General features: G+C 38.6%; 1 protein-coding gene across 1 annotated transcript; it reads left to right on the top strand.

Moving 5' to 3' along the window:
- Positions 1-57617: 57617 nt before the first annotated feature.
- On the top strand, positions 57618-138344 carry SLC15A5 (solute carrier family 15 member 5; the record flags this gene model as incomplete). Its single annotated transcript, XM_080811030.1, has 9 exons — positions 57618-57978; positions 62586-62808; positions 74280-74449; positions 84946-85166; positions 89228-89414; positions 103065-103253; positions 114207-114335; positions 135171-135279; positions 138197-138344. 9 exons carry the CDS (start codon positions 57618-57620, stop codon positions 138342-138344), a joined length of 1737 nt encoding a protein of 578 aa, XP_080667156.1.
- Between the last annotated feature and the right edge of the window lie 5835 nt (positions 138345-144179).

Here is a 144179-nt window from a genome sequence, read left to right as displayed (position 1 = left end):
GGTATGCAAATCAAAACCACAATGAGATACTTCTTCCCAAACATTAGAGTGGCAAGAATTTAAAAAAACAGACAAAATCAAATATTGATGAGGGTGTGAAGCAAGTGGGATTTTTATACGTTGACTGTGAGAGTATAAAATGGAATACCCACACTAGGAAAACTGGCTTATAGTTTCTTATAAAGATAAACCTAGATCTAGGCTATCATCCAACAATTCTACCCTGAGGTATCACTCAAGAGAAATGAGGACATAATAGACACAAAGAGAATTGTTTAAGAAATTTTTTTGCAGCTTCATTTGTAATTGCCAAAACCTGGGAAAACCTAAATGTCCATCAGCAGAAGAAGAGAAAACAAATTGTGATAACATTCATACAGAAATGCTAACTAGGTCTCAAAAAATAGTAAGAAAGTACTGACACATAGTAACATCGATGAATTTTGATAATATGTCGAGTAAAAGAAACAAGACAGATTTCATTTATATGAAGTTCAAAGACAAGTGAAACTGATCTATGATCAGAGAAATGAAAAAAGTAGGTGGTTGTGGTGGGATGGCATGTCAATGGGCTGAAAAGAAGCATAAGAAAACTTTCTGGAGTAAGAAATTACCAGGATATCAGTTACATGAGAGTACATGTTTATCAATACTCAGTAAACTGCACACTTAAAATCTGTATGCTCTACTACATACAAATCGTACCTCAATAACAAATGAATTTTAAAAAATTTTATGAAATCTACAGAAGGAGTGACAATGAGCTAAGCCTAAAATAATTACATGTTCACCCCTATCAATTCCATCTTACTATTGGGTGGAAAGTACTGAAGGAAAACGTAAATTTATTTCAGAGAAGACTGTGAAATCCTAGTTTATTTCTGTTTCTCCCTCTTCCACAGAAACAGTAGATATTACTTGCTTTTCTCAGAAGAGGGATATTCTTAAGGACAATTGTCTGCCAAGTGTTAAGAAGGACATCATCTCTTTCACTGAAGCAGTCAAAGAGCAACACCTAATCTTGCCAAGATTCTCTGGCAAATGTTTCGGGCAACATGGAGCCATAATTCTCCATTTGTAGGATTAATGTTAACCTTTCCAGCAGATACCACCGCTCACTCATGGACCCTGCTATAGGCCCAGGGAAGGCATCCTGACACTCCAATTTAATTATATAATTCAGGTTCATTGAATCAGTCCCTTCTGTATTGATGATATATTGGAGGCTTTAAAACACTGAATTCACCAAAGCAAACCTGAAAATATTACTTCAAGTTCAGAAAATAAGCACTATGCACCATTTGCTAATATCCCCACAATTGCTCTTGCTTCTTTCACATCATATAGGCTTACTGGCAACAATTATCAACACGCACCAAGAGAAGTTGCCATCACTTCTATTATGGAGCCTCTTTTAGAAATATGAGAGCCTTCCATGTGCTGAGAGAAATCACTTGGCAAATCTTGTAGAACCTACTTTTTTTCTGCCAAACCTGTTTAAAAATCTTCTTTTTCTCAGTTTTGATTTAGTAACTTTAGATCTCTGCATTATGTGGTGTTTTGCACAGAGCTATTGACTTCAGCTAAGGAACCGTGAACAATAATTATTTTGCATGACTAAGCTCTAGTACACCATTGTCAGACAGGCACTTTCCAGTACCAGTAGTTTCAAAATTTAGAACAAAACTGTCAAACAAGCAAATGCCTCCACCAAAGACTTCTATTTTCAAGCTACAGGCATGAGTTCTATGATGTGCAATAATAGAGTGAATCTTTGTGTTCTTGTGAAAACTCTTGATTTGACAGTCCTGGAAAGAAAGCCTATTTCTTTCTAGAACAGATATATCAGTGATAGCAACAATACAACATTTTTTAAAAAAGATTTTATTTATTTATTTGTTAGAGAGAGAGAGTACAAGCAGGAGGAGCAGTAGGCAGAGGCAGCACCTGAGCTGGGAGCCTGATGTAGGACTCTATCCCAGGACCCTGGCATCATGACCTGAGCCAAAGGCTGATGCTTAACTGACTGAGCCACCCATGCATCCCAACAATACAAATTTTTCAGCAAGGCTGAGGTATGGCATGAAGGCTGGAAATTGGAGGCTCAGGCATGGAGGTTATTAAATGCTAAGAAGGACCATATATAGTCGACCATATACAGTCGGTTAGGCAGCTTACCCCACACTGAGAACATCTGATTTGACTCATCATAGCTGGATATCTTTCCAACCATTCCCGAAAATTTGTATGGGGTTAACCAATTTGTACCAATTAAAATTTTTATCCTAGAAATAATGTCAATCTAATACAAATGTTTCTTCACATTTTAAAAAGCTCAAGAATGGAGCATGTTACAGCAAACATTATTAGACAGGGACATACGTTTCTATAAATTAAATGTTTTTTACCTTTTCAGCACAACCAGTCACAGCCCATCAGGAACACAGCCCAAACAATTTCTGTTTAAAAGTTGACCTTTTGCCCTTTACATTTTTACAACACTTTTTTCCCAAGGGTCTTTTCTTCCACTGATAGTTTGATTCTTAAAACAACACTTTAGGACAGTAATCACCTTCTTTGCTTAGATTTAAAAACTTAAGAACAGAGATTACATGACCTTGAAATGTTCTATGGCCATGAAAAATAAGGGGAAGAAGGAGAAGCATGGCAAAGATGCCTCTTAGTCTTTTTTTCTTTTTTTAAGATTTTATTTATTTATATGACAGACAGAGATCACAAGTAGGCAGGGAGGCAGCAGAGAAAGAGAGGAGGAAGCAGACTCCCTGCAGAACAGAGAGCCTGATGAGGGGCTCGATCCCAGGACTCTGGGATCATGACCTGAGCCGAAGGCAGAGGCTTAACCCACTGAGCCACCCAGGCACCCTCAATGGCATCTTAAAAAGAAAAATAATGGAACTAAAACTTGGTTCTTGGAAGAAAAACAATTAAAAGTGTATCAAGGTTTCCCATCTTACATTGTAAGATGTAAAAATTTTTTTATTTATTTATTTGACAGACAGAGATTACAAGCAGGCAGAGAGGCAGGCAGAGAGAGAGAGGAGGAAGTAGGCTCCCTGCTGAGCAGAGAGCCCAATGTGGGGCTCAATCCCAGGACCCTGGGATCATGACCTGAGCCGAAGGCAGAGGCTTTAACCCACTGAGCCACCCAGGTGCCCCGCCTCTTAGTTTTTAAATATTTATTTTTTTATTGACCCAGGCCAGTGTTCAGGCTCTCCAAAATGAAATTCATAGTGACAGATTTATTATTGCTGCTTTATAAATCAGAATTCTTATTTATCAAGTGAAAAGAGAGAGTTCTGTCTTTCTATGGGTCAGCCTACTTGGATCTACTTTACAAAGTACTCCTTACTAGGTGGAAAACCAAATGAGAAATAACAAATTGTCCAAAACAAAGGAACTACTTCACCTAGGCTGTAGTAGAACTAGGAAACTGATATCCGGTTGCCTTCAGAGTGTCCCTTTCAAGTGACCAGAGAGACATTACTACAGTTTTTTAAGGAGATTCTCCAATTTTAGCCTTTCTCCCCACCAGTATATCCTATCCAGGGCTGCATGTCTGGACATTCTGGAGCACAGTTCTGATAAGCCATTCCTCTACTAGAAATTCAAGATAGGATATAAGATACAATGATCTCAACTGTCTACCTTTCCTATCCCACCTGCAGGATGCACCAGATGACGGTAAAAGTAAAATTTTGGGAAGTGGACTGGGTCTTCTTACCTCATTTGGTTAACTCCTGGGGTGAACATCTTGATGTAATACTCAGGTGAGTTGGACCCGCACCCAGCTATAATAGTACCCTACGGAGTACTTACATAGCCCTTAGTCTTCTCTCTTTGAAAAGAGTATAAAGGATTTGTCGGAAACTGTTAAGCTGACATTTTGAAAACAAACAATAAATCTAATATGCATATGTAAAATTATGAAACTTGTAGTAGGGAAAATTTTTAGTTTACAATTTCTTGACACCCTCAAAAGTAATTGGCAACTAAAGAAAGAGTGTTTAAGTAACTCTATGTAAGAAAGAAGAGAGATAAAAAGTGGAGAGGGTTATTAGTGCAGAAACTTGACAAACCAGAGCCAGTAGTAGGTCAGCAGGAGCCATAGGGCAAAGGATTGAGAAAGATAAGATGGCGGATGAAGAAGAACTTCAGAGTCAGAACAGATGTGGCCCCTAAAGATTTTCATCAGGATTTCACAGTATGTAATGCAACCTTCCTCCTCTTTCACTTCCCATACACTCTTCAGGAAAGTATCCCTTCTCTCTAAAGTCCTAAGCAGTTGATTTTCTTTCTGGAACTCCTGAGAGGTGCCAAGCTGGACTTCAACAAACAGATTGAGAATGGAGAGGCCCCTTGAGCACAGCCACGTCTTGGTTAAACCACTAACATACCATGAACATACAGCAGGCTCTGACCATAGTTCTGGCTCCCCCCTAGGAAGAAAAAGGCAATAACTGGATTCAATAACTCAAAAATTGGCAATAAGTTGATCCAGAATAATTTTTTTCTTCTGCACATTCTACTCTAGTTTTGTCCAGCAAAACCTATGTTGCATCTTGCTTTGGAAACTTTACCATGAAGTCTCTCTTTACCTGGGGACCTGCTCATAGTGCGGTCCGTATATATGGCAGTCTGTCAATGACCTCTGTGGAAAGATTTTTCTTCTCAATATGATCTTTAAGCAGTGATGAGCTGTAGACAATGATGTTCTCCATGCTTGCCAACTCTTTGTAAGATCAATGACCATCTCAGCTCTCACTCACAGGGGATAAGAAAGATAGGGATGGGGTTTAAATCCCCTATTATGATAAATAGAATTGCCTCCTGCTTCCCATGAGATCTGAAAGCAGATTGCTCGACATCAACAGGGACAGGACACTCTGTTGACACTGTGAAACTCCCATCCTTCAGAATCAATGTCAGTAATTCCTTAGGAATTCCAAAATATTTTAATAGCTTATGGGGCCGGCATACAAATTATTGATATCTCAACTGTATGTGGAATTCCAGGACAGACAGAAAAAGCAGAAGACTGGGGGGAGAGTCTACATGTATCGCTTACTCTGGGATTGGTTCATTGACAGATGTTCCACCTGCTTCTCTTACTGGACTTCTCCTCTGTTGTCGTATCTGACAATATCATCCTTTCACCTCAGTTTATCTAAAATTTAAGCTGTGTAACCTAGCTTCTATTTTCCCATAATTCTGAGGCTTTTACCAAATTAAAAGTGATTTCCTTCTCTACTGAACTTTAGGAGATTATATTTACCTCCTTTATGGTATGTTTACATTATCTTACAATGTGATCACTTTCATAATATTTTAACACTCCCAATAGTCTATTTTCACTCACCTTTAAATATGCAGTATATAAATACAGGGGCCTAAGTTCACTGAGAAACAATGTGCATGTGCACACCTGTGCACACACACATACACACACATGCACACACACACAAAGACTAGAAGGAAATAAACAAAATGGTAATAATTGTTTTTTCTGGCCTAAAGGCATCTGTATGATTTTCATTTTCTTCCTTTTACTTATTCTATTTTTTAAAAATGTTGTCATATATGTATTACTTTTTTAATGTAAAATACAATAATAAATATATTTGATCAGAAATTCAAATATTTGACTTACTTCCCTTGCCAAAGGTACATCAAGCTTTTTTTTTCCCACATAATACTCTCAAATGATATCAGTAAAATCCAAAACAGTTATCATCTGGAGTTATTTGCAGGAAGGAGAAATAATTTGGTTCTTGTATTCATATAATGAAAACTAACTGTAGTAGTATCAGTTCAAGAGGTTTTCAAACTATTTTTTTAAGTATAATTCTGTTTTTAAATGAAACCTTACCCAGAACCTTACAATTTAAAATAGTTTACACCAAGGTACAGGTTTCTCAGATGGTCCTAAATACCTAGTGATTAAGACAAATGTGCATTTCCTTGGTTAAGAAATCCCTAAGTCACTTTCATTCATGACTCTCATTCATTTCAATCTTGGGGCTCATCTAGTCCAATCCTATTACTGTACAAGAGAGTAAACTGAGGTACAGGGAGGTTATAATATCTGTCAGGATAACTCACTTGGTAACTAGAACCTTCATTTTCTAAATCTAAGGTTCTTACTATTATGTCATACTGCCCTAGTTCCTGACTGCAATTATTTTAGAGCATGACATTTCTCTGACTCAATTCTGGATTGTGACATACATCTCATTTGAATTCTTGAGTCTTTACCCTTAGCTAGTCTTCAGCGTCTAGAGTCCTGCTTTCATTCCAGACCTTAGAGGTTTCTCTGCCAAAAATACCTGTTATTCAATGGTTATTTTCTGATTTCCCAGGGATTGTCTTTAGTGCCAGGCCTGTTTTCCGACCAGATGCTCCCTGTTACATTACTCCTTTTTTGACAGACACTGAAGATTTGTTTGAACCTGAAGGTACATCTTTTCTGTCTATTCCATGTTTGGCCTGACATTGAAGTTGAAAGCACTCTAGCTTCCATCTGCCTACCTCTAAACTTACACCCCCAAGCTGAGCAGCATGTTTAGATTTTTCCCCTATTCTGCTTTCTCTTTCTTGCCCAACCCAGAGGGAGAATCCCAGAGTACATTCTGTCTTGGTCTTCTAAAAATTATTGAATTGATATATGTCTTTCTATTTTTCTTTCATGCACACAAGTCTACAAAGCATAATGTAATACAACAAATAATGTAAGACAACAAAAGACTAAGCCTTTCTTTAAGATCAGGAACAATATGAAGGTGTCACACCACTCTTACACAACATAGTACCAGAAGTCTTAAAGCAGTCAGGCAAGAAAAAGAAACAAAAGTTAACAGAATTGGAAAAGAAGTAAAGTTGTTTCTCTTTGCAGATTATATGATTTTATACAGAGAAAATCCTAAAGACTCAACCAAAAAACCATTAGATCTAATTAATGAATTCAATAAAGACTCAGTATTCAAAATTAACGTCTTAACATATAAAAATCAGAGTATTTCTCTACACTAATGACAAATTTTCTGAAAAATAAATTTAAAAAACCAGTACTACCTATAATAACATTAAAAAAGAATAAAATACTTAGGAATAAATTTAACTAAGAAGGTGAAAAAATCTCTATGCTGAAAAGTATAAGACATTGGTGAAAGTAACTGAAGAAGATACAAATAAATGAAAAGGTATCCTATGTTCATGGACTGGAAAAATTAATATTGTTAAAATGTCAATACTACCAAAAGACATCTATAGATTCAATGTAATCCCTATAAGATTCCAAAGGCATTTTTTTACAGAAGTAGAGAAAAACACTCCTAAAATTTATATGGAACCACAAAAGACTCCAAGAGAAATCGTGAGAAAGAAGAACAAAGCAGGAGACTTCACACTTTCTGATTCAAGCTATACTGTAAAGCTACAGTCATCAAAACATGTGGTACTGGCATGAGAACAGACAAATAGACCAGTGAAATAGAACCAAGAGCCTAGAAATAAACCTAAGCATATCTGGCCAGCTAATATTTGACAAGGAAACTAAGAACACTCCATGGAGAAAGGATAGTCTTTCAAATATATGTTGGGATATTTGAATATTCACATGTCTAAAAGAAACTAGACCCATATCTTATACTTCTCACAAATATTAACTCAAAATGGCTTAAAGACTTAATGCAAGACCTGAAACTATGAAACTCCTAGGAGAAAACATGGTAATAAACTCCCCACCATGGGTCCTAGGAATGATTTTTTTGGATGTGACACTGAAAGCATAAGTAACAGAACTAAAAATAAATAAGTGGGATTACATCAAACCAGAAAGCTTTGCCCAGCAAAAGAAACCATCAACAAAGTGAAAAGACAACGTATGAAATGGGAAAAATATTGCAAAAGATGTATCTGACATGAGATTAAAGAAAAAATATATAAACAACTCATATGATTCAATAATAAAAATAATTATAGATAACCCAACTTAAAAATGGGCAAAGGAACTGAATAGGCATTTCTCCAAAGAAGATATATGAAAGGCCAGAAAATACTTGAAAAGATACTCAATATCACTTGTCATCAGAGAAATACAAATGAAATATCATCTCATACCTTTTAGAATGGCCATCTTCAAAAAGACAAGAGGTAACAAATGCTGGCATAGATATGGAGCAAAGGGAACCTTGTGCACTGTTGGTGAGAATGCAAATTAGTGCAGCCACTATAGAAAACAGGATGGAGGGTCCTAAAAAAAATAAATAAATAAAACTACCTATGATCCAGCAATTCCACTTCTGGGAATATATCCAAAGGAAATGCAAACATTCACTGGAAAACAAACACTGTATGATCTCACTTATATGTGAAATCTAAAAACAAACAAACAAACAAATAAAAACCAAACTGATAGAAAAATAGACCAGACTTGTGGTTACCAGAGGCAGAAGGTGGAGGGAAGGGAAATTGGAGGAAGATGGTCAAAAGATAGGAAAGTACTAGGGACGTGGTGTATAACAGGATGACTGTTTCTAACACTGTTGTATGATATACGGAAGAGTTAAGAATATAAATCCTATGAGTTCTTGTCATGGGGAGAAAATTTTTCCCTTTCTTTATCTTTTTTCCTTTCTTTTTCTTTTTCTTATAGCTATAATGAGAAGATGGGTGTTGTCCGAACCTATCGTGTTAATTATCTCCCAGTATATATAAATCAAACCACCATGCTGCATACTTCAGACTTAGACAGTGATGTAGGTCAGTTATTTCTCAATAAAAATAGAAAAAAAATTAAAGAAATACATAGAGGTTGACCTGGATTTAAGGGGAAAAAAAGTAAAATGTTTGTAGAGGGGATTCTTGCAAGATTATTTTCCACTAGAGTTTAAGATAAATTATTTTATGGAGTATATTAGGATAATTTTAGTCACAAATCCTTCCAGATTTCTGCCTTTGATCCAACTCATGTGTGACCACATCTTTCTCTTTATTTATTTATTAGTCATTAAGTGAGCCTGAAGTAGGCAAGAGTTCATCTGGCAGTAAAGGTCATCCAGGCTTTTCTCTGCACCTAAAATTTATGAAAACGCCTGCAGGGCTATTCTGGATATAATAGTCAGCTGTCCTGGTCCTTTTATGAAACAGCATGGTAGCTGCCTATGACCTGAGGCTGATGTCAAGAAGTTTGGGTTCCTCACCTGCCTAAGTTCTCTCTACACATTTGTTAGATTTTACATTCTAAGTAGCAGAATATCCCATGCAAATTCAATTAAAAGGGATTTATTAACTCACATAATTTGTTAGTCCACAGGTACATTCTAGTTTCTTTAAGGGCTTAGATCAAGTTCTTTTTTTTTTTTTTTAAGATTTTTATTTATTTGACAGAGAGAGACAGAAAGAGAGCATGAGAGAGCACAAGCAGGGGGAAGAGCAGAGGGAGGGGGGGTAGCCGACTCCCCGCTTAGTAGGGAGCCTGATGCGGGGCTCGATCCCAGGACCCTGGGATCGGATCGTGACCTGAGCTGGAGGCAGATGCTTAACCCAGCCACCCAGGTGCCCCTCAGATGAGGTTTTATAAAATGAATTTGGAGTCTCTTTCCATTATTCAACTTTGCTTGCTTGACATTGGCTGCATTCCAGGCAACCTCTCCCCTCATGTTTGCAAGGTAGTCCTGGTGTCCAGAAATGTATCAAGTCACAGAGGTGAGCTTTCCTGACCCTAACTGGTGTTAATAGGGTCACGCATCCATTTCTGAAATGAGGTAGATAAAATACACTGAATAACTCATCCTGCTGTGGTGGTTAATTTTATGTGTCAATGTAGAAGGTGTTTTTGGATGGGATCAATATTTAAATTTGTGGACCCTGAATAAGCAGATTGCCTTACATAATGTGAGTGGGCCTCATCCAACCAGTTGGTGACCTGAATAGAAAAGGTCAGTCTCTGAGAGAAAGAAGGAATCCTCCAGCAGACTGCCCGTGGTCTTCATCTACACCATCAGATCGTCTTAGTCTCCAAGCTGCCAGCCCACCTGAAGACCTTGACCTCCCAGCCTCCATTATCACACAAGCCCAATATTTCTTTTTTTAAAGATTTTATTTATTTATTTGACAGAGAGAGAGAGATCACAAGTAGGCAGAGAGGCAGGCAGAGAGAGAGGAGGAAGCAGGCTTCCCTGAGCAGAGAGCCCGATGCGGGGCTCGATCCTAGGACCCTGAGATCATGACCTGGCTGAAGGCAGAGGCTTTAACCCACTGAGCCACCCAGGCACCCCAAGCCCATTCTTTATAATAAATCTATTTATCTTTTATTCTATCTATTTATCTATCTCTCTATCCATCTATCCTAATAGTTCTGTGTCTCTGGAGAACCTTAGAGAGCTAATACAACTAGTGGGTTGTTCTACCTCCAGAGTTGGGGATGAGAGAGAGCTTTATCCAAATGTTGATTGGGAAACCAGGAGTGATTTTAGGAAGGACGTTGGGAGGCTTGGCTTCTACCAAGACAATGGACAAATATCCACTAGGGTTTAACACTATTGTTTATGACATTTTGTCCTCTCTGCTTCCTTGTGTAGCTCACTCTTCAGACAAAGTCACCAGGTTTGAATTTCAGTTCAGTCACTTATTAGCTATGTGAACTTTGGTAAGTTACATGACCTCTCTGTTCCACATTTTCTCCTCTGTTTCTCATTGAGAGATAAGAATAGTTCATTCCTACCTCATAGGAATGTGATGAATAAATAAATAAACACATGCAAAATTATTAAGCAGGGTCTGGAACATAGAAAGTATGCTATTACTAATACTATGCTATCACTATTAGGATTATTTTTATTAATTATAACCTGCTTTGATCCTTACTTGTTCCCTATTTATCCTATTTATCCTTGGAGTTCCTAGTTTCTCCACATTACATCATTCATTTCTCACTATTGAACTTTCCTGACCTAGCTTTTCCAGTTCTTTCTGGCTCTTCTACTGTAATTAACCCATGGCAGTAAGATTTTTATCAATGTGTTCTTTCTGTAATTTACAAAACTGAACAAACAACCTAGAATCGCAGATTTTCAGAACTTGTGGAGATCATCTAGCCCAGTAGTTTCCAAAGTAGGTGTACAGGAGTTTTGATTCATTCAGTTGAGGGAGAAATATGTTAGGATTTATATTTTATGTATTTTTTTTTTAAATCTTTTTTTTTTATTTTTATTTTTTTTTTTATGTATTTATTTGACAGACAGAGATCACAAGTAGGCAGAGAGGCAGGCAGAGAGAGAGGAGGAAGCAGGCTCCCCGCTGAGCAGAGAGCCCGATGTGGGACTCGATCCCAGGACCCTGGGATCATGACCTGAGCCGAAAGCAGAGGCTTTAACCCACTGAGCCACCCAGGTTCCCTATATTTTATGTATTTTAAATGAAAAGAATTTAAGAAAGAAATGAGCTCGTTATTTAATGAATGGGTTCATAATAGCATGTATTTGTGTGTGTATATACAAGTATATACTATATATATGTGTGTGTGTATATATATATATCTTATAATGCATATATGTTAGTGGGTAAATGCCTTTTTTTTTACTGAAAGGCTAGTGTAATAAAAAAAAAAAAAAGCTAAAAGACCAGTGATCTCATTTGCTCCTCTTCTTTCACAGAGGAGGCAAGTGACCCCAAAGAAAGAAACAACTTACCTAAGATCTCAACTGTGAGTAGAAGAATCTGGTTTTCAATGGGAGACAGTGTGAGACAACCATAGCTAAGTAATTTAAACCCATGGAGTCTCAGTGTTCTCAGCCTTAAAGGGGATATTATGGGCCCTACCAAATAAAATTGTTATGAGTATTGAATGAAATGAAAGTATATTAAAGAGGGTAGCACAGTGGTTGACCGAGTGTAAGGGCTCAGTTAATGTTAGTTCTCTTCTTTCCATGTCTCAGGACAGAGGTCTTTTCATTGACCAATAATGCCTTTCATAAACTGAAATAAGTAATACTGTGTTATTTGGTGCTAATAAAGATACACATTACTAAGGAAAATTTTTGCAATTCAAAACATTTTTTAAAGGATGCAAACACAGTAATGATAATAATAATAATAATAATATCCTTAGTACCACAAGAGACTGGTAGCTGAGGGATATAGGGGTAAGGGTTTCCTCTGCTACCTTGCCCACAGATCAAACCATATGGGTCAACACTGCTGTTGGTACCTGAATTCTCCTATTGGAGGAGTCGTGGAGCAGTGATCTGTTTGGAAGGGGAAGGCAGGGACTTGTCCTAAAGACGGTTGCTTATAAAGTACACTGTTTATCTAATGTATATTTATTTGCAGGGGTATTTTTAAGGGGATTGTTCCCTTGCCCACCCTCATCATTATCACTGGGTCTTGTCGCATATGCCAAGATCCTTAGCCGAGCAGTCTTTCCATGACTTCTCAAAATCCTATGCAAACAATAGTAAATCTCTTTCACATTCATATGTGTTCTAAATAGCCTCTATCCTATGCGAACTCTTCACTTTCAACTTAATAAGTCTTCCCATCCCTAAATCAAAACTAATTAGCTTTGTTTTTCAAATTGCTGACGCTGGGGGTCTTTGCTATAACAAACCTGCCTGTGATTAGTGATATCACGGCTGGTGCTGAGCTTGGGCAAATATTTATAGAGTAATCATATTGGATAGGGTTGAATAACCTCTTGGATTAAGTGAGAGCGTCTGCTAGGCAATGCTGTAAAATTGTGCTAATTTAATGGTACAGTCCATTGTTCTGTCTGCTGATACAACCTCTACAGACCCTGATACAAATATAATCAGGGATATTAGGGCCCAGTATGGTTCCTTTTATTGGCACCCGTGGCAGTAATATGCCAGAAGAATCCAAATACCACTTTGCAAATATAGATCATGTGGTCTGTAAATGGAAGCTCACTCAGGGAGAAGATTAAATACACACGCACGTAACATAGTGACGAGGCTAAGGTAAGTAGTCACTGAATAAATGATTGTTACGTTATTTGTCTCCTAGCTACCAAAGGGACAATTTTGCTTTTATTTACTCTCAGGAACAGTAAACAGATCTGAATTAGGCAAGCCAGTTTCAGTGCTAAAGGAGGATTTCTTCTCTATCAAGCTGTACGATATTAATGCCAACTTCTCACAGGGACACAGCAAGTACATCTGAAAATATACAGTTAATTCTCGACAGTTGTCCTCAACCTGTAGCCTGAAAGGAGATTCAGACCTTGGGAAGGACAAAATGAAGGCAGTAGTTTTTAAAATCGTACAGTTAAGCCGTGGCCAAATGGAGACTAAAAATCCCATCCCAGTGTGTGAACATACTGCCCAGTGTTTTCCCAGCCAGGGCATAGAGACCTATTAAAACAAAATACTATAATCTTGACATACAAATGACTTCAGTAAACTGGGTCATTTCCTTACAAATACGCCTCACTCATACTATTATATAAACGTTAATTTAGTAAAGATTCTACATTTGATATATATAGGTAAAGAGCTTGCATTTTTTATTTCCATTAATTAATTGCGATTGCACTGATTTTTAAATACAGCTTAGCTATCTTTCTTAGACACTCCAACTGGTTAGCTATATTTAGATGTGAGGAGGAGGCAGAGTAATTCTTAAAGAGTTCTGTGTTTCTTACAACTGACTTGACTGACAGTCCTTAAGTGCTATTTCTTTCAAAGCAAATATGACTCACAGCCCTTAGGTAGCGTATGTGCACAGACTAGAAATATTGATCTGTCCACATCCTAGAAACATTAAGACACAATAAAAAGAATTTTTAACTTAATTCTGAATAATGCAATAGCAAAAACATACAAACGGTACACAATCGACAATGGTAATGTATCTGTAATGTTTTACAATGTCAAGGATTTAATTTAAACTGAAGAAAACAGAAACTGTCTTTCCAGCCCAAACTCACCCCCTTCAGCTTCACTGTGACAGTTCTTAGAACAATAAGTGTCTATGAGAAAAAAAAAAAAACTTATTCAAAGATATAAATAAATATGCGTTATTTAAGTCATTGGGTACCAGGTTCCCACCTCATAGTAACTCTAGTCACCAGCTCAAAATTTAGAAATGAGAGCAACGAGGAGGCTGTCTGGGAACACTTCCCTTCGGAGTTCACTTGATAACGGAATGAAGAAATGGACCCGGTTATTCCGTATCAACACTGGCCAGAGGTAAATGGAGGAAGGGGCAGGTTGCAACAGGCAGCCTGGGACCTGGAGGTCCCCTTCGATAGCTACTCCCCTCCCTGGTGCTTCTTGAACTACTTGGAAACCTCTTTTTCCACATGCCCCTGGCCAGCCTTCTTGCTGCAATTATTTCTGGTTCCCACAGAAGGCAGCAGAGAATAATCAATACTGCTGTGGGTTACAAAACATGAAGTTTTCTCAGTTTTGGCTCCAGTGGTTCTCCCAGCCCCGCGGAGGTGCCAGCTGCTGGATTCTTCCTTCCGACAGTAATTCAATGACAGGGTTGCAGGCTTCACTGCTGTTGCTACCTTAAGAGTCATGTTTTCCATTAAAAACTGTGGGGGGGGGGGTAGGGGGCGGTGCTTATTACATAGAGCTCTATTTCCACGTAATGAATGTATATAAGACTTCCCCAGGGCAAGGGAGATATGCTTGCACACAAGTACATTATTTGGGGAGCAAATGGCAATAGATGAAAGAAAAATGGGTGAGAGGCAGAGAGAACTGCTGAGGGTAGGAAGAAAAAGATGGACGTGTCACCAAAGGACAGTGTCCATGCCTGCTGACTTCTGCTGTTTCCCAAACCTGTCTTTCTGCACATCATTGCTCTAGTCTCTCACCCACTCCTTCCCTGTACCTCCCTGCAGTTTGCAATGGTGTGCTTGGCTCTCGCCCTGGAAAGCAGAGTATCACTTGCAGAAATGGACACTCAGCCCTCACCTACAGGCTAAGACTTAGCCCATACAGTACAACCGGCCCAGTCCTTAGGCAGAAGGAATTTAAGGGTTCATATTTGAGATGTTTTATCTCCATGTTAAATCAGGTTGTTTGCTTTCATGACACTATGGTGAGTGCAACCAAGTTTCTGAGTGCACCATCCCTGTGCCATCTTTATCACCTACCTGGGTTTATACCTAGTTTGTGCCCCTCTTGCATGGAGGTTCTTGACATCTACTACTGAATGAATAGCTGTTTCTTTGGATCTCTGCCAGATGTCTCTGTAGAGGCAGGCCCCGTAGTAACTACCTGCTCTGTTTTAGGGAGACACATAAGATTCAGTGTCATCCTACTTCGTATGCCAGCTGTTTTTTCTCCTTGGAATCATCTCCCAATTTCAAATTCTCTTCATATTCACATCCTTATCCTCCCAAGTCTAGGTCAATCATCTGGTTACAATCGTGTTCTAGAAGCTTCGGTGTGTCTCTGGACTCTTGGTTCTGACCTTCTTTGGTCTGGTTCAACTCCATACCCCCTGGAGATTCTGATCCAAACCAGTCTAATTCCAGGCAAGAGTCTGTATTTCCAAGAAGTTGACTGGCATGGTTATTCGAGCTTTGGAAACATTGCACTAGGGCAATTTTTCCAGAGCATAATTTGAGACTGACTAGAATGATTGTGATATCTCCATGTCTTAAATGAGTGAGTAAAGACTTTAACACAGTTCCTGAACTGTAGGAAACGCTTTTGAAGAGAATTAAATATGTGTTTCAGGCCATTGCTGATTGTTTTAGGGGGAGTGGTGCATTTCAAAACCAGAATCATCCTTTGACATCTCTGGAAAAATCATTCAAGACAGCCAATAATTAGAATAAGGCCAGATTACAGTTTAAAAATAGGTCAAATGAAGAGGACATAGACTGAGAGCTTAAACAAAAATAAGTCCATGAAACCTGGAAAGGGGGGGCACCGAGTTTACTAAGAAGAATATTCTGGCTCTACAAACCATCAGTTTGCCTAAAGAGCATTCCAGAATACACTTTGCAGAACCATAACCTGTAAATAAAGAACTTAGAGGAAATTAAAGGTACCTTGTTATCTGTGGTGGCCATTGGTGCTTTTGTTCCCTGCATGTCGCCGCCATTCTGCAGCTGTGTTTTTTTCTGGTAATGTCTGACAATATGGTTTGTTACATAAAGCATTTGCAGTCGCTTCTCTCACTTGACATTCTCCCTCCTCTCTCTGCTGTTAGCAAAAGCTAATCATGAAACATACCAAAGTGTCCAGAAAAAGGCAAGTATCCCATATTAATTACATATCGCAGGTTTATGATGGAATTTTCTTTCTCAGGAAAGCGTTGAGAAAGAAACAGAAAAAAAAAGAGCGAAAGGAATGAGCAACTGTCTCTAGCCTGGTCTTATCATGAGAATTGGTTCATTAAATATTTCTGAGGACAGCGGAGTCATCTAACTCAATAGAACCTCCTAGATGCTCCTCCTGACATGTAAATCATCGACAAGCAAGAGAAACCTACAGCGGAGCAGAAATTTACTACCCCAGGATGTGGCCCGAGCTGGGTTGGTTCTCTTCCAAGTGACAAGCCCTGCCAAACGTTCAAACACCTGCTGTAGTTATCAGGACACATATTCCCTTAGATGACGGAGAAACAACTCATCGAATAAGCCAATAAGTAAAATAAAGTGCCAAATATGTCCTCCGCAGAGGCTGATAAAATAAAACGTTTAAATAAATTCGACTGAGTACTTCCAAACGGCACACCTGACAATGAAGGGAATGCGCAGTGGTGGAAGCCAGAGAGAAGAGCAATATTGAGCCATCTTTCTCTAATCCTCAAAAGCTCAACCCAGATCTAACCTTACCCTCTCGTCCACAGCGAACGTGACTTCCTGCCCCAGGCGGTGGGGGGGGGGGGGGTGGTGGTGAAGAAAAGTGAAATAGAGGAAAACAATAGCAACAATAGTAAAGTTTAAAATTACACGTTACAAGGGACGTGGAATAAAGAATGCTGTCCTCCCTTATTTATTTAGGTGAAGAATGATGCTTTTCTCCCTTTCCTTGTTATTTTTTTCTTTCTCCCGTACTTAACACCTGTACAAAAGTCCCTGACTTAAGAGGTAGGGCTTAGCTAATGAGGTGTGTCAACACAATTGGAAGCCCATTTCTAAATGAAAATTGCACTGTGCTGTGAGCACAATCCCTTCAGATTGGAGAGAGCATTTATAAAGCAGCAGGGGGGCTGGCTGGTGATTTTTCTGTAAGAAGGGGCCTGTAGGGTTACCACAGCTCGAGGGAGAGAGAGCTTGACCTAGAGCTATGGGCGAACGTGATAATTCTCCCCCAAATTAGTCATATTTCTCCAGGTTACCTTCAGAGATAGTGAGGAAAGGCAGATATAATCCCTCTCCTAATTGTAAACCAGCACCAGCCTAATTATATTCCCATTTACCCCAGATACTCTAAAATCATAGGCTTTCTGTTTGCTAATTCCTCTTATTCATGGTTTTATGACTCCAGAGGAGGCTTTGGGGAGTACGAATTGAAAAACAGTGCAGTGAGTTAGTTCCACATAGACATTAACTATGAAAAAGTAATAGAACAGAGGAGAAAAGGGGTGGGAAGAAAAAAAGCCTCAGAAGTAGTTTTGATGGTCTCAGTCGAGGCTGGGGGAGGAGGAGAAGACAAGGAAGGAAGGCCTTGCCATGGAAGCATGGGGGTGAAGGTCATAGACGCAAGAGTGCAAAGCCGTGCTCTAGCCATCCAGCCTGTATTTCATATCTATTCAACGCTCATTCTGGGATACACCCCACTCCCTTTATCTTAGAATGTGTTCATATTTAAGATCTACGTAATTGTGTTCAGGAGAGCACGTGATGTAATGAGCATTGGGTATTATATAAGACTGATGGAAAAAAAATTAGAACAAGGTCTTCAGTTTGGTAAAAAGTCTCATACCAGTGTAAATTTTGTCATTTTGATCATTGTGGTTATGTAAGCTCTTAACAGGGATGCCTGAGTGGCTCAATTGGTTAAGTGTCTGCCTTTGGCTCAGTTCATGATTCCAGGGTCCTGAGATTGAGTCCCACATCCCGTTCCCTGCTCAGCAGGGAGCCTGTTTCTCCCTCTGCTTGCCACCACCCCCCCCCCCATGGCTTGTGCTCTCTCTCTGATAAACAAATAATTAAAATTTAAAATGTAAATTCTTAACATGAGAGGAGGCTGGGTGGAGGGGTGTATGGGAACTGTTTACTAATTTTGCAACCTCTCTGTATGTTTAGAATTAGTTCAGAATAAAAAATCTATTAAAAAAATCTATGTAACTGTGAGTATTTTTATTTCTGTTTATTAACATTAGCTCCAGGAGGGACCCACATACAAAAGCTTATGGGGTGATGCTAAAATTCATAAGATGTTAGGAGCTGAGAAGCAAGACAAAGGGTGAAGGTCACAGTGGTAAACAAGTTTATTTAAGTCTTTCAAGGTACTGTTATCTCCATGCTCCTTGCCCCAGTCCTCACCCCACGTGGTAAGTGTGGTTATGTAATGATATGTTGGGAGGAAGCATGTGTGGGGGTAATGGAAGAGAGAGAAAGAGAGAGAGATCAATCTACATAATTCTTTATTGAAAATGAGTGCTCTTAAAACTGGTTTAAATGCTTTATTCTTCTGAGGTTTTTGGATGCAAGTAAATAATGAAAACCTTCTAAGTTATTGCCAAGATCACACAACATTTATCTCTTAAGTTTTCCCAAGGCCACAACAAGAAGGTGATCAGAACACCAATATTATAGGGTGCCACTCTCATGGAAGTCTTAGTCTTCAGTTGGGGAAATGTCCATTGCTGGTTCACCAGATCAGTACTAGCTCCAGGATAGAAAAAGGAGGAAGACCAAGGTTGAACAGGGCCAAACGAGCAAACTGCCTGAAAGGGAATTTCCTTCCTTTCAGAAAAGTGGGCCGTTAAGGTAGAGATACATGACTACAAAGCAGTGTGGATCTAGTATTTGATCCTCAACTTCTACAGATCAAGGATTTTAGTGGTCACCAGCCCCAGATGATGAGGAGGCCCCCATTTATACCAAAAGCAAGCACCCTCACTACCTCGTAGGTAAGCTGAGAGCAGGGAGAATGTTTCAACCATCTTCACACCACACCCAAAGCTGGAAGAGTTCCTTCCAAAGAACTCAAGCAGCATGGATTGCCAATTTAATCACATATTTGTGTTCTCTAGTGAAGTTACCTCTTTCTTTTGAATGTCATTCTTTCCCTGGAAACACATTCATTCTCACCCCACTTTTTTTTCTGGATTCCATAAAAATTCTATTATTTGTATTTATTATCACTAAGCTCCCCATTTTTATTTCATCATTTTCCCCCCAATCTTTAGAACCTTTTCCCAACTAACTTGTTGATTTTTTGAAGTCTAGCTTAGGGCCTTTCCTGCCTCATCTGCCCTGCTGACATTTTCAGGGACTTCAATATCTGATTCAATTTTATATACATGACCATCACAGGTAGGGCAATGGAGTAAGTTCTGGAGTGTACATAAACATTTATGAGATATGGTCCTTGTTTTCTTCATATCACGTCAATGTGGCATTGACGAGCCTGTTAGACAACTTCAGACAGTCAAGGAGTAGGGAGCCCTTGCCCATGGGCTCTGGAACAAGGACTGCTTGGATTCATGCCCTGCCCTGTCACTTGCTTACTTGAGCGTCACTTACTCAACTCCTTTGTGACTGTTCCTTCTGCTCTGTAAGGTCCTAGTGACAGCTAACTGAGTTCATATGATTAAATTTCCTGGAATAATCCCTGGTAAACAAACAAAAACAATGTGTTTGCGAGTTTTATGCTCTGCTTTCTCAGCCGTTAAAACCTTTACTTCTACTTCTTTTTAACTACCTATAGACACAGAGACACTTTGTATTTATTATCATGTGGGTGGTCTTCTTTGTCTCTTCATTTTCTGACACTGTTGGCCATAATATTATGACACTGTTGGGTAATATTTGCCCTTGTGTCCATTCACTCACTCATCCATTTATGAAACGAGTCTTTGTTGTGTAACTTTGTTGTGCAACTTCTCGATGCCAGGCTCTTTTAACATTAGAGATTCAAAGATAAACAAGACAGGAATAAAACACCTAGCCTCATGAAGACCTTAGAGAAGAGAGAGTCTTTATACAAAGGAAACAATAAATAGGATAATTACCAAAAAAATGTGATACAAGAGCTATGAAGAAAATGAAGAGGATGCTGTGGTAGCTATCAGAGGAGGAGCATCACTTGTGAACACACATTTGTAATGCGTTTAAGGTGGGAGGTGTGGCAGGAATCTACTAATGGAAGAGCTTGGAGGCCATGTTTAGGAATTTGGATTTTGATCTAATAAAAACCATATTCTCAGTATGGTCTCTATATTCAGAGGAGAACAGATGGTAGGGGCCAAAAATGAAAATCAGAGTCCATAAGGAGGTCACTTCCATTGTCAAGGCTGTTTAGATGATGAGAGGTGAAAATTTTAAGATATATGTTGGAGGGAAAGCAGATAGTACACCTTCCAAGTAGATGGATGAGCACCATAGCAGGAGAGGTTGCTTTCTCAGTGAACCAAGAAGTGAGACAGGTGGATGAGAGTTTGGGGTGGGAGTAAAGGGTGCTTGGAATCAATTTATTTATTGAAATTATATAATAAATTAAGAGAAAAAATTGGATCCTGAATTTAAATCCACTAACAAGTGATGATACATGATCAAAAAGGCCGTTTCCAGACAGAATTAAAAGTAGATAATGTTTGTCCTCGGCTTCACAATCCAGACTTCAAAAATATTATCAATAATTTTTGAGGGCTTACTATACACTAAGTGCCTTTCAACTGTCTTCTCATTTAATTCTAAATGCCTACAGGCATTTACTATGATTGTGCTTAATTTTATAGGTGAAGCCAAATGGAATCTCAGTAAAAAATCTTTTCCAATATGATGGAACCAGGGGCAACACAGCTAGAACCAAACCCAGGCAGCCTGAGGTCCTAACCACTAAATAGAAACAGTAAATAGAACCGCTATTTTATATCATTCATGATATCTCTGTCTGTCTTTCTCTCCCTCCCCCCATCCCTTTATATCCCCCCTCCCCTACCAAACACACACACACACACACACACACACACACACACACACACACCTCCCTTTACAATAAAAAATCTTCCCTTGGGAAGAATCTATTACTCTCAGTCTTTCCAAACCCACACTAATGACCTACAGAGTTTTGATGAATTACATCTTTCATTTCAGTAGTACAATCACTAATTGTGAATATTAAGCTTGAGCAAGGCAGTAGAGAGATACTTCTCAGGGAGCCAGAGCAGCCTTACTGGTTCCTCTGATAGCACATCATAGCCAGCACTGTGGATAAATGTGGCCTTAGCCAGGAAAGGATAAATGATACATGATTTGGAAGAAATAAATGACAGGAGTGTTAAAATGTTTTAGGGCATGGGACATTCAAATAAATGCTATTGGATGATTTATTTTCCAAAAGGTGTTATATTCTCTGCTGAAACACACCTATGTGTCTGCCAGAAATGTGGCTGTAAAAAATCTATGTGTATAAAAAATTTACACTGTAGTGAGCTGACCTCAACCTTTCATTTACTAAAGCCACCGCCTTAGCTCCAAGAACACATTTCCAACTTCCTCCTAGACTTCAACACTTGGCTGTCCCACAGCTATCTCAAGCAGAATGGACTCAAAATTCTGCTCATTACCTTCTCTCCAGACGTTTAATATTTGAAATCTCAGTTAATGCATCATTACAGTCGTCACCAATCCTATACACTTCAGAGTTTTCATAATCGCCTCCTTTACCCTCTCTCAGCTCTCCAAGTCCAATCTAATGCAATAGCAAATGCAGAAATTTATTCTCCCTAATTATCTCACACATCTACCCATCTTTGCCATCTGCATTGTGACTCATGTAGTCTGAGTCTTCAACACGTCTCAAGTGCAATATCTTAGCCCAGGTTTTCTAAAAATCAGAGTTTAAGGCGAAGCAAAAACAGGAACATTTTATTGAGGAGAAGGATAAGGAGCAAGGAGAAGAGGAAGCTGGCAAAAAAGAAAAGCAAATAGAAGATGATCTGTTGGGGCACCTGGGTGGCTCAGTGGGTTAAGCCTCTGCCTTCGACTCACGTCATGATCCCGGGGTCCTGGGATCGAGCCCCATATCAGGCTCTCTGCTCAGCAGGAAGCCTGCTTCCTCCTCTCTCTCTCTCTGCCTGCCTCTCCACCTACTTGTGATCTCTGTCTGTCAAATAAATAAATAAAATCTTTAAAAAAAAAAAAAAAAGAAGATGATCTGTTATGGAACTAGCACAGCTCAAAGAAATCCAGGGAATTTTTCAGTTGCATGAGGCAGAATGAAAACATTGCTGGGAAGGATCTGTGGGAAAGGATACGAAAGGCGAGCAGAATCTTCCATCTCTCACTGGCTAAAGTCCACCTCTTGGACTTTAACTTTCCCACACTTCCATCTTGATTACTGGAACCGTCTGGACAGCCACTAGAGAAGTTGGAATCTCTAAGAATCCACTCAGTAGGACCTAACACTACAGCTACTGTGACTCCCCCCATCGCAATGGGTGGCATGACATTTGTGAGGAAGCCCAGCCCTCATCTCCTGGGAAAGGTGTAAGCAATTGGTGGCGATAGGAACTAAGGCAACCAAGATTGCAGCAGCACATGATATGACCTGTTTCTCAGACCCACCTGGACAGAAAGTGAGGGAACTCACCAAGGTTGGGGTGATGAGGCAAGCTGATGTGAGGACATAACTGACAGAGTCTGACAAAGCTCACTCAGTGCAGCTCAGTTGCTTTCATCCTCTAATAATACATGATCTTACATGCAAACAAGGTGTCCTCACTTCTTCCCCCATAGGGATGTACAAATCTGGTTATCCAAGTTTGTGCCAGTTGCCATCTCCTAAAACAACCTGAAGATGTTAACAACCCAAGCTACATTCCCAACTGCTTCGGCCAACCCTATAGCGATATTGATATATCATACCTCTCTTCTCTATCCATTTCAATTTTTTTCTTCCTTGACCAGAACTCTAGCTGGTCTGTATCTCTTACCAAGTGGGTGACCAAGACCTTCCTTCTGGAAGGGACTGAGCTCTAATTTCCTTGTCCTTGTTGGGTTGTGGTTGCTACAATTGCCCATTCACAATTATAGGGCACACCAAGGAAGCACCAAGGAAAGGCTCAATAAATCCCCTCAGTTCTACACATGTTCCTTCCTGCTCTCATGTGTAGTAGAAGCTCTGGACCCTAAGAGTAGTTAGAGTCAATCACCCTGCCCTATAGAATAATCCTTTTTTTTTTTTTTTTTTGCCTGATGATCTACTGCATGGAAACCACATAGGAGCCAAGCAGTGTTTATAGATTTCATTTCTAACCCCACAAAGCCTAAATTTTCTAGAAAAAGAGGTAAGTGGGAGAATGAAAGTGTCATTAAAATAAACAAATCCTATTCTTATCCTTTCATTCTTCATCCTAAATATTTTTGCTATCAGGGACATGGCTCCACCTACTTATAGGTACAACAAATATACTGGCCTTCCTCCTCAAAAATTGCCCCTAAGCTATTGTCCTAAATGTGCCTTCAACACGTTATGCCATATTTTATCAAGTTTTCTACTTGTGAATTATGAGAAACACACATGGATATCCGGGGAATGAGCCAAATATTGTACCTCCCTTACAGAAAAAAGAATATCTCTTAGCCCAAGGCAATATCATGTGGGATGTTGTGTCAGTGGATAAGCCTTTTGGTAAAGGACTGGAATGTAATGCTAGTATTGGTACTGCAGGGAAGAAAAATAATCCCAGTATTTAGTTTCCTACTGCAGCTATAATGAATCACCACAATTAGTGACCTTACAGTTTTGAAGATCAGAAGTCCAACATGGATTTCACTGGTCTAAGATCAAGGTATTGGCAAGGTGCATTCCTTTCCGGAGGCTCTAGGGAGGAATCTGTTTCCTTGCCTTTTCCACTTTCTAGAGGCTTCCAACATTCTTTTGCTCATGGTCCCCTTCTTCTATTTTCCAAGCCGTCAATGTTGAGCTGAGGCCTTATCACACTGCCATCTTTCTGGTTCTCTTGTCCACATCTAAGCACCCAATTAACATTGGGCTCATCTAGAAAATCCAGGATAATTTCTCTATCTTAAGGTCAGCTCATGAGAAACTTTATTTCCATCTGCAATTCTAATTCCCGTTTACCATGTAAGCTAACATATTCATAGGTTTCAGGAATTAGGACATAGTCATGTTTGGAGAGCGGGGGAGCATCACTCTATCTGCCAAACCCACATCCAGAATAATGCATTTGGTTGAACCACATAAAATTGTCATTTATGTAGCACAAGAATGGTTATATATTGAAAAATTCATATGCTTCAATCCATGACCAGTTCTGGTAAGGATGATTCACTGTCTTCTCCAAAATGGAAGGCATTCAATGTAATTGACCTGTGATCATGCGGCTGGCCCCCCCAAAATGGTGGCTTCTAAGGGGTGCCAGTCATAGCTGCTGCCAAATTGTACATTTCACAGTGTTAGTTGCTAGATTGCCTTGGTAAGTGGAAGACCCTACTGTTGAGCTCATCTGAAGACTTCATTGCTGCCACCATGATCGCTCTATTTATAGGTCCATTAGAGAAGTCCTGGAATATCAAGGGCAGTGCCAGATGAAAGTCGCAGTATAGCACAACTAATCCACCTTGTATTTACATCCTCTGCTATTATAGCGGGAACCAATGGTACATGGAGACTTGGGCTTTGCGGGCAACTGCCTGGGGGGCCAGGTAACACCACCCAAAGTAAATGGGAAGCAACACCCACAGTATTTTGGCCAAATAAAGACAGAAGATAGGAAAGAATTGGCAGATCAACTGCTTTCCATTTATTTTTTTTAAAGACTTTATTTATTTATTTGACAGACAGAGATCACAGGTAGGCAGAGAGAGAGAGAGAGGGGGAAGCAGGCTCCCTGCTGAGCAGAGAGCCCAATGCGGGACTCAATCCCAGGACCCCGGGATTGTGACCTGAGCTGAAGGCAGAGGCTTTAACCCACTGAGCCACCCAGGCACCCCTGCTTCCTGTTTTTGACAAGTTCTGAGTAGAGGTGCTATTCAGCCTTGCCAGTTAGCTGCGGGGTTTTGGTTTTTTGTTAGGCACTATAACCAGCTCACCTTACATTTGCTTTGTTTTGTCTCCTGCTTCACTTTCCTTTTCCTTCACTCCTACCTTCCCAGGCTCTCGTGCCGCATCTCCACCCGCTCCCCCCAAAAATGAAACACCAGCATGTATATTTTGCCTCAGTTTCTGAGACAAGCTAGCACAGCTAGATGAGGGGTAATATGAGGCAACAGACTCGGAACAGAATTTTGCTGTAGAATTGCCCACTGGTCGGAAGTGTACTTATGAGAATCCCTAGATGCTGGTAGTTTCCCAGTTCTTAAAGCTTATTCCTCTGGTTAACTGGGAAAAGAATACATATGCAAGACATGTCTGTTATACTTGAGGCATTCATAACGATGAGGATTGTTATGTAGGCTAGTGATTTCTGAGGGCAGTGGAGGCCTTAATAAAAGAAAATGATAGGCGTAGGCACCTCCTTACCAAGTTAAAACACACTGTTAAAGCCACAGGCAGCTTGGAAGGAGATTTGTATCTCACACAGCTATGAAGGTTATGCCGGAGGCTGGACCTTGCTCCAAAGGAGGCCCAGCCAACTGGTGATGTTAGGAGATGAAATGACTGATTGTGGCTGTCAAAGAGGTTCATGAGCCTGCTTAGTGACATTGCTGGGTCAGCTCAGGCCAGGGAGAGATGCAAATCGTAGAGTTTGGGTTTGGGGACAGATGGAGCCCCGGGGACCTGGGCTGATGCATAAGCTGGGTCTAGTACAATAATCATAACATCAGCCTCCTATGGCCTCCCTTCAAGTCCATCCTTCTGCTCAGAACTGTTTTTGCCAAAACATGTCAATCCCCTACAAGTTTTTCTGAAATGTTAAAACTTTACATGCCTAGAAGCCTACTCAGGTTATTTTCCTAATCTATCTGCCTTCCTTAATCTCCCCCCCCCCACTCTACTCTGCTCCCCTTTTCCTATCTTTGAATGCAAGACCTGTTGTTCCTCCTCCCTGGAGTTTCCGCACAATCTGCCTAGATCTGACAGACTGCAAGTCTGTGATCAAAGCTGCTAACAAATGGTAGTTTTTCCATAAAACCTTCTAGGACACCCAGACAAAAGAAGTGACTTCCTCTTCTGTGTTTCCCCATCACTTAACCTGGACCTTAAGGCCCAAGTCAGAGACACCGATTTAGAAAATGCAGCTGTGATGTAGTAGAAAGGGCACAGGACCTGAGTGGTCTGGGTTGGAGGCTGTATTTGTTTGTGAGAGCTACCAAAACGAGTACCACCAACTGGGCAGCGTGAACAACAGAAACTTATTTTCTTATGGCTCCAGAAGCTTGAAGTCCAAAAATCAAAGTGTTGGCAGTGTTGGTTCCTTCTGAGAACCCTGAGGAAGAATCTGGGCTATGCCTTTCCCCTTGTTTTTGGTGGTTTGCTGTCCGTCTTTGGAATTCCTTGGCTGATAGAGGCATCATCCCTCATCTTTGACTTCATCTTCACATAGTGATTAACCTGTATATGTGTGTCTGCTCCCAGTTTTCTTTCTTTTATAAGGACTCCAGTCGTATCAGATTAGGGGCCCATCCTATTCCAGTACGACCTCATCTCCATTTAACTAACTACATCTGCAACAACCCTATTTCCAAATAAGGTCACATTCTGAAGGACTAGGAGTCAGGACTGCAGGTTAAGAATGAAGGCAGGGGTGTAGGGGCAGGGAGTAGGGAGATACAATTCAACCTGTAATCCCAGAATCCCAGTGACTTTGGGGAAGTCTCATAAATTTTCTGGGCGTCATTCCACTTATCAGTAAAACACAGATAATACAGTTATAAAGCCTAGATGCAAAGAAGATCAGTAACTATATTTTGGAGCTGCTAGGTAGAATAGCAGAGAAAGAGAAGGGATTAAAACAAAAGAAGTTTTGGGGCACCTGGGTGGCTCAGTGGGTTAAAGCCTCTGCCTTCGGCTCAGGTCATGATCCCAGGGTCCTGGGATCGAGCCCCGTATCAGGCTCTCTGCTCAGCAGGGAGCCTGCTTCCCTTCCTCTCTCTGGCTGCCTCTCTGCCTACCTGTGATCTCTGTCTGTCAAATAAATAAATAAAATCTTTAAAAAAAAACAAAAACAAAACAAAAGAAGTTTTGCCTAACTTAGATAACAGTGTCTGTCTCTGAACAATTTGCTATTTTAGAGTAGAACCCTGGGGTAAAATGTTGGTCAGCATATAGAATAGGGCAAGAGTAGAGTACTGAGTTCTCCATTCATACCTAGTTTTTCTTTAAATGATGAGGAAAGAGAGAGCAAAAGCTAGAGCAAGAAGGAAGAAAATTAGAACATATTATGTGATCTTTCTAGGCCTGTTTCCACATCTGAAAAAATGCTTATCTTCTCCAGGTATGAAAAGAGCACCATGAGTAGTAAGCTAGCTATCTCTGGAAATGAGTTAGTGGATAGAGATTAGCATCGTTTATTTGAATGTATGTGTTGTTCTATTTCCTCCTCATGCTTCCTTTTACTTTTTTCATACATATCTTTCATCATACAAGTACTGAATTCAGATTTTCTGTCTGTATCCACAAATACTCTGCTGTACTCCTAAATAATTTCCTTAAGGTATATATGTATATAAAATATTTCTTTATAAAATTTTTATTATGCAAGTGGGGAACAAAAAAAATCTTTAGGGTCAAATCATTCTCAGAAATCACTGGCATTGAAAATAATTTGCATTCATTAATTGATACTGTTGGAAAATTGTACAGTAGAATCCCTAACAAAGGCATTTTGCATTATTCACCAACGTGTAAATGAGGCTGTCAATCTCATTACACAATAAATAAGAAGGTTATAATGGTGTTTTGCATAGTTGCAACTATTAATGCTTTTAGCAGAGACTGCCTCATCTTAATTTAAATATTTAGAAGACCCTCAAACACACATACATCTACACACACACACACATGCACGCACACGCAGAGAGAAGGAGACAGTAAGAGAGTGAGAGCAAGAGGGATTCTTTCATCAGTCTTCTGGCCGATAACAACTCAACATCTCTCCCATCTCTCCCATCTTCTGTCTGGGATTTTCACGTCTCTCACTATCAACTCCGTGCAGCACTCAGTTTTATCTTTTGTAACTGGTATTTATGGTCTTACGTTATGCGGACTGCTGTGAGTGTAACTAATCCAAACCAGAGTCCCTCTACTCAAGGCTCAGCAAACCAATAAAAACGGACACTGAGCTTTTGCGGTGAAAAAAGATAGGCTATTTCTCGCTGTGGCACCACCCTGGAGAAGGGGGAGCAAGTGTTCGAAAGTCTCCAACTCTCTGATGATTCGAAAGTGAGTTTTTAAGGGCAAAATTTGGGGCAGAGATCCTCTGAGTAGGTGGAACCCATTGGTTGGAGGCCCATCAGGTCATATTAGCAGATGCTCTGGTGCTCCTTTGTCTGGTCCCTGGAGGTCTTTTCCACCTCAGTAGACTTGGAATCTGAAAAATATCTTCATTCCTTAGATTCAAGATTTCATTAGGTACATCTGGTGACTCTATCTTTAGGGCAGTGTTGATAAACACCTTGGAAGCTAGTAGAGTTCCATTCCTATAGGTTCCTTGCTTGATCCATCTGTGCCTGGGTGATGTGATCTCTAGTGTTCATTCTCTCATCTAAGCTGACAAGACGGACATTGGTGAGAAAAAAGACCCGAAATTGAGTACAATAAGAGTCTCTTATAATCAAACAGATTGAAGCATACGTGTACCTGAATAACAATAATGGAAAACAGAAGACACGATAGAAATCAGTCACAGTGTGGGCTCAAGTGGGGAAGGATCTCCCGTAGACGGGGCTGAGGGAGGAGCAAGAACACCACAGAGGAGTGTCAGCAGACGGCGGTCCCCGATGAGCAGAGTTTTTGAAAAAGACAAAGGCAATAAAGGAGTCAAACTTGACTAAAGTTGAGCTTATTTATGGAGTAGGGGGAGACAAAGTTATGTGGTTGAAATGTATAAAAATGCCATTTTTTTGGAGTCAAAATTGCATGTTACTGTATAACTGTAGAAGATCTAAAAAGCCCAAATAAGGAGATTGGGCTTATTTTCTTAAAAAATCAGGCGACCTTGGAGAGGAGGGCATAAATGGTCAATATTCTGAGAAAAAATGCACTTGATAATTATGAGCTCGGGCTGAAAATAGGAAGAGCAGGTAGGAAGCCCTTGTAATGCTGAGTGCTAAGGCCCCAAGCCTCCAGCAGACCTCATACCATTCAACAAGTATCTCCTCTTTCTTGCCTCTAGTTCCTATTCCCTGTACTTTCCTATTTAATCAACATCCTTGACCGATTCCTTTGGCTTCCCCTCCTATCCCTGCCCAGTCAAAAGCTTCTTGCCTCTCCATCTGGATAAGTGAAGCCCAGCTCAGCAGGGAGATGGGGTCAGTCAGTCTAAAACTGTAATCACATTTATCCTGATGCTTACTCCATTTAACCATAATATTTGTTTGCATGTCTCTCTCTTTTCCATGTGAACATGCTCTTCTGAAAGTCAGTCATAACTCCCTGTCTGTGTGCCTAGAATCTAGCAGGGAGATAGGCACACACCAGGTTCTCGATAAATATTAGTTCAGTCCCACCGTACAATACCCACCGTATCAACTCAGGGGGAAAAAAGCGCTTATTGTATTATAATTTTCCTGACCTCCTAGTCAACATTCTGGCTCACGTGTGCTTCGTAAGCCCAGGGCCCAGGTTTTTGGGGATACCCTTAATCTAAGATAATTATAAGTATCTAAAACAATAAAATTGGGGTGCCTGGGTGGCTCAGTGGGTTAAGCCACTGCCTTCGGCTCAGGTCATGATCTCAGGGTCCTGGGATTGAGCCCCGCATCAGGCTCTCTGCTCAGCAGGGAGCCTGCTTCCCTCTCTCTCTGCCTGCCTCTCTGCCTACTTGTGATCTCTGTCTGTCAAATGAATGAATAAAATCTTTAAAAAAAATAAATAAAACAATAAAATATAATCTAATCCCTATGATATTGCTTCACAGAGCCTTATTAATGCATTTTATAAATTTTCCTTAGGGTTTGTCATGAACCATTCTGGGCATATATAGATGCCAGTAAGTATTTGTATATTGATTAGAAAAGCATTTTAGAAATATTGATGACCAGTCCCTCAGAACCATCTTATGAAATTAATCTACCATGTAGTCTTACTATGTGAGACACCATAGTAGGTGCCAAGGGGACGCTGGATGGTCTGAGGAATGTGCGAGAATCCCAAAAGAAGTTTTTATGGCATCAGCCTGTTTGTACCTCTAACCAAATAAAACTTGAAAATTGACCTGATGAGGTGATCTAAAAGTCTCTTTAGGCTCATAATTTTCCAAGGCTCATTATACAATTTCACATTAGAGCTTTCAGCTCTTTAGATCAAAAAGTAATAGACCAAAAACAAACTAAGAGTATAAGCAATATTTAGACCATTGTAGGAAGACTCATCCCCCTCTCAACTAATTGACTGAACCAAAAAGCCTAATTAGTGCCACAATCAGTTTATCCTGGAAAGAATTCACTGCACATTAGAACAATCTAATGTTAACCAACATTGTACATTAAACCTAGATAATGTTCACTAGCAAGAAAATCATTTTTAATGGAAAGAATTCAGTTTTAATGTTCTGTAATGGGCCATTTATTAGTATACAAGAGGGTCAGAAGAACTAATTAGAGACTATTTGAGCAAGTGTAAGTAATATGGTTTTCCCAGGTTGCCAATTGGGATTCCAAATCCCAGAGCAGGATACTTACATGCAGATATAATATCAGATTTTACATGCCTGTGGGATTATTTGAGTGCCCCAAAGCTCACTTTAAATGCCAGGTTGTGAAAATTTGCTTCAGTAAAGCAAGTTTAAGTCACATTTGTCCTTTTGATTTTTATGGGATCTGAGCAGCTAAAAGCTTACTTAGTTTCTTTTTTTTTTTTAATTAGGTTCATGGCATTCTTTCTTCATTTTATGTACTTCAGTATATAAACACGGAAAAGCAAGATCTTTTCTGTTTTTTACACAGTCCAACATTCATGACAATAATTATCTGAATTGCTCAATTCCCACTATGTTCCTGTTTGCATGCAACACACTTTACCAGCATTTCCTCAATGTGAAGCCCTCCTAACAGTTTCTTTTTTCAGCAGTTGTGAGAAAAGCTGTCTGAGGAGAGGGAGTAATTTTGGAATTTGATAGCAAGGTCCCTGAGGATATGAAAACTTGCTCAAAATGCATTGTACAACTGCCTTAGGCAAGTAAGGTATACCCAAGCTATGAACATCTGGCTTGCAACTATTATTTACATAATGAACTCATTCTTTCCCACCCTCAGTATTTACCTCAGGATCCTCTGCTCTCTCCCTCAGGGAGTGTTCCAGAACGCAGCTGAGCCATCCTACACCAATCTGGGCCAGCTGGTAGCCAGCATGGCCCCTACTGCCTTATCTCGTTCTTCAAGATCAACCACATACTTTACTCCTCATGCTTTTCCTTTACGACTTGCACTTTCATTGTTTCCATCTAAGGTATTTTCTTTTCCTGAATGTACAAATTTCTCCTTTAATCAACAACCAAAACTCTTTTCCTTTCTTTTTTTTTTTTAACCATTCTTTACTGATTACCTCTTTACTTGCTCTGTTTTATTTTGAATCAAGATTATAACCTCTATAAAACAAAAAAGCATAAAAGTCAGGCTTATGATAAAGTTATACAAAAGAAGTGTGTTGGGGTGCCTGGGTGGCTCAGTCGTTAAGCATCTGCCTTCCGCTCAGGTCATGATCCCAGAGTCCTGGGATGGAGCCCCACATCAGGCTCCCTGCTCGGCGAGAAACCTGCTTCTCCCTCCCTCTCCCACTCACTGCTTGTGTTCCTTCTCTTGCTGTGTCTCTCTCTGTGTCAAATAAAAACAAAAACAAAAAATTGTGTTTACCTAAACTTAAAAACAAATTAAGAACAGGAACCAAAATTATTCCCCAGATTAATCTATAAGAACAACAGAATCTACAAATACAATGGAACAAGATGACAATCTGATTCTGAAGGTAAGATAGAATAGCAAAGAAACAAGACTTTTCAAGGTAATCTTCCATTAGAAGAGGAGGAGAAGGAGATTTGTCCTATCTGACACCAACACTTCTATTAAAGTTATAATAGGAACATGTGGCATTTACATGGGATTAGATAAGCGGAATAATGGAAAAGAGAGTGTCCTAAAATAATCCCACACAAATAACACGAAGCAGGAATTACAGATTGGGGGGAATAATTGTTATTAAATCAGTGGGTCAAGGACAATTCGTTATCTACATGGAAATTAATTAAATTTGATTCTTAACCCATATCATATCCAGAAATCAATTACTAGTTGTAGATTTAAGGAAAACATGAAAGGTAAACCTATGGAAATTATAGAATAAAATATGGAACACCTTTGCAACCTCAGAGTCCAGAGATCTTTTAAATGATAACAAAACAGGCACACCATATAGTAAAAGATTGGTATATTGCTACATTGAATCGAAAAACTTGAATTCATCCAAAGACATAAGGAGTTAAAAAGAAAAATCACAGAGGGGGGTCTGGGTGGCTCAGTCAGTTAAGCGGCTGACTCTTGGGTACAGCGCGGAGTCTCAATCTCAGCATCCTCAGGGCCAGCTCCTACTTGGGCTCCATGCTCACGTGCAGTCAGCGGGGAATTCTTTCACTCTTCCTCTCCCTCCACCTCTGCACCTCCCTGCGTGCTCTCTCTCTCTAAAACAAATAAGTAAATAAAATCTTTTAAAAAAAGAAAGACAAATCACAGAACAGGAGACTTTCCCTACACGTTTTTAACAAAAGATTTTATGTAGAATCAATAAGCAAAAGACAACACGATAGAAAAATCAGCAGAAACACGAATGCACATTGTGCAGCAAAGGCATATAGCCCCAAGCCTGTGCAAAGATGCTTGTCCTTGGGGTGGTGCGGGGGAGGCTCAGTTGCATAAGCGGGTTAAGTGTCTGCCTTTGGGGCTCAGGGCTCCTGGTCGGGATCTCACGGTGGGGGGAGGGGGCAAAGAGCCCCCTGGAGGGCTCCCTGCTCAGCAGGGAGTCTGCTTCTCTCTCTCTCTCTCTCTCTATGCCCCTCCCCCTGCCCTTGCGCCTGTGCGCGCTCTCTCTCTCTCTCTCAAGTAAAGTGTTTAAAAAAATCCCTATCCTCATTGATACTCAGAAAAATGTACATTAAGATCACAGGAAAAAAGTGAATAATTGATTTCGTGAAAATTAAAATGATGATAAATTAAAAAATTAAAATTTAATCAAAAACAAAGTGAGAATCTCCAACACACTGCTAGTGATGATTTAAATTGTTACAGCCACTTAGGAAAAAGTTTATTCTGACAGTGCTAAGGAAAATTGAACATAGTCATAGCTTATAATTCATCCATTCTATTCCTAAATTATATATATACCGTGGTCTGAATGTTTGTGTCTCCCCCACATTCATATGTTGAAACCTAATTCCCAAGGTGATAATATTAGGAGGCAGGTGATTTAGGTCATGAGTCTGGAACCCTCAGTGATCACTGCCCTTTTAAAAGGAACTAGAAAAATCTCCCTTGCCCCTTCTGCCATCTGAGGACCCAGAGGACAGGTGGCCATCACGAAGTAGGGTCCTCATTAGACACTGATTCTGTTGTCACCTTGATCTCGGACTTTCCATCCTCCAGAACTGTGAGAAATAAATGTTAGTCTATTAGCCACCCAGAAGACAATAATTTTGTTATAGTAGCCCAAACAGGCTAAGAGATAACATGTTGGAGAAACTCTTATCTTTGATAAAGAAGACTCATATATAAGGATATAGCCCCAAATGGGAAATGATCTAAATGTCCATCAACAGGATAAACCATGGTGTATTCACATGATAAGACATAGGAATGAACGCTAATGAATTACTAGCATTTGCATCAGATGAGGCCATTGGCCCAAGGACCCTTGCCCCAGAATACTGTCCATGTCCTCAGGGTTGGGACAAGATTACCAGTATTATACCCATATTCCAGCACTTAGGAAAGGGGAAGAAGGTGCAGAGACAGCAATTTCCTCTAAGGAAGTGACTGGGAAGTCACAGACATCACTTCTAATCATGCTACTAAGAACTTAGTCATATGAGCCTACAATGGCTGCAAGAGAGACTGGAAAACATAATCTCTAGCTAGGCAGCCAAGTGCCCTTTTAAACTTGGGTGGAAGTTCTATTCTTACAGTAAAGAAAGGGAGTAATATGATATTGCAGATAGGACTGTAGCCTGTGTATAAACTCTACCCAATCCCATTCCCTCTACCCTCTCTCTGAACTTAAACTCTATTCTGAAATTCTTGTTTATCATTCCCATTCCTATGTATGCATCCATGACAATAACTAATTTTTTTTTAAGTTTTTAAACTAAATATGCATGGTGTCACACTGGGTATATATTTTGCACATTTTTTTTTTCCCATTCATCCTTAAATTCTTGAGGTTTTTTTTCCTTGCTACTACATGTAGCTCTGGTTTACTCAATTTACCTGCTGTATAATGTTCATATGTGAATGTAATACGAGCTCTTTATTAATTCTCTTGTTGATGAAAATTAAGTGGCTTCCCATTTTTCTCCCAAGTCCAGAGCTCAGAAAAAAAGTGTTAGAGAAGGTCCAAGATGGGGATAACCACACTCTGAGCTCTGTGCTGTGTCAGTACTATAAAAATTAAGAAGGTGGAGCATATTCAGGAAAAGGAAAACTTGCTTTAATCTCCTTCATGGGCACTTTTTCTTCCTCATTTTCATAAATGACAGTTGCCCTCAAAGTTTTGTCCTCTTCTTGTTCGATAATCTCCCCCTATGTAATATTGTCTGCTCCAGTGAATCCAAGTATATAAATAGCCTTTGCAGGATTTCGGTCTTCCTCACCTCTTAGAACACCTCGGTACTCCTTCCTTCCCTCCTTGTTCTTCCCTTCCCTCTGTCTACCTCTCAAACCACCCGCCACGCCCCAATACACCAATGGAGAGCAGTTCAGCTCCCTACCCCCACCTCATTTAAATCTATCGAATTTTGGGGCACCTGGGTGGTTCAGTGGGTCAAAGCCTCTGCTTTTGGCTCAGGTCATGATCCCAGGACTCATGATCCCGGGGTCCTGGGATTAAGCCCTGCATTGGGCTCTCTGCTCAGCAGGGAGCCTGCTTCCTCTTCTCTCTCTGCCTGCCTCTCTGCCTACTTGTGATCTCTGTCTGTCAAACAAATAAATAAAATCTTAAAAAAATTTTTTTCAATCTACCGAATTTTTCAGAGTGGGGCATATTTAAAAGCTAAAATAATAATACAATTTGAAAAACTGTATATGGCGGCTTTATTAAGTTCTCGACAAAGGCTCTCTGTCCCTCTAGCCTGAGTGTGTTTGCTGTTATTTGTGGGATGTCTCTTTGGGTTGGGGGGGAGTGGGCAGGGAGGAGTGGAAATGGAGTGGTCATGTTTCTACCTGCACACATGAGGGCATCTATTTGTGACATCCTCCTTTGTGTGTGCATGTAGGAACACTTGCTTTATGTGTCTCCTCTAAGCATGAATTAGCACTAATTGGTTTATATACCTGTTGTGTGTTTCAGCCACTTTCACGCTATGAATCATGGACTTGAATGTAGTTGACAGAGGTAGCACTAATTAATTAATGCCTCTTTATTTTGCATACCTAGAGTAGGGTCTTGGATATTAATGCAGATTTATGTAAAAATAACCAAATTAATACTGCTGTGACATTTCTTTTAATGGGATCAGAGTTTATTTCTAGATAGAAACAAGTTAAAGTAAACATCTGCCTCTAGGAACTATTTTTCTTCAGCCAGGGTTGATTTTGATCTGTCTCACAGAGTTATTTAAGGGAAAAAAGTTAGAAAACCTCTTTAAATATAACATGCAACTTAAATGCTAAGGCAGCAAAAAAACTTTTTTTGGGTGGGAAAACAAATCAGAGAGCGAAAAAAGGATGGATTCTCTTTACTGAATCATAACTTAGCTTGAAACACAATCTAGGAATCCTTGACACCACCAGCTTTTTTATAGCTCGTGTACTAAATACCACAATCCACTCAGCAGTTCATCCTCTCCTGGGTTTCCTATAGGACCTCAGTCAAACTGGCTTCCTACAGTCTTGGCCCAGACTAGTAAGAAATCCATCTGGTAATGTAAGGCGGGACTCTCCTGCTGGGCTCCATACCACACCCACATCATGGGTCCAAAGAACCCACTGTCTTTTACTTATGCAACAAAGTAAGACATATAGTAACACAAAACAAATAATAAAGCTTCACATACATCAAAAATCAGCCTGGAGGATGATGGAAACTTTGGAGACAGGATCCAGTTAAATGGCATAATGCTTCCTTCCTTCACTTTTTGCTCAACACTCCTGTGCACCCCCAAAACAACACACACACACACACACTGCTTTCTTCAAGACCTTAGTTAATATTATTGACTGGTTGATTGTAAATAAGGGGGGGGGAGGGCCTCCAGAGCATATGAGATGACTTTTTATAATGATACTTGTACTTACTATTGATGCAAACAGGCAAGATTGAGATGCCCCAAATAATATTTGAGGATATAAAAGATACATTGGAAAAGAGTTTAAAGGGATTTGTTGGTGAAGAGGAAACTATTAAGGGATGTGATGAATCATGAAGTGGATAATATTAGCAGTAGCAGTAGTATCTTAAACTTATATGGAACTTTCGATTTAATGACATTTGTGGTAATTTATTAATAATTAAACATAAACTGTACCTTGATTTCCTAACTCTATAAAATACATATTAAATTTATCCCAGATGTTCATCTACATTTTCCAACACATCCTCATTGATTTACGTAGTAGAATAGTCTTCTTAGCAAGACTATGGAAAGGGAGAAAGAAATAAAAATTTTATTGAGTGTCTACCATGATACACCACATATGTTATTTCATTTAATCCCCACAACAATCATTTGAGTATTATTTTACCATTCCCAATTTTTAAATGAGAAATCAGAGATTTAGAAAGGCAAATAACATTTTTAATGTTTCACTAGAAGGTAGAAGAATTGGGATTTGAATGGAAGTCCATCTGGCTTCAAATTCCAGCAAGCTTCCTTTCCCCCGTCTTAAACTCCTCCCTAGTGAATGTAGTATGTAACTGTGAAGAGATTTTCATGGGAAAATTCTCCCCCATGACCATAACCTAATTTCAAGAATTATTTTAATGGAGGAAACGGACATCAAGTCTCATAGCAAAGCCTGCTAGTCGCGAAAACCTTCGGGGAAATTCTTTGGAATACTGATACCTATAGGTAGTTAGGCAACGGTTTTGCATCCTACTACTAAGTCATTCTCAGACTAAAGCTTTCACTGAGATGTGGCTGATTGCAAGTGACTTCCAAATCCAAACAAGCATTTTAGGTCTATTTAATAGATCAATACAGCAATTCACTCCCGGGCCCCTGAAATCATTTGTTTGGACCTGATGTCTATGTAGTCAGATTGAGGTGTACACATTAGCATGTGCAGGGAATTACACAAATAACTTGCATTGAAAGATGTTAAACCAATTTAGATTGTGTGAAGGAGGCAGTATTTAACTCATTTCCAAGTGACTGGGATTAAATGGGTCATTATAAAGGCAATGCCTTCAATGAGCATCACAAAGGAAAATAAACCTTTTGGCCAAAAGATACACTCTATCATGTTCAGATGCAACCGAGCAGAGGCTAGAAAGAAAAAAGTTAAGAAAACCTAATATAAGTTGAAGGGTTTTTTTTTTTTCTTCTTCTCCTTTTCCTCCTTCTTTTTAATCATTTCTATTTGAGAGTGAAAGACTCTCCCAAGGGAAATAGTAGAGGACCTGTTGCTTGATTCGCTTAAACTCACTGGACAAAACACCAGAGGGGAATAATTTTGCCTTAATTCCCCAGAGGAATGGGGCTATGCGGAACTAATAATAATTTTCCATCTCTAATTTTGATGACACAAAAACCAGAGTTATGTGCTTATTTGATCTAGTGTTGGATTGGATTTTAGCGGCAACATTTCATACCAACTGAAGTCTGTTAATTATGTGTGCTGGGACACCAGCCAAAAAACTATTACAATAGTCTGAAGGGAATAAAGTAAAAAGTTTTAACATGGATCCTTCCATGAGGAACAGAGAATTGGCAGTAGAAGGAAAATTTCATTACAGCTGAGGTGTGACTCATTTGTCAGGTGTCGAAGTAAAAGAAGATTCTCCATGATAGAAACAAAAGAGATTCCTTTGAAGAGAGAGTTAAAAGGAAGTCCTTTGCTGATCAATGAATGACTCGAGCTTGCCCATAGATGTAATGCTGATAGGAGTGAAGCCATATAAACACTCATTCATTTATTCAACCTTTCAATAAACAGTTGTCTTATCAGCAAGTACTTTGCCAGATGCTGTCAATTTAAAGAGAAATAAGACTCCACCCATGTCTTCAAGAGAGGACAAAATGGAGATGAATAGATAGATAATAGATAGTAAATAGATAGTAATAATGTAATATCTTCAAGAACAGTGAAATAGAAGCACAGAGAAAGAGCATGTCACTTGCCATCGACCGAAGCATAGGGACATCTTCCTAGAGGATGGGAAAGCTGAAATATATCTGGAAATGTGAAGAAAACTTAGCCAACTGGAGAGGATAGTGTTGACAAAATAGGAAACTTCATGGACCAAAGGAAAAGAAAGTAAGGCCATAGCTGTGTTGGGAACTATGAGTAGTTCGATGATGAAGCAGAAAGAGCCCTAAGGGGAGAAGTAGAGACCAGAAAATGGCGAGCACTGTGAGTCTTCTTAAGGAGCAAGGGCTTCATCCTGGAGAGTGACAGGGTAAAGAGGAGACAATGGCAGCTAAACAGAGAAGGGACTGTAATGGGATAATAAAGGCTGACTAAGTAACACTAAGATTAAAAAAGAGGAGACAATCTGAAAATCGAAAAATATCTGGAGGTGAAATGGATGCAGCTTGATGATTGAATGGGTGTGGTAGATAGTGAAAGGGGAGAAATACCCCAAACCACAGAAGTTTAAATGAGAAAGGGGTGGGGGAAAAATGAAAGTTAACTATGCTTAGCCACAGGGCCAGGACATAAGGTAAGAAGAAAACATAATAAAGATGTGTAGGGAGAGACTATCTGAGTAAACCTGGTAAAGCATGCCATTTCCCTGGGCTAATGTCTTCATTTTTACTTGTAGTACTTGCATTGATGGCATTGAAGGGATTCTGAGCAAGAATCCCCAAAATCTGGATTATTTTGACCTGAAGGTTCAAATGGAGATCTTGTGGTATTAAGAGAAACATTTGCCCCTCTTTCCTACCTAGAGGAATATCAATTGGAGGTCTTTTCCAGATTTAGAATTATTACCAGAGATAAATTTTATCCGAGTGACCCATCTGTATGGCAGAGTGAACATCTAATCACTAAACATCTGCTCTTCTTATTGCCCTGTGAATTGCCCTCCTCCCCTTTGAAACCCAAGGCCCCTATCCCATTCCTTAGCACAAGATGGCATATATACCTCATTTTGCCTTTCTATTTTGAATCCCTAATGGAAGTAGCATTCTCATACACATGAAAACAAATTTGATTTTTTTTTTCTGTTAGTCTGTCTCATGTCAACTTAATTCTTAGACAAGCTGGAAGAATCTTTGAAGGGTAAATGAAAAATTTTCTCCCCAACGCCATCTAAAACACACCCAGGTTTCTTATATTTGTGTTCTGGTGTTTTGTTTTGCTTGGTTTTGTTTTGTTTTGTTTCACTAGGTAATGTATATCTGTATGCTCCATATAAAAATGCCTAAGCACATTTTGGTTGATTGAATTTGAATCTAAATCTGCTAGTACTTACTGTTCCACACCTTCTTTAAAGTCAGATGCCAAGCTAGTTCTGTAATGCTCTTTTAGGCCCATTATTTCCTTCTCTTTTCTTTATTTTTCTATCAGTGTCTCCAACAGACTGAGACACACTGAAAGTTTCTATCCAATCTGATTATCCTGTAGCACAACTCTGATATGAATCAGCATTTTCATTATATAAATCTCAATTTTCAGTTCAAACTCCCTGCGTTTAAGGCATTACATTTGGAAACTCTGACTCATTCAGAGTTTACCTGTAAGTACGAGCTCGAAAAATGATAAAAATCAGAACATAATTCTGGTAGCTATTTGAACAGATGGAATATCAACGTGGCCTTTCTATTCTAATTTTTACTAATCTGCCCTGACATATAAATTTTTCATTCATTTAACAAGTATTTTTTGAGCACTACTTTGAGGTCATGGGATGTTTCCATGGGTGGTGGGGTGGGGTGGAAATAGCAAAGCATCTTGCTATTATGGAACTTAACTACAATAGGGAAATATTCAGTTAAATGTGTGTGTATGTGTGTGCGTGTTCGTGTGTGCATGCACGCACACACATGCACATGTTTGTGTGGTATCTGTGCAGATGGATGGATGGATGGATGGATGGATAGATGAATAGGTTAAAAACTTAGGCAGAGTAAGGTTCATTGGGCTGAGGGGGTTTCTAGGATGTTGGACCTGCAGTGTTAAAACAGGAAAAATCCCAAGCAAACCAGGACAAGTTGATCACCCTAATGTGTGAGTGGGGAAACAGAAAGCAATTTTATTTATTTTTTTTTTTAAAGATTTTTATTTATTTATTTGACAGACAGAGATCACAAGTAGGCAGAGAGGCAGGCAGAGAGAGAGGAAGGGAAGCAGGCTTCCCGCTGAGCAGAGAGCCGGATGTGGGGCTCGATCCCAGGACCCTGAGATCATGACCTGAGCTGAAGGCAGAGGCTTTAACCCACTGAGCCACCCAGGCGCCCCCAGAAAGCAATTTTAAAGAGGAAGCTCCGTGCGTGCTTAATTGAGAAGGTATCTAAGCAAAGTCTTGTTGGAAGTGAAGAAGTTAGACATATAGATATCTAGGGGAAAAGCATTATAGACCGAAGAAAAAGCTGAGGAAAGGGCCCTACACTGGTGACATGTTGGTGTTTACAGACACAGTGAAAATAGGTATCATGAACACACTGTGTCTATAAGGCAACAAAATTAAAAGAGTGAGGTTTGAGCCAGAAGAGCAATATTCAAATCTAGGATCTACTGCTTCTTAATACTCTGATACTGGACATCTTCAAACTCTCTAGAGGAATAATTATACATTTTTAGAAACATAAAAACAATAAGTTTAAATAGTTAGTGATCAGACAAAATTACATGTGTGCTGAATCAACAAACTAAATGAACTTGGCCTCAAAATTCATTATAGCTGTTTTTTAATCCCCTTTGAGTCATTTAGACTCTGTCAGTACAAATAAACCCAACATGAAACCAATCAGTGTAATTTTTCTTCTACATATTTCTGCCTTTGCTTAATAATAAAATATAGGTGTGGAAATCTCAAAACCTTCAATAAATATTTGGTATGATCATAATAACCCCAGCTTAAGGCATTACATTTGGAATGTACGAAGACTAAGTCAGTATTTCACACACACACACACACACACACACACACACCCCTAGAAACTTGCATTTTCTCATCATTTTAGTTCTTGTTGACAGCTTATCTGGATAATTCACACTGAAGAAAATCTTCCACTGAGAAGGACTTTATATGAATTAGTTAGCGCTATTGTTTTCAGTAAACCATGCAATTGTATTAAATTTCATACTCATTTTGCATGCTGTGGACAGCATTTACCTGTTCAGCTAGAGTAAATACTTCAAATAAAACTAGATTGACAGAGCCCAAATCTTTCCTTCCTGGTCATTTTCTACCCAAGGATACATTTTGGCCTAACATGAACCAAATCACAACAGAAGTCTCTTTCTTTTCATTTTTTACCACATCCTAAGCAATTCCTCCAAGGACTTCCTCAGAGTTCTCTGCAGATGGGAAAGGCAATTCACAATGCAATAAAATTTATAGCTCATAAAATTATGAATAAGCCAAACGTTAAAAAAGAAAAGTTAAACTAGGTTTAAAATGATTTTTATAATATCAGCCACATGAATTGACACAGAAAATGAATTGCAAATGTAAGGGAATGCAACAACTAAATGTTCTGTGCTCTCTGGGTGTTAAATGGAGACTGTCAGCACAGCACAAAGAGATTCAGGAAATAGTCATTGATTTCTCTCAGTAGAGGTGGCCAAAGTATGGCCCAAAGTAGATTCTTTAAAGCAAATTAACTGGGTATGACTATCAGTACACAAGCCAAAAAAAGAGGAGGTATTTGGAAATTAGGCAATGAAGTGAAATGAGTCAACCCAAATCAGCTATGTGGCTATTTTTGTTAAAAACGTTAAAAATACAAGCAAATAAAGAATTAAACAATCTAAAGCCTTCTTTCTCTCAGTACTGGAAGTTCTTTTTAAAAAGAAATATGAGAATACTTAACAATGTCAGAATAACCTCAGTCTTTCACTTCACTAACCTTCTTACCATGGATACCCTTGGCAACAAAGACATCAGTATCTAGAAGGATGGCTGATGAAAGCAGGTATTATCAATATCTAATCCAGAGTTGTCAAGCCCCTCACAAGGAAGTGCCCTTGGTGGTCTTTTCTTCCTATACTAACATCTTTCCTGGATCACCTCATCCATTCTCTTCACTCTAAATGACAATCTATACATTGATGATTCCCAAATCAACATCATGATGGCTCATGTTCTTGTGCCCAGGCCCATATTTCCTCCATTGATATCCGAGTGTTTCTCAGGAACTTTAACCATATGCCTATATTCAAGCTCAGTATCTGGCCCCAACCTGCTATTTCTTCCATATTTTCCATCCCAGTCAAACATCATTCACCCAAATGTGTGGGGACCCAGGAAAAAGGGAATGAAGTCACCTTTTTTGCATCCTTCTGGAACCAATATCGCTGGCCCATTCCAACCAGTCAGCATATTTGGGCATCAATACAGAAGACATGTCTTTTGAGTTTCTCCTCCTGTCCATCTCTATCATTACTTGTTCATTCCATGCTTTTCTCCTACTTGGCTCTGTATCACTGGGGTCTGCCATCTGAAAACTCTGTTTCTGAAGCTCCCTTACCGATTGGCTTCTGCTTCAGCTTGATTGGGGTGAGTGGCACATGTGGAAAATTGGAGGCCTAGAAGAGGGGGAGGACCAGGTTATTCCCAGCCACACAGTGACCCAAATATTCCAGGTTTATCAGACTTCAGGGTTTTGCTCATCCTCTGGATGGGATTCTTTTTCACCATTTCCACAAGGCAAGTTCCTATTTTGTTCAGGCCCAGCTCAAATATCAACAGATTGTCTCCTCGCCTCCTATATAAGCATCTTATATAGGCATCAAGTAACATGCCCTGAGCACTTTTAAACACCTTCAGTATAGCACTTAATGTACCAATGAAATTGGTTCCTCATCAAAGATATTAAGTCACATGTTACATTTTATCTCTTACCTAACTTGACATTTGACAATCAGTTCTTTTTACACTATTGCGCAATCTCACCCCTGCCACCACTCCCATTTTCTTCCTAAGTTCCAATTACACAACTCTTTTACTGTCTTAAATATTAAAATTCTCCAAGACGTTTTGTATTGCCTTTGTTTTTCTCTCCCCATCCTTCTTGAATGGCATCAATCACTTTTATGTTTCCCTCTAGCATCAGTAAATACATGACTCAATCTGTATCTCTGATCCAAGTTTGCCTCCACAACTTCAGATATGAATATACTGGATATCTATTTCTGTATGATCCATAGGCTTCTCCAAAGCCTCATAACAAACTTAGTTCATTATTTTCTGCAATCCCATCAAGTTTCCCACCACAAAGTCCCTCCACCAAACTGTCTCAGGAAATATCATTGTGAAATTTCTCCAGCCAGAAGCCTGGGAATCAAAATTGATTTCTCCTCCCCCAGCACAAATATTTAAATCAGCCAGAAATATTTGTAAATTTTCACTTTTTAATGACTCACTAATGTGTACCCTGTTTTCTATCCCCATTAAAACACCCTTAAATAGACAAATGAAAAGATGTTCACTGTCATCAGTCATCAGGGAATTGTAAGTCAAAACTACAATGAGATATCACCTTACACCTGTTAGAATGGCTAGAATAAAAAAGACAAGAAAAAAACAAGTGTTGTCGAGGATCTGGAGGAAAAGGAACCCTTGTGCACTACTGGTGGGAATGTAAACTGATGCAGCCACAGTGAAAAACAGTATGAAGATTTCTTTAAAAATTAAAAATGGAGGGACACCTGGGTGGCTCAGTTGGTTGGACGACTGCCTTCCGCTCAGGTCATGATCCCGGAGTCCCAGGATCGAGTCCCACATTGGGCTCCCAGCTCCATGGGGAGTCTGCTTCTCCCTCTGACCTTCTCCTCTCTCACGCTCTCTCTCACTGCCTCTCTCTCAAATAAATAAATAAATAAATAAATAAATAAAATCTTTAAAAAAAAAATTAAAAATGGAGAACAGAATTACCATAGGATCCAATAATTTCACTACTGAGTATTTATCTAAAGAAAGCAAAACACTAATTTAAAAAGATATATGCACACCTATGTTTACTGCAGCATTATTTGCAATAGCTAAGTCCATCCATAGATGAGTGATTAAAGAAGGTAGAATATACACATTCCACATCATATGTATGTATGTATATATACATATATACACACATACATATATACATATATAATATATGTATACATATACATATATTATAATATATTATACATATAATATATAGTATGTATATATTATATACATTATATATACATTTTATATGTATAATATATTATAATATAATATATAATATATATAATATATATTATATACATAATCCCAAATGTATATATAATATACAATATATATACACACACATATATATATTCAGCCACAAAAAAGAATGAGATCTTGCTATTTGTAACATGGATGGACTTGAAGGTTATAATACTAAGTGAAATAAGTCAGAGAAAGACAAATGCCATATGATTTCACTCACAAGTTTAAAAACAAACGAACTAACTAACTAACAAAGACTTAAATGCAGAGAACGAACTGGTGGTTACCAAAGGGAAGGTGGGTGGGGGGATGGATGGATGAAATAGATGAAGGAGATTAAGAGTACACTAGTGATGAGCACCGAGTAATGTATAGAAATGTGGAATCATTATATTATACTCCCGAAACAAATATAATACTGTATTTTTAATAATACTTCAATATGAAAAACCAAGTCTTGGAGATCCCGAAACACACAGCTGTCACGGGTTGGAATGGGGACAGGGAGAATTTTCCACACTGAATGTTTCCACTGCGGTATCTCTCCAGTAGGTCTGGAGGAAATGAAGCTCTTTCCTCACTGAACATACACTGTAGTCCTCCAAAAGCATGTGCAGGTGCTCCCTAGGGCTCAGTAATGGTGAGTTTGCCTGCCCTCTTTGTAGGCTTTCAGGCTAAGCACAGAGCACTCAGAATTCAGTATTTTGGTGGACATGCGCCCTCTGCCTTCTATCCAGGGAAGTGCAGGATGCTCTGGGTTCACCGGAGGTAGATGTGCACCTCCCCACACGCAGCCACTAATACTAATATATATTTCATATCAAAAGAAGAAAGGGGCGCCTGGGTGGCTCAGTGGGTTAAAGCCTCTGCCTTCGGCTCAGGTAATGATCTCAGGGTCCTGGGATCGAGCCCCGCATCGGGCTTTCTGCTCAGCAGGGAGCCTGCTTCCCTTCCTCTCTCTCTCTCTCTGCCTGCCTCTCTGCCTACTTGTGATCTCTATCTGATAAATAAAATCTTAAAAAAAAATAAAAACGCTGAAATGAAAAGCACATTGGTATAAATAGATGTTTTAAAAATACCCTTAAATAGACTCTCATCACTTATCACCAAGATTGCTTCTCTACTAACCACTTTCTATGGCCTCCTGTCCATTCTTCCTACAGTTGCTAGAAAAATGTTCCCCATTGCTCCCTAGAATATAGTTCAGACTCCATCAATACATAGATGGAAACTTTTTATGACATTCTACTAATTACAGAATAAAATCTATATCTTTATCATGACTAAAGACTCTCCACAATTTCACCCCATCTAATTTATCTTTCACCACCCCTTCTTTTCACTGTGCTCTAATATTATCAAAATATCTGCAGTTCTCAAAGTCTTTCTTTGGTTTCACATACCATTACCTGTGGCTCACTTCTCCCTCTTCCCAGAATGCACCTCCCTTCTTGCTTTCTTTCTTTTTTTTTTTTTTTAAGATTTTATTTATTTATTTGACAGACAGAGCACAAGTAGGCAGAGAGGCAGGCAGAGAGAGAGAGGGAAGCAGACTCCCTGCTGCAGAGAACCCGATGCGGGGCTCAATCCCAGGACCCTGAGATCATGACCTGAGCCGAAGGCAGAGGCTTTAACCCACTGAGCCACCCAGGCATTCCACTTCCCTTCTTTCTTGGCCTGGATAACCCATTGCTCTTCACTGAGATTTCATCCAAGCATACCTCTTCCAGAGAGCTCTTTGTATATAGTCACATTAAAGTGTATTTTATCTGTTATCCCATAGTGTTCTGTGCATACATCTATGAGAAAATTGTCACTGTTTTCTAAATTTATTTTTATTTCAATCTCTGCCATCAGACTGAATTCCTTGAAAGCCAGATCTGTGTCTTTTTCTCTGAGTCCTCTCTCCTTATTATAGTTTTCTAACACAAACAAATATTAAATAATTATTTCTTGGTTGAATTAAGTAATCTAGTCATAGTGATATATATATATCTATATTAGATATCTATATTAGATATAGATATGTATATATGGAATATATATGGATATATATGGAATATATATGGAATATCTACATATGGAATATCTAAATGTAAACTTATTGGGGGAAATTGAAAGTTAATGATCAGATCTTACTCACCCTTGAATCCCTAGCATTAAGCAGAATGCAACAAGTATTCAATAAATGTTACATACAACAAGTATTCAACAATTGTTAAATTTTTATTAGTCCTAAAGTCTCTAGACTGAGTTGATTTGGTGCCTGAGTTCACTGGAAAACCATGCCAGTTCTCTGCTCTGTTGTGCTATGCCAAACTATCGAGTAAGTTAGTCTGTCACTGTGTTCTTTGAGGACCTATGTTAAGCAAACATTGTGAAAACCTTAAAAAGTTTGGTCTTTGTTCTCTTGGAATCTTATAATCTAAATGTATACATAGTTGCATATAAGAGTTTAATACCAGAGTCCATCATATGGACAAGACACACAGGATCTTACTGTTCCTATAAAATAGTTCAACACTCCCCTTGCCCTCCATGGATTCACAGATAACATTGTTCCCTTTTGTGGATGCTGTTTTACAATACAAAAACTTTTCTAGAATCCATATCAAGAGCTAGGAAACGAGTCAGAAAAAGACATCTCACTCTGTGAGATAACTCGCTCTAATTTCCTCATTAGTGAAAACGACATCATCATAAAGAATATCTGCCAACAATCTGATATAAAAATGTACATGCATCATGAAAAATAATTGCTGTTCAATTACTACTGAATTATAAAGCCGTCGTACAGGTGCAATAATGCAAGAGCTTTGAAAGTATGAAAAACTGCTTAGCTTAGGTAATTACATGTGTTCGAACAAAGTCCCCAGAATAAAATTTGCAGAGTTTGAAAAAACAATAAAATCAGAACCAAAGTGCTATTTATAGCTATATATTTTTAAATTTTCTGGGTTTTTTTCCTCTTGTATAAATTTTGAAAGGCCGGGGATAATAATTTTTAACTCTGGGGTCCAGAGAAAGAGAGCGATGCCGTAGCTCTTCCTTTGCCTCCCAACTTCCCCACTTCTCAAATTGGATCCACAGGGACCATACTATGAAGATAGAAATCTAGCCATAACCAAGGTAATTGTATCTTTTAAAATAGTTAAATCTTACTTATGCCCTCTGCATAGTTTACATATACAAAAGGAAAAATTTATAGGAAGACAATTCCATTACTATTGTGAAAGGGATATATTTCTTGTAAATTTCCAAGGTCTTTAGCAAGGGAAATTAGAATCAGAGAACCAGAAAGGGCCTTAAATCTCATCTACTTCAAGGCCCTTAGTCACTGCTTAAGAAAACGGAGGTCCTAAAAATTTTATTGTACACATTTGTGTAGATAGTAGAAGAACTGGATCTAAAAGAATTTCTATGATATTATAGATCTGATTAAGCATAAGTTCTATTGTTCCAGGTCAGTTTCTAATTTTCAAAATACTCAAACTTCAAAGCCCTAAGACATATTTTTACCCAACTGCAATGTTATAAAAATAAAATTAGACTGGTAGCAAAAGGACATGAATTTATGGCAGGACAGGCTATTAATTAGTTAAAATAGCTTAGACTAGTCATTTCACCTCTCAGACCTTCCATTGTAAAACACTGTGAAACAAGGAGCTTGGCCAAAACGCCCTCTTCCAGATCTAAAATCATACAATTTTGAAATTAGAGGATAGTTGACCTAAAATTACGAGTGTCTAAAAGGAGATAACCCCAGTCCTCTCTGTGCATCCACCATCTCCAGTCCTCCCCCACCAAGGGTAAGACATCTTCCTTAAGGGAGCCATCATTTCTTTAAAGCACGTCTGTTAACTTATGGCCAAGCTCATATTCTAAGTAAATGATTGGTTTAAGGGCTGGGTGGGGAGGTCGAGGGCGCTTTAACATTCACCATTATTTTAAGTTTTCAAGACCAGTGCTATATAAGTTAGTTATTTCCTCCTGCATATTTCCCCCAAAATTGGTGTTGGCAAAACCCAAATCTGAGATGAATGACAGGGAATTTAGTTTCACCTTCTTGTTGATTAACATAGTACATGATCCAACTGCTTTCATTTTTCTTTTAACGAAAATATAATCTAGTGTTAAAATAACAGCCACATTGTTTAGTTTACTCCAGGAAATAAGTGGAAGTGACTCAAAGAAATTAAAACTAAATTAAATTCATATTTTGTAATTGATTTTTAAACAACTAAAGCATATCCATTTTCCTATTTTAATAAAAACTAACTTTTTCTTTAAAAAAATTATTGTTGTTCTACAGCTTATGTTTAGCATTGGCTACAGTCTCCTACAGACTCCTCTAGGCCCCGTCTTTGGGGTGGCATAGGGCCCCCCAAATTCTCATGAAATGTGAATTAAGAGGTGATTAACTAGAAAGCAATGTTCTAAGCTTTCTTTGCTTTGGGAATGTTTAATATTGTTACATAAAGTTTCATTGGAAGATACATTTTACTGGGACTCAACGCAAGAAGTAACTCTTTCCACATTGCACAAAGAAAGCAAATTTGATATCCCTCCTTCCTGGCCTATTGAATATGCTGTTGGAGCCTCAAACTCTGATCTGTCATATAGTAAATCAGCTTCCTTTACTCCAGATCCATTCCTTTGTGCTGCATAACACCACTATCCACAAAGATATCTACACTAGAAAGCTGCCCATCATCCTGAATGCCCTTAGTTCTCCCACATCCCTAGCATGCCACACATCCAAGGAACACTAAAGCTTCGTGTCTGATTTTCTATCAAATCCTAGTACTTTTTTCCATTTGTAATTTTTGCCTAGATTACTATATTTGTTCTCTAGGGGGTGGTGGTAAGAAAAGCAGTATCTAGAAATGATTGGGTCTTGCCAGTACCTCTTAACTCATTGCCCATACTTCTGATCTTGAGTAGAGAAAAAAAAAGATTTGATGTCAAAAACTTTAGTCCTTTATTCTTGCTTTTGGTAGAAATTCATTCTACTCAAAGTCTGGCATATGGAAGAAAGATGACTTCGAGAACCGGTCAAAATTCTGTCTCATAAAGTCATTTATGATCTGGGTTGTTTTTTTTTTTAATCTTTTCAGCTTCAGCACTCATGTCTCCCCAGATCCTTGCAGCTCCCTGATCCAGACTTTCTGAATCTACTCCTGCCTCAAAGCTTTAGAAAAAGCTTCTTAGGTCGTTCAAGAGTAGGCATTCTGTATTACAGGGAACATGCTCTGTGAGGAGAACCCCTCACCTTACACATTTTCCCCAAGCTGAATTCTATCCCTCAGAAGAACCCAAGCAGAGTTATTGCTTCAATGGGAACCTTTCTGCGAACTTGCTGAGGTTGGGATAGAAGCTCTGCTGTATGCTCTGAGGCCCTTTCTTTTTCCTCCATCATGGTGCACAGCTCACTGGACCATAGTTCTTGCTGGATTGTTGATATTCCTTTCTACATTGTAAGCCCCAGAAAACCAAGGCTGGTATTTTGTCATTATGGGATTCTCAGGGCCTGACTTTTACTGGGTGCTTAATAAATATTTGGTCAGAGTCAGATAAGGTCCTCCGGTATATAGGAATTCTTCCCTTCATAACATCCCAAAGACGTCTCATCCTAAACCATTCTTTCATTTATTCATTCAGGAAGTCAACTATGCATTTATCCATTCAAAATGTTTAAATATATAGGCATCCAGTGGATTTTACCCAGTTATTAGAGTCAAGATCCTAGTAGCAGACTAGGAAAAACTAAAGAAATAACACTCCCTGCAGAACTCTGACGGAATAAAGGTTGTGTCTGAATATGGCAAACGGCACAGCCGCCCTCCGCCCTTAGACACGTGCAGAAACAAGGAGTACATTCCAGGCAGTGTGCTCGGCCGTGGGGGTGGAAGGATAAGTAGGAAACTGCTCCTGTTCTCCACTCTCTCACAGTCAGTGAGGAGAAGAGTTCTGCAAGCTAATTAATATAACATAACACATGTATTAAAAGAGAGAGAGAGAGAAAGAAGTACAGTGTTTTAAGAGCACAGAAAAGACTATCTGAGAATCAGAGCAGCCTTGACTGAGGATGTGATGCTTCTATTGAGTTTTAAGGAATGAAAAGAGGCTCCCTGAGTGGAAAAGCGTTCCAGGCAGAAGCGACAGCATGTGGAAAGCATGAGAAGATAAAAGAACATAGCCTAGTCTTGAAAGTGTGAGCATGTCATCCAGCGCCATGGCAGACTGGCAAGGGAAGGTTCTCGTCACAAGGCAGCATGTTGATCATCAGAGGCCTTACGTGCCAGCAAAGGATTTTTAATTTAATCTCTTAGTCTAAAGGAGTTGTTCACAGACTTTAAGCATGGGAGCAAATGGATCAAATCCAAAAAAAAAAAAAAAAGTTTCTGGAGGGTTTAGGGAGAATTACATAGACGATTGTTTCCCAATATCTTGAAATTGGAAATGGGTTTAGGTGATACGTAGTTTGGACATTAAATAATATAGAATTTTGTGGGGGGGAAACTGATTTTTTACATAGCGTCTTTCCATATTTTTATTATATAAAAGAAAAAGCATCTGTTAAGTGTAGGCTCTGGAGTCAGAGTACCTAGGTTGAAGTCTCTGCTCTATCATTAATTATCTTGAATAAATTAATTTATTCTGTGCCTCAGTTTCCATAACTGTAAAACAGGATTCATAAAAATAGCATTTACATCAGCAAATGGTTTCAAAGATAAATGAATTAATTCTTAGAATGGAGCCTGACCAAAAGAGCACTTAATAAATGTTAGCTATTATTTTTAATTAGGATTATTATATTTATTTTTACCTTCTATTATGGCAACTGATGCCATTTACAGTAATAACTTAAAATGTCCTGTTAAATAGACTTACTCGATTTTAAAGAACAAATCGTTCTAAATAATACTACTAAGGAAATAATATAACATGAAAAAATCAGGACAGGCAGAGGGACAAGAGAGTCCACAGGCATGGCAAATAGGTGAAAATAATGCACACATGATTGGGGTTGAGATCAGAGGAAGCCATACTGGAGGCCGTGAAAAAGGGAGAAAGGTGAAAAGTTCAAATTTATATCAAAGTAGAAAAGGTGAAGAAGAAAAAGATGGATTTGTGAAATATTTAGAAGATTGAATTGACAGTATTTCCCTGCTCTCAAAGTCTAGATAGTGCCTGGCATGTGGTAAGAACTCAGTAAATATTTTCCATGAAAAGATAGACAAAATAGGTAAGGAAACAATAAAGAAAAAATCTAAGACATCTCACGGTTTTCCAGTTTGAATATCTGGGTAGGTGGTGATGTTAAAGAAGGTAGAGCAAGAGGAGGAGGACCTGGAAAGAAGATGATGAGTTAGCATAGGCTGTGAGGAGATTGAGCTTTTCAGCAGAAATCTAGACGGAGATGTCCATCAGTTTATCAGAAACTCAGGACAAAGGTCTTGGTTACACATGTAGATTTGGGAGCTCTCAAGTCCATATTCTTAAGTACATCTCTGTTTTCCCTCCATGATCAAAACAGAAAGACAAGACAGAAAAAGAAGGATGGTATGGATGGTGTCTATCAGTCAGGGTTTTCCAGAGAAACAGAACCAAAAGGATACACATTTATACAGTAAGAGATTTATCTTAAGGAATTGGCTCACGTGACTGTGGAGACTTCACAGGTCAAAATCTGACTGAGGACTCTGGGAGGCTTGAGACTCAAGAGAAATACTACAGGGAAGTCCAAGATCTTTAAGGTGATCTCCTTAAAGATCACCTCTTGCTCAGGAGAGCCAGCTTTTTGTTTATTCTGGCTTTCAATTGATCGGATAAAGCAATCTGCTTTGCTTAAAGACAGTGATTAAAATGTAAATCTCATCCAAAAATGCCTTCACAGAAACATCCAGAATATTGTTTGGCCCAATGATCTGGGCACTGTGGTCCAGCCAAGTTGACACATTCAGTTGTTACAGAGCACATGTGATAAATCACTCTCCTCTTACTTTATACAAATATACCTTCTATATAGGGTTCAGTGCAATAGCAAAATTCATAGTAGTCATTAGTGGTATGGAAGAAAATCCCCTCAGGAGTACAATGGCCTTCATTCTTAGTCATCCGCAGAAAAAGAAGAATGGAACATGTTCTGCGTACTTGGGACTGCGTGAGCTATTATCTGCTGGAGTCTGAAGTGATTCTCCTTTATACTAGATAGAAGGATTGGGGTAGAAATACATACAATTGCCAGAGCATCTGTATAATGCAAGAGAAAGATTAACACGGAGAACTTCTTTCCTAAAACAAAACTGTAGCCTGACATGTACCTTTGCATTTCCACTTTGCAGCTTGAACAATGCAACAAAAATTTTACTCCAACAAGTCTTTGATACACCATTTTTAATAATTATAGTTAAGACCAGTCCTTCATGTTCTTGTCAACACTCAAACCAGGTTTTTTATCAAACTTCATAGTCGATGGAGTAAAATGGAATTAATAGGCCTAAAAGAATAAATATCTTCAAATGACCTTTGTGCTTATCATATACAGAGAATTACTGAGCTAGAAAACCCTTTCCCTTAAAAAGCTTATTACATGTTGAGAGGACCTATGAAAAGTCAATCCGCAAATGTACATAAAATTTGAAAGTGTTACAGTAACACATTGTAAAACCATTTTAGAAAATACTACAGTTTTCTCAAAAGTTATAATCAACTTGGAGATTATAAAAATACTTTATAATCCTTCATTGCTAAAAACAGCCTCCTTAAAATCAGGGCTTCCATTTCTGGCACATTTCTGCAGCCCTCACGGGATCTAATGTGTTCACATTCCAGATGCTTAGTAAAAACCATTGAGATCATAGTTCATCAGATGAGCTCCAGACTAATTTTCCATATTAAATAAGATACATTTTCCAGTACCTGTAAGTATTGTCAACATTATTAACCCACACATGGACCTATGACTTTTGTTTTGCCAGTGAAGAATTTTAGTGTTGGGGCACCTGCGTGGCTCAGCTGGTTAAGTGGCTCAGGTCATGATCCCAGGATCCTGGGACTGAACCTGGCATTGCGCTGCCTGCTCGGTAGGGAGCCTGCATCTCCCTCTCCTTCTGCCCCTCCCCCTTGCTTGTCCTTACTCTTTCTCTCTCTCTCTCTCTCTCTCTCTCGGTCAAAATAAGTAAATAAAGTCTTAAAAAAAAAAAAAGAATTCTAGTGTTAAGTATAGTCTTTGCATTCCAAAAACAACATGGGCTTTCCAATTAAAAAACAAAACAAAACAAAAAAACCCTGAAGTTTGTATTGCAATTGACTTATGTCTACGTGCCTGAAAACTTCCTCACATTCTAACTCAGTAATACTGTTATATACTGGTCTACGAATACAATGTGGGTTTCTTAAATTCCACATAAGAGATTGAAATCATATGGTATTTGTCTTTCTCTGACTGACTTATTTCACTTAGTGTAATACCCTCATCACATCATTGCAAACGACAAAATTTCATTCTTTTGATGGCTGAGTGATAGTATGTGTGTGTGTGTGTGTGTGTGTATACCACCTCTGTGTGTGTGTGTATAAGTATCTATCTATCTATCTATATATATATACACACACAACCTCTTTATCATTCATCAGTGGATGGACATTTGGGCTCTTTACATAATTTGGTTTTGTGGAAAAAACAAATGATCATAGAGGGAAACAAGAGAGAGGAAAACTAAGAAACGGACTCTTAACAATAGAGAAGAAACTGAGGATTACCAGATGGGTGGTGGGGGGATGGATATATAGGTGACGGGGATGAAGGAAAGCACTTGTGATGAGCACCAGGTGTCATATGTAAGTGTTGAATCCCTAAATTGTAGACCTGAAATGAATACTACACTGTACACTAACTGGAATTTTTAAAAAATGTTAAAGAATATAATATGGGAACATGGGAAATTCATGAACAAATATCCATTCCAGCATTGTTTATAAGGAAGTTTTTTCTTTTAGATGTGCATTTATAATGAAAAGTTAAAGAACATCTGGCTTATAACTGATCTGAGACAAATGTAACCAACCAAAAATGGAGGAATAGTTAAGTGAATGATATATCTATTAATACAACCATAAAAATTCATGTTCACAAAGACTTCATAATGGATTGTTAAATTACCTACGAAAGGGATAAAAATGCATTATACAGTAGTTGCATATAACTATATAATTTAAATATTTAAAGTCTACTAATAAAAAATAGTCATGGGGGAAAACATCAAAGTAAATTCCGCAAAAACTTTCACTTCATTTCTATTTCTAGATTTTTTCCACGTTGGGTCCAATGTACATACATTGCTGTTAAAATGGAGAAAAAATATGATTTTATTAACGGAGGTGGAGGGAGAAAGAGAACAAACCCAAGGTTTGGGGTGGGGGGAAGTTTGTGTGAAGCTGAAAGATGCAGAAGCCTGCACTCAAGGGCTCAGGTTTGTATAAAGATGATGGCATTCAATATTCCCTGTCAAGTGTCATTCTCAGGCAGAACTGGGAGTTGTCTACGCTCCCTCTAAGCTTAGTATTGAGAGCTAGCAGTATAAAAGAGGTGTTTTCCTATTGCTTTAAATCTACTCAGCAACTGCTGCTGTTCTCCCTGACTCAATGGTCTCCAAACCACAGGTTGCCACTACCTGTGGCCTGTTTGGGGACAAGGATACGCACTACAGCTGAAGGATTCCAACATGCTTAGCATCAGGCCCTGGAAAGGGTCAGGACTACCCAATTTATGATAAGATCCTGCGGCAGTCCTCTGCCAGGGGTCGGTTAAATGCATACCCAGGGGCTGGGGAAAAACTTTCCCTGAATCCGGGGCAAACAACAACACAAAGTATCACTTAGGGTTCTCTGTCAACCACAGAAATCAAACACGGCTACTTCAGTCAAACTAAACTTGTTTGGAAAGTGAGTCCTTTACAGAGGAAAAACTAATCATGTCTCCTGAAGGATAAGAGCCAGGATGGTACTGAATTTTCCATCAGAAGCTCTCGAACCATCCCTTTTCTGAGAGTTGCCATCTGAACGACTTAGCTCCCATGTCCAAACTGGAGTCATTCCATTCCATGATTAAAATTCTTGGGGAGAAAATGTAAGAGGATGGCCTTGGACCATGTATTGATTCCTCTGGCCAGAAGAAAACCCACCAGGATCCCATGGAATAGATCGAAGTTATTCCCTAAAGGGAAGACGTATGTTCGGACTTGCCCTAGATGGTCCCAGTTTATATGTGTTTTTCAGGAATAACTATAAATAGCTTCATTTTCACTCACGGAAGTGTTCGAGTTTAGGTAATAAATTGCATGGTCACTCTACGCAAAGGAAAAAATGGGGCATTGTTACCGAAGACGGGGAGGTAATGCTGAGCAGATGAAAATAGAATGAAACTATTAGAAGGAACTGAAGCAAAGTGTTTGCTCCCAATCTCTCAGGTCAAAAGATAAGAATCAGAGTCAAAAGCCCTTATCAGTCTTTTGCTTCTGACTCCAACATAAAATTAACATTCCTATACTCACTCCCTGTGTGTTGAATTATTATGACTTTAACCCAATAGTTCCATCTCCTTGTCTTCCTATGTCCTTGCAGCTAAATCCCTAAATGTTCAAGTGTTCTCTTTTGCTGCTGCTTTTTTAGCTTAATTGGTGCCCTCCTGCTTTCCAAAATAGAATGCTAACATCCATTCACCCAGCTGGAGGAGGGTCAGGGTGATACCAGATCCAATATTCCCCAAAGCTTGTGTAGGATGGTTGCTGTGTTCCTGCTGCTGACTAATAATAAGGACTCAAAAATCACCTTTTGATTCTGATTTCCTCCGAGAGGCTGTTCTACAAGCATGGGGTCAACTTAAAGGAAAAGGGTTTTTGTTTAATATTTTCTCCTTTCATTAGTGCACTTAAATTACTTTCTTGCAAACTCTGCTTGTTACCTAAATGTACTAGCACTTATGTTACCTAATTAGCTTTCTTATCAGAATTCCAACCAAAAATAACAAGAAATGTAATAATGATAAGGTATCCTGCTCCCTCAAAACAGATTTCCTTTCGCGCTTTATCTCTTGGTGCTGTTCTGGCTTGTTTAATTAAAGTATCAGAAATTATTAGACTCAAATTATTTCTTGATCTAGTGCTCAAATTCTCCTGAAAAACTGCTTCTTTTGCCTCAGTATTTAAACCTTTATCAGTGTGAGGCAGATGAGTTTCCACACGTATGCAACAGGATTCATGTAATACAATATAAGTTTGGAGGAAGAGCCTAATTAGCCTCTAAATAATTAGACAAACAAGTCAGATTTGGCTACACTGGGCTACCGTGAACATTTAAATACTTGTGTCTCCTCTCCCGTGCTCCCCCACGTCAATGTGCAAAAAACCCCATGAAACTTTAGCATGGAGTTGTGAAATTCAAAGCAAAGATCTTATTTATTTTTTCATTAGAAGGGTGGGAGTAAAAAAAAAATCACTAAGTTCAAAACACTGACATAAGTTGCATTCAAGGAGGGTAGTCATGTCTGTTATAGACTTTAAAACTACGGATGAGAAAGTATCTTTACATCACAGCTGCGAGGAAGAGAAAACTCAAAGACATACTGGTTATTTCGCTTCGACATATGCTGTGAAAAAAATTCGGGTTGGAATCTGTTTGCTTCTGGTGGAGATGTGTGAGAGGTTCACTTTCTTTGAAGTCGTCTGCAACATGATCCCCTTTTGCACTGTCAAGCTTGGCTATCCCAATTACCAGGCAGCCATTTTGAACTTGTGTTTTATTGGAACTTCAGTAATTAGCCCTATGTTTGCGGGATGGCTTGCTGATGTCTGTCTAGGAAGAAACAAGCTGGTATATGCTTGCTTATGTCTACATTTTCTAGGTGAGTGTCTTCTTCTGACTGGATTGTTTTGCAACGTAATTGATTTTTGTTAAGATTTTTACTCTTATCCTTATCTTGCTCTGAGTATACAATGTGATAAATGAAGTAAGAATGTTGTCTCAATTTACTTTGCTCTCTGTATTATTGGAGGGATGCTAGTAAATGCATGTGCGTGTGTGTGTGTGTGTGTGTATCCTTTGATACCTATATTGTTGCACTGATTATATTTTATAATAATTATCTCTTTACATATCTGTCTTCTGTACTCTTTCAAACACCCTCCCTTTCCCCCTTCCCACCCCAAGCCCAAATTCGTGACAAATTCTATGTGTAACATGAAGTTCATCTGCTTCACAACTAAGATGAAATGTGCTAAAAAGGTTTTTGAAGTTCATGTAGAATAATTGAAGAATGTTTTCATCAAAAGGTGGTTTTTAATTAGTCATAGAGTAATTAAGATTGAATATGGAGACATGATTTCTATATTATGAACTATGGCTACATGCTAAATAAATGAATGAATTTAAATGCTACACTAAGCTCCTTCACATAGAAAAAAAAACAAATATATCTACAAAACATTGGGAGAGAAGTGCTCCTGAGAAGTGGGGAAAAATCAAGATTGTTTGATAAGGTATAGAAAGTAAGTTAATGAACAGTCTAGAATTTTGGGCTAAAAAGTTCAAGTTATTCTTCTGGACATCAAGGAGTCACTGAAGATATGATGAAACACATCTGGGAAGTGTTTTTCTTCAGTAAACAGGAGAGGCAATCACAGTGAGAGGTTCAATAACAGGAGACCAGGATATCCCAGGAGGATGGTCTAGGAGAAATGTCAATCCAGGAGAGAATATGTGAAAAACCATGAAAAACTTGGCAACTAAACAAGAGAACAAATATGGTAGAGAAACAAAAATTAACTCCAAGTTTCTGAGCTGAGGAACTCAGGAAGTTAGTATGTGGTTCACCGATACTATGAAATGGAGCAAAAATGCAGGTTTGGGGAAGTAGGGGAGGAGATAAATGAGGAAGGGATGGATATCAGGTATTCAATATATCCCCCAGTTTCAGATGATAAATTACCATTCACCATTCATCACTTAGAGTGTGATTCAAACTTATAGCTCTTCACTGTGTCAGTTTTGTTAAGTAAAAACAAAGTCTCTGTACGACAAATATTCACTCAACACTCAACAAATACGCTTCAGTGACTGCTCTGTGGCACGCATTCTCCCAGGACTTGGGAATGCAACAGAAAAGAAAACAGTCTCTTCTCTGTCAAAGATGACTTTCTGGGTGGCTCAGCGGGTTTGGCATCTGCCTTCAGCTCAGGTCATGATCTCAGGGTTCTGGGATTGAGCCCCACATCGGGCGCTCTGCTCAGCAGGGAGCCTGCTCCCCCACTCCTCTGCCCACCTCTCTGCCTACTTGTGATCTCCCTCTCTCTGTCAAATAAGTAAATAAAAGCTTTAAAAAAAATAAATAAAAAATTAAAAAAAATTTTAAAAGGTGACTTTCTGGTATGGGAAAGAGAAAATAAATTAGCAAATGATATTATGTCAGGTGCTCAGGAGTGTTACGATGAAAAATATAGGAGGGTAAGGGGGTGGAGACAGAGCAGATTAGACAGTGACATGGTTGCTGTTCCACATCAGGGAATGTTTTCTGATAAGGAGATGTTTAAGCAAGCGTCTGAATGATTTGTTCTTCCTGACTTGGTAACAGGCCATATCCATGGCACTTGGCAACTTCTTATTTAACATGGCAATTCCTATCAGTCTAAATTCCCATGTAAGCCGTCAGACTAGGACTGAGTCCCAATTTTAGAATTTGACAAATAAAAGACCTAAGTCAACTCCATATCCATTCATTTTCTTACTAAAAACTATTTCCTTGTGTCCCCACTCATGGTTGCCATCAAATTCCAACCAGTCACTGACTATCAGAGTTTCTACCAAAAATGTTTCTTCTGTTTCAAATGCTAATCCTTAGTTCAAAAATGCAGTTTCTTGACCATTACACTGGCCTGCTTACTGGGCTATCGGCAGTCAGAATGACTCCAATCCATATACATTTCTATTTACAACACTAAGAATAAACAAGAATAAATCTATATAGATCTATATAAATCTATAGAATAAATCTATATATCATCTTTATTATCTAAAAAACAAAATCCAGGGGCGCCTGAGTGGCTCAGTGGGTTAAACCTCTGCCTTCGGCTCAGGTCGTGATCCCAGGATTTTGGGATCGAGCCCCAGATCGGGCTCTCTGCTCAGCGGGGAGCCTGCTTCCCTCTCTCTCTCTGCCTGCCTCTCTGCCTACTTGTGATCTCTGTCTGTCAAATGAATAAATAAAAATTTTTAAAAAATTTTAAAAAAAATAAAAAACAAAATCCAATTTAGTACATAAGAATCTTTACAATCTATCCCAAATTTAACTTTCCAAACTTTTCTCTCAGTATATGATCTCAACCCTCTGAACTTTTGCTTGCCTCTAATCCCCTACTTCTCTACTGTTACTTATGCATTTTTTCTATGCCTGAAATTGTCAACCTTCCTTTATCTTCCTACCCCATAGTCAAGACTTGAAAAATCCTGTCCTTCTTTCAAGACCCACATTGCTTAACCACGTTCTAATCATACCTCTATAATTTCACTTACCACATTAAAATCTAATTTCCACCTGGTTATCTGTCCTCTTTGATGGACTTGTTAGCTCCCAGCAGAGGCTATGACACATCCTGGTGTTTTATACAAAGCTACCAAGAATGTGTGCTGAATATGCAGTGCCCAATATAGCACATATCAAAAAGGAGACTTTCTTCCATACATGTCATAGACTTGTATTTTCATTACTTCAATTTTACAACAGATAAAAATAAAGTTTTGATCTAATGAAATCAATACACTATGACATTTCCTCAAAAGATGGAAGGAGTGTGTCTTTCTAATTTACACAAATGGACCACTAAAAGTGCTTTGTCTTTAAGCATATGGTTTCTGCAAGAAATAACTCTCTGCCCATCCCCTTTGGACAACCCTTAGCCTCCCCAGGCCTCACATCATACTTCCAGAGATACAGAGGATTGAATGGCAGAGAGAAAGCAGTTGGTATCATATCTGGCCAAACTTCATAGGAAATGTTTCAAACTCAGTTATATAAAGGGCCTGTTCTCATGGTAAATCTATTTGTTACCACATATTGAGTGCATATATTCTTCAGGTTGTAAAAGCCATGATAAGGGAGATATAAAACATTATACCCTAATTTCTGCCTTTAAGGAACTTGTAGTCCAACTAAGAAAAATAACCACATACAGCCGCCATATAAAAAAATCATACAAAAAATATGAATGCTTAATTAATAAAATGGAGGACAAAATAACAGGGAGAAGCCATTTTTCACTAATCAAATTGACCACACACACAAAAAAAGATGATTTGACCAGTTGATAGGAATTATGAAAAGTAGCAGATTACATCTGGGATACCCTATAACATCTGGATACTCTATAACCTCCCTGAACCTGGGTTTTGTTTTGTTTTTTTTTTTTGGTTTTGTTTTTTTTTTAAAGATTTTATTTATTTGACAGAGATCACAAGTAGGCAGAGAGGCAGGCAGAGAGAGAGAGGAAGGGAAGCAGGCTCCCTGCCAAGCAGAGAGCCCGATGCGGGGCTCGATCCCAGGACCCTGAGATCATGACCTGAGCCGAAGGCAGAGGCTTAACCCACTGAGCCACCCAGGCGCCCCTTGTTTTGTTTTTTTTTAAACTTAGAAGAAAATCTGTCTTCTGATATCACAAAGTTTTTCCAAGATGAAATAATATAATACATAAAAATGTTTTACAGAATTTAAAGAGCTTAACAAAAGTGTGGAATTGAATTATAATTTCTACCAAACAAGGGAAATGTTTAAGTTTACTCCCTGCAAGATGGAAGGGAGAAGAGGATCGACTCCCACCCCTTGTCCCTTCCTGTCTTCCCCCTCCTGCTGTCCAGTACGGAATCACCCACCTCACCTTCTCACCTCTGTGTTCACCAAGATGGCTCTGCTCAGTGGCCTAAGAAGTGAGAGAAATCAAAGGGCATGAATAGGAGAAAGAGAAGTAGAAAAGGCAAAGAGATCTATGTTCTTGTTACCTCTGTGATAATGTTCTCTGTAAAACATTTTCTTTAACAAGAAAGTTAAAAGTTACTGACAAGTCTGAGATCTTTGAGTTTTCTATCACTCTAGTGACTGAGAAAAAATAACCCTTACTAACAGTGGTTTTCTCTGGGGGGTGAGATTACAGGCATCTCTCATTTCTTATATATTTCCCAATTTTGTTAAAACGGACATGATTTGCTTATATACCCTGCAAAAGAAGATAGGTCAAGTCTAAGGGGCGGGGGGACTAGGCCTCTGGATTAATTAAAACACGTAATGAAGAAGTGTTCACATTTAGAAAAATTATCCTGTCTCCAGAATTGCAGTGACTAACAAGTATTTCAAGAAGACAATCACACAATGCTGCTCCTTTCAGAGGAAAAACCTTATTTAAAATGTGGTTTGGTGATTCAGGTGGTCTACGCCATATTCATTCTCCTTTTTTTCTCTATCTACAGGTACTGCTTTGTTATCTGTGGTTGCTTTTCCCTTGGGAGATTTCTATATAGGCACTCACCATATGATTAACCATATACCAAAAAAGGAGCAGAAGAGGCTGTTTTACACAGCGTTGCTGGCCATCAGCCTTGGCACAGGAGGACTGAGAGCCATCGTCTGTCCCCCGGGTGCTTACAGCCTTAAGGAGCATGAATCCCAGAAACAAATGTCTTTTTTTAACTGGTAAGCACCACTGGCTAGGAGTGAAATGAGCCTTACGACATTCCTCTCCCTCCTGGGATTTCTCTTGTTTGCCCTCTGGTCCCATGTTGGTGGCAGTAATTCAGTGTTTGTCATTGACTGGTCTGGGTCAAGTGACAATGTGACAGTGCCTTGGACAATGATTCAGCCAGTAAGTGTGGGAGCCCATGAGTCAGGTACAGACAAACGCAGCTTACCAGCATCTTCTGGAAGCACACTGATACATTTACCTTCCAAATAAACCAGTGTGAAGTGGCTTGTCATACCCAACAGAAGGTGACTTTGGAGCCAAACAGGCCTCAACTCTACTTAACACAAGCTGTCTGACCTTGGTAAAGTTTTAGTTTATAAGTTTTAGTTTAATCATTTTTTTTTAGATTTTATTTATTTATTAAACAGAGAGAGAGAGAGAGAAAGAGAGAGAGTATAAGCAGGAGGAGCGACAGAGGGAGAAGACTCCTCACTCAGCAGGGAGCCGGATGTGGGGCTCGATCCCAGGACCCTGGGATCATGCCCCAAGTTGAAGGCGGACGCTTAACTGAACGAGCACAAAGGTGCCCCCTCAGTTTAATCTTTGTGAAGGCTTATCATAATCCTTCTTCTTGGGTTTTATTAGAGGCAATAATATGTGTCTTGCAGGCAGAAAATCTGGCACATAGGAGGTGATCCCAAATGGTAGCTGTTACTAGCCCTGTCTAGCCTGTAAGAGGAGAATTGGGCAGAGATTATAAATTCACAGGCAGTGCGGAGAGAAGTTAAAAAGGACAGAAAAAGTATTTTACAATTTGTTGAAACATAAACCAGCCTTCTGTCTGGAATCCACTTCACCCTTAACACCTAAAAGAGTTTGTATTCCATGAAAATCAAACCACCTTCCTGGGAATCCGTTTCTCTCCCAGTGAGTTCTTACACCGTTTTATGTAGTTTTAAGGAACCAGTTTTTATTATCAAACACAAATTCAAAAAAAATTTTGATCTTAAGGTAGAATATTTTGTTATTATTCATCAGTGAATGTCAAGTACATCTGAGATACATTCTTTTGTTTCCTCTTCTCTGTGAAAGGAGTTGTCAACATTTTTCTAAATATTCTGTCTTTCCACCAATGTCAGCAATGGAAAAAATCAATGCACGGAGAGAATCAGACAAAACATTTAAAGAAAACTCATATTTAAAGCATTAAATGAAAAAAAAACTTAGCATAAATAATCCCGGTATATTTAGCTATCCAAGGCAGTCAGTTTCCTTCTCTCCTTCTTTCTTTCCCTCTCTCTCTTTCTCTCTCCCTCTTTCTCTTTTTTTCTTTCTCTTCTTTCTTTCTTTCTTTTTTTTCTTCCTTTCTTCCTTTCTTTCTCCTTTTCTTTCTTTCTTCCCCCCCCCAATTATATTAATATTACAAAGCACTCAGGCCTATTTTGGATTCAGTCCAAATGTCAGAAAATAATGCAGTTTTACCAAAGGTGGAAGGGACTCTTTGCTTCCTTATAGCAAATTCTGCCTCCTTGACCTGCCCAAAGGAGAAAGAAAAATCCTTCTTTTTTATTCTATTCGGAGGTTTTAATCCTTAATTAGCAACATCATTTTGATTAAATAAGACTCTGGAGGATTAAGACTGGAGAGCAATCAGTTGTTCTGAAAGATAGCTCTGGAGAATTTATTGTACTATGGTCTTAGTCATTCAGAGTTGTGTTTAATCAAAGTGACATTTCTCAGTGTTGATTACAAAGGAGACATTATATGAATGAAATATTTCCTTTGGGAAAGGGGGGGACTCCCAATGGGTTTGTACTTTAGGCCTTTAAAGGGGGGATGGGGAGTGGAGTGAAAATGAATTTCTGCAGCGCGAGCAGCCAGGCCGAATTTAGGATGAACACATTTCAATGTAGTTTCTTATTATTTCCTAATTTCACTAAAATCTCTAATAAAAAGAGTCATGCAGGGGCGCATGGATGGCTCCATTGGTTGAACATCTGACTTGGTTTTCTGCTCAGGTCATGATCTCAGGGTCAAGAGATCTAGCCCACATCAGCTCTGTGCTCGGTGGTGAATGTGTTGATATCTTCTCTCTCTCTCTCCCCCCCTCTCTTTGAAGCTCCCCACCACACTCTCATGCTTTCTCTCTCTCTCTCCCCTAAAGATAAATAAATAAATTTTTAGAAAGAAAGAAAGAAAAAAGGGAAAGAATCATGCAGAATTTTTAAAACCTAAAGTTAAATCACCTCAAAATGTAGGGTGCCTGGTTGGCTCAGGCCACTAAGCATCCCAGGGTCCTGGGTTCCAGCCCCACACTGGGGTCCCAGCTCAATGGGGAGTCTGCTTCTCCCTCTGCCCCTCGCTCTGCTCATGCTCTCTCTCAAATAAATAAATGAAATCTTAAAAAAAAAAAAAAAACCTAGAAATGTGCATGAGGAATCTAAAGTCAAGGTGTCACTCTTGGATGAACTATCTCGATGGTAAGCTTCTTGAAGGCTGAATCTGGTTGTTTCAGTTTTGGGTTTTTTTTTTTTTTTAAGTTTATAGTACCAAGCTACAGGGCAATTTCTATGGGCAACTGCTTTTTGTAATTTACGGAAAAAAATATTAACTCTATTACTCTACATACTGCAGGGGTGGGTGGCCACATGGACAGAGACCCTACGGGGCAGCCTGAAGGCTGACAGGATCCTGGCTCTGTCACAGAAGTTATCTGCTTTTCGGCCAGTCCCTTAACCTCTCCGGGCACAAGTCCCTCATCCACAAAATGGGACGATGCTGGACAGCGGCTGCATAGCTCATATATAAAGGACCCTAGCACATCATAGGTATTCAAAATAGGGTAACTATTGTTATTAAATGACAAATCAGCTAAAATCATTGTCTAAGTTCTGAGTGAGAGGGAACCCATTGAGAAGGAGGCCATCTTTAAATGGGCAACGCCTTCATTTAAAATCTATTTCTCCATGTCAAAAAAAGCCTCTAGAAAGTACAAACTTGGCTAATATAATGAATTTCCATAGTGTCTTTAAAAACAGCATACCACTTGAATCCGTAACCACTCGAAGGCTGCATCCAGTTCTATTTTCAGCACAGATGTCAGATGTTCCTAGTTACAGGACCTTTAATGAGATGTGTCATTGCATCTCTACCACCTAAAGCTTCCCAGTGATTATGTTAAATAGTATAGACTGGAAGTCTCGAGCACTGAAAGCACCACTTCCGAGTAGAGCTGCCAAGTGTAGGTGAGAAAACCACTCCCAGCCAACATTACCATCTGGTACTGGATCTTCCTCAACTATGTACCTTATTGAAAGAATAAAGCTAAACTCCCTGAAATCAAGAGGCATAATAATCTTCCAACATCCTTGTGCCGTTATCTAGATTAGAACCTGGCTCTTCCAGCACTTTCCAAAATCTAAGGTGTGCAATTAAGAGTCACCATGCTAGAGATCATCTAGGTAAATACACCTGTGCAGAATCTTTTCTGGAAGCAAAAAGAAAGGTGGATAATTAAGTCTGTCTATAACCATAATTTTAAATTCTACTGCAATTAACTTCAAATCTTGCTTCCACATTTCTCTACTTACTTCACCTGGTAATTTGCATCCAATCTGCATATCATAGTCTGTTCCTAACTAGTTACCAGAGTGAATTATACATGATTGAAAAGTCCAAATAGAATATTGGTAGAGTTCTTGAAAAAAAAATCTAGAGACTAACTTAATCTATCCCAGAAATTTTGAATATCTGGTACTCAATTGACTGTATACAATATTTGTCCTACACTAAAATATTCTGATGTTAATACTTGCTTGAACTTAATAACTTTTATCTTAGGGAAAAGCTAGAGGTAAAAACTTACTATCCCACGGAATGTTTTTTCAGAAGCTATTTTAATATTCAGTTGAGTGTTGTTCGAAAGCAGAGATTCTCAATCCTAGATTGACATAAAGGCCACCTGTAGACGCTTAAAAATACTGTTTCCTGGGCCTTGGCATCAAAAATTCCATATATATTGGTATGAGGTGAGATCCAGAGACCAGGATTTATTTATTTTTATTTATTTATTTAGCTGCCTAAGTAGTCAGGTTTAAGAACTACTGCTCTCATGCTGTTGTCTGGTTTTGAGAATCATTTACAGGCTTTATTTTAAAATCTTTCCTAGACCCCACCCACAACTGCCAAGATCAGAATATACTGGAAGCATAGCTGGGGAAGGTTTACCACTTTTATTAAGTGCTTCAGAATTTTGAAAACAATTGCAGAGATATAAGGAAAGGGGATACTAACATGGTCTAGAGATAACTTTGAAAAGAAATGGGGGGTGACTGGGTGGCTTGGTCATTGGGCGTCTACCTTCAGCTCAGGTCATGATCTCTGGGTCCTGGGATCCAGCCCCGTTATCCTCTCCATATGGGAGAAAGCCTGCTTCTCCCTCTCCCACTCCCCCTGCTTGTGGTTCCCTCTCTCGCTATCTCTCTCTCTCTGTCAAATAAATAAATAAACTTAAAAAAGAAAGAAAAAGGATATTTTTAAAAGGATATATTTAAAAAATAAAGAAAAGGAAAGAAATGGAACTGGACATCATTGGAGTGCACATACTGGATATGAGGCGGCTTTGGAAAGTTTTGACAATTCATAGCAATTTTTCATCCCACTTGGAAACCTATTTGATTGAGAAATTCCTTGTGAAGAGAAATGAAATATGAATCTACTTAATTCTTTAATAGTAAAATCATAATTTATAAGGTACATTTCAGCCAACAAAATCAAAGCAGTTCACAGAATAATTGTATTAATTCTCAAAATATCATCTGAGTTGCACACTGAGGAATAGCCTGTAAACAGCTTAAAAGAAAAAATCACTAAACCTTCCAAAATTCTATTTGCATGGGCTCTACCCAAGCTTAACAAATGTTGCCCACCCACTCTAATAACAACAGACAACTCCTTCTTTACTTTTGCCAAAGTTGTAAGCTTTCAGGAAATACACTCAGAATTCCTGCCTAACATATACTTGTGGAAGCCAAAGAATACTGAGGAAAAAAAAGAAAGAAAGGCAAATTTCTTATGTGTCTTACTGCTTTTTTTTTTTTTTTTTTATGCCCTGCTTGGTCGTTTTTCAACTTGGTAGGTACATGACTAGGGACTTATTTTCATCAGTAAACACGCAGTGATCGAAAGACCTTAAATTGAGGAAATAAGAAAATGATATACAGGAATAACTATTATGGTTGCGATGTTGGGGAAAAGAAAAGGAGGGAGGATCAGAGAGAGAAAGAGAATGACAATAAGTTAAAAGAAGCAGAGGCAAGGAGAGCAAGAGAGAAAGAGTGAGACCTGTTCCCAAATTTCTTTTTTTTTTAAATTATTTATTTGACAGACAGAGATCACAAGTAGGCAGAGAGAGGGGAAGGGAAGCAGGCTCCCCGCTGAGCAGAGAGCCCGATGCGGGGCTCGATCCCAGGACCCTGGGATCATGACCTGAGCCGAAGGCAGAGGCTTTAACCCACTGAGCCACCCAGGCGCCCCCCAAATTTCTTAATTAAAAATATACCTTTTCTAGGGGCCCCTGGGTGGCTCAGTGGGTTAAAGCCTCTGCCTTCAGCTCAGGACCTGATCTTAGGGTCCTGGGATCGAGCCCCGCATCAGGCTCTCTGCTCAGCGGGGAGCCTGCTTCCCCCTCTCTCTCTGCCTGCCTCTCTGCCTGCTTGTGATCTCTGTCTGTCAAATAAATACATAAAATCTTTAATATATATATATATATGTGTGTGTGTGTGTGTATGTATATATATATATATATATATATATATATATATATATACCTTTTCTAAATCATGCTGTCTATTCACCAAAACCAACACTCTTCTTTTATTAGATGCCTTTTCTTTATCTGTACTGTTGAAAAAAAATTACGGATAAAAAGCATCTAGAACTGCAAAATTTCCACTTGCTTCTTCTTTCTCAAAATTCATGGCCACCAGAGTATTCTTTGAAGTACTTCTATGGGTCTATGGTTATGCTGAAAGAAGCAACCATTGTCAACCATGACCCACCAGGAAGTCAGCACTCAAGTGTGTCCTTGACTTTTCTGAACAGTTCAACTTTATCCCATTGAAGAACCACAAATCCCCTGGTGAATTATCTGAATATTGTTCAATGCAGAATAAAATATTTTCCCTGAACTCCGTACATTGTCTCCTACTGCTGTGAAGACCCGAGAGCTTGCCTCCCCTCTTGGCATCTTCTCAGGTTAAGAAAAACCAGTTTAAACCATTTTACCTAAAATCACTGAAAATAAATCTGAAGTATGTAAAAATGAGACAGCCTAAGAGATGACAAAGTATTTGAGTGAGTTCAATCGTGATTACTAAATAAGTAAATGTGAAGTTTAAGAGAAAAAAATCTCAAAAGGATTGCTGAGATTTGCAGCAACAAGTTTTCTTTCCCTTATTTGTATTCAATACCATAGAATCACGAAGACCCAAAAAAAAAAAATTAGACTTATATGTACTCCCAGTTATTTGCAGTTCCCCGTCTGTATTTAAAAGTAGACTAAAGAAACATATTTTTACTGCTGCTTTCAATTTTCCTTAATCACTGGTATTTATTTTGCTTTAGTGCTTTGCTCTCTGACTTTCTGTGTGAGAGGTGCTTTATATACTCAATTTGCTAGTGAGCTATGAGATGAAAGGAGTCTTAATGGTGAGTTTGAAGACTGTAGGTTTTTATTTCTTTTATTTTTTTACAGTTGATACATATACAATTTCACCCTTAATTATCTATGGCTTATCCTGTCCATGGATCAATAAAGACATATATAAAACATGCCTGTACTAGGTAATTCTTCCAGAAAATTACACAATCAAATAGGTTGGATGGCATTTGTTAAAATACATTTAGTACTTGGTGTAAAATCTCTTCCTATACGAAGCTATTCAACACTATAATTCCTTTGTTTCTAACTGCCTTTTACAAGATTGAAGTCTTGGAATAATTGTAATTTTCCTTGACCCTCTTTAGAGCGATTTAGTTTACATCACCATGGGGTGTTCTGAGGAGCTACACAATGTCCTCTTGGATTTTCTCAGCAATATTGAACATTTTAAAAAAGTGTTTCCTACAGATGGAAAGAGCTATAACACTGCTTGCAGCTCCAGCTTCTCTCAGTTGCGAGAGCCGCAACTCAGGTGTGCAGCTTGCAGCAGCACGACAGGATGACCCAAGACTGAGCCTAGGAGCTCTATCCAATTGTCCTACAAAACTCTAGATTTGTGTCTCGCCGGCACTGTGACAAGTTTCTGGTGGTGGATTATAGTAAACCAGAGTCCTCAGCATGGCCATGTTGGATGTTTGATTATTTTCCAAGGTCAATTATGGAAAATGTTTTTTATACGTTGTTGTTGGATCACGTGGTTTTTGTGAGATGCCATGTTATTCGTCAATTACTTATTTACTATCCCTATATTGTGGTCCTAGAACCATGTTATGTCCTATGGAGACAAAGAACAAGGTGTTCCTGTCAGGAAGCCTGACAGTTTGTGAGAAGACAAAACTAACAAAAGTGAAATCATTGCAGAACGGATTATCTTAGAAGTTCAGAGAATTTCTATTCAAGAGAATGCTGAATAAAGGAAAAGAGACTTGACATGGAACTTTAGTTAAGTGAGAAAAGATATAGGAATGGGGGTGCCTGGGTGGCTCAGTTCGTTAAGTATCTGCCTTAGGCTAAGGTTATGATCTCAGGATCCTGGAATCAAGCCCCGTGGCAGGCTCCCTGCTCATTGGGAAGTCTCCTCCCTCTTTTTCTGTCCCTCCACCAACTCCTGCACTCTCTCTCTCTTAAATAAATACATAAATAAAATTCTTTTAAAAAAAGTTTTAGAGGTGAAAATGAGCAACCATGTTTATAAGACAGAGAAGGCACACGGCTAGCTGGGCACATGTCTCCTTTCCAAATATACGTCACAAACCTCTCTCCCTCTCTCCCTTGACTTTGCTAACCGCAGTCCAGTTCACTTCTAACTCTCCTCCAGACTACAGCAGCTGTGATTAGTCTTACCAGGCCCTGACCATGCATAATCTACATGCATAGACCTGACATGATAATCCTTTCTTTTTTCCATTTAAAAGCACATCATTTCGGCCCCATGATCAATCTCCTTCAAATGGCTTCCCAATATACTAAGAATAAAAACCAAACTCTTTACCATGGACTTCAAGGCCTTGCATGATCTGAATCACACTTAGTCGCAGATCACGTCTCCAAATGTTCTGTTCCTTGCTCACTATGCTCCAACTTCCTTGCTCATTTTGTTCCTGGAATCAAGATTGAAGAAAAGTGAAGAACATGACAACGTTAGCTGAGCACAGTGCAGCTCCCGTGTGTGTTCTCCATTCAGTCTTTACAAGAAACCTGTCTGGAGGGTATGATCCCTATTTTAAAGATAAAGACCCAGAAATCCAGAAAGCCTAAGACACAGATCGTGTGATTATCAGAGTTTTCACTCAAATTCATGTCTTTTTTTTTTTTTAAGATTTTATTTATTTATGTATTTGAGAAAGAGAGAGAGAGAGTGTGTGTGTGTGAGCACAAGCAGAGGGGAAGGGCAGAGGGAGAGGGAGAAGGAAGCTTACAACTCAGCTGGGAGGCAGATGCAGGGCTGGATCTCAGGACCCCGGATCATGACCTGAGCCAAAGGCAGATGCTTAACCGACCAAGCCACCCAGCTGTCCCAAATTCATGTCTTTTTGAGCACCATTCCAAGAGAAAGAAAAAATATTTATAATTAATAATATATAAAATTTGGCGAGAAGCATGAGTGAAAGGTAATTTCGAATGTTAAAGCTTGTATTAATGAGGAAATGGCGGTATCATGAACTTGATAATAGGAAAGAAGTATAAAAAGGACACATAGGGGCGCCTGGGTGGCTCAGTGGGTTAAAGCCTCTGCCTTCGGCTTGGGTCATGATCTCAGGGTCCTGGGATCAAACCCCGCATCCGGCTCTCTGCTCAGCAGGGAGCCTGCTTCCTCCCCACCCCTCTCTGCCTGCTTGTGATCTCTCTCTGTCTCTGTCAAATAAATAAATAAAATCTTTAAAAAAAAAAAAAAAGGACACATAGTCAAGTTAGCCTCTTCTTAGAGGCTGCACCAGGACAGAGGGCTCCTACTCATGGCTTTGCAACAATGCAGCTGTGAGAATTCAGTTGAAACCGTAAAGGTCTCCAAGGCTAAAATTTCTTCTCTGAAACAGAGATGGAAATTTTTTGTGATCTTGGGTTAGGGAAAGATTTCCTAGATACAACAATAAAAGCACTATCTTTAAGAGGAAAATAATAATAATAATAATAATAGGGTTTCATCAAAGTTAAGAACTTAATGCTCTTCAACAGACACTGCTAAGAAGTGAAAAGACAAGCCACAGACTGAGAGAAAATGTTTACTAATCATACATTTGATGAAAGACTTGCATCCAGAATATATAAAGAACTCTTAAAATTCAATAATAAGGGTGCCTGGGTGGCTCAGTGAGTTAAAGCCTCTGCCTGCGGCTCAGGTCATGATCCCAGGATCCTGGGATTGAGCCCCACATTGGGCTCTCTGCTCAGCAGGGGGCCTGCCTCCCCCTCTCTCTCTGCCTGCCTCTCTGCCTACTTGTGATCTCTATCTGTCAAATAAATAAATAAAATCTTTTTTAAAAAATTCAATAATAAGAAAATAAACAACCTAGTTTTATTTTAAATGGGCAAAAGTTTTGAACAGCATTCTCACCAAAGAAGATATACAGATGGATAAAAGCACATGAAGAGATGCTCAATATCACTAGTCATTAGGGAAATGCAAAATAAAATCACAATGGGATACGAACACACATCTATTAAAATAGCTAAAATTTAAGACTGATCATATACCAAGTATTGGCCAAGATGTGGAGGTATTAAAACTCTCATACGCAGGTTGTAGTTGAGGCAAAATGTTACAATTACTTGAAAACCATTTGGAAATTTCTTAAAATGTTAAACGTTCATCTACTGTATCATCTAGCCCTTCCATTCCTAGGTTTTTTTCAAACCCTAATTATGTTGTTACATGGCAAAAGTGAAGGGATGTTGCAATGTAATTAAAGTCTCTAGGGGCGCTTTGGTGGCTCAGTCAGTTAAGCATCCAAGTCTTGGTTTTGACTCAGGTCATGGTGTCAGGGTTATAGGATTGAAAACCTTGGGCTCCTTGCTCAGCAGGATGTCTGCTTGAGGCTCTCTCTCCCTCTCCCTCTGCCCCTTCCACCACTTGTGCATACTCTCTCTCCCTTTCTCGCTGTAAAATAAATAAAACATTTTTTTTAAAAGTCTCTAATAATTTGATCTTTAAATTAATCAAAGAAGAGATTATCCTAGAATCCTGGATGGGCCTGATCTAACAAGGTTGGGCCTTTAAACCTTAGTGATAATGTTATGTTCTAAAACTTAGGTCTTATTAGTGTTTACCCAACTGAAAAATTTACCAAAACTCATAAAACTATATATTTAAGAAGATATTTTATCATATTTAATTTTACCCTAATAAATCTTTTAAATTAATGTTAAGACCCCTCCTCTGCCATGGGACTCTAACAGCATGGACTTAGACCCAGTGAAAGGTTGGGAGATACAGATTATTTCCCCAAAATTACAAACCAGACTACTGCTATGTGTATGTAGTTGTAATACTATTCACCAGGAAGAGGTACTGAAAGTTTTATTCAAATGACACTCATTTCTTTGGTGTAATGCATGGTCTGGGTATAACCAAAGTATTCCTTAGTTTACCCATACTTTGAAGAGTGGAATAAATAGGAAGATTCAGCTTTTTAACCATGCAGCCTTTTCCAGATTTATTAGGCATGTTTGATTAAGTATTGTTTATGGCTTCTCTAGTGCCACAACACATAGTTGAGCAGTTGCTGTAGAGATGGTATGACCCGCAAAACCTCCAGTATTTACTATGAAGTCCTTTGCAGAAAAAGTTTGTCTTCAGATAACACATTCTTTCCACATGTGTTCTAAAAAGGAATGAAACAAAGATAACAAAACTGATAAGACTCCATAGCTGATATGTGTACACTTATTAAGAAGTCTAATAAACAGGGGCGCCTGGCTGGCTCAGTCAGTTAAGTGTCTGCCTTCAGCTCAGGTCATGATGCTGGAATCGAGCCCCATGTCGAGCTCCCTGCTGGTCGGGGAGTCTACTTCTCCATCTCCCTCTGCTCCTCCTGCTGCTCCTTGTCTCTCCTTGTCTATCCTTCTCTCTCTTTCTCTCTCTCTCTCTCAAATAAATAATATCTTTTTTTTTAAAGAAGTCTAAAATAATACTGACAAATTCTAGTTCAGCTAATAGGCCACCACTTCATAGCTTACATCTATATCAAAGCATTAAAATTAACAATTGTTCTCTGAAGTAACTCAATGGTCTTTTTATTTCTGTCTGTCTGTGTATCACAGGTTTTGCTGGATCATGAACCTGAAAGCAACTGTTGTCTTTCTGGGAATATCTTACATCCAGCACTCAGGGGCTGGGGCCCTGGTTCTACTCATTCCCTTTATGTCTACACTTATGGCTTTGATAACCCTTCATATAATGCACTGTGACTTGATTTATCAGCCAGAAAAATGTAAGTAAATCACACTTCACATTAATTATATGATTTTGATGGTTTTCTTGATCTACTTGATCTTCTTCATCTTTGATCCCCTTTAACTTCTCTTTCAACTCGCAGGATTTGTAGAGCCTGCCAGTTGCTACACTGGAGAGCAGCAAAGTCTATAAGAATATCAACAATCTCTAAGATCTTTTAGGTCTTCCTTGTTCAAATCAGCTTAATAATTGGAAGTTTTAAACAAAAACAAAAGTAGGGAAAAAATCCCGTATGCACTCTCCGCTTCAACTATCATCAATTCCACTCACTCTCTCCCCATCCCACCTGGTGATTTTGAAGCAATAATTAAGTATTATAGCATTTCTAAATGAAATGATTCAGTCAGAGAAAGGCAAATACCCCATGATCACATCCCTCAGATGTGGAATTTAAGAAAGGAAACAGATAACCAAATGGAAAGGTGGAAAAGACAAAAGGAGGGATGAGGACAAACCACAAGAGACTCTTAAAGATAGAGAACAAATTGAGAGTGGATGGAGGGCGGGGATGGGGCGAGCTAGATGGGTGATGGGTTTTAAGACGTGCTCTTATTGGGTTGAGCACCGGGTGTTGTATGTAAGTGATGAATCACTGAATTCTATTCCTGAAACCAATATTGCACTTTATGTTAACTAACTAAAATTTAAATTAAAAAAATAAAAAATAAATATTTAGCAGTTCATTTGTGTGCAAGTGTGTAAATGACATACTTTATAGTAAATGTGCTGCCGAAGCGAGCACTAAATGACATACTTTAAAAAAACCATATTCACGGGGCACCTGGGTGTCTCGGTGGGTTAAGGCCTCTGCCTTCGGCTCAGGTCATTATCCCAGGGTCCTGGGATCGAGCCCCGCATCGGACTCTCTGCTCGACAGGGAGCCTGCTTCCTCCTCTCTCTCTCTGCCTGTCTCTCCCCCTACTTGAGATCTCTGTCTGTCAAATAAATAAAACAAAACAAAACAAAAAAAACCCATATTCACAATGTTATTATTACATACACACACACAATGAAAGAGAGAGTAGCTGTTCACTGTTAAAATCTGTTTCCATTTTTGAAATTTATGTATTTTTGAATTTGTTTTCTTCAAATCAAATCCAAATAGGTCCATACATTCCGAATGGCAGAAATGCCCCTTACATCATCTATATTCCTCTTTCATTTCTGTCTCTTTTCAATTTTTTTTAAAGAAATCTGAACATTCCACAGGGCATTTCTCATAGTCTGGATTTCATGGATTACATCCACATGTTGTCATGCAAGAGTTGTTCCTCTTTCTTAATTCCTTTTAATTGTCTGAAAGACCTACATGCTCGATCAGATTAAGATTTTTTTTAAACAAAATTCCTTCATAGATGGTGTTATGTACTTCAACGAAGAGGAGAGATGTCTGATTGTCTGTTTTTACAGTATCAGCACCCACTGATGATTTCTGCCTAAGTCCATACTCCACTGTGGGTTACAAGGCAGTGATAGTCCATATTTATTCCTCCTTTATTAGCTGAAATAATTCTATAAAGAGAAATCTTTCCTCTGTAAGTATTCAGTTATACAGAGGTACAGTTTATATAAGAAAAAGAAAACAAATGTTTAATTCTTTTACTCTATTTTTAGACTTTCAGTATCTTCCAGAGGTAGACCTGTTGGATGATTTCTTTAGAAAAACTATTATTATTAATTTATGGACTTAAAATTTTTAATAAGTTTCAATCCACTGCAGTTATCAGTGCTCAGATTATTCCATATTTGGGCAGTGAGGTTCTCTTCAAGTTGGTGTCTGAGTCTTTCAGACAAGCCTCCGCTGTCTTTTGTGGCTTCCTTGCTTTCTGGTATGCCAGCATATTCTATGGTCATCATTTCTTTCCCCGAACTCGGAATCATCTCCTTCTCCAAAAACATGGTGTTTCCTTTCCACGGATGTTGGTAATTAGAGACTATAATTTTGGCTATGGGGATGCTCAATGCTACTTAGTCTATCATGGTTCCTAGACTTTTCTGTGGATAAAGCTAGAAAATGTTATTTTTTTTTCTTTCTAGAATAACATACATTTTGGATTATACTAATACTTTAATCAAAACCAGTGCTGAAGGATTTTTCCTTATCCTATCAAACTTAGGTCTTTTTCTCTTATTTCCCAGGCCAAGAATCCCAGTTCTCAATGACAACAATAATCCACACATTTGCTTTATCTCGAAGACTCAGTAGTCTTAGCCTGACACTGGCGCCCCCAGTATGGTTACCGAAAACAGTTTCAAGATTCTTGCATGTTTTTTTTTTTCTTTATCTTATAATCCCTAGGAATGTACACCAAAATTATTATGTCCTAAAGTTACTCATAGTTTCTCTCTGTGTGGTTGTGTCAGTAACTTTGTGCAAAATTAAATGTATTTATTTCATTTTTCTTTATACTTAGACATATTTTAAAAATTTAATTAAGTCTTGGGAATAGTTTCATGTATCTGAAATTCATGTAGAAAACAAAGTCTATTTATATTCCTATATCCTCTCCTATTCCCTTAGGTGTCCATTTACATATTTTAAAGAATTATCTTTCCATTTTTATAATAAGGGAAACTATTAAAAATTTTTATGTGTGTGTATATATGTCTCCATATATGTACTTACTTCCCTCCTTATAAAGCAAGAGCATATTATTCACTCTTCTCACCTGCTTTTCTCATTTAATGTATCCTAGGGATTGCTTCATAATTGTATATAAAAATATGCCCCATTCCTTTTTACAGCTGCTTGGTTCTCCATTATGTAATGAACCAGCTTCATATTGATGTTTATTTTACCAGTCTCATATTGATGCACATTCAGGTTGGTGGGGTTTTTTTTTTTTGCTTTTTTTTTTTTTTGCTTTTGCTATGTTAAGTAGTTTCTAATGAATAGCCTGCTGTAATCCTCTCTTTGTAGGATTGTTAAGTGAAAAAGTAATTATACACACAACTTTGCTATATTTTAGCAAATTTCCTTCCATAGTGGTTATACTGTTGAGTTTCCACCAAAAATGTACGAGAATGCCTGTTTTCTCATAGTCTTTCCAGCAAAGTAATTTTGTCAAACTTTTGGATTTTTGACAACTTGAGGGTGGAAAATGGTATCTTGTGAAAGTTTTTTTTTTTTTGAAGATTTTATTTATTTATTTGACAGACAGAGATCACAAGTAAGCAGAGAAGCAGGCAGAGAGAGAGGAGGGAGCAGGCTCCCTGCCGAGCAGAGAGCCTGATGCGGGGCTCGATCCCAGCACCCCGGGATCATGACCTTAGCCGAAGGCAGAGGCTTAACCCACTGAGCCACCCAGGTGCCCCTCTTGCGAAAGTTTTAATTGACATTTCTCTTGTTATGAGAAAAGTTGAACATCTTTTCATTGCTTAGAACAATTTGTATTTCTTTCCGTGAACTACCTGTTCATACATCTAGTCCATTTTTTTCTGTAGGACTGTGGACTTTTTCTTTTGATTTTTAGAAGATTTCTTTATATTGTAGATGTTAAACTTTTATTTATGATAAAATTTGCAAATATTATTCCCCATTTGTCATATAGCTTTTAACTTTGATTCTTGTGTTTTTCTTCTACACACAAGATTTTTAAGTTTCGTTTTGTTTTTTTTTTTTTGATGAGGGGTTATGTTTATAATGAAATGTATCGGTTGTCTCCCTAATTGCTTCTAGATTTTGAATTATGTTGGGAAAGTTTTCCTTACTCCCAGAATATAAAGATATTCACTCAAATTTTCTTTCAGTACTCATATTCTTCCTTTTTTTTTTTATCTTTACATCTCTGACCCATTGGAAATTATATTAAAATAGGTTTGGGGGCACATGAATGGCTCAGTCGGTTAAGCCTCTAACTCTTGATTTTGGCTCATGTCATGATCTCAAGGTTGTGGGATCAAGTCCCCATCGTGCTCCAAGCGCAGCACGGAGTCTGCTTGAGATTCTCTCTCTCCCTCTCCTTCTGCTCCTCCACCTACTCTCTCTCAAATTAATTAATTAATTAATTAAATCTTTTTTAAAAAAATAAAATAGGTTTTAAGAGTGAACTTAATTTTATCTTTTTTCCATGTAACTGTCAAGTTATCCAAACTCACTTATTTCAAAGTCTGAATTTTCCCCACTAATATGAGATGCCACCTTCATTGCACATAGACACTTGCATTTCTGGAGTTTCTACTCTGTTCCTTGGTCAGTCTATTAATCTGTCTTTTCCAACTCTGACCTTAATTTCTCATATATTTTCTTTTTACTACTACCACTGTTTCTACTACTTCTCTATACAACTACTACCACTAAGAGTGATGTGATGAGCTGTATTTTTACCAGTTGAGGGTCTTCACCAATGTTACCTCATTTTCACCCCCCGGCCTGTGAAGTAGGTAGGAAGGGTACCTTGTATCCTTTTATAGCTCAGGCTCCATAAGCTTTGCTCTGTTTCTCTGGCAACTTCAGCATATCATTTATGATTTTTTTAATTTAAATTAGAGTGAGTTAACATATAGTGCAACATTCTCTTCGGGAGTAGAATCTAGTGCTTCATCACTTACGTACAACACCCAGTGTGGAGTTCATTTTATTATAGCACATTTGGAAGTATGGAAAATTTCACCCATAAGAACATCTGCCTCCATTTCTCAGAGCTCTGTGGTCTGTGGATCACAGCTAAGCAGTACACTTCTTCCTGGCAATCTGTGGAATGGGTTCAATATGCAGAAAGGTATATGAGGGTTGGTCTTTGTCAGCCCCACACAGCAATAAAGAGAAAACTGTAAAGCATAAAATTTCATGGAAAGACAAGTTTAGTCATTTCTGGATGTGTAATTAGCAAATATTTCTGGGGTTTTGTGAATATAAATTCATAATTTATCTATACAAATTATAAATTTGCTTCCCAATTTCCTATTTAAGAATATATTTATCTGAATATAGAAATACAATTCTTCATGTAATACAGACATATATAAGCTACTGTTCACCACCAACCTATTGTAGCCCTTATGTTACATATTTAAATATATGATGAAGTAAACTTTCTTTGGAAATTCATGAGAAAAAATTTTATTAATTGTAATTAAAGGTATAATAGAAAATGTTCCGGAGTCCTTTACTCTACACAATACTCTATAAACTGAATACTTCACAGTTTTCAGTTTTGTTTTGTTTTCTGTTTCCAAGTAATAAGATCACCCAAGTACGATGAAGTAAAATGCTGTCTTCCCTCTAGCAAAGTATATAATCCTTATTTTGGCTTCTTCCTCTCTGATGACTAAATTGGAAATTCCTCAAAGCTGTAATTCAAAGCCATAGGTGACCTTAAAGAAATGATTTTTTATATGCTACCTTTTATTTTAAGGTAACTTTTCAAATGTGGACCATGCATTCCATTATGTTTAGCTGTCAAGCACGGCCTTCATTTGCATTTCTTCCCACTGCTATAATTTTGAGAACTGGCAGGTGACCAAAGAAGAAAAAATGTGCATCTACCATCTAGAGTGCAATGTAGGCTTTTTTTATTATAATTAAGTAGCATAGATATTCATGATTAGATCAAGGTCAGAGGAGCAGAACATCAGAGCCAAGGACTTAAAGGTACAAAGAATAGAAAAATTGCTTTCTAAAGTTTTTTTTTAATAGTAATAGCTACAATATTTAAGTTTTGCAATAAAACATTTAAAATAGCTCATCTGTTTTATTTTAAAATGTACACGCCTGGTGTGTTTGCCATGCACATTTAAACTAGAGCTTGAAGTCTCAGTTGCATTTTCATTCCCTTTTTTTTTTTCAACTTCCCATTTCTGCTCCCGGTGCAGAAAAGCAATTTGAAAATTATAATGACAATGGATTTTTTTTAAAGTGAAGTCTACATGACACCCCAAATTATTTTTACAGAAGGCATGAATTTTCTATTAAGTCTAATGGATTAATCCACAGAGGTGGTGTGATGTTTAGAAGGAGAGGTTTTCAAAAGGGTATCTCTCCTAACATTCAGGGATAACATCCTGGTTTGATGGGGCATCTGCTGCTCTCCTTGGACAGACAGATGACTGTACATTTCCTTTTCTTGCCCTCTTGAGCTAGCTTATGACTCCCTCCCAGGTCAGCTGATCAATTTAGGATTACTACTTCTCCGCCTTCTTTTCCCTCTGACTTAAAACCCATATAGCACACTGTCCACGCCTTCTCAGTCTCCTTGATACTCCTTCTCTTTTCTCCTCTGATAGTCTTCTAACTGATGCAAAGCCCTGGGATTCATTCCCTGGACCTCATCTCTTCACACCCTCTTTCCTCAAGTAACCTGTAATCCCACTTTTAATATCAACTATATACCAAACACTCAAGTTCATATTGACTTCACCTGGAAACATACATATCCAATTTCTAGTCAACATTTTTTTTTATAGTAGAAAACTTGTTTTTCAATTTAAAACATTTCTACACAGTTTACCTCCCCCCTCCCTCTCTCTCTCTCTCTATAATATATATAAACATATATATATAAAATATATATATATTTAATGTTACCTTTCAAAACCTCATTAAAATAAAAATACAAGGACAAAAAGGTGTCAGCTTTCAAAAATGAAAAGCACAGAAAACAGGCTATTAGAAGACAAAAGCTTTTCCTACATTTCTTGGAAACAGGCATGGACATTTTAACTTGGTTATCTAATGGTCCTCTCAAACTTAACCTGACCAGAACTCCTGATTCACCCAACTGCAACCCAGCTCCTTTCTTGTCTTCTTCATCTCAGTGTCTATCACCAACACCCAGTTTTCTATGGAAAAAGTAAGTAGTCATCCTCAAACTTCCCCATTTCTTCAAGCTCCCCCCCATCATAAAATACTGCTGGTTGTGCAAACACACATGCCTACCTGTCCACTTCTTTTCACTGCTATCGCTATGTCCAAGTCACCATTACCTCTTGCCCTCTCTCAGCTCCCCCTCTTGTTTTCCAAACCTATTTATCCACACCACTACCAGACTTCAAGAGTAACTTTTTAAGTTACTCTTACTCTGCAAGTTACTCTCCCTTCTGCATAAAATTTCTTAATGCTTTCCTGTAACACTGAAGGCAAACTCCAAGCTCCTTACTTCAGCCTGTGAAGTAGGATCCCTGAGCACCTCTGGGACCTCACCTCCTTCCAATCTTCTAACTGAGGTACTGCCTCAAATAGACCTTTATGGATACTGAAACACTCTCAGATTCTTTTTTTTTAAGATTTTTATTTTATTTTATTTGAAAAAGAGACAGAGACGGGGGTATAAGCAGGGGAAGAGGCAGAGCGCGAGAAAGACCAGCAGATTCCCCACTGAGCAAGGAGCCTGATCCGGGGCTCAATCCCAGGACCCTGAGATCATGACCTGAGCTGAAGTCAGATGCTTAACAAACTGAACCACCCAGGTGCCGCTCAGCTTATTTCTACCCTATGACATATCTGGCATATGCTTTCTCCATGTCTTTTACCTGCTTCCAGTTATTTGAGCCACAGTTCAAATTTCGACTCTTTCTGCTGTCTTTATACTCTAATCCCATAATGGGTATCTGTCTTAGAAGTCCATTTTGCTTTCATCATTGAGCATGCCTTACATTTTCCCGCTAAAATGTGTCTCCCCAACCAGAAGGAAAATTCAGAAATTTGTGTGTCTTGTTCACTATTATTACTCTCAGGCTCCAAAAAACCTTTGGCATGTAGTAGGACCTTAGTATGTTGAATGAATGAATGATTGCATATTCACAATTGTTTGGAATCAATTATGTGCCCTCCCTATCCTAGCTAAAATTTTAGACCTCATTCATGCTCAATCATTTCTTGTTCTTAACCATTGTTTTTGTTGTTTCATATCACCCTGTCAGATATAACTTTACTTGTTTAAATAAAATTCATTTTTCAAAATGTGTATTTAGCTGAAGCCAGTGCTACTCAAAGCCTTATCCATGGAGCACTGCTGATCAATGAACTGTTTGCTATTGGTATGCAACAAAATAAATACAGACACTGAGAGAAAACATGTAGAAACATTTACTGAAAGTTAGATTCTATGTCTGTTGAATCTAATAATAAAAATATCAGGACTTGTATTATTTATGCCTTTGTTTTATTTTATTCTTTAGGTACTATGTTTTATGGTTATTTTAAAAATGTATTGACCATAATGATTCAGACTTTTTTTTTAATTTTTTTAACACAGCTAGTTTAAGAAGCAATAATCCAAACTATTCCTCTTTAGAAATAATATGATAAAGATATTTAAATATTTGTTAAGGTTGCAGGTATCAATTTACCATGCATTAAGAGCAGATGACAATTCATCTTGCAACAAATGGTGATTCACTCAAACAAAAACAGAATGATGGGTTCAAAACATGTATTCAATATAAGCACCTAAATTTTTTTTTTAAGATTTTATTTATTTATTTGACAGACAGAGATCACAAGTAGTCAGAGAAGCAGGCAGAGAGAGAGGAGGAAGCAGGCTCCCTGCCGAGCAGAAAGCCCGATTCGGGGCTCGATCCCAGGACCCTGGGATCATGACCTGAGCTGAAGGCTGAGGCTTTAACCCATTGAGCCACCCAGGAGCCCCTAAGCACCTGAATTTAAAGAAAGAGAGGGGAAATTGGGGAGAATATCTTAGGAAATAGTCTTTCATCCCATGAATAGTCATCATTTCATCATAAAGCCTATCCGAAAGCATAGAGTAAGTTGGATTAATGCCAGTTAATAACCCTTCCATCTACACAGCACTATTTTGCAAAAGTTGAGCAGAGAACAGACTGATGAGCAACAGAGACAAGTTCATAAAGAAATGTCAGGAAGTTAAGCCTCCTAGCCCAGACCTGTTCAAATTCAGTTTCCAGACTGTTCATCAAGGCATTCTCAGTTCTCATTTTACTAAAGTCTTAAGTAAACTAATTGAAATAGTTAGGAAAGTCTCATAATAGAGCAGTTCTTCCTGCAATAATAAAAAGATGTCCCTCTTCTTTCCTAAGAGACACAACCACTCACAGGGGCTTCTTTTCCCTTGGTATTCTTAGTCCCTGGGCTTTCCTCTGTGTTCTGGCAATAGTGACTAAGAGGCGATAGTGACCACAGGTATGAGCCCAGAGGAGATGCAATTATTTCAACATACTTCCACTTGACCTCAACATACTTCACAGAGGCCACCAAAGAGCCACTGCTATAATCATTCTTGGTCACTACCAATTTGGGCTGGATTTGATTCAGTGACTTAGAGGTGAAAGGTTCCATATTCAATTACCAGGCCCCCAGCTTCTTCAATTAATCAAAGGCTGACATAATAGGTCTATTACAACTCTTAAAAGAGATCAAATCGATATAATCACTCTATAACCATAAAAAGAAATATTAATAAATATTCTTTATTTAAATATAAAAACCCATACTTGACCACATTTATATGAATTTGTTAGAATGTATTTCACGTAGAATTTTATTATGGGAAATTTGAACATAAGCAAAATGACCATCAAACTATACTTCGAATTTCTATAGTGGCCTTCCTTGGAGAAACTCAAACATTTTTACATTTATTATACCGTTTATCCTGCAACCATGGCTTGGTGTCTATGTAATTTGCAGAAGGATTTCTTTGGTCAAAAGAGTACTATGAAAAATTGTAACAATTATGGTGGCACAGCTGAACTGCTAACTCAAAGCTGGGGGAAGGGTCCCTTATCTGTCATTGTATCAGGAAGTCCTAATGGAGTCAAAGAAAAGGTGGAATCTGAAAGATCATGAAAGAAGCAACAGTGAGGTTGCAAATCACAAGCAGTAAGTGACTGCTAACATCTGAGGCAATAAAATGCTTTGGATGCTGAAGTGACAGCCATATAAACCCAGAGGAAACTACTGGAAAAGTCAAAAGCCAGCTAATCCAATCTGAACTTTTAGTGACGCTATCAACATGTATAAAGTCATTTGAAGAGTTCAAAGTTTAACCTTACATCTGAAATTCAAGGATAACGTCAAAGCAGAGAATACATTTCGCTTCATCTCCATGTCAGAATAAGAAACCACCCTTCACCTGACAAGTGAGGATTATTGATATAACCATTTATATTAAGAACTAATACTAGTCCTTTGTGTTAAAACTGTAAAAGAAAGTTCTGGTTTATCTTACTCATTAATGAGTTAGACTTCTAAGAGATTGTGGAATTTCTTACTTTGGTGTTTAATTTTGTCACCTTTCTTCCTTTTTTAATATGTTCCCATTGATCTTACCTTTTTCATTTTTTACATTAGCTGTCAGGCACCACCTTGGGCTGGTCACCAGGATGCCAGAACCCTTGTTAGAAGCGTGTTCCTTTGAATTCAACCCCTTGGGTACTAAAACCTTCTCAGTCACTTTACTGCCCTTCATCCTTGCAATTGTCATCTTTCTGATGGACGTCTTGAAAAATTGAAGAACAATTCCTTTACTAATACATAATATCTCAAATTACTTGCAGGTTGCTCCCTCCTGACAACCTTTGGGGTGTTTATTAATGCACTGAAAATATGCTGTCTGCGCTATTGCCATCTTGCTGGAGATGTGACAAGCTGGTTAGACCATGCCAAGAAAAAAAATGGTGGTTGCTACAGTGAGCTCCACGTGGAAGATACAAAATTTTTCTTCACCCTTCTCCCTCTCTTCATTTTTCAGCTCCTTTACAGAATATGCATTATGCAGGTAAGGAGGGTAATGAGTACTATCCCACAATAGTAAAGTGATTGTATGTAACATTACAAGTTAAATATTCATTTCACCCCATCAAACTCTTCCCATACACTTTGTCAGGGAGTTATCCTATAAATGCTTCTCAACATTACAGGCTCTAATTTCAAGAGACAAGAGGGGTCAGGCAGAGAGAGGCATACCTGAGGAGAACCTAGTATGTTGTTTCTCTTGTAAAACTGGAAATGTCTTTCAGAAGATGCAGACGATATTTCAGAGTGCATAGTCACAAAGCATTAGAGCAGTGCACGAAAATATGTAATCTGTGGTCAATTACCCAACCTTTTCTTCCTCCTTCATTAAACCTTTAAAATCTAGTACTAACACGTAGCTAACTTGACTGATTTAAGTACCACCTCCCCTGTACTCAAGTGTATGTTCTAATGAGCAAGAGATTATTTCCCCACCCACCCTTAGTTCCTTGGTGAATCCGTCCCTGTGCTGTGGAGAAATTAGAGGGAAAACAGCAAGTCCAAAGTACCTTTTAAAATATATGTGATTAAAGAACAATTTTAATATGATAATGGTCAAAGACAAACTTACAAAGAAATACAAGTGACTATAAAGACTTTGAAGAAATTCAGGACTATATTTGCTGCTAACTTGGAAATTAGATGGCTAATGAGTGAGTTAGATTTGTAAATCTCAGAGCAGTAGAGCTGATAAAGAAATTTAGAGATTAATTTACTCAACTACTTCATTTGTTGAAGAGGAAACTGAGTCTCCGAAAAATTAAGTGATTCTGGAAAGACAGCTAAGTCACACCGTTAATAATAGCAAGAGGGAAGGCAAATCTACCTGCTGACTCTTAGGACAATGCTTGCTCTAATTGACGAGGGGTCAGCAAATTACCACCTGCAGGTCAAATCCAGCTTGCTGGTTTTTTGTTCTGCTTTGTTTTGTTTGCATTTCCTGCCAGACAAAAAAGTTTTAAAATTTTTATATACTTGAAAAAAATCAAAAGAAAAAATATTTTATGTCATACGAAAATCATATCAAATTCAAAATTCAGGACCAATAAATAAAGTTTTATTGGAACATAGCCATTCTTGTTTATTTGTCATACTATGTTTCCTGGTGCATGAAAACAGCAGGTTTGAGTGTTTGCAATAGAATCAGTATGTGGAAATATTTTCTATCTGGCCCTTTGCAAAAGTTTGCCAAGAACCCTTGCTGTAAACGTCGCACGAAAGCAAGGTTAATCTAGCAGATTCAACTTCTTTCCTGACTGCACTATAGCAGCCAGCACAAAAACACAAAAATATTACCTGTGTATATAATCTTTAATATCATAAAGAACATCTTAAAAGGGCAAAATTAATAGTAAGTATAAAATTACTAAGTAGTCCATAGCTAGCCTCGAACCTTCTGCGAAAATAGCACAAATTCCTGACTCTTTATTTTCGTAATGCAGTGACACTTACTATTTCTTTTGACTAAATTTCTCTTCTGAAAACTGTCATAAATTTTTTAATTTGACATAAATTACCATAAATTTCAATAAACTGAATTTTAACTATCTCACCAACCCTAGATGCCCAGGTATTGCAAAGAACAAAAACTGTTATTCATTGATCACCTATATGGTCATAACTCCTAAAAGATGACTTCACAGTATCTAATTTAATCCCCACAGCAAACTTACAGTGGTTGTTATTCTGATCCTAAATCTGTGGCTCAGAGACATGCAGTAACCTGTAATTTGCTTGCAGTCACCCCACTAATACATGGCATCCCAATTCAGTGCTGGTATGAACACCCAGAGTTTACTACCCACAATGTCTCTCTTGCAACTGGGTTAAAAATCCCTGATACAGACCTATAGGCTCCAAAATTATACACAGTAATGTTATGCCAGAAAATTCCCCACGCCCCCCCCCAAAAAAGTTTAGAATGTACTTCTCAAGAGAGGCAGAGGAAACTTCCAATGGGATAGCCTGAAAGTAGATTTTTACCTTCAGATGAAATACTCACCAGCATAAAGGCGATCAAAGTACCAAGAATAAAACATCCTTGAATTCCGTATTTTAAATTTAGTAGCCTTTATTGACCTTCAGTTCCAAGACATACATTTAAAATATGTTGATATTAAGGCTGATGATGTTGCCATTTGACATTACTGGCCACTCAAAGGTGAAAATGAATCTCTATTGACAGCAATTATTTCTGAATACTCAGAGGCTTGTATGAAATAAAAGTATTTAAAATTTTAAAAGGGGATGATTTCAGAACTTGAGGCAGAAGCAGAAATGATTTCAAGCTTTCAAGACACTGGAGCCTTTTCTTAGATTAGGCAATATATTAATATTGCTTCACTAAAGATTAATAGTACATTCGCCACATTATTAAGTTAACAGGTTTCTGTGTCTGTGATTCATGCCGATAATAACTTTATTCCTATTAACAATAATTCTCATTTGAAATCAGTAACAGAAACTTCCAAGTTATGCTGGGAGCCTTTCAGTCTTCAAGCAGATCTGCTGCCAGCACTCTTTTTTAAAAGCATCACTCATTTTCCTCTGATTGGGGGATATGTGCTTAATAATTTTATTGAAGTGAGGCAGAACTAGCTAATGTTCCCTTCAGTCTTGCCATCTGCCCCCAGCAAAGCAATCCTTGTTTATAATCCTAAAGGTCACATTGAAGACTGGAAGATGAATTATCACTAGGACACATTTTAGACAGATAGAAAGAATGTCTGTGAAAATGTGGTCTATCCCTGGGTTTAGGTAGTTAACATAGCAAGAGGCTCATTTTACAAGCGATGGGTTCATTAACTGCTGTGCTTATGACTCGGACTCTTCTTATACCCTCTCCAATTGTACGACTGATAGCAGAGGAATCAGTGAAAAGACTCAAATAGGAAGTGATCATCTGGATTTTTGAGGTGGGCAGCTCTCCCAGTATGGCAATAAGGCACAAATCCTATCGTAGTTCATGCATAGCAAGAAAAAAATGGTTTGGTGAATCCATCCCTTACGGACAAAACTCAGGTTGACTTAGCAGTTTTGTGCTCCACTGGGAATTAGAGAAGTACTACGCTCTGTGACTGATAATCACGAGTGACTGAAAACACGTTCACAAATAGAAAAGCAAGTAGGTGCCCTCTTTCTTGTGACCCTGTGCTTTTTAACAGGAGGTTTGGAATACTTGAAGAGTCTCCAAGTTCAGGTTACGCTTTTAGTTAGGATTAGGGTTATTTTAAAAATGAAGAAATTCTGACACTACACTGAGGATTTGGGATGTGGTAGAGGTCTTCTTTGTTTGGGCTTTTTGGTTTTGGGGGGATTATGTTTGTTTTTCATTTCTTATCTGTTAGTTTATTTTGTAAACCTTTTGCATACAGCTTCCTTTGTGGTCCACTAATGTCACACACTGAGTTTAAAATGAGAGTGTAAACACAAGTATATTTTGTTTCTCTTTTTTCGTGTTACTTGGCTCATTTTAGAAGTGAAGCCCATCCAAGGAGCCAACAAACAACAGCCTCTGACAAGTATCGTGTTTCTACCCTGGGCCCCTCTTCTTAGTAAAAATCCTTCCTATCTATTTTGCCACCCCACTAGATGCCATACGAAGGATTTTTTTCTTGCCCCCAATTTTTTTTCATCAGGGTAAAAATAAACATCCTTAATACCTTCTACTGGTTTTTAATTTATTGTTTCAGGAAAAAGTCTGTTTGCTTATACACAAAGCTATATTTTTTCAGTAAGTTATTTGACTTCTTAGGTGTCAACCTAAGCACAAAATTAGGGTCACCTTTACTTTCCATAGGAAGATTAAGAAGTTAGGATGACAAAAGATTCCTCCATAAAGAATCAGTAGTATTGTCAATAGACTCAACAGAGACAATACTGCCCTGTGTCAGCTCATAATTGGGACGTGGAGGATCAGAGGAACATTCTGCTCATCTGTCACAGACAGAGCACTTGCAAAGGGCAAGGCATCTCCTGCAAGATGCTTTCTCCAGAGTTAAACCACTCTCTTAATGCCTGGCTGCTTTCCCTCCTCAACTACAGATTCCTTCAGGCTATTATGTGCAGACCATGAATTCCAACAGGAATTTGGATGGATTTATTCTGCCAGTCGCAGTAATGAATGTCGTCAGCACCCTACCATTATTAATTCTGGCGCCTTGTATGGAGTATTTGAGCACCTTCCTCTTTCCCTCCAAGAGAGATGGATCATTTCTGGGGCCATGCATTAGTAAGTACAACTTAGCATCTCAAGTGAACTGTTTGCAACTTTTTGCAATAAAGAAACACTCTGCTAAGATCTAAGCTAGCTATACGTTCTGGAGTAGAGACCCATTTTGACAAGCTGGGAAGAAAATGAATTTGAGAGGAAGAACATCCAGCTCCTCAAGTCTTGACGCAGACATGAGTGGCCCATTTTCTTCCCATCCTTTGATGCTTCCTCAGAGGATGCAGCTGATATAAAGACCCAGTGAAATTTCCAGTGCTACCAAATGGCCTATCTTTCCTCAAGGGAAGCGGTCCTTACTCCCAAGTCAATGCTGAATATGTTCTTGAAAATTAACACAGGTTGGGGCACCTGGGTGGCTCGGTTGGTTAAGCATCTCCCTCCGTCTCAGGTCATGATCCCAGGGTCCTGGGATTGAGCCCCGTGTCAGGCTCCCTGCCCAACCAGGAGTCTGCCGCTCCCTCTGCCCCTCTACCACCACTGTGCTCGTGCTCTCTCTCTGTCTGAAATAAATTAAATCTTTAAAAAAAAATTAACACAGGTTAATGAACCCCCAAAATAATGCCTGACTATACTTGCGAGGTATTAACTTCTGAACCAGTAGCAAATTTACTAAAAATTAGTACTGTGATTCAGTTTCTACATTATACTTATTCATACAGTAAGGTCCATAGCAATAATTTTCAAGCATTTTTTTCCAGTTTTATTGATCTTCCAGCTTAATTAATGCTTAACATTGTGGAAATCTGAGGTGTACGATGTGACAATTTGATACAAGTGTACATTGCAAAGTGTCACCACATTAAGGTTGGTTAGCACATCCTCAACCTCATGTAATTGGGGCTTTCTTGTTATGGTGAGAACACTAAAACTCTACTTTCATTGTTGAGAGGGGGAAAAATTAGGTCACCTTACTCAGAACACAAGAAATAGACCATAAAAAAAAATTCTCCAGTTGCAATGACAGAGAAGGAGTTGAAGCCCATTCTGACTACACTCGGCCTCAGCCTGGCAGAGATCCCTCAGACACCGCCATGGACCAGGGGACAAGTACTGGTACTGCCAAACCAGGCTCAACCCAATAATCAGAGATCTGGGCCTCAGCCTCTGCTCTGCTGCTGAGCTGCTGCTGTGTGACCTTGAAGAGCCACCTAACCTTCCTCATCTTCTCGTTCACTTATTTCGTTCACTGAGGGGCATGACCTCAATCAATTTGGGGTCCCTCTGTTCTGGAAGACTTTCGAAAGCATGCTGGATGACGTCAGTGCCCGGAACATGGTCCAGACACATGGTGAAAGCTCTATTATATTAACTAGTATTGAGCCATCATGTGTAGGATACAGGTCTAATTGGTAAGCATAAACAGAAAACAAAGGGAATTTGAAACACTTGAGAAATATCGTATAATGATAAACTAATGTCTTACGGTCTGCGTGAGAAATAACTCCATTGAAATAAGGTCAGGCATCTAGAAGATTCTCTCCTCTTGGTTAACCTGTTCTTATTCTTAATTCCTCCTTTTCAGAGATGAGTAGAGACCATACTGCCTTTTAGTAACCTGTTATTGTAGTTTTTTGGTTGTTTCTCTGTAGAAGTTATTTTTAGGGAGCATGCTTCTCGTTATTTACCAAAGCCATCAACCAGATCACCTCTGATCACCTCACAGGGTAGATCTGTTTTTGGAAAGAACTCAAAGTGACTAAACTTACCTCAGTGCATGTTGTTATCTCCAGTGATAGATGCCTTTAGCAAATAACCTTTTTTGATTGAGTTCTTAAGCCGCTAACCCCAACATTATTTATCATAATTGGTTTAGGTAAACTGTAAATCTTACTAGGTTTTGATAATCCTTAAGTCTTAAAAAGTGCTTTTTGGTCTGCCAATGTAGAAATTCTAAAACCAGCATTTAGTGAATGCCCAACACTTGGTATAAACAAAAAGCAAGGCATAGTACATGCCCTCAGCAAGCGTACTATTTTTTTTAAGATTTTATTTATTTGTTTATTTGAGAGAGAGAGAGGGAGGGAAATCGAGCATACATGTGGGGAGGGGCAGAGGGAGAAGGAGAGAATCTCATCCAGGCTCTGTGCTGAGTGTGAGCCTAATGCAGGGCTCAGTCTCACGACCCTGAGACCATAACCTGAGCTGAAACCCGGAATTGAAACTTAACTAACTGAGCCACCCAGGTGCCCCCAGCAAGTACACTATTAACACATAATGAATGCAGGACAAAATGGGGGTAATTGATAGTGCAAAATGCCAAAAACTTCAGCAGTCTTGTATGGTATAATGGAAATCCAATGTGGGTTCCCAAATTATGCTTAATTGCTAACTTTTTTAAAAAATTGTTTCATTTTAGGAAAATATGCTATAGAGAGTGACTGAAAGTACTACATTAGAAGTCTTTCCTGAGAATAAGGTATCTTAAACTCATTTTAAATATGGGCAACTCTCTCTTGGACAATTCTCCACTCTTACATATTTAAAATCCTTTCTATTCTTTAAAAGAGATATGTTTTTTATGGATGGAAGAAAGTTAGGCAGAGTTACCTAACATATCTCATATATATGAACTAAATATTCCCCCTCAAGATTGGTAGCAGACTTGTTGGACAGGAAAAAGGAAAAACTAGACTCATTAAAAAAAAAAAAAAACTGAGCTATGTTCCTCTGAGTACAGAATACTGAATTCAGTTGTGTCTAAGCCAGACTCCATTCATTTGTTCATTTACATACTTGTTCATTTATTTGCATAATATTTTGCTATGGGAGTATAAAAAAAAGTGTGATGATATGCATCTTTTAAAACTAGATGTTTGCTTCACTTCTTCATATTCCACTTATGATTATGGAAGATTAACAAGTTTTATCAGGACATACAAGCACAAACTTCAGGTAATTTTTTGGTAGTAATTTATATAACTGAATTAGTCCAATATTAAAATATCCTTTCACTTCGAACCCAAGTGCCTTGAAAATGTGAGAGAAGTATATAAGTACATAAATTCACAAATTGTGAACAAATATTTATGAGTTCCTAATTTGAACCTACGTGCCTTCTTATACATATCCCATTTAGCCTCATCATAAACTGTCATTTAATAGGTCAAGGGTCTAAAAGAGAGTATGTGTCATTTGAATCAGGTGTTCTCATTCTCAGGCCATTGCAGCAGTATTATTATTATTATTATTATTCCACTTACCAGCTATAAGTGTTAGATGATAGCAGGTAAATAAAATATTGTTAATTTGGAATCCCTACTGTTATTTCTTTTATTATTTAAGATTGTATTTATTTACTTGGGAGAGAATGAGAGAGAAAGCACAGAGGGAGAGAGAGAAGCACACTCCCCCCTGAGCAGAGAGTCCATTGCAGGGTTCGATGCAGGGCTGGATTCCAGTACCCAAAGTTCATGACCTGAGCCAAAGGTAGATGCTTAAATGACTGAGCCACCAAGGTGCCCCCTTCCGAATATTCCTCCCTCTTCCTTCCCCTTCCTTCCCCTTCCTTCCTTCTTTCCTTTCTTCCTTCCTTTTGAAAGATTTATTTATTTATTTGAGAGAGAGAAAGAGTGAGAGAGAGAATAAGAGCCAGGTGAGGGACAGAGGAAGAAGCAGACTCTCCGTTAAGCAGGGAGCCCAATGTGGGACTAGATCCTGGAACTCCAGGATCATGACCTGAGCCCAAAGACAGATGCTTAACTGACAGAGCCACCCAGGAGCCCCCTTACTACCATTTCTAATTAAGGCTCTGCAATTAATGAAAAAAAATCCTTTCGTCACTACAACAGGCAGTTACTGCTTAGATTTCCCCCCCCCCCCAACTCTCTTCCACATTCGTCATCCCCCTTCCAGGGGCTGTCATGTTTCAGGAGGCAGATGGTGCAGATGGTGCAGATACCTAGTATTTGACATGGATAATCACAGCCCAGGCCAAGAGTGAGGGATGGGGAAATCTCACTGAATTGGTCAAACCAGAAATTTAATAAAGGAAAAAAGAAACTTACTTTTTCTGTCTAGCTCATAAACAATGCAACGAGAGAAGAGTTTCTGACTCAAGATATGACAGTCTTGACTTTATCACCTAAAGAAATCAAAAAGCATATCACAGTACCAACTATAAAGAATCTCCAAACCTTCCAGAACTGTGAAAGGCAAAGGCTTGATAGGCTCAGAATTGTGTATCAAGACTGTATTTTCCTAACATTACATGTGAGCAGATTTATCTGTTTAAAAGTCAACCTTAATTCACCTAAAATCTAAAATCAGTGATATTGTGATTTATCCTCTGTTGTAATTGGACATACTTTGTATTAGCCTTTTCCAGTTCAAAAATGTTTATAGTAGGAGTATTTCTTTTCCTCAGTGTTAATTAAAATCCTGTAGTATGTGGTATTTAGTAGTTAATGCTGACATACACAAGTATTAATCTGACTAAAATTAGCCTAATTAAGATTGTTATTAAGTCTTACATAAAGCAGAAGTGTATAACACAGTAGGTAGCAATTATCTTGGCTTTTAAATAACATTTAAATTGAAATGCGGATGAAGTATATTTAAATATCTCCCAGACCTTCCTCCTTAAAATAAAAACTTGAAAATTCAAATTTTAACCCCAAGTCCTTTACGATAAAGTGACAACCAAGTGTTGGTCACTTTTTACATTACCAGTAACTGTACTTGTTCTAATAATTGACAGTAATAAAAGATTCCTTTCTGAGGGCGCCCGGGGGGTTCAGTCAGTTAAGCAGCCAATTCTTGGTTTGGCTCAGATCATGATCTCATGGGACATGAGAATGAGCCCTGCTTGGGTCTCCACACTCAGTGTGAAGTTTGCTTAAAGATTCTCTCCCTCTGCCCCTACCTCCACTTGTGTGTTCACTTTCTCTCTTTAATAAATAAATAACTCTTTAAAAAAAAAAAAGTTCCTTTCTTGATTCGAGCCAAAGTGTTGGATAAATTAAAAATTGAGTCAGGGGTCCAATCACCTTCATTGAAAATAGGGTTATTTTAGGGTGCCCCAGTGGCTCAGTCAGTTAAGCGTCTGCCTTTGGCTCAGGTCAGGCTCTCAGGGTCCTGGGATGGAGCCCCGCATCAGGCTCCTTGCTCAGCGGGGTCTGTTTCTGCCTCTCCCTTTGCTCCTCTCCCTCACCCTGCTTGTGCTGTCTCTCTCTGTCAAATAAATAAATTAAAATTTGAAAAAAGAAAGAAAATAGTATTATGTTAACAAAACCAGTTTTTTTGTTATTACAGTTTTAGAACTGATACATTTTTTCCAAAAAAATCACAGTGCACACCCACTGAAAATACCTGATTGAAGGAACTGTAAATACCAAAAGAAGAAATGTGTAAATATTTAGCCTGAATCATTCATTCATTCAATTGTTCCTTTGTTTCGTAAAAGCCCGTAAGTGTTCTCAAGTTCTTATTTTTAAAGTGGACATCAACAACGGATTAAATTTGAGGTAAAGTAGACCAGCTAGTACACCAACTGAAGCAATCATTGTATCTGCAAGATACACTTGTTTATTTGATCTCTATGTAAATGAGTTACCTTCTCTATAATTAGAAATTAAAACACCAACCGAAGCTGACTCTCCGGAAACGAGTTCCGGTGGTCTACAGAGAAACAAAAGACTGGATAGGAATAGCTCAGTTCAAATACAGGAACACACCACTAATAGGAACAATAAAAGTAAAAAGCATGCCATTCTAGTAGCGGGTAAGTAATATCTTCTGCAAAGGCAGCAGATACATCTGACAATAAAATCATAGCTGTCTCTGTGAGAGTGGTTTATGGACACCCATGTATTCTCACACGAGCAAATTTCCTATTCTGGGAATTGGCCAAAATCGTGGATCATGGCTCAGGAGAATTTCTTTCGCACAGTTGTGTTACATATCAGAGACTCATACATCAGACTACCTGTAAAAAGACCCATAGTTTTCTCAGTCAGTAAATTTAAGCAATATGTTAAGCATCTTAACATACCTATTTTTTAGGATTAGATTTTGCTTCAGTATGAAGTGGCAATGTTTGAATAAATTCTGACTTTCCTTTATTTCATTGTGTCTAATTGGGAAAATTATTACATGGCAGGGTAATAGAATGAACTATAAGAGCTTGAAGACTCTTATGTTCTTGGCTACAACCATACAGCCAATATTAAAACATACATTATTTATCCAAATATAATATCTCCTTTGGAACCATGTGCTTTATCTTGTAAATACAGATCTGCTAGGAGTTTAAAATGTATACATTCTGATAAACTGCTCTGCTTTGGACGAGTTATGATCTCATAGAGTTAAGAATAAAAGCAGAATGGATTAAATTTAGGTTGGAATCAAACTTTGTTTTGAATTTTAAGAAAGTCATTTTTCACTTGCATCAGAGTGCAGTAGCAAATAAAAAGCAAATGCAGTTATCTAGATCCTTCAGGTAAAAATATGCTTTGCCCTAAAATATCTGGGTAAATGAGTTAAATATTTGTGCTTCACTTGAAATTGTCTGGAGAACCGTCTTTCATTGGATTTTGCTAGATTAGGTCTCATAGTGCTTTATGCTGGAGTAGTACTTCTCAAGTTTAATGTGTACCAGGAATCTCTGAGGCTCCTTGTTTCAATGCAGATCTGAATTCAGTCCTCTGGTGGCACGGGAGACTCTGCAGGTCTAGCAAGCTCCCAGGTGATACCTGGTCAGGGACTAACTACGCTTTGAGTATTGAGGACAGAGAAAGAGGCCATGAGACTGCTGTGTCATGTTTCATGCCTGTGAATAGGCAGCAGGAGCCCAGGACAAACTGCCACTATTTCTTATCCAGTCAGAGCTACAATTCAGGAGTAGGCACTAAAAGCTGATGGCTAAGCCAGGGCCAAATCCGGCCCACCATTTGTTTTCACACTGCCTCGGCAAACTAAGAATTATTTTCACAGATGAACATTTGCTCTTGAGCCGAGGATAAGAAGCAGTAACTTTAAACACCAGTTAAGGGAAATTCCAACACTTCCTCCCCAAAATTATTATTTTGAATTTCATCCATAAAAAATTTGTAGAAGCATATTCTATCTCTTGTTGCATAAATTACCTTCATATCTTCAAAATTTTGCCGTTTTGTCCCACAAACTCAAAAATGTTCATTATTGGGCTTTTACAGAAAAAAATTGCAGATATCTTGTCTAAGCTACTGCCTCTAATGCTATAAACTTTTCAGAATAAAATACAACCTTGTTTACATAGTACAAGGTGATAACCAAAAAAAGGGGGAGAAGGGGTGGACATGATGTTTTTTTATCTAAATTAGCCTTAATTAGGATAAAGGGCATCGTAGGAGACCCTCACAGAATTCGAATTCTAAAACAAGAAAGTTTGAAAATTTATTCTTACCTACCTCAACACTTTTGTTAGAGTTCATATGATTATCATGGAGAATATAGTTTGTCCGATTTGTACAGCTTAATTTTTACATAATGCCTAAACATACCTGCATCAGTTTGCTCAGCCTGCCGTAACAGAATACCACAGACTAGGTGGCTCAAACAACAGAAATTGTTTTCTCACAGTTTTGGGTGGTATAAGCCCAAGGTCAAGATGTAGGAAGACTAGGTTTTTCCTAAGGCTTTTCTTCTTGGCTTGCAGACGGCCATCTTCTCGCTAGGTCCCCTCATGGCTTTTCCTCCGTGCGTGCACAGACCTGGTGTCTTTTCCTCTTCCTTTAAGAACACTAGCCCTTTTAGATTAGGGCCTCACCCTTCTGCCCTCTTTTAACCTTAATTACCTCTCTAAAACCTCTCTCTTCAAATAGTCACATTGGGAATTAAGACTTCAACATATATATATTTTTTTAAGATTTTATTTATTTATTTGACAGAGAGAGATCACAAGTAGGCAGAGAGGCAGGCAGAGAGAGAGGGAGGAGGAAGCAGGCTCTCCGCTGAGCAGAAAGCCCGATGCGGGACTCCATTCCAGGACCCTGAGATCATGACCTGAGCCAAAGGCAGAGGCTTAACCCACTGAGCCACCCAGGTGCCCCTCAACATATTATTTTAAAGGAGCATAACTTGCTCAATAGCAACAGTATATGTATGTAGAAGTTCATCTCTGAAATTGGGTTACATATTATAATGGATTGGCAACTCTTTTTTACTTTCTCAGTGATACACAAAAACATGTTTCTTCTTACAGTTGAATTCATCTTAGATTCAGGAAACATGTTACGTTAGCAAACAAATAATGCTGAAAGCCTTTCAATAGTAAGTAATGGTCTCCAGCTCTGGCTTTCTCTGACATCCTCCCAGAGGCAAATCATTTTCAAATTTTAGGTTTTGTTTATCTAATTCTACTAAATAATATGATTATAGAAATATTATTTAAATTGGCAGTCAATTTCTCTTTCTCTCTCTCTCTCTCTCTCTCTCACACACGCACACATACACTCTCATGGCAAAACCAAAGAATTTGATTCAATTTTCTCATATAAAAATTTATTTTCTGTACTTAAAAAGTATGTGATTTTTCTCAATTATTTAAAAATTGTTTGTTTTTTTCGGATGGGTGGCTGGGTGGCTCAGTGGGTTAAAGCCTCTGCCTTCGGCTCAGGTCATGATCTCAGGGTCCTGGGATCGAGTCCCGCATCGGGCTCTCTGCTCAGCAGGGAGCCTGCTTCCCTCTCTCCCTCTCTCTCTGCCTGCCTCTCTGTCTACTGTGATCTCTCTCTGTCAAATAAATAAATAAAATCTTTTAAAAAAATTAAAAAAATAAAAATTGTTTGTTTTTTAAGTTTCAAACTGCTCTACCAGTTTCATCATAATATCACTAGCTTTGTCTCAGTGCTAAAATACGTAAGGTCATATACTAGGGGCTCCTCTGCTTCGGGAGATTTTAAAGACTTTTTGGGTCTTGACCATGGCCCTCTAGACTAGCTGAGTGGTGCTCTTTTGTGTTAGCTCTTTAACGACCTCTTCCTCTTCCTTAACTTACTTCCTCTTTCATTATCATTTATTTTTTAGCAACTTCCTAAGAAAGGGCATATGAAAAGTATAATTTTCCAAGAATTTATATGATTGAAAATCTTTTTACCCTTATACTTGATTAATTGATTGTACATTGAATTCTGGGTTGACAATAATTTTTCTTCATAATTTTGAAGCTATTACTCTGATTGTGATCCACAGACTTGAAGGACGGTTGAAAAGCCCAGTCCCCTTCAGATGCTCTTTTCTGTGTTTATGACATCTTATCCTAGCTGGAGCACTCTTCCTATCAATGTTATTCTAAGATGCCATGTTATTGTGCCCTGGTAAAGGTCTTTTCAACCAGTGCACTATTCACGGTACTCTCACTGTTCTCTCAATCAGAGGAATTTTCTTTTATTTTTAAAATGTAATTTCCTTTCCTTCATTTTATCTGTATTTCAATGCCTATTAATTCGAATAGGGGTTGGGCCCTCTTAAAATAATCCAAATAAGTCTCTCTAAAAATTTTTTGGGGGGGAGAGAGAGAGGGAGAGCACACTTGCGTGTAAGCAAGTTGAGGGGAGGGGCAGAGGGAGAGGAAGAGAGAAAATCCCAAGCAGGCTCCACCCACAGCATGGAGCTCGGATCCACGACCCTCAGATGATAACTTGAGCCAAATCAAGAGTTGGTCACTTAACCAATTAAGCCACCCAGGTGCCCCCAAATAAGTCTCTTAAAAAAAGAAAAAAACTCTATTGAGATATGATTGATCTACAAAATCTGTACATATTTAATGTACACAACTTGATGAGTTTGGATACCTTTTATTGCTTCTTCTTGCCTAATTGTTCTGGCTAGGATTTCCAGTAATACACTGAATATCAGTGGCGAGTGTGGGCTGGTAAATGTTTCAGAAGAGCAGAGCAAAGGCTCTAAGGTGAGAACGAATTTAAGATAGTCAAGAAAAACAAAAAAATGTGTCTGACAGTGGTCAGAGAGGAGAAAGTAGCAAGCAATTAGAGTGAGATGATAAGCACAGGCAAGATCATAAAGGCCACGTTAAAGATTTGAGATTTCATCTTAATTGTATAAAAACCTATAGACGGAATTTAAGCAGGAGAGTAACATCAAATTTGCATTTATATAAGATCTCCCTGACTGTTAGGTGCTTAAGGGGGCACAGGTGCATAAGAGTGAAAATAGGAAGGCCATTAAATATGTTATTGCACATAGCCTGGGTTAAAAATAATAATGACTTGGGGCGCCTGGGTGGCTCAGTGGGTTAAAGCCTCTGCCTTCGGCTCAGGTCATGATCTCAGGGTCCTGGGATCGAGTCCCGCATTGGGCTCTCTGCTTGGCAGGGAGCCTGCTTCCTCCTGTCTCTCTGCCTGCCTGTCTGCCTCCTTGTGATCTCTGTCAAATAAATAAATAAAATCTTTAAAAAATAATAATAGTAATGACTTGGACTAGAATGATGGCAGTGGCTATGAAGTGAAGCAGGTTAATTCACAATATATTTTGAAGTAGAATCTGGATAACTTAATATTTGGAGATGAGGGAAAGACAGAGGATCCCAGATTTTGCCTTGAGTAGGTGAAGGTACTGGAGGAGATGGGGAAGAGTGAAGAGGAAGCAGGGGAGAGATCAAAAGTTCTGTTTTGTGTCACCACCTCTTTAAAACTGTCCCTTAGAGATTACTTATCTTTCTGACCTTTCTTTCCATGGTGTTAGCTTTTGTCTTGACACCAAATGCAAATATGTTTAAAAACATTGCCGAAATGTTCTCTTCCCTCACTCCCCATCATTTTTTCTATTTCACCTGACCTTAAATTTCCATTCCTTACAGATGACTCATTAATCTTTATCTCTTGACTCAACCTACCTTCTGACCTATGATTCACATTTTCAACTGTTTTCTGAGCGCTTCTCTTTAAATTATCTTTGTGCCTCTACCTCAACTCAAAATCAAATTCATTTTCTCCCTATCACGGATCTTCTTTATATTATTGGCACTACCATCTTTCCAGTCACCTGGACTTATACTCAACTTTGACATCTTCTTCCTCCTTGCTCTTGCTATGGTTTTATCAGTGGAATCTATTGCATCTCGTGTTTCTATTCTCTATGTTTCCTGGAATTGGGAGCCATGACTGTAACTTAAGTCCCCATTATACTTTATCAGGATTATTTTTTAACTTCCTAACTATCTTCCCACTTCCACTCTCTCTCCCATTCTATCAACCAGCACATAGGATTTAGACTAATCATCCCAAATGACAGTTCTAATCATTTCACTTGTGTCTCAAATCTTCAGTGTTTCCATTACCTCCAGAGCAATTTACAAATTCCTTAAAAATATATTAAATCCCTCTCATGATCTATCTTGTCCCCTGATTCCCAAATAAATTGTTTCTCACTATTCTGAAGATCTGTCTGATTCTTTCACAACACTGTACTTTTTTTTTTTTAAGATTTTATTTATTTATTTGACAGAGAGAGATCACAAGTAGGCAGAGAGGCAGGCAGAGAGAGAGGAGGAAGCAGGCTCCCTGCTGAGCAGAGAGCCTGATGCGGGGCTCGATCACAGGACCCTGGGATCATGACCTGAGCCGAAGGCAGAGGCTTTAACCCACTGAGCCACCCAGGCGCCCCACAACTCTGTACTTTTGCTCATGCCAGTGATGCTGCCTTCACCTCTTCATATGTACTCCTTTCTTTCTTTTTTTTTTTTTTTAAGATTTTATTTATTTATTTGACAGACAGAGATCACAAGGAGGCAGAGAGGCAGGCAGAGGGAGAGGGAGAAGCAGGCTCCCCGCTGAGTGGAGAGCCCAATGTGGGGCTCGATCCCAGGACCCTGGGATCATGACCTGAGCCGAAGGCAGAGGCTTTAACCCACTGAGTCACCCAGGTGCCCCTACCTTCTTTCTTTAAAGCATAAAATTATTTCTCTCACCTCCCCAGCTAGAAATAAGTTCTTCTTCTTAGATTCCCCAATAGAATATAAGTCTGCAATGACTGAGAACAGATATTTTTTAATCTTGTATCTCCAACTGTGCCTAACATACTGCCTTGCATGAAACAGGAAGAGAGTAAATACTAAATTGAATTGACATATTAGCTCTTTTTCTGATGAGTCTATAATGTGCCAAGTAATCTAAATCAATGTAATTATGTGATGAATGTGATCTTAAAAGTAGATAATATTGAAACTTAGATTTTTTATTTAAGCTGTTTAAAGAACCAAAATCTTGACCCCGCTAATGAATGAGCCTTCCTGGAACCAAATTTCAAATAAAAATAAATTTAAAAATTCCTCAAATGTTTGTTATTATATTATATTATCTGTTATTTTATTATTATATTATCTGTTATATTATCTGTTATTCAGATTTTCCCCCCCTTTTTTATACCTTCTATTTCTTAGAGACTCAGTAAAGAACAGACCTTACAGATACATTTAAATACTGAGATATAATCAAAAAATTTACCTACCGGTTTCTCTATCAACCAAAACAAACACTAAGCTATTTAAACATTAGATTGATTTTTTTGAATTGAAAGCTTTGCCTTATCTGAAATTTTATGCAAGTTAGCAAAATGTGACTATCTCTAAATTTCAAGTAAATTCCATCTAGCTCAAGTTTGCCTCTGCTCTAACAATGGGATTAAGTCCAGTAATATGAATGATAAATTGAGAAATGTAATGGTTGCAGTGGATATAAGCTGTAACAAAATCATGGCAAAATCCTTACTCATTTTCAACCAAAATTTTCTAGATAACTCCTCAAGAATAAAAGGGAAAGAAGAGCAAGATGACTTTTTGAATAATTGCTTCCATTTATACTCTTTATCTAGCTAATTCACCTTTACTAATTTTTTTTCTAAACAAAAGTTTCTAGTCCTTAATGCTCTACAAAGATCAGAGAAATATCGGAAAACTGAGGACTGATAAATCAGATTATTTCAAACCATTTTTAAATGATTAAAACCTTGTGAAGAGGGGTGCCAGGGTGGTTCAGTGGGTTAAGCTTCTGCCTTCGGCTCAGGTCATGATCTCAGGGTCCTGGGATCGAGTCCCGCATTGGGCTCTCCACTTGGCAGAGAGCCTGCTTCCTCCTGTCTCTCTGCCTGCCTCTCTGCCTCCTTGTGATCTCTGTTTGTCAAATAAATAAATAAAATCTTAAAAAAAAAAAAAACCTTGTGAAGAGATCACTTTATTTTAAATTTCCCCCAAACTATTTTTGACTCCTATAAATCTTAAAAAGTTATCAAAAATAATTTATCTGAGGACAAAAATTCAAAACTGTGGCTTTATCTTCAATAATTGCTCCCTATTGCTATCAGGAGCTGTTATAATAATACCAGTACAGTATCTTATTTAAATCTCATAGTCACCCTACAAAGGTAATCATTATTAACCCCATCTTAAGAGCTGAGGAAAGTGATCATGAGATTAACTTTCCAGAGGCCTCTAAGCAGTAAATCGGGAAATAGGGAGTCAGTGCAGCTATTTCTTAGAGACCAAAGTCAAAGCAGCATAGTCAGATAACACAGTTAGCTGGCATCTGGATAGTCTCAGGGCAAAAAATATTGAGCAAACATCTCCGAATGTCAATGTGTAAAAATGTCGTGGACTATTACACTGATTTGGGGCTCTTTTTTCTTTCTTTTTTTCTCTGCATTATTTTCCTTAAGTCGCTGGAAATCTTTCTGCTGCATTGTCTGTGATGGTAGCTGGATTCTTTGAAATACACAGAAAACACTTCCCTCCAGTGGAGCAGCCTCTTTCAGGCAAAGTCGTCACTGTTTCTTCCATGCCCTGTTTCCACCTGGCTCTTCAGTATGTTTTACTTGGAGTGGCTGAAACACTGGTCAGCCCAGCCTGTGAGTAATGATTTCATCACTTCATGTAAGAACACACCAAGTCTTTACACAGAACACATCACCTCAAGCGGTTGGCGACCTATTCACTCCCTGGAGATTTCCCACAGTGCTTCAGAACAAGCCTATTTATCACCCTCATTTAAAAAAACAAAAATGTTTAATTTCTCTTCATTCCTCTGCCAGATACAGAAAAATTATTAATTCTACCTCAATGTAGATGGAAAGAAAGATTTATGAACTTAGTTAAAGGCAGTAACTATTTGGTCAAATACACAACAGGAGGAAAAAACTGCTAAAACCTAGAAGACAAGTCCAATATACCCAGATAAAAGCTCTCCTCTCTTTCTTCTTCCTGCCTCCTGCCTTCTCACTCACAGATAAACTCACATATATACTCCCTTCAAAAGTGACATTTATAATGTACCCTGAGAGTATATAAACATGCAAATGAAATGAAAATTTGAGCCAATTTTCCAGATAACTCATTGTCTTTAAATTAAGTTACACTAAATTAAGTGTGATCACTTGTGTTTCATAAGACAGGTTCAAAATAACTTTATTAAATATCAAGGGTTTTCTGGATTATCTAGATTGCTGATATTAATTAAACCAGCCATTTTAAAATTCATCAAGATAGTTCAGTGACTTCTTGCAATACAACAGTGTGTGTGTGTGTGTGTGTGTGTGTGTGTGTGTGTGTATTTATCAGTGTAATCTATTGCATCTTATTTTTTACCTTCTTTATATTTCCCTGCAGTGGGAGCCCTGATTGTAACTCAATATATTTTATCGAGATTATTTTTTAACTTCCTATCTTCCTACTTCTACTATCTCTTCCACTCTATCAACCAGCACACAACCTTTAGAGGGTTGATTCGGCTGATCTGGTTGACTAGACATGTGTCCCCTTCCTCCCTCACCACTCCATGTGCATCCCTCCCAAAGTGGCACACGAGGTGGAAAAAGATGACTTACTCCATAGAGAAGGAACATTCTTCAGTCAAGGTACATGAGTAGCTACATTCCCATGGTAGAACCACCAAACAAACTCTCAGCATCATCTGTAGGAGAATGTAGGGTAGTCAAGTTTCCAAGACTCCAGACACATCCAAATGAGGGGCTGCATGTGGCAGTCTGCCTTTCAAAAATAAAAAAAGAAAAAAAAAATCTATGGAATTATAACTATATATGTCTATTAAACCTCTTTTTTTTGTTAAGATTTATTTATTTGAGGCATCTGGGTAGCTCAGTCAGTTAAGCATCTGCCTTTGGCTCAGGTCATGATCCCAGAGTCCCAGGATCAAGTCCTGCATCAGCTTCCTGCTCAGCGGGGAGTCTGCTTCTCTCACTCCCTGTGCTCCTCCCCCCAGCTCATGCTCTCTCTTTCACTCTCTCTGAAATAAATAAATAAAATCTTTTACAGAAAAAAAAAAAAACTTTAAAAAAAAGATTTATTCATTTTTGAGAGAGAGAGAATCTTAAGCAGACTTCCTGCTGAGTGAGGAGCTTGACTCAGGCCTCCATCTCCCAACCCTGAGATCATGACCTGAGCCAAAATCAAGAGTGGGACACTTACCTGACTGAGCCACCAGGTACCCCTGTATTAGACTTCTTTTTATAATTTTAAATCATTCCACTCAATTCATTTTATATAAATAAGTTGTGTTATGAGATTCTAAGATGGGCCTATCACTGTTTGACACTACAAGAAATACAGAAGAACTATAAAAGAATGCCATTGCACAAATGTTTGTGACTTCCTTGATGTGGTTTCCAGAAAATTGTCAAAATTTTGTAGGCTAGAAGTGAAGCAAGGTAACAGTAATGAGGGTGATGAGGGAGTGCAATCAGGAAATTCCCAGACAGTTTAGCAATAGTGGTTCAACATACAAAAGCCAGCAAGGGTCTACGGCCATACCACCCTGAACGTGCCCGATCTCATTTGATCTCGGCAGCTAAGCAGGGTCGGGCCTGGTTAGTACTTGGATGGGAGACAAAAGCCAGCAAGGTATTTACAACCATAGACTATTAAAAAGGCAGATTATGTAATATAAACCACTTAGTCTACCCTTCACTGATTTACCCACGAGGAAATCAACATCCAACTAAGTCAATTGTCTTATCTGCTATTGTAGATCATGGGATAGGGACCAGAAGACTTTGTTTTGATTCCCAGCTTTGTCACTTACTACATTTGTGACCTTGAGAATTCATGCAACCTCTAAGCTTCACTTTTCTGATCTTTTAAAAAGGAAATAATTAAAATTCTTCCTTATATCACAGCAGCAATGTAAGAATCAATGGGAATGGGGACTACTCCTTGAGAATTAAATGACAACATGTGAAGGGTATTTTGAACTGTAAATTGAAGAATTACTAAACAAACAAAAAAACAAACAAACAGAATTACTCTTCTGGGAGGCAGTACAGCATAGTGGTTAATATCTAAGTCAGACAAATATGAGTTTAAACCCAGGGCTTTAAACCCAGTTCTGCCATTGACTAAATGTGTGACTCTAGATAAATTATTCCACACTTCTGAGCCTTTCTCATCATCTATAAAATGTGGAATGTTTGTTATCAGGACTAAGTGAAATGTTTTATGGAGAGGAAAAGGCAGAGTATCAGTATATGGACAGCACTCAATAATTAGCAACTGTAATGTGTGCTGCTAGTATTAGTATTCTAATCTTTCATATGAATGAATAGGGCAAGACTCAGGACTCAAGCACATATATCCTGCTCATAGCTCTTTCTACCATACCTACCATAAGCTGAACACCAGGGACCTGGTAGTGTGAAGAAAATTGTATCTTTCTCACGTGAGTCATCCTAAATCCCCCCCTTTTTAAAAAATTTTATATATTTGTTTGAGAGAGAGACAGAGACAGAGATAGCAAGAGAGAGCACGAGTGGGGAGGAGAGGGAGAAGCAGGCTCCCCACTGAGCAGTGAGCCCGATGCAGGACTCAATCCCAGGACCCTGGGATTATGACCTGAGCCAAAGGCAGACACTTAACCAACTGAGCCACCCAGGTGCCCTCCCCCCCAATCCTTTTTTTTCCCTTACTTCTCATCTCCAATCCAACAGCAAGACTTAGTCTTTACTCTGAAATATAATCTAAATCTCACCATGTCTCACTATCTTCTTTGCTCTCCACTAGTCTACACTAGTTATCTCACTAATTCTGTCAGAGCCTCCTAACTTGTCTCCCTGCTTCCTCTCATGCCCCAGGAGTCTATGCTCCAAAACAGCCATCATGCTCTTTCCAAAAGAATTCCTACCATTCCCCTGCTTCAAATTTCTCAATAGGATTTTGAAGATAAATTCCTTAAATGGTGAATAAGACTGTACATGGTTTGGCCTCTTGTACTGCTCCAACTACATTTTATAACATTATTTCCTCTGACCACTCCATTAGAAATTTAATGATCTTCATTCCGTGTTTCTAAAGAGTCAAACTTATTTTCACCCCGAGGCCTTTGTGTTTGCTCTTCTCTCTACCTAGAATCCCCTTTCCTCTGTTTTAAAGTGTCTGGCTTCTTCTCAACATCAAATTTTCTCATAGATTATCTCTTCAGAGAGGTTGTCCAGGTGATCCTATCACTTTCACTCCATTACCCTCTTCCATTTTTTCTAATAGCACGTGCCAGAACCTGCAATTATCTTATTTCTATGTGTATGTTTACTGCCTGCCTCTCACTATGAGAATGTGCTGTGTTAACGTCAAGATTCTTATCCTTATTGACCATCCTTATGTTCTACTGTTCTTCCTTCCTTAAAAGTGCCTGTACAGAGCAGACGACATAAATATACTGAATAAACAAATTAATTAATAAAATCTATAGCTATTTCTATGTGAGTACAATAAAAATATATCACTCAAATTACCGACAATGTCCTACGTTGATGGCATTGAGCAAGGAAGCACAGTGGATTACTTTCCAAATTTCAGTGGACATTGTTTACCATACTAAGTCATGTTATAACTTGGAGATGATCTACAAGTAAAAAACAACACACACACATACACACACACACACACACACACACACACAGAAAAGTTTTCAAATTATGTCTTAATTATAGCACTGTATACCCCTGCTATCTCATAACCTATATTTGTTTTATTTATTCAAAAAATACTGTGTTGGTATCTATAATATGTCTAACACTACTCTAGAACCTTAAGGTAAATCAATTTTAAAAAAATAGATGAAAATTTCTGCCATTGTAGAACCTACCTTCTACGAAAGGGAGAAAGATGGACTAGGATACACCTCAATGAGAAATAATAGTTACACAAAGACTTGAAAAAGTTGAGAGAGTCAGCCACAAGGATATCTGGAAAGAACATTACTGTTAGCAAGGGAGTCATTAAATGCAGAGATGAGAGTGTATCTGGCAATGAAGGGTAAGGAGTCTCGTGCAGCTGGAGGAGAGTAAGGAAGAGAGAAACTAGTAAGAGATGAGTCAGAGTGGCTGTTGTAAAGACTCTGACTTGGGCTCTGAGTGAAATGGGAAAAGGAATGACATGACATTACTCATACTTTTAAAGAAACCTCTCTGCTGTCTAGAACATACTACCCTGAAGAAAAGGAGAGATTACAAATATACTACAATAAGGAAAAGGATAGAAGATAGATGAACTAAGGGAAAAAATGAGTGCCTCCGACCAGGAGAGTAGCAGTGTAGGTGGTAAGAATACTATTCTGAAGAAGGAACAATAAGGTATGAGAAAAAGAGAAGGCTTACATCTGAGTTTATGGCCTGAGCACCTGGAAAGTTGCAGTTGCCATCTACAGAGAGACAAAAGGCTACAGGGGGAATAAGGTTTAGGGAAATCACCAGTTTCATTTTGGACATGAATAAGATGTCAGATTGAAATGGCAAATAGGGAATTGAATATCCAAGTCTGTATTCTCATATTGAGCTAAGAGATCTATGCAAATTTGAGAGTCATAAGCATATCAATGGATTTAAAGCAATGGGACTAGTTGAGATCACCAAGGGAGTCAGGGTACACTGGGAGTCAGTGTAGACAAAGAAAAGGGTTCAAGAACTCAACCCTGAAGCATATCATCATTAAGACATTAAAAGAAGATGAGAAATCTGCAAAGAAGAGAGAAAAGAAGCAAGAAAAAGCAAAACCAAGAGAGCAATATCTTACCACATGAAGAAATGCTATCAAGGAGGAAGGAGTGTTCATCCATGTCAAATGCTGCTAATATGTCAAACAAGATGAGGACTGAGAATTGACCATTGGGTTGAGCAATTTGGCAGTTACTAGTGGTTTGGAAAAGAGCTTTCTTGTGTGGGATATGGGAATGCAGAAAAGCCTGTTTAGAATGAGTTTAAGGGATAATGGGAAGAGAATTATAGATAATTCATCTTAAGAATTTTGCAGCAAAAGAGAGCAAAGAAATGGGACAGTAACTGACAAAGGAATGGGGTTAAGAACAAGTTTTTGTGTTTGAGGAAAGAAAGATAATGGCATCATACAGCATGTTGGTGGGAATGATTCAAATGAGAGGGAAATTTTTTTAAAAAAAGGGAAAATCGATGGTATTAGGAAGGGGGAAATTACTGCAAGGAGAGAGTTTGAGATCTCATTTGCAAGTTGAGAATATGGCTTTAGATAGAAGCCAGGATGGTTTATCAATGGTAACAATGTGGAGAGCAGAGTGCGTAGAGGTGGAAACTCATGGGTGCATAAGTAGGTGAGGAGATTCCTGTGGAAATTCTCTGCTGGCTGACTGATTATTTTCAGTGAAGCAGGGTGTCAGGCCATGAGCTCTGGTGAGGATGGGAGGATAGAGTTGGGGGGTGTGAGGAGAAGGGAGAGGTAAGAAATTGTTGTCTAAGACAATGAGAGAGTGAATGAACTCGGGAGTTATAGAAATTGCCAGGGAGCATTAGGAGACCATTTGAGATTTGTGGTCAGGAATTTAAGATGAGTTGGTCAACATGGTTATGGTTACGTGTTTTTCTTCTAGAAACATTAGATTGCATGGATCTAGGAGCAGAGATGGCAGGGAGTGAATTGTTGGGCCAATGAGTCTCCAAAAAGCAAGTGAAAGGCAAGGGAATGAGGACATGTGAAAGAATATGATCATAACAATGAACCACGGAATTTAAGTTGGCTAAAAAGAGTAGAAGGAATATAAAGGCGTGAAAGAGGTAAGAATAACAAAAGGAGCAGAGCGATGGAGTGGAGATCCTAAAGGAGCCTAAGCATTTTTGTGATTGAATAGCAGACAGTAAACTGGGAAGACAGAAGGTCATAGTCAGAGGTGGGTGCACAAAGTTGAGATTATGGGATGCTTACAATTACTGGCCTAGGGCATAGGTTGGCAAGCTTTTTCTGAAAAGTGTCAGATTGTAAATAGTTAGGCTTTTCACACCATCCAGTCCCTGTTACAATTACTCAACTGTCATTGTAGTGTATGAGCCATCATAGGCATATCTAATGAATGGGTGTTGCTGTGTTCCAATAAAACTTTATTTATAAACAGGTAGTGGGCCAAACCTCACCTGATGGTAGGTAGTTCACCAACTCCTGGGCTGAGGGACAGGTTTCAGGGTGTGACCGTGGTAATGAATGGCTAAGGCAGAGTGGAGGATGAGGACATTAGAAAGAAGGTCAAGGAACTGAGAAACCAAGATCTAGCAGAATGGAAGTTTTGAAGGGTGATCTCTGTATTTGATAAAATTGCCAGGGACTAAGGCAGGACTAGAACTGGAGAATGTGAAAAGGTGAGAGGAGCTGATGACTTCGAATAATAGGGGAAAATGTCCTAGAGGTTGACAGATGACTGCACAAAAGAGAAGTATTAGGTGATGCCACCGAATAATATTGATATAATCAGAAACAATAAGCCAAAGCTTTTTAGGGATGAGGAAGGAATGATGATCTGAAAATGGCTAATAGGATAAAGTTCCATTTTCTGGGACAGAGATACTTCTCTTACACATGTTCGAAATAACTTCTCACCAAACATAATAAGCCACCAAACGGTTGATGAGCGATTGGAGTAAAAGAAATTTCGGCAATGAGTCCCCAGCACCAGGGGCCTCAGGAAAGTGGTTACAGCCCCACAGTCTGTAGATTCCACAGATGCTGTGATGGGGCATCTTTGCAAACACTAACCAGCCTCCACCTGGAGGCACATTTCAGCTCTCCTTGGCAAGACCAGCTTTCACACGTACCGAATATTTTTTACTGTGTCTTCACGGTAAAATGAGAATTTGGGGATAGTGGCAGACTTGTGGATACTATCTCTGCTATTATGTGCAAAAAGAAGTACCACAGAGCCTAAAAAATCAGGTTGATGATCACTAAAGTCGAAAGAGATCAGAACATGCAAGTCGGTGCCTGAAAATGGAGATCCGAGGACTTGAAAAGCTAAGTTCTCTAAAAGGGAACCGGAGGCTTTCAAAACGACTAAAATGACACCAAAGAGAGATTAACCAGCAGGCAGAGAGCTGGCAAAGTGTGTTCATGAATTATATACCGCACCAGAAGTTCTAGCAAGAGAAAAGCATAGGATTAATAATTAACTAGCAGAGTAATAATGGGCTTGTACGTTCTGCTTTTTCTCAGTGAAAGAAATCGGCCTACTTAGTCTTTCTGCCCATTGTTTGTCTCCTCATATTTATAGAAAGGAGAGTTCATAAGCCAAATCCTTTTTATAACAGTGAATCATTTCTTCCCAAAGCCTCTTCAGCATTTCTCTTATATGGTCCTCCAGATCTTCCAGAAAAAAAAACAAAAACAAAAACCAGAAACCACAAAAACTTGTGAGCTTGGCCTCAGGCTCCTGCAGGGTGATTTGCACTCCACAAGAGAGCAGTGGCACCCATGGGCCCTTGCCGCTGATACTTGAAGCCCTTCTCCACAGTGTTTTATTTATCACCATCATTATCTTCACTTCCAATAAGTATTTGTGGTATTAAGAACCTGTTAACACTGCCCTTAGCGTCGCAACATGTCTCTCTGCTCTGCCCTCCCAGAGTGGAAAATCCTGGAAAGATACCCCAGTGCCTGAGCCCATGGTGTGCTCGGCCTCAGCACGCAGTCCATTTGCTGAAGCACAGATAGGGACTCCTCTGAACGTTTATTGGAGGAGAAATAAAAACATGTGTAGGACATGCAGAAACCAAAACAGAAATATTAAATGAATGCTAGGAAAGTGCATGAATACATTTATAGGATGTATTGGTAAGTTAATTCAAAAGGGCCAAACAAATGCAGTTTTTCTGGGGGAAAAGGGACGTAAACCAGGGCTGATGTTTTCCTGAAAGAGAAGGGAGGAGATAATAAGATCTCTTTCTAGAAAAGAAAACTAAGGGGCACCTGGGTGGCTCAGTCAGTTAAGTGTCCAACTCTTGTGCGTTCAGGTCATGATCTCAGGGTCATGAGATGGAGCCCGGAGCTGGGCTTCGTGCAGGGCATGAAGCTTGTTTGAGATTCTCTCTCTCTCCTTCTCCTTCTGTCCCTCCCCTATCTACAAAAAAAAAAAAAAAAAAAAAAAAGGAGGAGAAGAAAAAAAAGAAAAGGAAACTAGAGGTTTTTAGCCTCTCCAGTATATTGGTTTTCTATCACCACTTTTCTTTTTTAAATGAATTTTAATGTTTATTTATGATCTCTCACTGTAGACAAATTTGCAAAGTACAAAAGAGTAAGGAGAAGCAAAATTAAAAATCCAATAATTCAACCACTCAAAGCTAACACTGTTCCTGTTATTTTATGTATTTCCTTCTAATTTTTCACCACACATAATACAAAAGAGAGCGATTAGTGCAATAAACTCCTGTGTATTCACATTCTAGCTTCAATAATTTTCAAGCCAGCCAAACTTGTCTCATCTCCACCCTCACTTGCACACTCTCTTCCTCCTCGTTGTAAAATTTTGAAACAAATCCCAGATATCATAGTATGATAAATGTTGTAAATATTTTAGCATGTACCCCAAGGTTGCCATGCATATTTTAATATAGTTAATATCATATGTACAAAATCAGATATACTCATTTTCTTTTTTTTTTTAAAGATTTTATTTATTTATTTGACAGAGAGAGAGATCACAAGTATGCAGAGAGGCAGGCGGAAGCAGGCTCCCTGCTGAGCAGAGAGCCCGATGCGGGGCTGGATCCCAGGACCCCGAGATCATGACCTGAGCCGAAGGCAGAGGCTTTAACCCACTGAGCCACCCAGGGGCCCCCATACTCATTTTCATCTATGTCTGATACCAGAAAAATTTGGGAGGGCTTTTTTTAATTAACATATAATGTATTATTTGCTCCAGGGGTACAGGTCTGTGAATCATCAGTCTTACACAATTCATAGCACTCAACATAGTACATACCCTCCCCAATGTCCATCACCCAGTCACCCCATCCCTCCCTCCCAAATCCCCTGCAACCCTCAGTTTGTTTCCTGAGATTAAGAGTCTTTTATGGTTTGTCTCCCTCCCCAGTCCCATCTTGTTTCATTTTTTTCCCTTCTTACCCTCCATGGCCCCCCATCCTGCCTCTCAAATTCCTCATATAAGAGAGAACATATGAAAATTGTCTTCCTCTAATTGACTTATTTTGCTCAGCATAACATCCTCTAGTTCCATCCACGTCATTGCAAATGGCAAGATTTTGGGTTTTGATGGCTGCATAATATTCCATTGTATATATATACACCACATCTTCTTTATCCATTCATCTGTTGATGGACATCTAGGTTCTTTCCATAGTCTATTAGGCTATTTCCATAGTCACATAGGCTATTGTGGACATTGCTGCAAACATTCGGGTGCACATGTTGGGGGAGGAGTTTAAGTGTTTATTTGAATTTCAGTTACTTAATATACACATAATATTATATTAGTTTCAAGTGTTTAAACAGTGATTGAGTGAGTTCATACCTCACCTGGTGCTCATCACAGGTGCACCCTCTAATCCCCATCACCTATTTCACCCATTCCCTCAGCCCTTCCCTCTGGTAACCACCAGTTTGTTCTCTATAATTAAGAGTCTGTTCAAAAAAGTTATTTGTAACTGAAATTAAAAAAAAAAAAAGATTTCCTTCTTGATTTTTTTTCAACCTTTTGCCACCATTACCCCAACAATGACCTGGGGGAAGGAAGATAACCTTTTCTGAGACCCAAAGCTTAAGCTACAGTCTCTCTTTAGGTAACCTCTCCTTAAATAGGATAATTTAAATGCATGTAAGGGACTTTGCTAATTAGGAACCATGTGACTTGGTAAGATTATTACTGTTAAAAATAGCCAACCTGATTCAATACCTACAAGTGAGCATTTTACATACATTATAATATTACATATACATTATAGCAAGTAAGAGCCACAGCACCCCTGCAAGTGAATGATGACATTATTCCCATTTTGTGGAGAGGAACACTGAGGCTTGGAAAGTTTAAATAACTTACTTAAAATTGCAGAGGTAGTAAATAGTTGACCTGGGATTTTAGCAAAATCTTGTCTCATTCCAGAACATCCTCTTAGCCTCCATGCTGACTTTACATGATAAATTCAAGTTTTCTAGAGGGAAACTAATGATTTATGTAAAATCACAGGATCATAGACCTTATTACTAGATTGTCATATTACCTAGTACAAGCCTCACCTCACTCCAAAATTAGTAAGAAGTATTCACATCGGGGTGAAATTTGAGTGAATATATTGGGACACAAACCACCAAGTAATTAAACTTTCCTTGTAGCTGTTAAAGAGTATGTTTTGCCATATTTTACTCCTTTTAGACACATGTGAATTGTAACATCATAGTATGCCTTACTATAGTAACTTTAACGAAGTCCAACCCTAATTTTGCCTTTATCAGTAAGCTTTCTTTGAGGTATGATCAATACTAATTTGAATATTCTATGGAAGTATTTCACAGAGAGTGTTCTAAATTTTTACTTTCTCTTTTCCTTTCAGTCTCTGTAATATACAGATTTGTTCCAAGTACCATCAGAGGAACCTCTATGAACTTTTTGACACTATTCAATGGATTTGGTTGTTTCATGGGGGCGTTGCTGGTGGAGATGGTATATGTCATCTCAGAAGGTAAAAATAGGTTCATGGTATGCTTACATATATATATTGATTTGATGACTAGAGAATTGGGAGACAAAATCTTAAAAGAAGGGCTTTGCCAGTGTAGTCTTTTTTTAATTGATCCACTTTTGCAATTAAGATAGAATTAAGATAGGAAATAGACTCTTGCTGTATTCATTAATTTCTGGGAATTGTTTTTCTTTTGATAGGAAGAGGTAATTACAGAATGTCACTTCTCATGAGACCCTGTCTGCTGTCTTTCTTTAGTGTATTTTAGAACGAATCAGTCATTGTATTCTTATTAGATCTTTCAGTGAGGTCATATTCAATAATGCCTCATAACTGGCAGAGATAATCTTCAGGAAAGGTAAGTCCTATGGAAATGTAGGTGAATGGGGTCTATGGATGATCTTTTTTCCCTGTGATTTTCCAGAAATCATGTCTATGCAAACCAAAAGAAACTGAATTGAATAGCAAATGGTCTTGAAAAAATTTTCCCATAGTAATTGATCAGGAGATACATCCCATCTGAAAAATTCACACAAAAAAATACTACTCATACATGTGCTGACAGAAAAATCAACAGAATGACAATGATTAGATGTCACGGTGAAATGTCTCTGGCTGTATTTTAAATCCACAAGCTTTTTCCTTTATTTGTTCTAAGATGTTAACATGGCTTAACATCTTTTTTTTTAATTTACTTTCGCTTATTTTATGAAAATACTACAAGCTGGTTCTCTACTTTCAAAGGTATTTACAGTTGTGCACTTAAAATAATGTAAAGAAAGTGTTGGTTTGGGATCTCCTGTAACAAATTTAATTTACATACTTTCACAGTATGGAAAAATTAACTTCTACGAATGAGAAACTCCCTTTAACACTATCTACATTCAAAAAACCTTTATGGATGACCACTCTGTTCCAGGGACCACGGTGGACAGTGGGGATACCATAACAAGGAAATAAACACTCCCAAATCCTCACAAAATTTCCAGGGGCATAAGGAAGAAGTAAAATTAAGAAGGATAAATTTGATGATAGGTAGAGTGGCATTCTAGGGAACAAACGTACAATCCTTGATTGATTATTAATAAGATGAATTATTGCCCTTGTCTTGGTTAACTGAGAAAGTGGAACAAGCGTGTACTGCAATACCGGGCTCTGTCCTACGTGGAATTTGTGAGATATGGTTCCATCTCTCACAGGATGAAAATTCAAACTGTCATAATAACTCTGTGAACAGCAGCAAGTTGTTGACTGCTCTGGTGGTTAGATTGTTTATGTATAAACAAGGAACAAAGCACTGGTATTAAGAGTTTTATAGGATAACCAGGAAAAGTCTTACCTATATCTCTACCTAAACATCTTTTGTGTTCAGCATATGTTTATTTTCTTCAATAGTACTCAATGAAGATGTTTCTGAAATTTTGCTTTTTTTTTTTTTTTAAAGATTTTATTTATTTGAGAGAAAGAGAGAGAGTGAGAGTGCACTACTGAGCAGGGAGCCAGATACAGGACTCTGTCCCAGGACCCTGGGATCATGACCTGAGCCAAAGGCAGACACTTAACCAACTTAGCCACCCAGGTGCCCTGAAAATTTGCTTTTAAGAATGTCTATAATCAAACCATATTTGACAAATTCTAGAAGAACTACAAAGTCAAATATTACTATCAGCTTATCTTTTATATAAATCTACTTTTTTCCTATGTATGTTTGAGGAACATACCCAGTTAGACCGAGCTTCACAAGACTGTGCTCACTTGAATCATTAGCCACAAGTTCAGAGGTTCCCCAGGACGGCCGTCATTTCTGATAAGCTGGCTGTAAATGTGGAGGTCCTCACAGACCCCCTTCTGTTTGACAATTTGCTAGAATGACTCACAGAACTCAGGAAAGCACAGTACTTATGATTACAGCTTTATAATTATATTTATAATTATATAATTATAATTATGGTGGCAAAAAAATACAAGTCAGAACAAGGTCTAAGAAGGTTCCAAAAGCGAAACTTTTTTCAAGCATGCAGTGGCCAGCTGGTGCACCAGTGTGTCACAGTATGCAGAATATGGCCAACCAGGGTAGCTTCCTTGAACTTCAGGATGTGGAATTTTCATTGAGGTTTAATGATGTACGCAGGATTGATTGCACCATTGGCCATGTGATTGAACATAGTCTCCGGCCTCTTTGCTCCAGAGTGGGGCTATTGCATGGCACAAAGCCTCAACCCTCTAATCCTGGGCTTGGTATTCCTGGCTGGCCGGGCACCTTCTGTGTCATTTCATTAGTATTAACCATCAGGTGGGGCTGGAGGGGCCCACCCTGTATAACAAAGGCATTCCAATTACTCAGGAAACTCAATGGGTTTAGTGTTTACCAAACAGGACCCAGGACAAAGGTCAGGCAAATTCTCTATTACACACAATTATTCATGTCATCCACTTCATTGAAAACCTACATTTTTCATGAGAATGATAGGTACTCTTACTTACATTATTGCATTTATTACAATGATCATATAAAGGCAATGTTATCCTTATTTTTGAAACGTCATCAAAACAGAAAAAAAAAAAAGCAAAGTGGTCATGTCATCACAACTAGTATCTGAGAGAGATCTGACCCTTTCAGTATTCTGAAACCAATGTCAATATTGTTTTTAATACACCAACAGCTATTACGAGTCACAGTGTGAGGGCTATTTTTTTTTTAAGATTTTATTTATTTATTTGACAGAGAGAGAGATCACAAGTAGGCAGAGAGGCAGGCAGAGAGAGAGGGGGAAGCAGGCTCCCCGCTGACCAGAGAGCCCAATGTGGGGCTCAATCCATGGACCCTGAGATCATGACCTGAGCAGAAGGCAGAGGCTTTAACCCACTGAGCCACCCAGGTGCCCCAGTGTGAGGGCTTTTTTAATGACAGTTGTTAGTTCTGAAAAACAACCTCCTCGGATGGGGGTCTGCATGTTGGATATTACTGATAATATTCTAAATATAATAAAAGACTGATAAATAAAAGTCTATATGACTTGGAGTTCACCAAGGACAAATGGTGAGGACATCTTAGCCACATGGTTCTGAGTGGAATGCTCTGTGAACTTGTATTCAAGAGAACACCATTTAAATTACTACTTATTATTTCAATTTACTTATTCTTTTAAAGCTTTTTGTTGGTGGTGGTGGTGGTGTTCATGATAATATTGTGTTACATTAAGTCTTCTCCCGATAAGTTAGAATCTTTTTTTTTAAAATTTAAATTCAATTAGCCAACATGTAATACATCATTAGTTTCAGATGTAGAGTTCAATAATTCATCAGTTGCATATAATATCCAGTGCTTAAAAAATATGGAAATCTTCACAAATTTGCATGTCATCCTTGCACTGGAGCCATGCAAATCTTCTCTGTATCCTTCCAATTTTAGTATACGTGCTGCCGAAACGGACACCCAGTAAATTAGAATCTTACAATTGGATGTTAACATCAGAGGCCATCTAGTCTACCCAAAACTAGATGTGCACAGTGTCACCCAATACCTAGAAAATGTCTCTGCTTTGCACGTAACCTTGTCTGCCCATCTGCTAACAACCATGTTCCACAGAATAAGTCTAATTTTCTATCCACATACCAACTCTTCCAACATTTGATAAGTATTCAGAGAAACAATGAGGTACAGTGTTCAAATCCAGACGGTCCAGATATGTGTTCCCGGTTTCTGTGCCGGTAAAAACTAAACAGAGTTCATCATGCTGTTATCAGGATTAAGTAATTAATACACGCAGTAAGTGTTCCATAAAGATGGCTATGGTCTAGTACTACGGCTTCTAGGATTAAACTATCAACCTGGTGTCTCTCTCCCTTTCTCTCTCTCTGCATGACAACAGAGATTGTATTGACTATTTCAGTAGTTGCATTGTGCTTATGGTCATATAAAACCTGAAGCTTTTTTTTAATTTTGCTTTCAGTTGCTCTCAGTTAAGTTTCACTCATCCTATCACACTTTTTTTTCTGATTAAATGCAAGACTTTATCCTTGATGAATGTCACCTCACCATCTTAAATAACAGACATTTTTTATTTTATTTTATTTTATTTATTTTTTTATTTTAATAAACATATAATGTATTTTTATCCCCAGGGGTACAGGTCTGTGAATCGCCAGGTTTACACATTTCACAGCACTCATCATAGCACATACCGTCCCCAATGTCCATTTCCCCACCACCCTCTCCCGTCCCCCCTCCCCCCAGCAACCCTCAGTCTGTTTCTTGAGATTGAGTCTTTTATGGTTTGTCTCCCTCCCAATCCCATCTTTTCATTTTTTCTTTTCCTACCTCCCCCCAACCACCCCCCGCCTTGCATCTCCACTTCCTCATATCAAAGAGATCATATGATAGTTGTCTTTCTCCGATTGACTTATTTCGCTAAGCATGATACCCTCTAGTTCCATCCACGTCGTCGCAAATGGCAAGATTTCATGTCTTTTGATGGCTGCATAGTATTCCATTGTGTATATATACCACTTCTTCTTTATCCATTCATCTGTTGATGGACATCTAGGCTCTTTCCACAGTTTGGCTATTGCGGACATTGCTGCTATAAACATTCGGGTGCACGTGCCCCTTCGGAGTACCACGTTTGTATCTTTAGGATATATACCCAGGAGTGCAATTGCTGGGTCATAGGGTAGCTCTATTTTCAGTTTTTTGAGGAACCTCCACACTGTTTTCCAGAGTGGTTGCACCAGCTTGCATTCCCACCAGCAGTGTAGGAGGGTTCCCCTCTCTCCACATCCTCGCCAGCATCTGTCATTTCTTGACTTGTTAATTTTAGCCATTCTGACTGGTGTGAGGTGGTATCTCATTGTGGTTTTGATTTGTATTTCCCTGATACCGAGTGATGTGGAGCATTTTTTCATGTGTCTGTTGGCCATCTGGATGTCTTCTTTGCAGAAATGTAACAGACATTTTTTAAAACTTGATTCGGTCACCCAGTGTATTACTAATCTTTATTGCTTTACTAGCTTTGTGTAATCTGCAAACTTAGTAAGCAAGTTCCTAGACTTCTTCCAGGTAATTAACAAAATTGGTGAAATGGACAGGGCCAAAAATAGAGCCTTGCGGAAAGTTCCTAGGGACCTCACTCGCTGCCAGTTATCAACTAATCTTCCCCTTTTGAATGTAATCAGCTCCCACTTCATCTAATTGCTATCATTCAGCCCATGCTCTTCTCCATCGTTCCCTGAAAGACGTCACAAGAGACTTTGTCGTATGTTTTCTGGGAGCAGGATATATCTGTGTTTGTGAAAATCTCTTTAGCCATCAGAATAGAATTCATCAAGAAAGGAGATGATGTTTGTTTAGAGGATTTGGTTCTTGTGACCCTAACTTGGCTCATGTGACTAATAGGGCCCCTAAAAAAGAGTGATCCTTTGACTTTTGGTAGGTCACCATCTTCCCTAAGACTGTTTCCTCTTATTTGAAAAAGGGAATGCTGCACTCCACTTTTCTCAGAGATGATGAGAGGATAGAATTAAATAGTGCATTTGATCATTTTCATACCATAGATTCTTTTAAATAGAAAATTAAGTCATATATTATATAGTAGCCCCTCTGGTTAAAAACAAGACCAGTCTTTTAGTCAAACAACCAGACCAACTTTTTTGACAGAACCGACCAGAGCGACACCAGCACTGTAACTATGTACTTAAACCTCCCACACACCTCTGCATTCCATTTAGCATATAAGATATTTTAAACCTTTAAAGATTCATGTCAGCTGAGCCTGTGTGTATGTGAGTGTGTGTAAGTGTTGGTCTATGATTGGGAGAGATGATCGGCTCTCACAGTCTCCCAGTCTCCAAGCCGCATTAGTCATTTTTAGCACCATGATGGAGAATGGTGTGAATGCGGTAAATTCAAAAGATTTCTCAAAACTTGACTGTGCAGACAGATAACTGTTAGAGTGACATTTTCAGTACAAGTGAGAAAACTGATCCTTCTGGGATCTCTAACTCCGAGTGCTTTAAAGGAGAAGATACAAGACTAAACCCATCCTCCCACACTAATCATTTCAGGAATAGTTTCTCTAAAAGTAGCAATGCTAATATGAGGGAGTGAAAAAGTCAGTCAAACTGCTTATTTCCACTATATCCCATTAGCAACCATTTCTCACACGCATGGGTTCAAGCTTACCTTTTGACAAAAATAACAAAACAGAATTCAGTGGAAAGTGACATCTTAGTTATGGACGTGCAGGTGATTGAAAGATCCAAAGCAAGAATGTCTAAGGGAAAAAGAATAATTGTGCAGAATCAAGAAGGGAAGGAGTACGTCTTCTGGTCCCTGTTAGTCCTTCCTCCTGGAGTTCAGGAGAGGAGCAAAGGATTTAGCTGTTTGATTCCCATCAAGATCATTTTAAATTAAAAATGTGATCATTTAAATTCCTCATTTGAATATCTGTGATTATTGAGACCACGGACAGTCATGTCAGCCTGAATCACAGAGTCACTCTTGAAAGAGGAATTCACAGTTGCAATAAACTTGAAAGAAAATATTTATACACCTGGAAAGCTATTTAACTGGATTTCATGGGTCCGTGGTTATTTTCCCAGAGATATTTCTTTCAAATTCATGCCAGTGCCTCAGGTCCAGCCTCACCTGGGTTTTGAGATGAGATTTTTAGACCTAAGTGTTAGGGCCAATTTAATGTTAAAACCTGTTTAACTATTAGGGCCTGCTTAGCCAGAGCAACTCCATATTGCCTAGGTAGCCATATTGTTGTTTACATCCACGGACTTCATTCCAGGAATAAACGCCCCCGTAGTTCCTGGTGTGGTTCCGGATATTGATTCCGGGAGTAAACGCCTTAACAATAGAAGCCACGTACCTTGGGTCTGCGGTTATGCCCTATAAAACCAGCCTGTGAGATCGGGAGGGGTCGCTCTCTTCGGAGGCGGCCCTGGCCGGTCAGTCTGACTTCTAATGCTTGGCATAGAATAAGGCTTTGCATAACTTTCACTTTGTCTCAGTCTCATTCCTTTGATAACGGACCCCAACACTAAGCAGGGAAAGTGGCCTGCTACTCCATCATTTACCTTTAGCTAGGCCATACTCGATCTGCCTATCAACTGGATCAACTGACAGGCCCCTGCTAACTCTGGCAGGCAAATCCTGCTCGCTTCCTCAGTCAGAAGTAGATGCAGAATCTTCCTCACACAATGAGGTTATGAATCTCAGATATAAATTATCCTACACCCCCAAACTTTGGCCCCACAGAGACCCTTGGAGCTGCTCCAATGCCTCAAGATTCATAACAGTACCAAAATACCCTGAGACGATGGAAAACAACTATCCACTGCTGTTGGCTCACAAGAACAAAGAGCAGATTTTTGAGTCAGACAACCCTGAATTCAAATTCAACTCAGCCCTTAACAAGCTGTGAAATCTTTAGCCCATTAATTAACTTCTCTGAGTCTCGATATCTCCGTCTCTAAAATTGTGTCACTAAATAACTTAACTTCCAAGATTTCTATAAGGACTAGAGGAAATAGATATAAAGCATCAGGTTAATAAAAGTGCACAGAAATAATGATTTGTATTGTTGTTATTGTAAATTGATTGGGATCTCAACTTTTTCCAAGTGGGCTAAGATTATCATGGATATGATGATCTGCTGTAGCAATCCAATAACTCTTCAAAAAAGAATGTGTTCCATAAATGAGGACGTTGGGTATCCTATTCAGCTTCAATTCCAGCTCTGGATTGGGATGAGATGAAATAAAGCAGTACTCTGAGATTCTTCTTGGCCTCATGGACCCAGTTCATTAGTGGAGCTTCCTTTGTATTGAAAACATACAACTCTAGATGGAATTAGATATGTATTGGTGCTCACTCTAAGAGTGCCTGGAAATAGTATCCACGTTGAACACTAGAAGGATGAGTGCCATTTGGCTTGGTGAGCATAGGAGTTAAGTATTTGTGGCAGAGAGTACATATACCAAGGCCTGGAGGTAAAGAATTACTAGGCGCATCAGAAGAACTCAAAAATCAGTAACCTGAAAATAATCAGCAAATGGGAGGAAATCGTATGAAGTCAGGTTGAGGAATTAGGTGCAAAATTATGCAGGACCTTGGGCTTATAGGAATTTTTTAATACTTGAATGCAATATGAAATCATAAAGGCACCAGGGAAGTGACATGATCTATTTGTTTTGAGATCGCTATGAATGCAGTATAATTTAGAAGGGGGAAGAAATGGTTTGGGAGAAGCATACAATTGAACTAACCCCAGCAAGTCTAGAGGAGGGATGAACTAGGGAAGAAATAGGGAGATGGAGAGAAATGAATGGATATAAGCTTGACGTTGGAGGTAGAATCACTAGTGCCTAGCGGAGTCAAGAGGTGGTAGGATACAGAAGAGAGGAATGGTATCAAGGAAATATCCAGATTCTGCCAAGGGCAACAGGATGGACAAAAATTTCATTTACTAAATGGAGAACACTAGAAGATAAACAGATTGGGAAACTTGTCACCTGTTCATTTTTTAACATATTAATTTTAACATACCTGTGAGACATCCAAATAGAAATATCTAGAGCTCAGTAAAAAGATCTGGCTTAAATACATAAATATGAGAGTCCTTGACACAAAAATAGCATTGGAACCTGTAGAAGTGAATTAAATTACCTAGCGTAAATATTGAGAATGAGAGCAAAAAGGAGCCCAGTACTTAGACCTGAAAAGCCCCATATTAGAGTTTAGTTGGAGGAGGAATGGCCTGCGGAAGAAAGAAAAGTAGCAGCCAGAGAAGTGTGCGTGTATATGCATATATTTATTTACTGAAGATAAAAGAGAGGATTGTTTCAAATAGGAAATGATAAACCGGGTAAAATCCTACTGTGAGATCAAGTAAAATGAAGAATGGAAAATATCTATAGATTTAGCCAAAGTATGATCACTGAAAACTTTACCAAGAGTCATTTCAGTGGTGAGAAGGGAATGAAAACCAGTTTGGAGTGGGGTGGAGAACATTTAGGAAGTGAGTAAATAAAGGTTATCACATTTAAACAACTTTTTAGAGGAACTTGGCAATCAAGAAGATTTAAGAGATAAATTGGGGGCTAGATGGGAATGTGGGTAGGTTTGCCAGACTTAGCAGATACAAGTATAGGACACGCAGTTACATTTGAATTTCAGGTAAACAATGAATACTTTTTTTTGATACAAGCATGTCCCATGCAATATTGTGAACATACTTAACACCAAAAAATTATTTGTGCAATGTTTAAGACACGTTTACCCTAAAAAAATAATTCATTGTTGTTCTGAAGTTCAAATTTAATGGTGAGTCCTGTATTTTATCTGGGAGGTTAGGTTGGAGCTCGAGATACTTTTTTATTTCGAGAGATACTTGAGCATATTTTTTAATATATATTTTTTAATTTTTTTAAATAAACATATAGTGTATTATTAGCCCCAGGGGTACAGGTCTGGGAAGCGCCAGATTTACACACTTCACAGCACTCACCATAGCACATACCCTCCCCAATGTCCATAACCCCACCAGTCTCTCTCTACCCCCCTCAACCCTCAGTTTGTTTTGTGAGATTAAGAGTCTCTTATGGTTTGTCTCCCTCCCGATCCCATCTTGTTTCATTTATTCTTTTCCTACCCCCCAAACCCACCACATTGCATCTCCACTTCCTCATATCAGGGAGATCATATGATAGTTGTCTTTCTCCGATTGACTTATTTCACTAAGCATGATACCCTCTAGTTCCATCCACGTCGTCGCAAATGGCAAGATTTCATTTAATATATTTTTTAAATTTTTTTATTGTGTTGTGTTAGTCGCTATACAGTACTTGAGTATATTTAACTGAGAAAAACATCTGGTGATGGAGAAGCTAAAAATGTAAGAGAAAGAACCCGAGATTAACATCTTACTGGAGGGTGGATCCTTCTTTCCGGCCCTCATACAGAAGAGAGAATAGGGAAGATGGGAGCCCGGGAAGCGGAGGTGTGGTTCTAGTCTTGGAAAGATGCTGGCAGCTACCTTTCCAGATTCCTAGTTTTCTTTATGAAGTGGGCAGCCAGCCATTCGTGAGAGGAACAGGGGGTTCGGATGAAAATGAGGAAGAGAAAGAGCAGAGAGCTAAGAACGCATTATCGCACCAGCAAGAAAAGAGGATTTAGAAGAGAAGCATTAAGATTGCCAACAGTGTTGAAGGCCCAGTTGATGCTGGTAATCACGAAGAGTGACACCAAATGACCGAAAGCATGATTTTGTCCAGTGGTATTCATTCAGATGTCCAATGCGGTTATGAAGCTGACTGGTAGATTTTTAAATGGCCTAAAGACCCCAGAACAGGAAGAAAAGCACAAAATCTACTCTTGAATTAAAGTAATGTGAAGTGAATCTCATATGGGATTTCCCTCCAAATATGCAAAAGAGGGGGATGGATCTCTTTTCAAATTCGGAAATAAACAAGCCTATGTCATTAGCGGACTGAAGTTACAAATTAGAGAACACACTGTACAGATAAGCAGATATTGGGCAAAATCAGTTCCTGCTGTATCCATGGTGTTATTTAAACTCACCATATTACTATTTTAAATAGCTCCACTTTGAGGTTGACTTGTAAATTCAGTTCACAGATCCGTACTGGGTTCCTACTATGTGCCAGCCCTGGCCAGCTAGTGAATTAATAATACCAAGGCTGATGTTTAATTAACAAGAAGAACCTTATAGAAATATTTGACACTCAAATTAATATCAGATATATTCATTTGACTAATGCTATTACAATTACAGTTCATAGCTAATGGCATTATCGGGCTATTATCACAAAGCATTACCTCTCTTCTAAAACTCATTTCCATGATAATTCATTGAAATCATCATGAGAACACACTATCTTGATGGGTTTTTACCTCCCAACGCTCTTCAAGAGAATGAACTCACCCTTATAAGAAAGCCTGTTATCCCAAATATCACCCATGCTCATTCTTTCTGCAGTTCAGGTGAACAATGCAAAGCGATTTCTCCACAGTTTTGAAAGACACAGTGTCCCTTCCTGGAAACAGCCACCTAACTTCATTTTTATCCACAATTCCCAGGAAGTACAAATGCAAATTAAAGTCTCCACGCAGACTTGTTATGAGAGCAAGGTATCAAGCTGTGCAGATTTGGGGCCCAACCTCAGTTCACCCATTCAATCAACAAATAATTATTCTGTCTCCTCTGCATGACTCCAGGCAAACAGCTCAGCCTCTCTGTGCCTCTGTTTCCTCGTCTGTAAATTGAGGGTAATCATAATTTGGGTACTTATTAGACAAATACGAAAAAGTGGTAGAAAAGCCAAAGTTAGCATATAGTTGTTAGATATTATTTCCTTCAGGTATCATGAAAATTAATGTGTTTTAAAAATTAACTCAGGTAGGAGAGCTATGAATCTCAAATGAAGCATTTAAATCAGGTTACTGAAAGGAAGAAGGAAAGAAATTAACATTTATTAAGTGTCAGTTATATGCAGACCTTGCTATATGTATTTTGCAAAGATATTATTTCATTAAATCTTCACTACAATTCTTTGGGGGTGGATGTTTGTAGCCTCATCATGCGTAAGAGGAAAATGAACGGAGAAAGTTATGTAAGTTGCCCAAATCTTACAGCAGGGGTGGATTCCTGATTCCCAAGCTCCTTTTGCTACACCAGAATTTATTTCCCATGGCACAGAAGCACGTCCATCCTGGAGAATGGCTGTTACACGTTTTTAATTACATACTTCTTCGCACATAGGAAGCGAGGGATAAAGTAAGGTATAAAACCCATTTCCGTTCTGTCTCAACAACTTTGGACGTTTGCTAGATCCCCAGCATTACAAAAAATAACTGAAAAAAAAAAAAAAGATCTAACAAAGTCTGAGGGGGAAATAATGGCTCACTGTGCCCAACAATCGTTTGAAGAGATTCCAAAAGGCACATTTTAATATTTTCAGAGCTCCATTATGTTCAAAATAAAACAGTGTTAGTAAAAAGGGGAAGTACTGAAACTCCCTCCGAAAAGAGATAGCAGAAACACGCCTCCAATCAAAAGCAATATGCCATAGCCCTTAAAATAATGCATGTATATTTGAGATATTTGGTAAACCTAGGGTTTCAGTAGGGAAATATAGGGATGTATCATGAAAGTGAGTGAATCTTAGGTTTCAGAATAGACTATTTATTGTTACTTGGGATGTTGTGATTTCCAAAATGATATCTTAGGACAGTTGTAGAAACAGCACCTAACTTCCAAACTGGAGTATCAACTGCTATTCAATACTACAGCTGCTGAAAAAGAGTAGGTTGTGATAGAAGACCACCCTTTTCCATTGTTTTATCAAAAACCAGAAATGATTTAGGGAAGTCAGCTTTTCCAAAAGTATGCTTGATGAAATGGTTTTAAAAGATTATTTTTCGCTGTAAAGGTAGTATGATGAAATAAATCCAAACTTTAAAGGAGCAGGGGAAAGACCAGTAAGAGGATGACAATTACTGTTTGGATAAATTCTTTCCCAATATTTTCCAAATTTGTATGCATGTGTGCATGGGTATAAAATTTATAGAGATTTTAAATGAAATTGGGGTCTGAATAAACTCTGCTGAATGCTCAATAAAATAATTATATCAAGTTCCCACTTTTTTCCCCTTATAAGTATTGTAAGCATATTTCCATGTTACTTCAAATCCACACACACACAAAAACCCTCATTTTTCCCCCTAGAATCCTGGAAATGGGATTACTCATTCAAGAAGGATAAACCTTTTTTTTTAAAGATTTTATTTATTTATTCGACAGAGAGAGAGAGAGAGATCGATCACAAGTAGGCAGAGGCAGGCAGAGAGAGAGGGGGAAGCAGGCTCCCTGCTGAGCAGAGAGCCCAAGGCAGGGCTGGACCCCAGGACCCTGGGATTATGACCTGAGCTGAAGGCGGAGGCTCAACTCATTGAGCCACCCAGGCACCCAAAGAATAAACATTTTTTAAAAAAGATTTTATTCATTCATTTGACAGAGAGAGAGATCACAAGTAGGCAGAGGCAGGCAGAGAGAGAGGGGGAAGCAGGCTCCCCGCCAAGCAGAGAGCCCGATGCAGGGCTTGATCCCAGGACCCTGAGATCATGACCTGAGCCAAAGGCAGAGGCTTAAAGCCCACTGAGCCACCCAGGCGCCCCTGGATAACATTTTAAAGACTATTGAGAAGTAAAGACAAATTGTTTTCTAAAAGGCTGCATCAAGGGGCGCCTGGGTGGCTCAGTGGATTAAGCCGCTGCCTTCGGCTCAGGTCATGATCTCAGGGTCCTGGGATCGAGCCCCGCATCTGCTTCAGCATCCCTGCTGAGCAGAGAGCCTGCTTCCCCCTCTCTCTCTGCCTGACTCTCTGCCTACTTGTGATCTCTCTCTCTGTCAAGTAAATAAATGAAATCTTAAAAAAAAAATTTAAAAAATTAAAAAAAAATAAAAGGCTGTATCAATTATGCACCACTGCAGTAGCTTGTTTCAGTGTGTAAGCTGCAGCCCTGAGCAGAATCATATTTTGGTTTTTGTTAATATGATTGGGAAAAATTATATTGCATTACTTCTTTAATTTGTATTTTTCCAAAATGGAAAATTGAAATTTTTAATGTTATGAATACTTTGATCTTTTCTCATACATGGAATGCTTGATCATATTCTTTGCCCATTTTTCTTTTTGGTCTATTTGTCTTTTTTCTTTTTGATTTTTAAATGGTTTTTTAACTTTAGGGATATTATCGTTTAGTCAAATTTATTGCTAATATCTTCCTAGTTTTAACTTAACATTTTAATTTCATAGATGAGTTTGTTTTGTGCAAGTTTTGCTGATACATGTGATCAAATCTATCAACCTTTTCCATTGTGATTAATATCATTGCATTTATCTGTGGAAATTTCAGTAGTTTCATATTTCAAATATAATATTCTCATCCTTGTGGACTTTATTTATGTGTTAGGTACACACTTATTTCCTTCAAACAACCAAATTTCACAGCATAACTTGGTATTTTTTTGTGAAAAATTAGTTAATACAGAAGTACTCCACAGCCATAGGATGATCAGAATGAAACTAATCAGTAATATATACTTTAATATATTCTTAGTTCTTAGGAGATTCTTGGGCTGTTTCAGGGTTATCTTTCAGCTGCCTCTTGATTTATAATATATATTACGTATCAACTATTGCTAATCATACTTCTCCTTATGGTTAGTCTTCATTTGTAAAAATCTTATTTCCTAGGGTGTATATTTCCAGATGGATTTTAGAATCATTTTATCAGTTTTCCCAAAATCTTGTTTTTATTTTAATAAAATACATAAAACATATTCATTAACTTAAAAGAATAAAATTTTATAATCTTTTGTGTTCCACCTAAGTATATAACACAATTTTTTATTTATTCAATGTTAAATAATTCAGTTCAGTAAGATTTTCTTTTCTTCATATATATCCTGAACATTTCTTGTTGGATTTTATTATAAGCATTTTATGCTCTGCTTCTTTTTGCTGTTATGAACCAACTCCTTTTCCCTCATTACAACTCGCTGACATAATCATTATTATATAGGGGGATTATTAATATTTATGTCTGTGCCTTGCATTCAACTTCTTAAACTTTCTTAGTAAATGTATGAGAGTATTTTAGTTTATCTTAAATTTACAACAAAATTATCTAATCTTAATTATAATTTTCTTAAATCATTTTTTCCAATATTAACTCTTATGTCTTGCATCTTAACCAGGACATAGAACTTCAGAGCAATGTTAGTACCAGAAGACAAGTCACATTTTATCCTGTTCATAATTTTCATTTGAATCTCTTTTATTTTTTATTAAGCATATTTGTAGGTTTATAAAGATAATAGTAAAGGGTATTCTTTATCAATGTACTCTTAACTTAAACTTCACCCATCACTTCACCCATCACTTAACTTAAACTTCACCCATCCACCCACCTCACCTCTGGTAACCACTAGTTTGTTCTTTATAATTAAGAGTCTGTTTTTTAGTTTGTCTCTCTTTTTCCTTATTTATTCATTTGTTTTGTTTCTTAAATTCCACATATGAGTGAAATCATATGTTATTTGTCTTTCTCTGACTGACTTATTTCACTTGGGATTATACTTTCTAGCTCATTGCAAATGGCAAGATTTCATTCTTTTTTATGGCTGAAAAATGTTCATATATATACATATATATATATATGTATATAATGTCCATACACACACACACACACACACACACACACACACACATCTTCTTTACGCATTCATCTATTGGTGGACACTTGGGTTGCTTCCATGGTTTAGCTATTGCAAATAATACTGTTATAAATGTGGGGCACATGTATCCCTTTGAATTAATGTTTTCTGGTTTTGTTTATTTGTTTGTTTGTTAAATATCCGATAGTATGATTACTGGATTGCAGGGTAGTTTTTATATTTAGTCGTCTTCAAAAGAAGAGTTTTATTGAGAGACAATATTTACCAGTGAAGAATGTATGTGGATTCCCTTAGTCTCTGTCCCTTTTCCTATTTTTAATAAAGTCTTCTGTGAAAGTACACCTATTAAAGCCCCAAGTTACTATGAGGAGCAGATTGCTGGGCTGGAATGAGAATTTTACACCATTTTCTGGTTGTCCAACCATCTGATCAAATGATGTGATTGTAAACTGGTCTCGAGCATACGTGACTCTTGGGTGCTCCCTAAAAATCACATTCAGGTGTAATGTGTTTCTTGGAGAGCTATGCTACATGAATGCAGTATGCCTTGCTGGTCATGCTCCCACAACTTCCTGTCTTACAGTTTAAGGGGGTACTAGAAGCAGAGGTACTTAGCGTTGGGTACTGATTAGAATGGAATATGGAAATGCTACTTCTCCTTCCCAAAGCAGTAATTATGCATTAGAACCACAGCAACTACCAGTATCCTGTTTAGAACTGACCTTGATTTCTGTGTAAGGGTATGTTCTGATCGCCTCCTATTCACCAGCTTGGTGTGGGAAAGAGATCCTCAACCTAAATGGGCTAAGATGGCTAAAAATATGACACCTGATGCTGGGCGATGGACTGACAGCAGTTTATTAGTCACATATACTCATAGCCCAGGGCAGGAGAACGTGCCATGCAGGACGTTATGAGGCTGCACTTGGGAGTAGAGTAAATGAGGATCTGCGGAGGGCAGGCTTGGTAGGAACGAAGCAGTGAGGCAGCTCCTGGGTCCTGCAGGAGGATGTGATTGTTTGAATAACGTTGAAGGCTGGTAGGGAGGCAAAAGCTTTAGGGGTAGGACCAGTACCAGGCACCTGGTCTGACTAACAGGGGAGATAGCTTTGCAGGGGACCGGGGCGGGGGGGGGGGGGGGAGAGACTTCCCACTGGGTGGGGAGGGCATCTGAAAGAGCAGAGAAGTATGTGCTTAGGACTTTAGGGCCCTGTGAGCCTCCAAGACATGAGGACAGCACATGAAATTTGGGCCTCACAATGCAAGACATAATAAGGGACAAGGATAAAGTATATTCCTCTTTCATACTAGCAACTTTGTGTTGTTTATGGCAACATAATTCTATTAGCATCAATGGGGGCTTTAGCAGTGCAGTTGTAACAAGATGAGGGTTCTACTGAGCCATGCCTCTACTTCTCTCTCTTGCCTTTGCTCTTTAATCTGTAAAATACAAGGATTAGTCTAGATAATTCCATCGTCCTTTTGTCTTTAAAATGGCCATGATAATTTAAAGTAAGCAGAAACATTTTACTTAGTATCCATAAGGCCTAATATTCCAGAGTAATGATCTGTTTGCATGCCTGCCCTACCAACCTATGAGCTCTTTCTTCTTAAGCAACTTGGAATGCCCATCCTCTGGTACATGACAACTTCTTAGCAAATGATTTTCAGATGAACAAATAGATCTAACTGAACAAGAAATATTTGGGGAACTTCTGAGTCTTGCAAAGTATTTTGTGAATGTTCTATTACTCAGTGGTCCAACACTCATTACTAAGTAGGCTGGATATAATATTAAAGTACTTAACTAGAGTTCACTAATGTACTTCCTGTCCTCCACTGTTGAGGCATGCACGTTTTCTTGTGTTTTTAACCTTCCTACCCACCCAAGATAAGATCTGGAGAAGTTTAGTTTGTTCCATTCTAGACCTTAAGTCTTCTCTTTGTCTCCTTTTGCAAGGATGCCCCAGATTTCAATCAGCTACTAGAAATGTCTGATGAAAAATGGCACAAATGTGAATTACGACAATAAAAGTTTATAAGCTACTAAAATAAAGTTATAGTACCTAAGAGCTGAGTCAACTGACAATGTTAAATGGAACATTTTACAACCAGTCCTGGGATAATGATAAAAAAAAAAAATGGCACATGAAGAACATGAAGAAATACCTGATAGGAAATATGTCCAAGACCAAGTTCAGGCTACAGGATTTTGTATATGCCACTTATAAGGTGTTGTGGGTAGTGATAATCTCAAGTTGTGGAGTGCTTCCTCTGTGTCCAACTCTTGACATCTATTATCTCTTTTACTTCTCATAACAGCTCGGTGAGAAAGGTGCTGTCATTTTAGAGAGGAGAAACCGAGACTGAAATGGTCTGATTGAGCAAATGCCCCAAAACAAAACTATTAAATAATGGAGACAGTATTTGACTTCAAAAGTCTCTCTGCCTCCAAACCCCATGCTCTTTCTTTGTCTCTTCACCCCCAAAGCTATCTCTTTACATAGACTGATAATCTCTATATTAATAAAGCAAATTTGAGGTTTCTGGAACTATCTCTCTGTCCAGCTTGATGCCAGTGTAATTCCAGTCTATGAATTCAGATGATTTTTCTCCTTACCTGAGAGCTCACCTTGTAAATTAGCTACATAGGGAATGTAAACTTATAGCTAAGTAAGGCAAAAATACGGAGCTAGCATGAGGATCAGCATTAGGAAGGAAGCTGAACACTAAAAATGATATTTGAGAAGGACTATAGTATTTGAATAGGTGATATGTCAATCTTTCATTTTATTTTTTAAATACTCCACTCACAAAATGTTTTGTGTTGCTCATAAATTCCCACTGCCTTTCCCTAACCTTTCCAGCACGACATCCTCCCTTCACCCCTCATGCCCATAATTCCAACTCCTGGCGCTTCTCATTTGTGCCCACCAGAGCACCCCTAGTGACAGTTCCAAGCACACAGTCATGGGCAGGGTGAGCTGGTACCATATCCAGATAGGCTGGTATGTGCTGTAATTGCATAGTTTTTTTTTTTAGAAATATTATGTTTTACCTGTAAAGATCTTACAAAATTTATATTCTTCTCCCTCATCTGACTTTGTTATAATATAAAGATAGCCTTTTCAATTACTTATTATGGACCAAAATTCATGCTCCAAGAAAAATTAATGTCATGTTAATTCTGAGGCTTCACATACTCTGTGCAAACTCTTCTTAGTCTAGCCAGAGAAACACAGTGATAAGATGGTCTAATCACATCACATGCAAAGTGCTGATGTGAAATGAAAAGGACAGAAATAAGATTGGGATATTAACTCAAGAGAAATAAGGAAATAGGACTGTTTGAATAAGCTTAGCAAGGTGGTTTAGTTCTTCCTGAAAATATGTGTGATGTCATCTCACCTGACCTTGACTTCCACCCCAACTCCCCTCATTCAAGTACAATCAAATGTGTAGTTTCTAAACACATGTGCACACCCACCCACCCAGACACACACACACACACACACACGCGCACACACACACACACACACACAGGCTATATAGGCCCAGACACAGAGGGAAACATTCCATGAAACTACTCCTGTCAAAGGAAGGCATTATGTCAATATAGCAATAACACTATACATTTCTATTGTAATGGAACACAAATGAATAAAATGGGGAAGGAGAACTTACTGCATAGATTTCAGCTCAACACCACATTTTAGTTATAAGTCCAAGACACAAGCTAATTTTCATGGTTGGTCCAAAATAATAGTCATTGTTAAAGGACAGAAGAGAAACAGCTTTAAATGGGAAGTGGCACCATGAATCACAGCTGTCATACTTATGTACTTGCTGACTATCAACCCTGAACAGAGCATTTAATTCAAATTTCATTTAAAAGTATGCACTGTCAAGGGAAAGGCCAAGAACCATTTTCTAGTTCAGGAAGCAACTCACAACCCATGTACCAAAGATAGCACTGGAGATCAAGTCTTTTGGCATATAGACTGATTGCTCTAGGCCCACACACCTCTTCACAACCCACTGTAGGAGCTGCTCCTACAAAAAGCAAGAAAATGCCAAAACCTTGGCATCTGACTGCTCAAAGAAGATTAAATCCTGTATTCATAATGCATAATTTTTTTGGTAAATATTGTGCCCATTCAGAACTGCAATTGACTATAAGTTCTCTCCGTGAAGATAGATTTGGCCTTTTGAACAATCTTTTTTTTTAAATTTTTTTAATTTTTTTAATAAATATATAATGTATTTTTATCCCCAGGGGTACAGGTCTGTGAATCACCAGGTTTATACACTTCACAGAACTCGCCATAACACATACCCTCCCCAATGTCCATAACCCCACCACCCTCTCCCAACCCCCCAGCCCCCAGCAACCCTCAGTTTGTTTTTTGAGATTAAGAGTCTCTTATGGTTTGACTCCCTCCCGATCCCATCTTGTTTCATTTATTCCTTTCCTACCCCTAAAGCCCCCCACGTTGCCTCTCCACTTCCTCAAATCAGGGAGATCATATGATAGTTGTCTTTCCCTGATTGACTTATTTCGCTCAGCATAATACCCTCTAGTTGAACAATCTTTCTAACATTATGTGATACTATATATCTGTATTTGTTAATACTAAGATCCCCTTGTTGTTTTAAAAGTACTGCATAAAAATAAGTGTTGCATATATAATACATTATCTCATATTATGTATTAAATAATAATACAAACCCACTGAAGGAAAATTGAGAGTGTGTAGAAATAGAGATGATACATTAAAGTATGGATCTGGATATGGAAAGGGAGAGAGAATTATAGCAAAGATCCAAAGCAAAAGTCAAAACTTAGCCCCAAAGTAAAAGCAATTACCTTGAGTCCTAAATAGTTTCATATATACTCATCTAATGGTTTTGTATAGAGCAATTTGACATCATAAGACAATGGGGTTATCTTATTTAGAAGTATTAATGTGAAGGCATTACTTATCAGGTCAAAAAAATACCTTCATGTCAACCAGAGATTGCAAGTAATTTGACCAACAGGGTCTGTGATATTACAATGAGGTGAAACTGGATTTACCTAAGTTGCCAAAATAATGTAACATCTGGAATCTACATGTATTATGTCACTAACCTTACAATTAGAATCTGCAACAGACTGTCTGGCTGTGGCAAAAAGTTTTCATTCATTCAGTTTATATTTACTGACCGATTCTTATGTGTCAGGCACTGTTCTAGATACTAGATCAATAAGGATGAGTAAGATACACATGCTCTGTTCTGGTAAATTAGCATAATCGGGGTTACTTTTATAGCTCAGTTCTTCTGAACTTGTATTGTGTTATGCAGATTCAGGTTTTGTGACCTTCAAAATATTTGGGGTGCTTTGCTTGTCATTTTACTGTTAATTAGAGAATTAAATGAATTTTAACAATGAGTTTCAGATGAGCTTTTTTGCTTTGTAGATATTATTGAAGCGAATAAATCTCTATGAATAGTGCAATGATAAAACATTCACAGAAACTTATAACTCTGCAGTTGAATAACAATTACATTTTGTTCCAAACAGGCAATTGGTTTCCAAACACATTAAACAAAGGCAATTTAGAAAGCTTCTTCTTCTTTTTGGCATCATTAACGTTGTTGAACGTCCTGGGATTCTGGAGTGTCTCACAAAGGTAAGTCTGTGGTAAGACAAGCAATTTCTGAGCCCATGAAATATTGATCTGGGAACCATCACCGAGCCAACAGGAATCCTGTATGCCATGACTGGACAAATTAGCATATCAGAGAAATTTAACAGATTATGCAGAGCAAGAAATTTCAATTTAGGCTTCACTTTCACCATTGATCCTTATAATAAAATAGTGTTTTACTCAATTCTAAAACATGTTCTGAAGGAAGATATTTTTTCTTCACTGTATAGTACCACTTTAGAATTAGAAATAACCATATTGATAATAAGAATGAATGAGTCATTATCATTAAAAGCAAATATCATTAAACAAATAGCTAGAAATCTAATGATGCTTAAGATTTGGATTCCATTCAGGCCTTTAAATCAGCAGTGACCATTTCAAGGTCAATAACAAACTGCAAAATCATTTAGTCAGTCACCTGAGACCATTCAGGGGCTTAATATGTATCATCTACCATCCATCCATCACCAGTCCACCTCTCTCTCACTGACATATTCTTGGGTAGCTGTGTACTTTTGAGCAAATTATCTAACCTCTCTGAGTCTCTGTTTTTATACTTGTAAAATAAAATCAAGAATACCAGCATTTGGGGGGCTTTAGGGGTATGAATTTTGGTAAAGGGCCGAGCACCATGTCTACCACGTTGTGGAAACGACAGAGATCTTTATTTTTCTCACTTTCCTCCATTCACTTACCTATTTAGTCATATTTTATCCCATCATTTTCACTTCTTCTTTGCCTATTCATTGAATAAAACTCTGTTGGAACACTGGCCATGGGATGGGCACTGCAATAAACTAGAAGCACACAAAGTCAGTAAGTCTATAAATGTTTATATATGCTCTTGCTTTCATGGAGCTTATGGTCCAGTATAGGAGAGAGGCACTTAAATCTCACGCAAGGCAGAATTAATGACAAAAAGCAAAAGTCTGAATTTTTAAATTTCTTACTTTCCACAGTATATAAGTTTTCGAATTAACCCCTCACCATGTATAGTTTCTCTCTATCTCATTCTTGGATTGAAAACCAAATCAGACTATCAGGGAGTCTTGCAGAAGAATCCAACTGGAATGTCCTCAGCTTTGTAGCAGAACAGAGTCATCAGTGAAAACGGAAGGTGCAGGCCACTCGTCTTTGCCCTTCATCCGTTGCCTCCAAACACGGAAGTGGTGCCCGTCTGCCAAGTCTCATAAACCTGCAGTTTCCCAACTTTTACTTTTTCTCCCACTGTAAGATTGGACCCTTGTCTTTTCATAAAGTAATTTAAAAGCCAATCTTTTGAGTTATCCCAGGTGAATCCAGTTCTACAAGCTAGCTGTACGAACATGAGCAAGGTATTTAACTTTGCTAAGCCCATTTCTTCATTTGTAAAATGAAATAAGAAGAACAGTAATTATGCCATAAAGTTGTTGTGAGGATGAGAAAATGCTCAAAAATGTTAGCTACAGTAACAACAATGGACTTGTTCTTTGCCTTATGCCCCCTTTCTTCCTCCTTTTTAATTCTTCTAGACTCATGAAGAGGTGTGGCCAAGATGACCAGGATTATGGGCTGAATTCATGAACGAAATAGCACTGGACCCAGAATCTATTAGCTCAGGGATTTACTCATTCACTCATTCATTCCACCAAGATACTAAGCATTGTTCCAGGCACTAGAAAATGTAGAACTGAAGAAAGCAGTTCAGTCCAGTCTACATGGAGCTAATACCTAGTGCTCAAGTTAAATTATTTAAGTGTGATTCTTTCTCTGTGATTATCGAACATGTGAGTTATTATAAAGAAGTGAAAGATGGTGGAATGGGGTGAAGAGAAGGAGGCAAGAATAAAATTGTACAAAGCACCAAATATTAGAGGAACCAGAGATGAGAAGGGACTAAGTGATAATAGGAAATTTATTTAGAAATAAATCTGATTCTTAGCCTACTTCTCTAGTTCCCTATGCTTTCTCCTCCTTTTTCTGTATACTTTTAAGGGAAGGGAGAAAAAAGAGAGAGGATAAAACAAAGCAAGAAGGGAGGAAATTAATTTTTGAAATGTTGAGCACTCCTGTATCTTGGACAGCATGCAAGACAAATAACATTTAATCTCCACCTACATCCCTGTTACCTAAACCCTATTACTTTACTTTATAAATCAGAAAACCAAAGTGAGAATCCAAGTAAGTAAACTAAGTTCACACACCTAGGATTCAAAACCAAATGTGTTTGTTTATAAGCACTTTCTTGTATAGCATGCTATTTCTAAGTGCCTTAGAGGAGCACTGATTCCAAACCTAGGCTCTGCAGACTACTATTCATATAAACCCCAGGGAAGTTATGTAACCTCTTAGAACTTTAGTTTCCCTATCTGTGAAATGGGGATAATTTCATCCTTCCAGGGTTATAATGAGAATTCACTAAGTTAGGGTGGTTGGAGATAGAGCCCTAGCCTGGTGCCTGGCCCTTAGAAGACACTCAGGAAAACCAGGTGTTCCTTGGGTCAGGAGTAAAGGGCACACATTCTAGAAAGTTATGCATGGATTTCTTCTTGGATAATGGTGTTTTCCATATAGCTTCAACACCGAATTTACAAATCCCCCATGCACCCGATGAGCCCTTCATGAGTCCTGGCCTCCACAACACTATTTCAGACTTTCCAGTCTTTGTCACACTCATTGCAGGTTGTAAATGAGCGCCATCTAGAGGTCTTTATGAGACACCTTAACAGGTCCTAAAACTCCTTTTGTCATTTTATAAAGACTGTTCCTGGTGAGCAGTGCTCTTGAATAATCATCACTGTTGTGCCAGTATCTATGGGCCCATAATAAAAGGTAGACAAGTACAGGAAAAAAGCAAATGATTTATCAAGTCATCTACATCTGGTCCTAAAAAAAGCTTTCTTTCTTTCTTTTTTAGGTATTGTAATCTAAATCATGTTAATGCCCAGAACATCAGTGGAAGTAATCTTGAAGAAACACTTCTCCTCCATGAAAAGTCTCTGAAATTTTATGGCAGTACGCGGGAATTTTCTTCAAGTATCCATCTTTGGGAGACAGCCCTATGAAACTACATTTGACTCCACTCGTCTTATGAGCAAAGTAGTCATTGTTTTCTTCAGCTGAACATCTTACGCTTTTTAGTTTAAGAACTAATATGTATGGGAGGGACTTCATGAATAGTTATCTGTGTACTTTATTTATAAAGACTAATTCTGACTCCTCTGGTAAATTGTTGTGCCTTTTGCATTAACACATTATACATTACAGTTAATTTCAAAGTCTGTGATTACTCCCTGACAACAAAATGACAGTTTCATGTGCATTACAATATTTTACGATTTTTTGCAATAATGGTTCAGCCACTAAGAGCAATAGAAATGATATTTGTTAGTTTTAATGTGCTAATAGAATCAAAATAGTTGTATGTTAACATTCCTTCTTTCTATACATTTATTGAGCACTTATTACATGCCAAGCCTTGTATCATATACTATCTATGTCTGACTAAATAATAAATCTATATGTCATTATACTGTATTTGATCTTGATGTCACACTCTCAAGATATGAAGTAAGGAAATTTTCTCTGCGTTGAAAAGGAATGTTAACTAAAATAGAGGTCCTTAACAAAGAAAGAATATTCACATACTGAAGAAGTTATAAAATAAAGGTAAATGATAGAATGATTGAAGGAAAAAGGAAAACCGGAGAAGGTGAAATGAGTGTTGAGAAGGTAAGTGATAAACCAAATAGAGAAGATTAAAGCAATTCCCTAGTCTAGGGATGTCCGGGTGGCACAGTGGTTAAGCAGCTGCCTTCCTCTCAGGTCATGATCCCAGAGTCCTGGGATTGAGGCCCACGTCAGGCTCCCTGCTCGGTGGGGAGTCTGCTTCTCCCTCTGCTCGCTGCTCTGCCTTCTTGTGTGCGTGCACACACTCTCTCTGTGTGTCAAATAAATAGATAAGAAATCTTAAAAAAAAAAATTCTCTAACCCAATTCCCATCTTTTGGTCTTCAGTGCTACCAATTCAGACCCATTCACAAAATCATCTTCCAAAAGAGGTTCTTCCTATATAAACAAAGAAATGTGGAAATTCACATAAAAAATAATGAATGGGGGGGCGCCTGGGTGGCTCAGTGGGTTAAAGCCTCTGCCTTCGGCTCAGGTCATGATCCCAGGGTCCTGGGATCGAGCCCCGCATCGGGCTCTCTGCTCAGCAGGGAGCCTGCTTCCTCCCCTCTCTCTCTCTGCCTGCCTCTCTGCCTACTTGTGATCTATGTCTGTCAAATAAAGAAATAAAATCTTTATTTAAAAAAAAAAAAAAAAATAATGAATGGGGACACCTGGGTGGCTCAGTTGGTTAAGTGTCCAACTCTTGGTCTCGACTCAGGTCATGGTCTTGAGGTCATGAGATCGAGCCCCGCATCTGGCTCCAAAGTGGGTGTAGAGTCTGCTTAAGATTCTTTCTTCTTCTCCCTTGGTCCCTCCCCAATTCCCTGTCTCTCTCTCTTTAAAAAACCAAAATAAAATACATAGTAATAATAAACTAATATAAAATAAAACTCGTGCCCCAGTCCTTTGTAGCAGTGCTTGTCAAAGTTTGGTTGAGGGTCACCTGCTTTAGGCAAATTTTCTAGCCCCTCCCAAAGACTGCTTTAACCCAACTCTTTTCCCAGGAACCAGTGGTTTTAACAAACACACCCAAATCATTCTTGTGCTCCCTAAAGTAGAAGCACCACTGCTTTCTAGGACAGTTCATAGTGGATAGGATAGGTGGGTTTATCAGCTGACTGCAAATGGTTCTGCAATTACGCACCTCCCTTGTGTATACCGAAAATAGTTTAGATCTGTAGAATAAAAGATTTATTCAGCTTGATTAGATATGATATGCATTTTTAATTGCAAAAGAGCAGCTGTAAAGCACCAGGTGTTTCTCTTACTCAAACAATTTTTTGTTTGCTTGTTTGTTTGGCGAACAAATAAAGAGACTAGCTCGTGCATACATGAATTCTTGCCCTGTAACTGTTCCAAATCTTTCTTAATTTTTGTGTTTGTTCTATGGCAAAATAGTGAGGCCATCCCCTGGATATGTCTTAGAGGCTTTCTCTGCTGCAAAAGGTTAAATGCCACGTTTGCAGTTTGGGTTTAATGAACATCCAAAATATCAAGAAACCTTTAAACACTTCACCTTGGTACAAGCAAGGAGCTCTGGCAGTGTCTCTCACCACTAGAATAAGGGTCTGTTTTATTTTGTTGCGTGTGCGGTTTTTTTTTTTTTTAATTTGCCTTCATCTCCCTAATTTCTACATCATAATAGAAAAAAGTGCTCATTATGCTTTCACTCGTCCTTAGAGATGAAAAGAGATCTACAGAATTATAAAGTTGACCCAAAGCAAACACCAAAAGAGCTTAGAATTCTCACATAGGGGTTGACACTTGTGATTAGCTAAATTGCAGTAACTACACATGCCTCCATTCGGAACAAGACACGTTCACACTGCAGTTTCTTCTCTAGAGCCTAGCAACATTATCATTGAGCACCTGGAATAGTTTAGGCATTAAGTGTAATTGGTTTTGCTTTACATAAATCTGTAGCTTTGTAAATAAGCGAAGCATTTCAGCTTCTATATAACACCAATTAACTTAAAGGGATGTGTTGTTTGCAGAAGCCTGCTGGGTCTGTACTGTATTTCTCTGGTAATATGCTCCGTGGCGGGCAAAGTTCTGTGTCCCTGCAGTGTTCCATTTACTCCCAGTCACTTGGTGCCAAGGGTCTGTACCCAGACACTCATTTGCTCCATTTTTCAGTTGTGAAAGATCGGGAAAATGAAGTCTTCCCTACGAAGCACTTTCTGTGCTCTATTTTTGTCCATGATCGAGACCTGAAAGGCAAGGTATTTGAAAACGTTTTCTGTGACCCGCAGAGCACAGATCTGACCCCATCTGATTCTGTCCACAACTGACAGCGACATCTCTTTCCTCTTCCTTTTTTTCGAGTAACACTTCAATCCAAGGCAGCCAAATGTCACTGCGTTGAGCCAGTATACAAAATTAAGAAAACCATAATCTTAGTACATGAATTTGCTAGTGAAGATGTTTCCATCAGAATGACTTTTTTTCTAATAGTACTAAAAAATATGCTCTTGCAAGTGGTAAATTTCCCCAAGCTCCTTGTATATTTTCCCCTTGTTATCTCTTTACTCAACTTAATCCCTTATCTCTCCTAGCCGCTCAGGTAATCTGGGTTTAGAGCATTCATTCCACCCTGGCCAACCTCTAATTCTCTTGGTTTCTGAAATTGTTTTCTCAACCATCAGAGAAACAGTATCACGCAAAAACAGCTCATGATTCCAAAAAGTTTCCTATTAATACGGCGAGATTCACAAACGGGAGAGAGAGCATCACCCCTTTCGAGCACCGTCAGGATTCCTTGTCTTGTGGAAACAGAGCTTCCAGCGTGCGGTCCCTGAACCAGTCCGGCAGTGGGCGGGTACCATCCCCACAGCAAGAGAAGCCCAAGTATAATTACCAGTTACAGGCTTACGAGAAAAGCCCTCAAAGAGAATCACCAGCCAAGTGCTGACAGCACGCAGGTGCTGCTGAAAGGCAGGTCTGCCTGTAGAGAACAGGGAAGCTAAAGGAACCACGAATAGTAACGGCTCACATCTCTGTTCCCCTTTACAGTTTACAGGTTGCTGTCACACATATCATCACATTTGATCAGCACCACCCCTCTGGGAGGTAGGCACATTTTGGCATGCCCGTTTGGTAAATGAGGGATTGCTGCTCTGAGACGTCAAGTGACTTATCAAGATTCACAGAAAGAGTAGATGTCACAGACAGAACGTGACCTTGGTCTTTCTGTCTCTAAAGTGCCAGCAACTTCTACAAACAGCACTCACAGTATCCGCAACATTGGCTCATCCCCAACCACTCGGGCGATTCTCTCTCTACGTCATCCAAAAGGAAATAAGAAGGAGGGGGACTATTATGGCGGGCTTAGAGACCCTGACAAAATGGTTAACAAAAAACCAAGGATCTTTCTAACATCTCTTCTCCCTCACTCAGCTTTTGTGGAGCGTGCGCTGTCCTCATGTGGACCTGTCAGAAGCACCCCACTGAGAAGAGCCACCCAGAGTGACTGAGGTGGGGGCGGGGGGAGTCTTGGGCTCAAAACATCTTTCCCTTCTCCTGTCAGCGAGATGCTCCGGAGTGCTACAGTCAATTCCAAACTGCCTCGGAAAACAACAATTTGAGAAAAACAAATGTACCCCCTAGGATATTAATAATTGTGAAGACTCCTGTAGTACTTGCTCAGTGTAAGACATTGTTTTAAGTGAACAGTCTGGTAATGTTAGCTCCTTTAATCATCACAGTAACCCTATGTGCTAAGTACAATGGTTAATCCATTTTACAGATAAAAAATATGAAGTCCAGAGAAAGGTAATGACTTTCCAAAGATTACACAGGCACTATGGGCAGAGCAAAAGTTTAGACCTGGGGAGTCTGGCTACAACATCCAGGGTCTAGTCCTCTCTATACACTGCCTCTCAGTAAGCTGTTCTCTACAGCAGATTGTTATATAATTTCAGGGGGTTCCAGGGAAGCCAATACCTTGGCCCAATGAATTCTAATCTTTTTCTGTCCCAACCTATAAGAATATGACTTCTTCCATAAATAATGACTAGACTGACTCTCAACAAGCAATTCTTAACACCCCTCAGTTGTGCCTCCCATCCTTCCCTTCTGTGAATAATTACTATCTCCTGCTTAAAGCCAAAGGCATGACTCTAAGGGCAGAATTTCAGGCTCTGTGGCAGTGAATGGGTACAACTAGCCAATAACTATTGTATGGCTACTTTCCCAGCGGTCCTTAAATCACAATGTAAGCCATCTGTTCCTCACATAAAGCACTCATTGCTAGATCAAGATGCGAGCCTGAGGTCAACTAGGCTCTCCACTTCCTTAGCATCTCTGCAGACATTTCCTGGGATTCCTCCAGGCCTGTTATCCAGTAAGCGTGTAATTATCAAAGGTTATCAAGGATAGTGATGGTAAAACTCAATTCTCTGTCTTTCTCTGCCTATCCCTCTCTCTTTTTCTCTCTCTCATTCTCTCTTTCTCTGTCTCTTTCTGCCCCCTCCCCCCCTGCCCCCGGCTGAGTGTCCCATTAAGATTGTCTACAGTAGAATGGATGCTATTTGACAGCCGAGATCACTTCCCCAGGTGATACCCTGTCACCAGTCCACTCAGAGACCTTACTAACTATTAAATAATAATAGCACCCAAACCCTAATCTATCATCCATCTTAGACAGGCTTGAATCATTTTATTGGCTGGGAATCGGTTGTTTCTTTAGCCTGCGAAACCACAAGTGATCAAATCTTTTATAAATACAGTAATGACTCTATGACAAGCGTCTATTTCCATGGTAGCAGCAAGTAAGGAGCACATTTACTGACATTTATGCAAAGAGCAAGGCGGTCGTCCTACCAGACATAAAAGATGGAGAAAAAAATGAAGTCGATGAGAGAGAGAAATTTGGCAAAAATCAGAAGGAAGTCACCATAACATCGAAGATGCTACCAAGAAAGTGTACACATCATTATCGTGGACAGTTTTCATTCCCCCAAGGCAATCTCTTGAAGCAGAGCGAGAGAACAGAAAGGGTATGCAAAATTTTAAAATAAGAGAAAGAACTCTTTTTCGGAAATGCCAGAGAGAAAGCATGGGCTTCAAAAGCGAGAGCAGTGAGAGGCCATCTGGAAACTCATTTCCCATTTCGGCACAATGGCTTGTGCATAGTAGGTGCCTTGGTTCGTCTGAATTGATTATCACCCCCGTGAGAATGCCAGAACGCTTTGCATCCTTTTCCCAAGCCTCTCTTACACGAGTTAAAGC

Source organism: Martes martes, assembly GCF_963455335.1.
Source record: "Martes martes genome assembly, chromosome: 8".
Classification (NCBI taxonomy): domain Eukaryota; kingdom Metazoa; phylum Chordata; class Mammalia; order Carnivora; family Mustelidae; genus Martes; species Martes martes.
The sequence above is the reverse complement of the archived record's forward strand: the minus strand, read 5'-3'. Positions and strand labels throughout refer to the sequence as shown.